This window comes from Xenopus laevis, chromosome 9_10S, assembly GCF_017654675.1.
Source record: "Xenopus laevis strain J_2021 chromosome 9_10S, Xenopus_laevis_v10.1, whole genome shotgun sequence".
Classification (NCBI taxonomy): Eukaryota; Metazoa; Chordata; class Amphibia; order Anura; family Pipidae; genus Xenopus; species Xenopus laevis.
In genome coordinates, this window is record NC_054388.1 from 31,174,634 (window position 1) to 31,318,812 (window position 144,179).

At 40.4% G+C, this 144,179-nt stretch overlaps 4 protein-coding genes, 2 long non-coding RNA genes and 1 pseudogene across 7 annotated transcripts; 2 read left to right on the forward strand and 5 right to left on the reverse strand.

The window, feature by feature from the left end:
* Positions 1-5,441: 5,441 nt before the first annotated feature.
* Positions 5,442-30,896, reverse strand: LOC121398844 (protein kinase C delta type-like). The gene is made up of 9 exons (XM_041578283.1): positions 29,049-30,896; positions 23,934-24,040; positions 21,949-22,110; positions 21,595-21,686; positions 21,448-21,510; positions 7,952-8,090; positions 7,685-7,864; positions 6,001-6,120; positions 5,442-5,649 (listed from the first exon to the last, which is right to left on the reverse strand). Exons 1-9 carry the CDS (start codon positions 29,272-29,274, stop codon positions 5,512-5,514), a joined length of 1,227 nt encoding a protein of 408 aa, XP_041434217.1. The 5' UTR covers positions 29,275-30,896; the 3' UTR covers positions 5,442-5,511.
* On the reverse strand, positions 9,124-11,926 carry LOC121398851. The gene is made up of 4 exons (XR_005964548.1): positions 11,576-11,926; positions 9,603-9,764; positions 9,268-9,359; positions 9,124-9,183 (listed from the first exon to the last, which is right to left on the reverse strand). It is a non-coding gene; the product is annotated as an uncharacterized LOC121398851 (long non-coding RNA).
* On the reverse strand, positions 18,335-20,385 carry LOC121398848 (protein kinase C theta type-like). Its single transcript, XM_041578287.1, has 3 exons — positions 20,307-20,385; positions 20,041-20,220; positions 18,335-18,466 (listed from the first exon to the last, which is right to left on the reverse strand). Exons 1-3 carry the CDS (start codon positions 20,316-20,318, stop codon positions 18,338-18,340), a joined length of 321 nt encoding a protein of 106 aa, XP_041434221.1. The 5' UTR covers positions 20,319-20,385; the 3' UTR covers positions 18,335-18,337.
* A 58-nt stretch (positions 30,897-30,954) lies between the features above and the next one.
* LOC121398842 lies at positions 30,955-59,798 on the forward strand (annotated as a pseudogene).
* On the reverse strand, positions 53,782-57,563 carry LOC121398850. The gene is made up of 2 exons (XR_005964547.1): positions 57,423-57,563; positions 53,782-55,587 (listed from the first exon to the last, which is right to left on the reverse strand). It is a non-coding gene; the product is annotated as an uncharacterized LOC121398850 (long non-coding RNA).
* A 10,298-nt stretch (positions 59,799-70,096) lies between the features above and the next one.
* LOC121398843 (protein kinase C delta type-like) lies at positions 70,097-85,699 on the reverse strand. The gene is made up of 9 exons (XM_041578282.1): positions 83,215-85,699; positions 78,093-78,199; positions 76,114-76,275; positions 75,780-75,871; positions 75,633-75,695; positions 74,463-74,601; positions 74,196-74,375; positions 72,511-72,630; positions 70,097-72,159 (listed from the first exon to the last, which is right to left on the reverse strand). The coding sequence occupies exons 1-9, from the start codon at positions 83,747-83,749 to the stop codon at positions 72,022-72,024; spliced, it is 1,536 nt and encodes a 511-aa protein (XP_041434216.1). The 5' UTR covers positions 83,750-85,699; the 3' UTR covers positions 70,097-72,021.
* Positions 85,700-89,067: 3,368 nt separating this feature from the next.
* Positions 89,068-121,544, forward strand: dhx8.S (DEAH-box helicase 8 S homeolog). 2 transcript variants are annotated; one of them, XM_041578281.1, is made up of 22 exons: positions 89,068-89,206; positions 91,938-92,010; positions 92,155-92,239; positions 93,701-93,795; positions 100,164-100,460; positions 102,418-102,562; positions 103,157-103,360; positions 103,455-103,542; positions 104,395-104,492; positions 104,668-104,815; positions 107,116-107,297; positions 107,564-107,758; positions 108,940-109,125; positions 111,034-111,244; positions 111,756-111,937; positions 112,453-112,593; positions 113,133-113,288; positions 115,332-115,469; positions 115,919-116,047; positions 117,749-117,945; positions 119,138-119,317; positions 120,580-121,544. In XM_041578281.1, exons 4-22 carry the CDS (start codon positions 93,704-93,706, stop codon positions 120,797-120,799), a joined length of 3,189 nt encoding a protein of 1,062 aa, XP_041434215.1. In that variant the 5' UTR covers positions 89,068-89,206; positions 91,938-92,010; positions 92,155-92,239; positions 93,701-93,703; the 3' UTR covers positions 120,800-121,544. The 2 variants fall into 2 exon arrangements, with proteins under 2 accessions (XP_041434215.1, XP_041434214.1); XM_041578280.1 differs by lacking the exon at positions 89,068-89,206 and adding an exon at positions 90,210-90,280.
* The last annotated feature ends 22,635 nt before the right edge of the window (positions 121,545-144,179 follow it).

The following is a 144,179-nucleotide window of genomic DNA, read 5'->3' on the forward strand; positions in this document are numbered from 1 at the left end:
ATTAAGTTGGGGGACACTGATGGTGGGGAATCAGATCACATAGAGAGAGCGGGAGAACTGCAGGCAGGTGGGAGCAGAGAGGCGGCTTGGACCACCTAAACAACTTGTCCTGACACTGGGCATCACCAAATTATTCTACCTTTCCTCTCCTTCAAGGGCTAAACTCTAGTGATGAGCAAATTTATCCACCAGGCAAGGATTCTCGCCAAAATTCTGTACTTTGCCTCCTGCATATTTTTTTGTTAAACTGTCACGAGTAAAAACATTATATTTTGATGCCCTATGAATTGAATGCATCTGGAGTGAGAAAAAAATTGTCGTGTGCATAAATTGTTGCTCGTAAAAAAAACATTTTGATGTCCATTGGCTTTTGCAAATTTTATGTTTTTGGCAAATTTTTTGGCGAAGCGAAACTGGACAGATTCGGTCATAACTAGTTCCAATCCAAAAACTACAATACTTTGCAGTTCATTTTCCCCTTCTCTGCTATTTAGAAAGGATCATCACTGCTCCGTGTTCTGGACTGCAGGGAAGCTGCATGTGGGGTTGTTTGAAGTATTTTCTCACTAAAACTTCAATGTGAAACAACCCTGCATGCAGCTTTCCTGCAGTCCAGAACAAGAAGCAGCAATGAGCAAAGGTTCATAGAAAGAGATGGGCTCTGAATAATTTTTAATACAGCATCCAGGGTCTATAAATGCAGTGGTGGTGTCCCGTCTAGCAGTTTGATTCTGGGTGCTTAGTTCATGCATCCCCATACAAGCAAATAATAAACCATAAAGCAAAGGGTGACATGAAACAACCATAGTTGTATATATTATCCAATAATCAAAATGTGACAAGACTGTGAGGCAGCTAAATGAAGTATTGAGATGCATATGGCCATTGGGGTGGCACTGGATCCAGAGTGGACACAAATAAATAGGATATTGCTCAGAAATTGGTTGCCAAACATTGGGCAGAGGCTAAACATAACCCTGATGCTGTTAGGTGTATGTCAATAGAGCAAGATGTGGGGCCTTTGGTAAAGTTTTGCTTAAAAGAGAGGGTCTCTGGATCCATGATTGGCACCAATGGGGTAACTGGCCCATTAGTTTGAAATTGCTTTTTGACTTAAATTGTTTTCCCTCAATCCAGATAAGACAGAAAGGCAAATGACACAGTTGCATTACTTGAACGTTTCTATTATTACAGTTCAATTTAAATAGAACATATTTACTAACATCTGTAAAATATTTTGCATTATAGAAAATAATTTATGTACCTGTCATTTTTGGAAACTGGTTCAGGTTATGCAGCAGATAAGCTCTATAGAGCATATTAGTTATCCTCTATTTAACCTGTGCCATTTAGCTTTATTCCAATTGCCTCCATTGCTACACAGAAACTTGTTTATAAAAAACTATAGTAGAGTTTCAAGTGGAATGGTAAAGAGAAGAGTGCACAGGGTTGAGGGAGGGCATCTGATGGATAGTGTAGCAAATGGGACAGCACCGTGGACAACTGGAGCAATAGTTTTTGGCTGCTAGGGTGACTGGACACCCTTTTAAAATCTGGGAAAATTCAGGGAAAAGGTCAAATAATTCACATACTATAAGACACAAACAATTAAGACCAACTGAAAAGGTTATTAAGAATCAGCCATTTATAAACATACTGAAAGTTAAAAGGGATGGTTCAACTTTTACATTATTTGCACTCATCTTCTAAACCCCAGAGGTGGCTTGAAATCCTTGGAAACACCAGTATCTGTTCCCTGCTTTTCTTTCCCTTTTTACCAGGTTTGACAGCAGCAAGCTACAGGTATGGGCAATACTGCAGTGGAAGGAGTGAGAATCCCATACCAAGCCGGTACTGGCAGAATAAAATGAGCAAAGCCTGTACAGTTTCTAACAAAACTACAGGTTATTTCAGCTGAAGGGCCAGGGCTTCTTGTCTGGTGACTTTTATGGCCTGGATGCTGACTAAGCTAAGGGGCTGATTCACTAAGGGTGCGAATATCGAGGGTTAATTAACCCTCGATTATTCGACTAGAACTAAAATCCTTCGACTTCGAATATCGAAGTCGAAGGATTTAGCGCAAATAGTGCGATCGAGCACGATCGATTATTCCTTCGATCGAACGATAAAATCCTTCGATCGAACGATTCGAAGGATTTTAATCCAACGATCGAAGGAATATCCTTCGATCAAAAAAGTAAGGCAAGCCTATGGGACCTTCCCCATAGGCTAACATTGACTTCGGTAGCTTTTAGATGGCGAACTAGGGGTACGAAGTTTTTTTTAAAGAGACAGTTACTTTGACTATCGAATGGTCGAATAGTCGATACGATTTTTACCTTCGAATCCTTCGATTCGAAGTCGAAGGTCGAAGTAGCCCATTCGATGGTCGAAGTAGCCCAAAAAAATACTTCGAAATTCGAAGTTTTTTACTTCGAATCCTTCACTCGAAGTTAGTGAATCGGCCCCCCTATGTTGCCCAGTTGTCAATGGCTTTTGTCATTTTTAAAATAAATAAATATATATGCAGGAAAGATAGAGCTAAATTATTACACATAAATATCATTTACAACCTGCAGGAGCTAGACCACATTCACATTATGTTATGGTGCTACGCAACTGATTGCTGCTGATAATTATCTATTATTATTGGTGTTCATTATTCAGTGTAAAACTTTAATATATTACAGGAAGTGATACAACAGAAATAGGCTGTGTTCTTATTTACTACCTATAATGAAAAGTGTATATATTTTTGTAGGTGTTGATGAAAACCTTGCTGAAAGTTCTTGGCTCACATCTATGTTCTAATATGCCCTGTGTGTTCCTCTATTATAACTGTCCAGCTGAACATGGAATCCAAAGCTGTAAGTACAAGGGAAACAAGAACTAGAGCAGGCTTGACTGGAAGAAGCCGATTGCTGTCCAGTTTAATTCAAGTATAAAATAGAGCTTAGCCAAATATATTCAGAGCTAAATATCACTATTAGAATTAGCAGGCGTAGATTACATTTTACTTGGCTTTGTTTAGTCAATCATTTCCCAATCTTTGTCTCTAAATTTACAGCTTATGATTCTCAAGAGATAGTTAAAGGAGAAGGAAAGGCTTGGTGCACTTGGGGTGCTCACTGATATAACCCTGGGCTGGTACAGTTTTCTGCTGAGGGGCCTGGGTTTCAGGTAAGTCAATACAATCACTTGGGGTGCCTAACATTTGGCACCCCCAAGTGCACCAAGCCTTTTCTCCTTTAAGTGCAAAAGCACCTTTGATTGACACAGGGGCCCTGTGTGGTGTCTGTGTGTATTCCCATTGGAGACCTGCTCTTCCATTGCTCATCAGATAATACAATAAAGGTGAGAGGCACAGGGACACAACAGCATTAACATTTAGTATTTCTGATGTCTTGTAAGAAGATCATGTGATCTCCTAATGGTGTCCTAGGTGTGGATAAGGTCAGAACATACAAGTGCAAACAGACCCTGAAGGAGCACAATGGGACTTTTGGTATTCAAGGTTAAGGGTCAGAGCCTTGCAGCTCTTACACATCTTTAATTTCTTACAAGGCCAGATAGGCAGAATTCCCTGTAGACCAGTCACCTAATTGTCGCTGCATTCCTTCCATCATTCCTTCACATTCCCTTGTATTCAGTCAACTTATGAGGGTTGATCTACAGTGAGCAAAGTGCAATAGTGAGTGCAATCACCCTGTGTTTTTCCTACAATGCAGTGTTTTTTCCCCAGAATTAAATTTACATTCCATTGCAGGTTCACTTGGTACAACTGCACCGTGCCTACTGCAATTGTGGGTGATTTGACAAATTTTTCATAGTTTCATGAGCTTCGGCACACATTGTGCAGAATTGTACCAAAGTCTTCCTGGTGTAATTTACAGTGTTCACTGGTGTCATTTCCGGTGTTTAGCGTGACATGTTCGCCCTATTCTTTCGGTGCAACTCAACTGCAGAAACCTCCTGGTCCGGATAGAACAACATACAACAAGTCATTGCAAGAAACAATTTACTTTTTTAAGTAATTTTATTTATTTTCCAGATTTGTAAGAAAACAGAATTCATGTTTTGTTTGTTACAGAACTCATTTTTCAAAAATCTAAATAATGGCATACTAATATGAAATTATTTTAAAGTTCTCCCCTGCTGTTTTCCACCACCACCTTCCTCTCCTGGGTTAGTGCCATTTGATGCAGAGCTCTGCGGAGAAACGCAGGCCAAGAATCTGCTCATCCGTTGCTGCTTGTTGGGCCTGCACCAGAATACATTGCCTTGGCTCAGGTGCAGGCAGACACGACGGATTTTGGCGTGAAATACAAAATTTTGCATTTCGGCACTGAAATCCGATGTGTCTGTCTGTATCCGAGCCGTGGCAATGTATTCGGGTGCAGGCACATTGAGCAGCAGTGGAGGAGCGGATTCTTGGCCTGTCTCTGCAGAGATCTGCATCCACTGGCACAAGTCTTACCTTTCCTTTAGTCACCACCTCTAACCTCTAATCAATGTCTTTGCCCTGCAACTTCTCCATTAACCTCCACAACCTAGGTTCCCCGGGACCTGTCGTTGAAACCCTTAAGCTCTTTACTCCACACAAATTTCTTTGAACTCCTTGCCAACCCCACATGTCTTTTCACTGATATATCTCTACAGGGGCTAAATTTTTCTGATGGTGGCCATGAGTTTCATTCAGCACTCATTCATACTTACTCCTTACCTACCTTCCTAGTTATCTAGCTACAAATAAGTTGATCCAGAGGAAGGCGAAAAACCCCTCCTGGCAACAGAAGGGGAAAAAATTCCTTCCTGACTCCAAAATGGCAATCAGACAAGTCCCTGGATCAACCTTTTACTAAGAGTATTGCTGCCAGTTAATAGATAATTATCCTAACAGCCCCATCCCTCGTCTCATCTCTCTTCCTCCCTTTCATTTACTCCTCCCTTGTCTCTTGTTACCTCTTTCCTCCCCTCTCTCATGTTCTCTCACCCATTTCCTTCCCCTCTCTCTATACTTTCCACTTGTCCCACCTCTTCACTATCCTTCTTTGTCTTCTCACCTCTCCCATCCTCATCATCTCTTCTCTCACTGCTATCAAATCCTCTCCCTTTCTTCTCTTCTACTGTCCTCCCTCTCTAATGTTTGTCCCTCCTTGATCATTTTGTCTTACCTATTCATTCTACTTATTGTATGCTCTTGCCTCTTCTCTACTCATTGATCTGCAGCCCTTCCCTCTTCTCTGCTTTTCCTCACTCGTATCCAAACTCTCCTCCCTCTATTCACACCCTCTACACAGTCTTCCCTCTATCTCTTCTTCTTGTCCTATCTTCTCTCTATGTCTCTAATCCTCTCTCTTTCTCATCTCCTCTTTCTCTTCCTCTCTTCTCTTCTCTCTTTCTTTCTTTCTACTCTCTCTCTTCTTTCACCTCTCTCTTTTTCTTCTCCTTTAAATTTTTAAAATCTTAAGTGGCAAACGAAATGCTGGAACTAGAACTGGGACAGGTGGTTTAGTCCTTTTGCCAAATGGCGTTAAGGAAGGAAAAACCTTCAATTGTTATTTGCTCCTTTGAGGTGGGGCCGGGGATCAAGACATCCAAAGTTGACATAGCCTTTCCATGAATTTTCCTTAAATGTTCCTCTGATGGCTACAAAAATATACAAACAATTTCACTCATTAATAATTTCCACATTTATTTTTAAGATATACTTTACAGTATATAAACCCGAAAACATAGATATCAAGTTACTGAGTCTATATAGAAATAGTTAAAATATGGGAATGGGGCTGCTACTTGCTTGCCTTTGCTAATACACTACATATGTAACAAATGACCACACATCATGTCATATGCCAGTGACAGTAAATGATTGGATCTGAACATGTGTGGTCAGCTTTCTGCTCTATTTGAATTCAATTGAATATTATATATTTTCTCTTTTTGGCACATTCATACAGGACAATATTTCCATCTCAGTCCTGCACTTATTCATATTACCTGGAAAGGTGGTGGTATCCGTTGTTGTTCAAGTTCCAGCCAATTAATAGATGAATAAAATCGATGGTGTCTGATATTTCCATGCACACCCAGGCGATCATAAGGTTGTTTATTCAGGAGCTAAAGAAGAAATTAGCAATTATTTGAATAATACAGATGTTAGCCCACATAAATAACCAGTGAAGCTGCAACCAATGGTCATATAAGCCTTTCAGGCTTTTCAATCACATTAATCAATACTACCATAACACTGATAGCAAGAATATATTTGCTGTGTATTTAATATATGAATCTTTATCATAGCAATCAATATTTTATTTTATTGAGCACTATCAGAAAATTATCTGGTAAAAAACATAGGCTTTGACTGTCTGATATCAAATGCAATTAATGTAACTGCACATCCTAGAATTTAAGTATGCTGATATATATGTGCTATGATAAGTTCTTTAAGCCAAGGCAAATTCTGTGGAGGGTGCCAAAGTGTTATGAGCCACCCAGTAAATATAATCATTTATCTTAGACACTGGGCTGGTGGTTCTTTTTGTAGAAAAGAGTATGGCTTAGGGTACTATCTTTTAAACACCAAGCTGCCATCTCTGGTGGTCTTGCTATGATCTTCTACCCTGCCTAGGACAGCCCACATGTTTAGAGTCAAAATCTGAACTTTAGAAAATGTATAAATTAAAGTTCAGATTCTTATTTTATTGCACATGTGTGCTGCTCATGACAGTGTAGAGGATCTCTGGGACACTGGAAGACATAAATTAAATAAAATTAAAGTTCAGATTCTTATTTTATTGCACATGTGCGCTCACCGGGATACCAGGAAAACTCCCGGTGGGACAAGGTGTCAGTGGGCCTCCTGCTTCTAAACATTTGGCTTATTTCATGTCCATTCCCTATTTCTATGAGAATAAAGAGGCTAAATAGATGGAAGAATAGGTTATAGTATGTAAAGAAAAGACACTAGGAGAATAGGTTGAGTGAGGAAAGGAAGAAAATAATACTTTGAGTGGGCCCTTGGTCTAAAGGTTTTTGAGTGGGCCCCTGGTCTAAGGGTTTTTGTGGGCCCCTGCACAGTGCACTGCTCATGACAGTGTAGAGGATCTCTGGGACACTGGAAGACATAGAGGTGTGGTGCTCAAAGCATAGTACTCCAGGTCTGTGCACTTCACTTCAGAGAACAGGAATGCTGGGGTTCTAAGGTAAGTGGTTATATTCACTGGGGGTGTCTAATACATTGGAACCCTTCCCCATCCAGTGATTTTGACTTGACTTGTACTTTAAATTGAATATTTTTTTAATCTCTTTAAGTGGATTAAAAAGGGGCTTCTCTTTCCAGTTCTGATTGTATGACATACATGAATAATCTGTTTTGCGGTATTGGATATCTACAGAAAATCAGATGTCCGTGTCCTCTAAAGTATGATTTTTTTTTCACAAACTATGTCTGCGAGTAGAGTGGTAGCATTCATTTCAATAAAGGATTATAAACTGTTTTGACAAGTTTTTGGCATGTGCATGGTTTACTTCATTTTAATGTGAGTGAATTGGGATTATATTATAGTATTTACCTGAATTTTTGACACTAGCATTTTGATTCATGTGAAGTGTTATACAAACATTTTGTTTGGTTACTGCTTATTATGTTGTAACTCATCTATACCCTGGTCATACCTACCTTTTTCAAAAGGTCTTTCAGATCTTCAGGCAGCCATTCAGGGATGTTGGGCTCCTCATAGATGATCAAATCATAATCATTTGCACCATAAAATGGGAACATATTGGAAGCCATCCTGCAAGTGGTGATCCCGAATGACCACCAGTCCACAGCCGTGTTGTAGTCCGCTCCGCACAAGATCTTGAACAGAAATTTATTTTTTTTAGTATTTTTTTAATACTCACCTCTATTCTGATTTTGTAAATATAATGGAGTTGCATTTCTTACCTCTGGGGCCATATATCGCAGTGTTCCTGCCCAGCCATTGATGGTTACGTCACCAAAAACATTCTGCACTGCCAAACCGAAGTCTGAGATCTTTATATGACCCTTTTCATCCAGCAAGATGTTCTCTGGTTTCAGGTCGCTGTTGTTGAGATAAGGAAATATTTATTTATGTGTTAGGAGACATAAAAGTTGTCTTTCAAAAAAAGAAGGTGTTGAATAAGATAGACTTGAGTTAAACATGTTAAGGTAGCAAGAAGAAAGAAGACAAGATGCACGTACAGAGTTATTGCGATAAACATACAACATACTAAGGGCCTAGCTACTGCTGGTTTACCAGGGAATAGAGGGCTATAGAGTTTGTAGGGTGTTTTATATTGATACTAGTACCTATAATTTTCTGGGGTCTATCGTTCAGAACACATGAGCCCAGAGAAAGTTGATCTTATAGTGAAAAACAGTAAAACACCCCTATTTGTTCATCAAAGTTCCCCAGGAATAAGCAAAAAACATTGAGAATATGGCCTGGGGTGCCAGCTAGCAATTATATCTTTTGACGTGGTTTTGTGATGGCAGGCAGACATCTAATTTTTGGCTACTTTAAGACTAGTTTCCAGTTTAACCTGTGCATGGCAACAGTATATCCTATTTTACTTATTTTATACACATTTTTGGTCTTACTTTTAACCAGTTCTCTCAGTGGCGAACAATGCCGTTCCTGCAGTTACATATAGAAATGGTGCATATTGTTGCTTTTTGTAGGGTCAAATTATCCCATGTTTTAGCAGCACCGTGTCTGCATTGAACAGCAACATTCACCCTGAAATACCTTTGGGAAAAGATCTCTAATGTATTCTAAACTACATTTCAGTGTGCAGTAAGTTTTCATAATCCATGTGGCAGCAGTGATATAATAGTTTTTTTCTAAAAAAATTCTTATCTTTTAATTTCTGCTGACACAGGTTACACTATTCTTTACACAGTCTATTCATTGTTTACATCCATCCCTACCATAGAAAATCTTACATAGGGTAGCAAAAGTAAGGTACATCTGGTTTACTTACAATAATTGTACAGAATGATTTTAATAACTATAATAAAAATAATGACATAATATAATCAGAAAATGTCATATAAACTAAAAATATGTGAGATAGGAGAGTTCTACCTACCGATGAACAATTTCCCTGTCATGAAGAAATTCCAGGCCGCATGCTATCTCAGCAGAGTAGAACCTTTTAATAGAAGAAAATATTGACAATGAATGTCAGGTCAAGTTGAGAAAACATGAGTTGCATTAGGTTTGGGTTAAAACTCACTCTACAGAGGGCCTTGGCAGGTAGCCGGATTCATCTATCAGATCTTCCAGGTTTCCCCCACTCAGGTATTCCAGGACGAGGAAGGCGCGATGCTGGTTTTGCAGAAAAAGGAAAATAACAATTAGAAATAAAGCACAAAATGGAATAATACAATGTAGAGCAGTCCAAGAACACTGTAACAGTGGAGATCTGAACCCTATTCTATATTTTATATCCCATCAGAATTGGGAAGGCACCCTATGGCCTGTTTCTATTTGCAACAGACTAGCTGCAGTAAAGTTTAATTGTCTGCACTTAGGGTATAACAAACCACAAATAAACAAACTAGTTTATACCTCTGATTGGAAAGCAGCCAAGCCATGGCATAGGAAAGGACTGTCCTTGGCAATCTTGAAAATTTCGGATTCTGTAAGGATGATGTCATAATCCTCCTCTGATTTCTCCTGGATCTTTATGGCGAGATGTTTCTTGCTGCCACGTAATGTCGCCAACACAGTCTGAGAAAGGGACCAAGAAGAGATGAAATATCAGAGTTTATCATATATGTACAGTAACTTTCCATAAATCCTTCATTAATTATTCAAGGGGATGTCCACCAAAAAAAGCTTTTTGCATAATGAATGAAAATGTAAATCTAAGCAACTTCCATTGCATAATTAGAAATCCTATCCGGAATACTAATAATTCAGTACCGCACTGCTCATTTAACACAAAGGTTCACATACGCCTAAACCACCCCTAGCCAGTAATGTAACTTGCTCTGGTCTCTGAAAAGCCCCAAGGTGGAGGGCCCGGGTTGAATCTCACCTCCCCGCTCCCCCCGTAGCTACATCACTGCCCCTAGCCCAGCTGCCCTTATCCTCTCCCAAAACTATGACCAGGCTAATGTTATCAGAGTAAAGACAGCTGGTGTCATTTAGACTGGGCTAGTGTTAGCATGATCCTTCCATAGGCTGGAGTAAGGTTTATATTTGCCATCCAGCCTATGCAAATGTCAACTGTCCCTGCTCAGTATGACCACAGGGAGCTGCTCTCTCTCTCTCTCTCTGAACAGCACTGTGTGAGAGCAGCATTTATGAACTTTTGTAAAAATGAATGGCAGGATGCTGCATTATTAATAATATTGACAAATTCCTTATAGGAATCTGTTATTATCACTTTAAACATATTCAGTGATTTTACAATTATTTGTGATTGGTGGCAGTATTTGCCCCTTTCTGGTCCATATAGTCACTCTTGCTTCTTACTCTAATAATACAGCAGAAGTCAGTTCATCTCTGGGTCTATTAACAAGTTACTTTGTTTTAGGAGCCAGAACCAATTCTAAATAACTGCAATTATTGGAAATATTTAATTAGTGTGCATGTTGGGCCCTCCAATGTTATTTATTACGGGGGTGCCTACACACAGTAGTTAGGCTACTGTTCAGGAAATCTTTTATTTTACCAAGGCCCTGAGGCCTAAATCAGTGTTCTCCAACACTAGGAAAGGATTGTGGTTCTCTCTTTAAGTGGTGCTGCCTCCACTTGATACACTGCATACAGGAGAGGTGGGACATGAGCTGCACATAGGCATCTACTAGCAAGATCCTAGCTTGTATGTCCCAAATTACAAACAAGAGCAGAAGGATTATGGCAGGCATAATAATGGCATATGGCAGTACTGCTTTCTGTGCTGAATTGGAATCACATTTAATCAGTAACAACAGGAATATAATGAGGTTACAGTGACAGAATGGTGACCTTAGCATATACAGATACAGAGAACCAACAGCATATAAAAGGGTGACAGTTACACTAACAAATAAGAGTTCAGTGATCCACAACAGATAAAGGTACCAGTGGTAAAACTATAGAGGAATCAGAACCTGGGGGGTGGCCCGGGGAACAGGGGGCCTGGACTGCTGGGTCAGCTTCATTTACAGCTTTCAAGTTATTTTTAAACTTGCCCGGTGAGAGCACGTGTCGAGGGAGAGGCTTGAGAGCAGGAGCAACATTGCATGCCAAAATATAGCAATACAATGGCTACAGTTATGGGTTTGATACACAGTTGCATATTGTATATACCCTCCCTATGACTAAATAGAGCAGCCCTTGCAACTCAGTCTGTCCCAGCGCTGCAGAGTTAAGCTCTATGCACCCCCAAAAAGATGAAAATTCTGGGGATGCTTTGCCACCTATTCTCTACTTTTGCAACATTTTAATTGGAAATGTTATGTTCAGAACTCAGCAGAAACCTATTATAAAATAGTCCCCAATTCATTTCTATTTTATATCAAATAGAACCAGAAGTTCCCATCATTACTCACAGTGGCAAAGGCTCCTTCCCCGAGCTTTCCGTAGAACTCGTAGTTGTTAATATCCAAAGGGTTAATCTTTGCAGCATCAGCCTGAGTCGTCTCCAAGCCACTTCCTCCTAGTGGAATAAAGAAATTGTATTCACAAGGGTTACATTGGATTTATTAAACATCATATCATGTTATACTGCTATAAGGATGTGTCATGAAACCACATTATGTTCATGGCAACGGGGCATATTAATTATAGTACATCTCATAAAGGGCAGTCAGAATGTTCTTCCCACTGGCAGCTGCTTCCCATTAACTTATATGAGAAATATACTGCCTAGAACTAGTGCTAGTGGCTGGTGTGTGGATCTCTGAGGGGTCGCCAACTCCAGGGTCGTTAAGTTTTAAAATGCTGTATTTTTAGCAACTATTAAAGTGGTTGTTGACCTTGGAGTTGGCATTTAGTATGATTTGGGGAGTGATATTCTGAGACAATTTGAAATTGGTTTTCATTTTTTATTATTTGTGGTATTTTAGTTATTCAGCTTTTTATTCAGCAGCTCTCCAGTTTACAGTTTCAGCAGTCTGGCTTCTAAGGTCCAAATTACCCTAGCAACCAGGCAATGATTTGAATTATAAACTGGAATATGAGAGGGTCTGAATATAAAGTGTGGTTGCTACGGAAAAGTGGACCCTAGTAACTAGATAGCTGCTAAAATTTCGAGCAAGAGCAAAAGAAAAACTGATTTTTAAAAAATGCATTTATCTTAGCATATCACTATCTGTATCATACTAAAAGTTTGAACTACCCATTTAAAACATCCTGCCCAGAGCTGGAAGAATTGGTGTCCATGGCAATACTACTTGGTCAAGCCCAACCATTGCAATCAACCCCCCCCCCCAAGCAATTAGTCCCGACACTCAGCTGGCAACTATCATGTACCTCCCATCTGCCACTCTCTCCAGTCCAGTGTGCTTGACTCCTAATTGACTGATGATCAGGTCCCTACCTCACTTTCACACCGATCCGGACTCGACATTAAAGGGGTGGTTCACCTGCTAAAGGTAACTTTTTTGTATGTATATAGAATGGCCAATTCTAAGCCAATTTTTTCAATTGGGTTTTCATTAGTTTTTTAATTATTTTGCCCTTTTGACTCTCTGATTTCTTTTGCGCTTTCAAATGGGGCATCGCCTGTCTCCTTCTAAAAAGGCAAATGCTGCCTGTGAGGCTACAAAATATATTGTTATTGCTCTAAGTTCATTTCCATTCCTGACTGGTGGCGACACGGCCCAACGTGGGAGCCTTCCGTGTGTTGGATCGAAGACCGGATAAGTCCTGTTTGCCACTCCCAGTGGACGTCTTATCTTTCGATAGCCATGCAGTGGTCTAGACGACCACACAGATTACCCTCCACTGCCCGAAGCCGCCCCGCATGCCTTGAGGCAGGTTACCCGTCGGCCTGTCGAGCGTCAAATAATCAGCATACTCTATTAAGACACTAAACATAGTTAGAGAAGCGGATCCCACAACCTGATGCTGGAGTTCGCATCAAGTTGAGATTAGGAAAACTGATCAGGCCCGATAATATAGACGGAAAACAATGAGCTAAAGGGAACGTCAGACATGGAGGGGGTGCAGGGCTCTGAAAAAAAATAGCGCCGCTTTCAATCAGTCTTTTACATTATTTGGCAGTCCATTCTTCCTTTTTCCGAAACCCGAGAGGGTGGGATGCGTGTGTAAGTGTGCTTTGGAAATTCCGTGGAAACACCCAGGGGTGATCTGTTCCTGCTTCTTAATCCACAGTGAATTACCATGGGGCCCGGGGGCTACAGGGCATCCGACTACCGTCCTTAGGCATCATACAAGGAATATGGCGGAACAGGGCGAGCTTAATCATATATCCATTCCAGTTGGGTGGAAGAATGATAATCCATACCGAAACCGTATCAAAAGACTGGTACTGCAGAAAAGAAATGAGAGCCCCCCAAAACCAAAAAGGGCCTGTACAGTTTCTACCAATACAGGTATTTCAGCGAAGGCCAGCGCTTCTTGTCTGTGTCTTTTATGCTGGATGCTGACTTAAAGCTAAGGCTGTCATTCACTAAGTGTCGAATATCCAGGGTTAATTAACCCCGATATTCGACTAAGGAACTTAAAATCCCTTCGACTTCGAATTCAAGTCGAAGGATTTAGCCAAATAGTGCGATTCGAACGATCGATTATTCCTTCGACCGAACGTAAAATCCTTCGAATCGAACGATTCGAAGGATTGTAATCCAACGATCGAAGAATATCTCGATCAAAAAAAGTAAGGGCAAGCCTATGGGACCTTCCCACATAGGTAACATTACTTCTCGGTAGCTTTTATACTGGCCGAACTAGGGATAGGTCGAAGTTTTTTTTAAAGACGACAAGTACTTTGACTATTCGAACTGGTCGATAAGCATATCGAACGATTTTTAACTCGAAATCGCTTCGATTTCGACAGTCGAAGGTCGAAGTAGCCATTCGATGTCGAGTAGCCAAAAAATACTTCGAATTCACGAAGTTTTTATTACTATCGATCCTATCACTCCTATGTTAGTGAATCGCCCCCCTATGTTTAGCCCAGTTGGCAATCTTTGTCATTTAAAATAATTAATAAAGTATATATTGCAGAAAAAGATAGTGAGCTTAAATTATTACACATAAGATTATCATTTACACCTTGCAGAGCGTAGACCACATTCCACATTATTTATGGTGCTACGCAACTTAGATTGCTGACTGATTAATTATCTATTATTATTGGTTTCATTATTCAGTTGTAAAACTTTCAATGAATATTATCTAGGAAGGATAACAACAGAAATAGCTGTGTCTTATTACTACCTATAATGAAAATGTATATATTTTTGTATGTTGATGAAAATCCTTGCTTTAAACTCTTGCTCACATCTACTTTCTAATATGCCCTGTGTGTTCCTACTATTATAATGTCCAGAACTGAACACTGGAATCAAAAGCTGTAAGTACAAGGGAAACAGAGGAACTAGGAGCACATTGACTGAAAAGAAGCTGGAACCGAATTGCTGTATCCAGGTTTAATTCAAGTATAAAATAGAGCTTAGACAAATACATTCGAGCTAAATATCAACTATTAGAAGTAGCAGCGTAGATACCATTTTACTTGGCTTTATTTAGTCATCATTTCCAATCTTGTCTCAAATTACAGCTTATGATCTCAATGAGATAGTTAAAGGAAAGGGAAGGCTTTTGCACTTGGATGTGCTCACTGATATAACCTGGCTCGGTACAGTTTTCTGTGAGGGCCTGGGGTTTCAGTAAGTCCAAATTACAATCACTTGGGGTGCCTAACCATTTGCGCACCCCAAGTGCATCCAAGCCTTTTCTCCTTTAAGTGCAAAAGCACCTTTTGATTGACACAGGCCCGTGTGACTGTGTCTGTTCAGTTGTGTAATCCCATGAGGACACTGCTCTTCCATATGCTCATCAGAGTATACTAATAAAGGTGAGATCACAGGAAACGGACAGCATTAACATTTAGTATTTTTCCTGATGTCTTGTATAGAAGATCATTCGTATGCCTATTTGTAGTATCTCTTAATGGTCTAGTGTGGATAAGGTCAAACATACAGGCAAACAGACCCTGAAGAGCACATGACTTTGGTATTCAAGGGTTAAGGTCAGACCTGGCAGCTCTTTACACATCTTTAAATTTCTTACAAGCCAGATACGGCAAATCCTCACTGTAGACCAGTCAACCATTGTGATGTCGTGCATTCCTCTTCATTCCTTCACATTCCCTTTATTCAGTCAAACTTTTTCGAGGGTTGATCTTACAGTGAGCAAAGTGCAATAGTGCCTAGTGCACAATCACCCCTCGTGTTTTCCTATCCAATGCAGTGTGTTCCTTTCCCAGAATTAAATTACATGTCCATTTGCCACTTAAGGTTTACAACCTTGTCACCGCTGCCCACTGCAATTGTGTGTGATTGACAAATTTTTTCATAGTTTCATTGGCTTCGGCACAATTGTCAAATATGCGTACTCAAAGTCCCTCTTGTGTTGTAATTTTACTAGTGTTCACTTTGGTGATTCGATATTTGCCGGTGTTTAGACCGTTGACAGTTCGCTCCTAATGCCTTCTCGGTTAGTCTCGCCAACCTAAACTGCCGAAAACATCACTCGGTTCCGCACCTGATAGAAAACAACAACAACTACTCAAGAATACAATTTACTATTGTTATAGTAAATTTTTTATTTATTTTACCAGATTTTAAGAAAAAGAAAATCCTGTATGTGTATAGAGATTTAACAGCATCACTCAAGTTATGATTAAAAGGGAGGACACTATCCTTTGATCACCTCTGGAAAAAGCACTCGCATTGAGGAAGTTTACAGCAGATAATACTATCATCATCGATCACTTTTTAACAATTGTATATTTCGATGTTTCAGATCAATTTTTGGCCTTATTGTTACAAAACTCATTGTTTTTACAAAACACATGCCTAAAATAAATGGCATACTATATGAGAATTATTTAAAAGTATTCTCCCCCTGCCTCTTTTCCCGACCACCACCTTCCCTTCGTGCTGGGTTAGTGCCATTGATGCAGAGCTCTGCGGAGAAACGCAGGCCAAGAATTCTGTCATGCCTGGCTGCGTTGTCTGGCGCCTGCACCTAAATTTACATTCCTGGGCTCAGGTTGCCAGCAGACCACGACGATTTGGGCTGAAAATACAAAATTTTGCATTTCGCACTGAAATTCCTGTGTCTTCTTGTATCCGAAGCCGTGGCAATGGAATTCGAGTGCAGGCACATTGAGCAGCAGGAGGAGCGGATTCTTGGCTGTCATCATGCAGAGATCACTGCATTCACTGGCACAAGTCTTACCTTTCCTTTAGTCATCACCTCCTAACCTTCTCATCAAATTCTTATCCCTGCAAACTTCTCCATAACCTCCAACAACTAGGTTCCCCGGACCTGTCGTGTTGGAACCCTTAGTCTTTTACTCCACACAAATTTCTTTAACTTCCTTGCCACGCCCCACATGTTCTTTTCAACTGATATATCTCTACAGTGGCTAAAATTTTTCTCATGGTGGGCCCATGAGTTTCACTATCAGCACTCATTCATACTTACTCCTTACCTCCGCCTAGTTATCTGCTTCATAATAAGTTAGACTCCAGAGCGGATAGCGAAAAACCCCTTTCCTGGCAATCAAATGGGAAATAACTCCTGCTTCCGACTCCAAAAAGGCAATCAGACAACTGTCCCGGATCAACCCTGTTACTTAAGTGAGTATTGCTGCCAGTTAATAATGACTAATTATGCTAACAGCCCCATTCCCTGTCTCATCTCTCTCCTCCCTGTTTTCCAAAGTTTTTTACTTCTTTTTTTTTCCCCTTTTTATATTCGTTCTTTTGGTTTGTTTTTACCTCTTTCCTCCCTCTCTTCATGTTCTCTCAGCCATCCTTCCCGTCTCTTTCTCATACGTTCCACTTGTCCCAACCTCTTTCACTATCCCTTCTTTGCTGCTCACCTCCCTCATCTTCATCATCCTTTCTTCTCTCCTATGCAAACCTCTCCCCTTTCTTTTTCTCTCATCTACTGTTCCTCCGCCCTTCTTCTCTAATGTTTGTTCTTCCCACCCTCTTCCTTCCTTTGATCATTGTCTTACTATTTCTTCTACTCTATTGTATGCTCTTGCCTTTCTCACATCATTGATCTGCAGCCCTTCCCCTCTTCCCTTTTTCTCACTCATCCAAACTCTCTCCCTCTATCACCCTCTACACAGTCTTCCCTTACTCTGCATTCCTTGCCATCTCTCTCATCTCACACCCTCTCCTTCTAATCTCCCCCTTCTCTTTCTCTCCACCTCTTCCTTTTCTATCTCTGCTGTTCTTCTTCCCAGATCTATTCTATTCTCTCCTTTTTTTCTCTGCTTCTCTTCTTTTCTGCCCTCTTTTTCCTATCTTCTTTCCTCATCGTTATTCTTTCTTCTCCTGGACCATGTTTACTCCCTAACTTCTCTATCCTCTTTCTCACCTTTCCTCCTCTTCCTCCTTTTTCTTCTCTTTTCTCATTCTCCTCTTTGCTCTTCTTTCATCTTCTCTTTTCTTTCTTGTCCTCTTCTTCTCTTCTCCACTTCTTTCTTTGGACTGTGTGGACTCTTTCCCTATCTCCTCTACTCACCTCTCTTCTTTCACCTTCTTTTTTTCTCCTTTAAATTTTTAAAATCTTAAGTGGCAAACGAAATGCTGGAACTAGAACTGGGACAGGTGGTTTAGTCCTTTTGCCAAATGGCGTTAAGGAAGGAAAAACCTTCAATTGTTATTTGCTCCTTTGAGGTGGGGCCGGGGATCAAGACATCCAAAGTTGACATAGCCTTTCCAATGAATTTTCCTTAAATGTTCCTCTGCATGCTACAAAAATATACAAACAATTTCACTCATTAATAATTTCCACATTTATTTTTAAGATATACTTTACAGTATTATAAACCCGAAACATAGATATCAAGTTACTGAGTCTATATAGAAATAGTTAAAATATGGGAATGGGGGCTGCTACTTGCTTGCCTTTGCTAATTACACTACATATGTAACAAATGACCACACATCATGTCCATATGCCAGTGACAGTAAATGATTGGATCTGAACATGTGTGGTCAGCTTTTCTGCTCTATTTGAATTCAATTGAATATTATATATTTCTCTTTTTTGGCCACATTCATACAGGACAATATTTCCATCTCAGTCCCTGCACTTATTCATATTACCTGGAAAGGTGGTGGTATCCGTTGTTGTTCAAGTTCCAGCCAATTAATAGATGAATAAAATCGATGGTGTCTGATATTTCCATGCACACCCAGGCGATCATAAGGTTGTTTATTCAGGAGCTAAAGAAGAAATTAGCAATTATTTGAATAATACAGATGTTAGCCCACATAAATAACCAGTGGAAGCTGCAACCAATGGTCATATAAAGCCTTTCAGGCTTTTCAATCACCATTAATCAATACTACCATAACACTGATAGCAAGAATATATTTGCTGTGTATTTAATATATGAATCTTTATCATAGCAATCAATATTTTATTTTATTGAGCACTATCAGAAAATTATCTGGTAAAAAACCATAGGCTTTGACTGTCTGATATCAAAATGCAATTAATGTAACTGCACATCCTAGAATTTAAAGTATGCTGATATATATGTGCTATGATAAGTTCTTTAAGCCAAGGCAAATTCTGTGGAGGGTGCCAAGTGTTATGAGCCACCCAGTAAATATAATCATTTATCTTAGACACTGGGCTGGTGGTTCTTTTTTGTAGAAAAGAGTATGGCTTAGGGTACTATCTTTTAAACACCAAGCTGCCATCTCTGGTGGTCTTGCTATGATCTTCTACCCTGCCTAGGACAGCCCACATGTTTAGACGTCAAAATCTGAACTTTAGAAAATGTATAAATTAAAGTTTCAGATTCTTATTTTATTGCACATGTGTGCTGCTCATGACAGTGTAGAGGATCTCTGGGACACTGGAAGACATAAATTAAATAAACATTAAAGTTCAGATTCTTATTTTATTGCAAATGTGCGCTCACTGGGATACCAGGAAACTCCCGGTGGGCCAAGGTGTCAGTGGGCCGTCCTGCTTCATAAACGATTTGGCCTATTTCATTCCATTCCCTATTTCTATGAGGAATAAAGAGGCTAAATAGATGAAGAATAGGTTATAGTATGTAAAGAAAAGACACTAGGAGAATAGGTTGAGTGAGGAAAGGAAGAAAATAATACTTTGAGTGGGCCCTTGGTCTAAAGGTTTTGAGCGGGCCCCTGGTCTAAGGGTTTTGTGGGCCCCTGGGTGTCCCAGTCTGACAGTGCACTGCTCATGACAGTGTAGAGGATCTCTGCGGGACACTGGAAGACATAGAGGTGTGGTGCTCAAAGCATAGTACTCCAGGCTGTGCACTTCATTTCAGAGAACAGGAATGCTGGGTTCTAAGGTAAGTGGTTATATTCACTGGGGTGTCTAATACATTGTAAACCCTTCCCCGTCCAGTGATTTTGACTTGACTTGTCCTTTAAATTGAATATTTTTTAATCTCTTTAAGTGATTAAAAAGGGGCTTCTCTTTCCAGTTCTGATGGTATGACATACGTGAATAATCTGTTTTGTGGTATTGGTATATCTACAGAAAATCAGATGTCCATGTCCTCTAAAGTATGATTTTTTTCACAAACTATGTCTGCGAGTAGAGTGGTAGCATTCATTTCAATAAAGGATTATAAAGTGTTTGACAAGTTTTTGGCATGTGCATGGTTTACTTCATTTTAATGTACAGTAAGTGAATTGGGATTATATTATAGTATTTACCTTGCATTTTGTGATTCATGTGAAGTGTTATACAAACATTGTATTTGGTTACTGCTTATTATGTTGTAACTCATCTATACCCTGGTCATACCTACCTTTTTCAAAAGGTCTTTCAGATCTTCAGGCAGCCATTCAGGTATGTTGGGCTCCTCATAGATGATCAAATCATAATCATTTGCACCATAAAATGGGAACATATTGGAAGCCATCCTGCAAATGGTGATCCCGAATGACCACCAGTCCACAGCCGTGTTGTAGTCCGCTCCGCACAAGATCTTGAACAGAAATTTATTTTTTTTAGTATTTTTTTATACTCACCTCTATTCTGATGTTGTAAATATAATGGAGTTGCATTTCTTACCTCTGGGGCCATATATCGCAGTGTTCCTGCCCAGCCATTTATGGTTACGTCACCAAAAACATTCTGCACTGCCAAACCGAAGTCTAGATCTTATATGCCCTTTTCATCCAGCAAGATGTTCTCTGGTTTCAGGTCGCTGTTGTTGAGATAAGGAAATATTTATTCATGTGTTAGGAGACATAAAAGTTGTCTTTCAAAAAAAAAGGTGTTGAATAAGATACACTTGAGTTAAACATGTAGTAAGAAGAAAGAAGACAAGATGCACGTACAGAGGTATTGCGATAAACATACAACATACTAAGGGCCTAGCTACTGCTGGTTTACCAGGGAATAGAGGGCTATAGAGTTTGTAGGGTGTTTTATATTGATACTAGTACCTATAATTTTCTGGGGTCTATCGTTCAGAACACATGAGCCCAGAGAAAGTTGATCTTATAGTGAAAAACAGTAAAACACCCCTATTTGTTCATCAAAGTTCCCCCAGGAATAAGCAAATAAAACATAGGGAATATGGCCTGGGGTGCCAGCTAGCAATTATCTTTTGACGTGGTTTTGTGATGGCAAGCTACTTTAAGACTAGTTTCCAGTTTAACCTGTGCATGGCAACAGTATATCCTATTTTACTTATTTTATACACATTTTTGGTCTTACTTTAACCAGTTCTCTCAGTGGCGAACAATGCCGTTCCTGCAGTTACATATAGAAATGGTGCATATTGTTGCTTTTTGTAGGGTCAAATTATCCCATGTTTTAGCAGCACCGTGTCTGCATTGAACAGCAACATTCCCCCTGAAATACCTTTGGTAAAAGATCTCTAATGTATTCTAAACTACATTTCAGTGTGCAGTAAGTTTTCATAATCCATGTGGCAGCAGTGATATAATAGTTTTTTTCTAAAAAAATTCTTATCTTTTAATTTCTGCTGACACAGGTTACACTATTCTTTACACAGTCTATTCATTGTTTACATCCATCCCTACCATAGAAAATCTTACATAGGGTAGCAAAAGTAAGGTACATCTGGTTTACTTACAATAATTGTACAGAATGATTTTAATAACTATAATAAAAATAATGACATAATATAATCAGAAAATTTCATATAAACTAAAAATATGTGAGATAGGAGAGTTCTACCTACCGATGAACTATTCCCCTCTCATGAAGAAATTCCAGGCCGCATGCTATCTCAGCAGAGTAGAACCTTTTAATAGAAGAAAATATTGACAATGAATGTCAGGTCAAGTTGAGAAAACATGAGTTGCATTAGGTTTGGGTTAAAACTCACTCTACAGAGGGCCTTGGCAGGTAGCCGGATTCATCTATCAGATCTTCCAGGTTTCCCCCACTCAGGTATTCCAGGACGAGGAAGGTGCGATGCTGGTTTTGCAGAAAAAGGAAAATAACAATTAGAAATAAAGCACAAAATAGAATAATACAATGTAGAGCAGTCCAAGAACACTGTAACAGTGGAGATCTGAACCCTATTCTATAACAAAGTATTTATATCCCATCAGAATTGTAGAAATTAATGGGAAGGCATCCTATGTCCAGTTTCTATTTGCAACAGACTAGCTGCAATAAAGTTTAATTGTCTGCACTTAGGGTATAACAAACCACAAATAAACAAACTAGTTTATACCTCTGATTGGAAAGCAGCCAAGCCATGGCATAGGAAAGGACTGTCCTTGGCAATCTTGAAAATTTCGGATTCTGTAAGGATAATGTCATAATCCTCCTCTGATTTCTCCTGGATCTTTATGGCGAGATGTTTCTTGCTGCCACGTAATGTCGCCAACACAGTCTGAGAAAGGGACCAAGAAGAGATGAAATATCAGAGTTTATCATATATGTACAGTAACTTTTCATAAATCCTTTATTAATTATTCAAGAGGATGTCCACCAAAAAAAAAGCTTTTTGCATAATGCATGAAAATGTAAATCTAAGCAACTTCCATTACATTATTAGAAATCCTATCCGGAATACTAATAATTCAGCATCGCACTGCTCATTTAACACAAAGGTTCACATACGCCTAAGCCACCCCTAGCCAGTAATGTAACTTGCTGTGGTCTCTGAAAAGCCCCAAGGTGGAGAGGGCCCGGGTTGAATCTCACCTCCCCGCTCCCCCCGTAGCTACATCACTGCCCCTAGCCCAGCTGCCCTTACCCTCTCCCAACACTATGACCAGGCTAATGTTATCAGAGTAAAGACAGCTGGTGTCATTTAGACTGCGCTAGTGGTAGCATGATCCTTCCATAGGCTGGAGTAAGGTTTATATTTGCCATCCAGCCTATGCAAATGTCAACTGTCCCTGCTCAGTATGACCACAGGGAGCTGCTCTCTCTCTCTCTCTCTCTCTCTCTGAACAGCACTGTGTGAGAGCAGCATTTATGAACTTTTGTAAAAATGAATGGCAGGATGCTGCATTATTAATAATATTGACAAATTCCTTATAGGAATCTGTTATTATCACTTTAAACATATTCAGTGATTTTACAATTATTTGTGATTGGTGGCAGTATTTGCCCCTTTCTGGTCCATATAGTCACTCTTGCTTCTTACTCTAATAATACAGCAGAAGTCAGTTCATCTCTGGGTCTATTAACAAGTTACTTTGTTTTAGGAGCCAGAACCAATTCTAAATAACTGCAATTATTGGAAATATTTAATTAGTGTGCATGTTGGGCCCTCCAATGTTATTTATTACGGGGGTGCCTACACACAGTAGTTAGGCTACTGTTCAGGAAATCTTTTATTTTACCAAGGCCCTGAGGCCTAAATCAGTGTTCTCCAACACTAGGAAAGGATTGTGGTTCTCTCTTTAATGGTGCTGCCTCCACTTGATACACTGCATACAGGAGAGGTGGGACATGAGCTGCACATAGGCATCTACTAGCAAGATCCTAGCTTGTATGTCCCAAATTATAAACAAGAGCAGAAGGATTATGGCAGGCATAATAATGGCATATGGCAGTACTGCTTTCTGTGCTGAATTGGAATCACATTTAATCAGTAACAACAGGAATATAATGAGGTTACAGTGAAAGAATGGTGACCTTAGCATATACAGATACAGAGAACCAACAGCATATAAAAGGGTGACAGTTACACTAGCAAATAAGAGTTCAGTGATCCACAACAGATAAAGGTACCAGTGGTAAAACTATAGAGGAATCAGAACCTGGGGGGTGGCCCGGGGAACAGGGGGCCTGGACTGATGGGTCAGCTTCATTTACAGCTTTCAAGTTATTTTTAAACTTGCCCGGTGAGAGCACGTGTCGAGGGAGAGGCTTGAGAGCAGGAGCAACATTGCATGCCAAAATATAGCAATACAATGGCTACAGTTATGGGTTTGATACACAGTTGCATATTGTATATACCCTCCCTATGACTAAATAGAGCAGCCCTTGCAACTCAGTCTGTCCCAGCGCTGCAGAGTTAAGCTCCATGCACCCCCAAAAAAGATGAAAATTCTGGGGATGCTTTGCCACCTATTCTCTACTTTTGCAACATTTTAATTGGAAATGTTATGTTCAGAACTCAGCAGAAACCTATTATAAAATAGTCCCCAATTCATTTCTATTTTATATCAAATAGAACCAGAAGTTCCCATCATTACTCACAGTGGCAAAGGCTCCTTCCCCGAGCTTTCCGTAGAACTCGTAGTTGTTAATATCCAAAGGGTTAATCTTTGCAGCATCAGCCTGAGTCGTCTCCAAGCCACTTCCTCCTAGTGGAATAAAGAAATTGTATTCACAAGGGTTACATTGGATTTATTAAACATCATATCATGTTATACTGCTATAAGGATGTGTCATGAAACCACATTATGTTCATGGCAACGGGGCATATTAATTATAGTACATCTCATAAAGGGCAGTCAGAATGTTCTTCCCACTGGCAGCTGCTTCCCATTAACTTATATGAGAAATATACTGCCTAGAACTAGTGCTAGTGGCTGGTGTGTGGATCTCTGAGGGTCGTCCAACTCCAGGGTCGTTAAGTTTTAAAATGCTGTATTTTTAGCAACTATTAAAGTGGTTGTTGACCTTGGAGTTGGCATTTAGTATGATTTGGGGAGTGATATTCTGAGACAATTTGAAATTGGTTTTCATTTTTTATTATTTGTGGTATTTTAGTTATTCAGCTTTTTATTCAGCAGCTCTCCAGTTTACAGTTTCAGCAGTCTGGCTTCTAAGGTCCAAATTACCCTAGCAACCAGGCAATGATTTGAATTATAAACTGGAATATGAGAGGGTCTGAATATAAAGTGTGGTTGCTACGGAAAAGTGGACCCTAGTAACTAGATAGCTGCTAAAATTTCGAGCAAGAGCAAAAGAAAAACTGATTTTAAAAAATGCATTTATCTTAGCATATCACTATCTGTATCATACTAAAAGTTTGAACTACCCATTTAAAACATCCTGCCCAGAGCTGGAAGAATTGGTGTCCATGGCAATACTACTTGGTCAAGCCCAACCACTGCAATCAACCCCCCCCCCCCAAGCAATTAGCCCACACTCAGTGCAACTACACCTCCCACTGCCACCCCTCAGTCAATGTGCTGACTCCCTATGCCTGCTGATCAGTCCCCTACCCACTGTTCACTCAACATTAAAGGGGTGGTTCACCTCTAAGGTAACTTTTTGTATGTTATAGAATGGCCAATTCTAAGCAATTTTTCAATTGGTTTTCATTAGTTTTTTAATTATTTGCCGTTTTCTCCTGATTCTTTGCAGCTTTCAAATGGGCATCGCTGTCCCCTTCTAAAAAGCAAATGCTCTGTAAGGCTACAAATATATTGTTATTGCTAATTTTGCTTTGATTGATTTTAGAATTATTTTAAAGAAGCCTTCACTGCTTAATTTGACCTTTGATAGCAGCAATTATGAATTGGGTTGATATTTAAAAGCAGCATTTCATTCTCCAGATCTCTTTTACTCTAAGGCACTGGGGATTTGCAATTTTTTTAGATAGCTCTCTCACACAGAATAGTTAATATTTGAGTCCTTAGCGTCCTGCCTTTCTCCTCTTGTGGTGTCCCAGGGTCTAAAAAGCTTCATTTAGGAGATTTTGGGACAACTCCAGCTCTATTCTATTTTCAATCTTTCTATTTCATGAATTGCTGGCTATTTTATCATTCCTTTTGATAACTTTGAAACACACATAATTTATATTGCACCATAATTAACTGATAGCTCAACTCATAAATCAATTGGTTGGATTATAGGTAATCACTTTAACTAATGAATTTGTGAGTTTAATTGGTGACTGACATAAGTACTTAAACAGTTTTAATTAATTTGTAACTTAATTGATATCTACTGTATATTGAAAAATCAATTGATTGAGTGTTACTTAATCACATACATTCGCATGGTATAAGAAGCACGAAGCACTTTCACTAATTAATACACTTTAATGGTAGCAATTGTTTTAAATTAATTTGGATTAAATAAATTATTCGGATAGTGTGGGGTAACTACTTTTTTGGTGGATAAATTGTTGATTAGTAACGACACCTCTATACAATCTGATTCAACCTTAGTGATAACTATAGAAACTACAAGAACAATCACTGTTTTTGAATTTTTATTACTCATCTTTCTATTCAGGCCCACTCCTATTCATATTCCAGTCTTTTCTTCAAATCAATGCATGGTTGCTAGGGTCATTTGGACCCTAGCTACCAGATTGCTTACAATGCAAATTGAAGAGCTGCTGAACAAAAAGCTAAGTAACTCAAAAACCTTAAATAATAAAATATGAAAACCAATTGCAAATTGTTTCAGAATCTTACTCTCTATATCATACTAAAAGTTATACCAAAGATGAACAACCCCTTTAAAGTTCTCTTCTCACCCCCTCCACTTGCACCACCCAAAAGTTGTACCAAGGGCACATGTCACTTTGGCCTACCCCTAGTTTCACCCTAATCCTGCTTAAAATGTAATGCAGTGAGGTCAGTAGCCGGCAGGGGTGTCCACAAATAGGGGCAAGGTGGGCACTTCTCCCCAAAGAGTTTCAGAGCTGAAGTAAAGGTGTTTCAAGCCTGCTGACTGTACACACTGCTGATTATATCTCAGTGTAAAGTTGCACACAGATTGGATAGACTAAAGGGATTCACCCTGCATTCTATCCAATCACTGTCTAGCTGTAGTGGGACTTATACTGAGCCTGAACAATATGTCTGCCTAGAAAAGTATGTGGGAATGACTTGAGCCAATATATGTGCATGCCTCAGTATGTCTGAATCTGTCTGTGTGCCTGCACAAGTATTAGTCTGAAGGTGTTCATCAGCTAGAGTGTGCGTCTATGTACTTGTCTGAGTATGAATCTTACTGTGCACCTGTCTGAGTATATGTCTGAGTGTGTGCACCTTCCTGAGTGAGTGTGTGCACCTGCCTGAGTATGAGTTGTTAGGGTATATCAGCGCTGTACAATGTAACAGAGTAGAAAAATTCACACAGGAAGGACAAGCATTATATTAAATGCATTAAATAAGTATAAATATACAGAGATCAAGTGTCATGTGGTAAAATACACAGTAGGAAGATCCCTGCCCTGTAGAGCTTACAATCTAAGTACATTGAGATATACAGTTTGTGTGTGAATATGGGGCCAGTACATCTGTATATAACTCACATAAGACATCACATCTGGGGATCTAATCCTTGTTTAACAGAGACTTACACTAATGCTCACACTTTACTACAAAACAGCAAATATCTACATTTAATTAAACAAATTACAAGACATATTTCCACTCTGAAAAGTTTAAAGGGGTTGTTCATTTTGAATCAACATTTAGTATGATGTAGAGAGTGGTATTCTGAGACAATTTGCAATTGGTTTTCATTTGTTATGATTTGCAGTTTTTTAAGTTTTTCAGCAGCTTTCTAGTTTGCTCTTTTAGCAATCAGGTTGCTAGGGTCTAAATTACCCATGCAACCATGCATTGATTTAAATAAGAGACTGGAATATGAATAGGAGAGGCCTGAATTAAAAGATGAGTAATAGCACATAGCAATAACAATACATTTGTAGCTTTACAGAGCATTTGTTTTTAGATCAAATGGGTCAGTGGCCCATTTGAAAGCTGAAAATGTCAGAAGAAAAAGGCAATTACTTAAAACTACAAAAACTATAAAAAATAAATAATGGAGACCAATTGAAAAGTTGCTTAGAATAAGCCATTCTATTGCATATGAAAAGTTAACCCCTTTAAACCAATAAGGTACCTGATATAGAAACAGCTATTATATTTTATGCAGATATTTGTGACCAGACCCACCTGTTCTACCAACAGAAACACTGACCATATGCCATATGCCCTGATTTTATGTTATTCCTGCATATTTTCTCTTAGCTACCCCTATATTCAGACACAAATGGTTCCTTCCAACTGAAAATTCAGCTTCTCCTGAATCAGACAAAAGTAGAAACATAATATGAAAGTGGTGTCACTGGGCACAGGGTCGCCCCATGGACCCAGCCAAAGGCAATTTCCATCAGCCCTTTCATATATGCACTAAAGGTCTATATGCGCCTATTCCATTCAGCACTGTCTACATCTAACTGCTGTAAAAGTGACCCCTTGAGGTCAGGTTCTCTGGGGGCCCTATGAAGCTCTGTCTGACACTATCTGTCCAATAAGCCATAGCAACCAACCAGAAATTACCTTGGACAACATTGTATTGTAATATAGAGTTTCCCAGTCTGTTGAGCTGTATCACTGCACACAAGGGAACTGATTAAGTACCATTACCTACAGCAAACCAGACACATCTTTGCTTTCAAACATGTTGGTAGGGAGGATGTAGCAGGGAGATTAAACAAATTGCTGATTGGCTATTAGCAACTGCAGTGGTGCAATATAGCACAGCTTCAAGGGCTCATTTCCTAACAAATGTGCTAAGGTGAAAATGTGCAGTTGTCTAAAGCTAATATGCTACCAGTTAAAAAATATTAAATGTTTGATTTTTTTTTGTTATGGGCAACTGTGTTTAGCCCCCATCTATGCCCCAAAAAAGCAGTAAGGTGAAACAAAAATGAATACTTTACCAACCCCTCTACTTTTAGAAGCAAATAGTGAAATATGAATATATTTGTATCTACAAGATGTACAGAAATAGATAGCAGCTAGTTAATGCAACACAGGTTTGTGTTTAGCCCCCATCTATGCCCCAAAAAAGCAGTAAGTTGAAACAAAAAATGAATACTTTACCAACCCCTCTACTTTTAATAGCAAATAGTGAAATATGAATATATGTGTATCTAACAAGATGTACAGAGATAGATAGCAGCTAGTTAATGTAACACAGGTCTGTATACAAAAGCAGTGTATAACCAACCGACATATCTAACTGCCTTGCCAGATGAAAGGATGACAACCCTTATGTCTGAGCAAGACAAAAATCAAATCTTTACCAAAAGAGATAGTGCCAGTGTTTTGGGGCAAACTATATGGGCCATTCCCTGTCATATAGAAGTTTTTTTGTATCTAACAAGATGTACAGAAATAGATAGCAGCTAGTTAATGCAACACAGGTCTGTATACAAAAGCAGTGTACAACCAACCGACAAATCTAACTGCCATTCCAGATGAAAGGATGAGACCCCTTGTGTCTCAGCAAGAAAAAAATCAAATCTTTACCAAAAGAGATAGTGCCAGTGTTTTTGGGGCAAACTATATTGGCCATCCCTGTCATATAGAAGTTTTTTTTGTAGCTATTTACCTGCTGCAGTCTCCTTCTTGGTCCTCTTTCCAGTCTTCTTTTGATGCTTTTTAGGGCATCTTCTCCTCTTCTTCTTTATTCCTCCTTGATCCTCTTCTGCCTCCATCCTTCTCTTCCCCTCCTTCAAGGGACCGGATCCAAATTCATCCTCCATGAACTCCTTCTTCTCCTTTTTAGATCGTCTCTTTTTCTTCTTTCTTCCTCCTTGATCCTCTTCTGTCTCCATCCGTCTTATCACCTCCTCCGAGGGACCGGATACATATTCTTTCACAATGAACTCCTTCTCTTTTTAGATCTTCTTTTCTCCCTTCGTCTTCCTTGATCCTCTTCTGCCTCCATCCTTCTCTTCACCTCGTCCGAGGCACCAGATCCATATTCTTCCTCCGTGAACTCCTTCTTCTCCTTTTTGGATCTTCTCCTTTTCTCCCTTCTTCCTCCTTGATCCTCTTTCACCTCCATCCTTCTCTTCACCCCCTGCAAGGGACCAGATCCAAATTCTTCATCGATAATCATTTTTTTCTCCTTTTTCTCCATTCTCTCGCTGAGCAACACCTCCTCGCTCTCTCCTCAGCAAACGCCTCACACCAACAGTCACTTTCCAACGGTTCACAGCTCTTGCCCTGTGGCAGGTGCCACTTGGTGACATCACCATCTTAGGCACGTGCTGTAAAAACCGTTGCATCGCAGACTCGGGTACCTGTCTCAAGACTTAAAGGGACAGTAACAAATGCAAAGTTTCTGTATTAAGACTTATTTGTACATTCAGCAAATTGTCCTTTCAAACAAAAAGTTATGTCATTATTTACAGAATATGCTATTATTAACTTTCTTATTAAATATTTTTAATAGTTGGTATGTAATTCAAGCTTCTACATTTCAGTATATTTGCCCTATGTACAGAGTAGCCCTGTACTTAGGTTTGCCACCTGTTCCATTTTGACTAGAACAGTTTGTTTGTGAAGATTGTTTGACTTATTTCTACAGATATACTGAACAGTTTGGTCTTTCTTAGGGGAGTTCGGGTCACAACTGTCGGTTTTGAGCCCTGTGAAATCCACACCAACCATTACAGCAGTAAACTCCGGGATTTTTCAAGAACAGCTCACTCCATAATTATAGGTATAAAACATCAATCTTTATTTCCATATCCAATTTACAAGAGACCGCGTTTGAAATCAACAATTATCTGGCCAATAGCCACCTCTAATATTAAAACCCTGCCCCAAGAAGCACAAACATGCCCCCAAAGGCCATAACCCTACCCCCGTGGCACTAATCTGCCGTCAATATCATCATGCTGCCCCATTGTTTGGTTTTTACAGACGTCAAAGGTGGCAACCCATACCTGTACAAAACAAAATAATCCCCAGAAACAATACAAATATACCACACTGAACTCCCACAGCAGCATTCCCCAGTGCGCTGCCCTCTGAATAGATGCTGAATAGATGCTGCTTTTCCCCAGCATTTTTGTTTATAAGATTATAAGGAAGGCAATAAGCTACCACTCCCTAAACCAAAACCGATGAGTTTCCAGAGGAATGACACAACTTTTATCATCCTTCTGGTCTATGATGATCCATGGAACTGAGACCCTGTATTTACGCTGCCACGTGTAGTAGGTGTTATAAAATCAGAACTGCAGCTTTAATCTGTCCCGGGCTATTATTATACATGGAATTTTTTTTAGGAAAATGTCTTTAATTATTCAGCCCCTTCAGCTGCATCCGCAGTAAAGTTGCGGTCCACCCATGCGGTCCACAGACTCCTCTACTGCCAATACTTCCTCTCCCCCCCCAACTACGATTGCATTGCTACAACTCCCGGAAGCAGCTGTAACGCCGCACCAATCACTCCATAGTCCGGCCTGTCACATGATGTCGTGACGTTGACGCTTCTTAGGGATAGGCGCTAGACCCTTCGCTACGTATTATCCTACCGCCCACAATTTGGTCGCGTAGCTTTGACGTCATTGCCTCCGCAAAGCATCTCCGTTCCGGATCTAACGGGATCTGTAAGGCGACTAGAGTGTAGTCAGGTACGATAGAACTTAGGTTTGTGTAATTTTTAATTTGTATTGTTCTCAAAATGTCTTATTCGTCTACTGATGGTCGGGACGGTAACAACGTGGTTTTATTGGGTTTGGTAGTTTGTTTAGTACCGCCGGTTCTCAGCGGCAGAGCTCACATTCTGTTCCATAATAACCTTTATCACCTCAACTACTTGTGTTGCACCAGAGCAGCAACCTATAGCTGTTAGCTTTGCTACATTAAATAGAATAAAGAAAGGGAGCCTCTGATTGGTTGGTGGGTTACGGCACTTATAGTAATGAGCTGTTGTATAATGTTGTCAATTCTAATAATGCTACTGTGTGACATTGTGGTGGAACATGGACACAAGCACAGAAGCAGTAAATAAAAGCATTTTGCCAAAAGGGCCCCTAATCAGCATTGATTGTTCAGAGGCCCTGCATGGGGTGTCAGGGGCCCTACATTGATGATTCAGGGGCCCTTCCTTGGGGATCAGGGCCCCTTCCTTGGGGGATCAGGGGCCCTTCCTTGGGGGACCAGGGGCCCTTCCTTGGGGGGACCAGGGGCCCTTCCTTGGGGGGACCAGGGGCCCTTCCTTGGGGGGGCATCAGGGGCCCTTCCTTGGGGGGGCATCAGGGGCCCTTCCTTGGGGGGGCATCAGGGGCCCTTCCTTGGGGGGGGCATCAGGGGCCCTGCATGGGGGGGGCATCAGGGGCCCTGCATGGGGGAGGCATCAGGGGCCCTGCATGGGGGGGGCATCAGGGGCCCTGCATTGATGGTTCTGGGGCCCTTCCTTGGGGGGGGGGATTCAGGGGCCCGCATTGCGTACGCACAGAACACAACCAATGTAAATTTCGAGGCAAAATTTGTTTAGTGCAGCGTGGCCGGGCCCCCCTCAAGGCTCAAATCCTCCGGGGGCCCGGGAGGACTGTCCCCCTGTGACCCCCTGATGGCGGCCCTGTCTGGAGGCATGCCTGTTGTGAAAAAATGTGGCTCTGTCTGCCTAGACCCAGACCTGGACTGGTCAGTTTAATCAGCAGGCACAAGAACTGCTTATACTGTGACCATCAGACTGGCAATTTTTGTATTCTGGCAAATGCTATTTGGGGCTGAGGCTGCTATAGGATGTTTTTTTTTTAATGTCAGAGCCTATTTTAAATCCCAGTCTGGGCAAATTTACTAAAGGGAGAAGTGGCTGTCTTTGCCAGAAATCCATTCTGCAGGGACATTGCCAATTTACTAGCAAAAAAGTTAAACAGTAACCAAGTTTAACTCCCCTTTCGCCAGGTGAAATTTTTGCTTAGGCAAACGTTCGTTACTCCGCAAATTCGCTAAAGTGCAAATTTTCCATAACGTTACCCCTTTTGCCAGAGTCTGCTTCTGGCGAACTGATGAGATGAAGCTACATCCTCCTCAATCTTAGGTCAGAGACATCATATCCTGTATGCTGAAAAGTCATAAAAAAAAGTTAAACTGCTGGCGTTTTTTGTAAATTTTAAAGTGGGATTATGTTTAAAAGTTGTAACACATTTGACGCTCATGCCACATTTTGTTTTAGGGTGGGCTCATGTCTACGACAATAGAGGATCTCTTTTATCTTTATTTTGCTTCCTTGGACATTTTTAATAATTGGCCACTTCCAGCAATTTCACCAAGATCTCTAATAAAGCCACATATATGACACATATGTACCTGCCCTTTTTAAATTGACCTAAGTGTAAGTGTGTTAATCAAGTTTCGCTAGGCAGAAATTAACGCTAGTAAAAGTTCGCTATGAAATGCCCACGCTGACAAAGATTCAAAGCATTCGTCTGCTGAAACGTAACTTCACATTTTGATGAATTAGCATATGCCCTGTGAATTAATATCTGACAAAGTGGCGCAAGTGTGTCTTCCGAGGCAAAATTTCGGCCCTTTAGTGAATTTTCCTCATAGTTCACCTGCCCCATTAAAAATTGAGCGAACCATGAACTGATACTGGTATATATTTAAACTAACTTTACTGTGGGGCATAAAGTCATCTTCTGTTCTATTCAAGCAGTATGACAGATCATCTAAATTTAAAGGGTTAAGATGGCCATACACGGGCCGATAAAAGCTGCCGCTGTCGGCAGCTTATTGGCCCGTGTATGGGGGCCCCCGACGGGCTTCCCCGATCGAGATCTAGCCGAAAGTCGGCCAGATCTCGATCGGATGGGATTAAAAATCCCGTCGGATCACGGCCGCATCTGTTCGTTGATGCGGTCCCGCGATCCGACCGCCCGTTTGCGAACGCTAGGATCCGATCGTTGGGCCCTAGGGCCCACGATCGGATCAGTCCGATATTGCCCACCTTAAGGTGGGCATATCGGAGGGAGATCCGCTCGTTTGGCGACATCGCCAAACGAGCGGATCTATCCATGTATGGCCACCTTTATTCTTATCTGAAAAATGTACAATAACATTTTATTAAAATGACTTATGTGATTAGTGTTGTAAAATGATTTATCTCAAAAGAAATCTGATACTTCTGTGTGCCATAGAGTTACATTGCCTGGTACATAAAGGGTGAAATTAACAATAAAAATGTGAATATTGTATTCGTACAACCAACTCTTGTGCTTTGAGTACTTGAACAATAAGTGTCTTTTCCAGAATTTACATAAATTTTTTTCTGATCCCTTGAAAAATGTAAAATAGTGGTTCTATTGTGTTTTGTTATGAACTAGAGTTTTAGGCTAATGCAGGGATGGGCCAAGGTAGTTTGGCACCCTAGGCAAGGGCTTCACCATCCTGTATTACCATTTCCCACTTTACCATTACAGTTTTTTTAATAAACAAACCTTACAACACATACATTTAAAATTTTAATTTATATAAACATTGCCCCCAAATCTGTACCTGTGCCAGCAGCCAACAATGAGCCCAGCCATATTTATTAATACTGTGTGCCCCACCCCCATTGGTTGCGCCCTAGGGCGGTTACCTACCCTGCCTACCCCTTGGCCCGGCCCGGCCCTGGGCTAATGTTAAATCATATGTCAGAGATATGGACATTTGCTCTTGTGTAAAGTAACTGAATTTATTGGCATATGCCTGGCACTGCACATGGAGTGAAAGGTGGATGTCATTCATATCAGACTAGTACTACATTGAGGGGCTTCTGAATAGCAACATTAAATAAAGTTGTTAGTATGTGGAAAGTAATCCAAACAGAAAACCCTTGCACACTTGCCTTTCTACAGACCGTTCGGCTTAGTTCTCAGGATCCATGCAACTTGAAATTCAGCCATAAAAAGAAAAGTCACTGGGAGAACCCTTGCAATTTGGACAATTTGCGGAATTCAGCATTCAAAATTTCAAGGGTTCATCTAGCATGTAGAAAGTGTCACTAGCCCTGTAAGAAATTATATAAATTTGACTAGCGGTCAAATTTTCAGCCAATATGGGAAAGTCCATTTTTTTCTTATCCTAAAACAAAAAAAAAATGCTATTTTCTCTAAAGAAAAATTAAAGGGGAACAATGATCTTTCCTCCTGTGAATCTTTACCGCCCTTAATGAAGGACAATATCTTGCTGACCCTTCCTGCTACTGACTGACATTGCTTGCTTCAGTGAAGGTATTATCCTCCTTAGTTCCTTTCTCTGTCAATCAATTTCCTTTTTCTGCTTCCACTTTTGCATTCAGGTGTGTGTTTATTAAATACTGAACAATAAGCAATAACAGTTTTGACATTCTGACACTTTTTTTCAGCACAGTAAGCTTAGTACAGTTCCAATAACAACATGGATGAAGCTGCAATGGATGAACTACAGAAGCTTGAATATCTATCCCTGGTCTCTAAAGTCTGCACAGAGCTGGATAATCATTTGGGTATCAATGACAAAGATCTAGGTGAGGAACTACATAACAGATTAATAAGCAAAATTGCAATTATGGTACTAAGTGTGTTTGCCAGAATTATTGTATACATGTGTGTAATATAGTCCACAGTTAAATACTAAGGAAGCAAAAGGATAGCAGGGGCATACCCTAGCATTATTTATATCAAAGCATATCCAACAAGCATGCTTATCATTTTCTCATAAATTACTTTAAAAAACAAACTGTCCATTAAAGGAAAAGGAAAGTACTTGGGGTGCCAAATATTAGGTACCCCAAGTGAATGTATTTTCTTACCTGAAACCCTGGGCAGGTGCTCCTATCAGCATAAAACTGCACCGGCCCAGGGTTATTCCAGTGAGCACCATGGAGCGATCCTCTTCCGGCCTCTTCTTTCTTCGCACGGCCGTGCATGTGCATTAGAGTGAAAAGCCAAACTTTAACTAAAAAGTTGGCTTTTTCATTCTACTGTGCATGCGCCTGCCCCGGAAAATTTGAGAAGGTCCTGGAAGAGAAGCGCTTGGTGTTGCTCGCTGGAATAACCTCAGGCCAGTGCAGTTTTCTGCTGATAGAAGCACGAGCCTGGGGTGTCAGGTAAGTAAATAAATTCACTTGGGGGTGCCTAACATTTGGCACCCCCAAGTGTTAAACGACTTTCCTTCTCTTTTAAAATGTTCTGGATGTCATGGTGCAGCGACTTTCACCTTTTATATGAAGATATAATATATGACTTTTTGGGTGTCAAATCCTTTTTTGCGACAATCTGAAAAAGTTGTGGATTCTACTTTGGTCAGACTTTTTTTTTATTTAAAACATGACAAAGATTTGGATTTTGATAAATTTACACCCCCCCATTAGTCTAATAGGCCCCATTACATGAAAGAATCTGTCTCCTAGGTTGGTTCAGCTAATCAGATTTTAACTAATAATTCTTATGTACTGTATGGTGTATGTAATTGTAAATGTAATAGATTTTTAATTTTAATGTTTTGTTTTGCAGCTGAATTTGTGATCAGCTTAGCTGAGAAATCTACTTCGTTTGAAATCTTTAAATCTGCTCTTGAGAAAAATGGTGCAGAATTCACAGTAAGTCACCATATGTATTGCCTTCTGGTACATTTTTTTTTTTTTAAATTTCGTTAAAGGAGAAGTATTTCTTGAGTAAAACCATCTAGTGGCATATGCAGATGGCAAGTCTATCTGTATATTTCAATAAATATGCAACTTACATTAAAGTTTGAAAATAATTTGATCTTTCTTGCTTTATCTGTAGAAATAAATCAAATCTGTTGCATGACTGATGAATAGTCTTTAAGTCCAGTTGATTTGACTTATTTCTACAGATATACCATGACCTGGATGAATGAGAATCTTTACAAACATATCTTTCTTGCTGTTTTTTCCCCCAGTATTGCTACTGAAATTAGCAATAGAATTTGCAAAACAATGAAATTGCTGCGATTTAAAGCGTAAAAGAAAAATAAATACAATTTATCTTCAATTTCTATATACTTCAGTAAAATATTGTACATTAAATGGACTGGTCACCTTCAAACACCTTTTCTCAATTCAGTTAGTTTCAGATTGTTCACCAGAAATATACTTTTTTGAATTACTTTCTATTTTCTATGTGTGACCGATTTTCTAATATTGAAGTGTAAAGTTTCTTTTTTCACCTTCTGAAGCAGCTCTGGGAGGGGATCGTTGATTTTTTTAACTGTTCTAAATTGATACATTTAGTTGATAAATTTCTTACCTTTGTCCCTGTTGAGCACAATCCTTGCATTTCATTAAAGGCAGCTGTTAGAATTGATACAATAGTTGCTAATATTCCACAGATGCTGTTGAAAAATGTATAAACTAATTGTATCATCTAAATGTAGCGATGCTGCAGGATCACTGAGCTGCTGTACTGAGACAGTACAGACAGAAACATTAATCTTAAATTTTGGAAAATAGTAAAAAATAAAAGATGGGAAGCAATTGAAAAAAGTCTTTATTTTTGATAAAGAACCTGCAACAACTGAACTGAAAAAAAAAATGTGAACAACCCCTTTAAAGTATAAAAATAATTTGATCTTTCATGCTGTCTTTGTTACAAAATTGCTACTGAAATTAGGATTGTACTCCCAGAATTTTTGAAGAAATTAAATTGCTGGATTTAAAGCAGTGAAAGAAAAATCCAGTGTTGGCTCTTGGTCTTGCAATTACTGGACTGGCACATGTAAAGTTATTAGGAATTTTTGGTATATATTTTTGGAGTATATATATCTTCATATATAACTATTCGGCCTTTGGAAAATTTGAATCACTGACCCCTTGGTTCTAAAGGATAAAGGTGTTTTACTTTATTTCTGATAAATGTTTTGTACTCTTTCATCACCGTGTGGCTTATTGTGACCTATTACTTTTATGGTTTATGGTCCCACTGTTGGTTTATATGTATTTTGGGAAGGATAAAGGTCCTTTTAAACACAGAGTACTGGTTTTGTAATATGTCCATATATCTTACTGTATGCTAATTTGGATATGATCTCTGGTGAAAATTAGCCATAATATTCACCTTTAGAGGACATTGTTGGTTGTTAACTACTAATGTATCATACAATCATCCATTAAAACTCACCATAAATGTTTTGTGCCATGTTCATTTTATTGCTCCTTTAATAGATTACTCTTTAAATTAGACTTTTTCTGAATTAAACTAGTCACGTTATTGATTCTGAATTAAATTACCTCCTGCAGGATTCCCTTATAAGCAATTTGCTGCGTCTGATTCAGACAATGAGACCTCCAGCAAAACCTTCTACAAGCAAAGGTTAGTCCACAAAGCTCTTTGGGGCACATTGATTAAATTTTAAAATTGATCCTCAAATTTCACCTTGTGTATGTCTGTTTAGAAAAGCAAATAGCTGTTATATTTACCGTAATACTAATCTGTTATGTATCTTTTCGTGAATAGAAACTCTGATCAAGCCAAATGGTGAAAAAGAAAGCTGAAAGAATTATTTCCAGCACTTTGCAGAGCAGATAATCCAACTGTCCGGGTGAGTTCGACTCTTAGGCTACTGACTGAATTTCAGCCTCTGTATTAACGCAAGCTAAGAACCTGCTCATCTGCTGACCCCTGCCCACTCATGTGTCTGCACCTATAGGCATTGTGTTAGCCTAGGTGAAAAGTAAAAAAGAAAAAAAAAACCCACACTGTTTGGGACTTTGGAATTTTCACAAATTGTTTTTTATTAGCAATAAAGCACTGATAACTGTTGAGCACTGTTTTCAAGGATTTGGTGCACCTTAGGGTAGTGAAGCTTGTTGAAGAAAGAGTAAAGGTGGCCATACACAGAGATGTGCTTGTTTGGCCATTTCGCCAAACGGGCGGACCTCTCCCCGATATGGGGCTGATCCGATCATGGGCCCTAGGGCCCAACAATCGGATTATAATGTGTGGCATACGCGTGGTTGGATCGCAGTACCGCATCAACGAACAGATGCGGCCGCGATCCAATAGGATTTTTAGCCCTGCCTGATCGACATCTGGCCTACATTCGGCCAGATATCGATCAAGGAAGCCTGTAGGAGTGCCCCACACACGGGCCAATAAGCTGCCAACTCGGTCTGTCGGTAGCTTTTATCTGCCCGTGTATGGCCAACTTAAGATAGTGAAGCCTGCTGATATCCTGGTAATTCATACTTGTAGCTGGTTGTATACAAAGTCTTTTTCCACTCTAGCCCTTTCTATAGCTGGCCATAGATGCAAAGATCCGATCGTACTACTCATCATCATCATCTCCCGACCTGCCACTAACCATTCCGATCAAATAAAGCACAAAAGAACAGATCAGCTGATGTTCTGCCCCTGACAGCAATCGTACGAAAGTTATGTTTGACCAAAGCTAGTGACAGTCTCCCTCTGAAAATCGTACGATTCGGCAATACATGCAGAGATATTACTCGCAGCCGACAAATCTTTTAACCTGTCTGATCAACCAAACGACCAATCTCCGCCGGACGAAAAATATCGGGACTCTCCACACACGTTCCGAAAATCGTACGAATTCTCGATTCTGACGATCAGATCTTTGCGTCTATGGCCAGCTAAGTTTGTGACAAGAATAAGTTGCCAGTTAAGATCGACTGCTCAAAAAGCTCAAAGTTATGGGAAGCCTGTCTACTATGCAACCCATTTTAAGCAAATCTATTGTTTATCATCAAATTGTACTTTTTCTTTGCAATAATAAGAGTGGCTTGTACTGACTAAGCTGCCTAACTCTCTATTGGTGGCAAACTATTTTGTTTTATTTATATGTATCCTATATCTTTTGGTAAACTTAAGGCATCTACATTACATGATAAATTCCTTAACCAGAAAATGCCAGAACCCAAACGTTTCCAAACCTGTATAGAAGAAGTAGCTAGTATTTTACAGACAAGCCAAGATACTGTACGCAATGGATTTTTACGTTTCACCATACTAAATTAAGATATATTTTTTTGCTTCCATGCAGACCATGCTAGATCCTGAGGATGTGAAAGTGGCTGCAGATGCACTGCAAGAACTTGAAGCACTAATGCCGAAGGAGGAGAAAAGTAGCAAGCACAAGTATGTAATTGCACATTTTTAAAGAAACTTTCATACTGTGGGTTAGCTGATATGTTTTTCAAAAAAATGCTCAAAATGTTAGCAATCACTTTTAATATTGTTAATTTCTCTTGCCTAGATTGGGGGACACAGGCACCATGGGGATGAAGATCCTGTTGCTTGGAGGATGGACACTAAACGGTTAACAAGCTCCTCCTCCTGCACTGGTTCTCATACCCTGCCTACTTCCTTTCCCCTCAGTTTTACTTTAGTGTCCTCAGAAGGAGGACAGATGCTACTGGCTGGGAGCAATGGTGCCGATTTATTCATGTGCCATGCCAGCAGTGGGGCCTGAGTTCACTTTCCCGAGCCCCCCACCAGCCGAATAATGTTGTGCCCTGATTGCCTTCCCGCTCCACGGAGGTCTGCAGGCAGAGGCTCCCTCAACACCCTGGGGCTGCTGGTTCCCGCTCCACGGAGGCTGCACCAGCAGCCCAGAACGGGGTACGCACCAAAAATAGGGCAGGAATGGCTGGCAACGAAAGGGGTAAGTGTTTTTTAACCCCTTTTCACCCCCTTATACCTTCCGACTTCCACAGACAGGGTAGGCCCCTATCTGCAGATTACTCACATTCCCCTCTAGGAGCAGAGGCGTGTGGGATAGCGCTCTTACCCGCTCTGGCTCTAAACAGCTTAGATACACGGAGGGACCGTTCTTGTGTTGGTCCTATTCTTCTGCGCATGTTGTTCCGGCCGCCATCTTGGAAGAGGGCGTCGGCACTCTCTGCGGCGGCCATTTTCCCTGGGGCATACTGCGCGATCACGTTCACAGCCTGACACACGCGCGTCACTTCCGGCTGCCATCTTGGAAGAGGGCGTTGGCGGATGCACTCTCTACGGCGGCCATTTTCCTTGGGGGCATACTGCGCAATCGCGTTTCCCTGGCCTTGCCGACGCATGCGTCACTTCCGGCCGCCATCTTGGGACACGAGCTGGAACGGCGCACTCGCTCCCTCTACCTTACTGTGGCGATACTGCAGAGCAACCAGAGTAAGTACTCTTGTTGTATTTCCCTAGGCAGTCTTAGTCTTGTTCTGGCACTAAGCATGTCACTTTTACCCATGCAGGTCGCCCCTACAGGGACAGCCCAGGTGCACACAGGACTTACTCAGTTCCCTGCCTGCTTCCTTTTCTTAAGGAAGAGCCAACCCTCTATAGTATGACTGACAGAGTAGAGGAAATGCCCTCTTCTAAGCGGCAGACTAAGTCCCGCACCCCATCTCAAATTGCATTCCTTGCATGCTCGTCATGCAAAACAAAATTTGACATTGCCTCTTCTGACCCAAAGTGTGTAGCTTGTAGTACTGGTAATATACCTGCTCCTAGCTTACCCAATGCAACCCTACAACCCGGCTCAGCGATAACTTCGGCTTCTCAGGCGAGCTCGGATTCTGAATTTGTGCGTGCTCTCTCCCTCTCACTGGCTGGTCTACAGAATCTAGCCAGGATTCCAGAGACTTTGGACAAGGTCTTGGAACACCTCTCTAGTCAGCCACAAAGGATGAGCGCACAGGCAACTGCTTCTAAGCGGTTTCATTCCCCCCCACCTGAGTCACCTGAAGAGGAAGAGTCAGGGGAAGAGGGGCAAGTGTTGTCAGGGGAGGAGTCAGATCAGGAGCAGGATACTCCCAGGTCACAAAGGGAGGTAGAATCACTGATACAGTTAGTGTTACAAACATTAAACATTGAAGACACAGCAGCTACAGCTGAGCCTAGCAAAAACATTTTCAAAAGGCAGAAGAAGACTTCATATGTTTTCCCGGCTTATGAGCACTTAGATGACATTGTTAAGGCTCAGTGGAAAGTTCCAGACCGCAAGCTCCAACTATCTAAACGCTTTTCACAGTCCTATCCATTTCCTCCGGAAAATACAGACCTCTGGTCCTCCCCACCAGTGCTGGATCCTCTGGTGTCACGGCTTTCTAGGACCACAACCATACCAGTGGCTGACGCAGCTTCTTTTAAGGACCCAATAGACAAACGTCTAGAGGGTTTCTGTAAGGCCATTTTTTCAGCAGCAGGAGCTGCGCTTCAACCAATCTTTGCCACAGCGTGGTTGTCAAGAGCAATAGAGATATGGGTTGAGCAGGTAGCACAACTTATTGGGTCTGAGGACCCGTCTACAGATCTTTTATTGTCTCAAATAGCTGATGCAAACTCTTATATCTGCGAAGCAGCATTGGATGCAGCAAAACTCATTGCCGGAGCTTCAGCACAGTCCATTGCAGCCAGACGTTTTCTATGGTTAAAAAACTGGTCTGCGGACCTCACATCAAAGAGATCACTAGTCAGTCTTCCGTTTGTGGGTAAACAGCTTTTTGGAGCAGAGCTCGACAAGATTATATCACAAGCGACGGGTGGAAAGAGTACCCTGCTACCGCAAAACAGACCCAAGCGCACCACCTTTAAGAGAAGACCTTTTCTGCGGCCCTTTCGTCAGGGTCAAGGCCAAAGGCAGAGAACACAAACGGAAAAGCACCAATCTTCCAGCCGTTCCAGATACCCAATCAAACAAGGCCACAACTGGTCTTCAACCAGACAAACAGCCAAGCCTTCTCAGGAGAAACCCGCCTCCGCATGAAGAGGTGCCCACCCCCGAGAGTGTCTTCATAGGCGGACGCCTAAGAAACTTTCGGGAGGTGTGGGAACAGAGAGTCCAAGACCCTTGGGTCCTGAAGGTAGTCTCCCACGGCTATCTCATAGACTTTATACAAATTCCTCCAAGAAGATTTTTTGTGTCACGTCTTCCCTCAAGGGAACCAAAGCGTTCAGCATTTCGAAAAATTCTCCGAGATCTCACAAGCTCAGGGGTCATACAGCAGGTTCCACCTCTAGACAGGGGCAGAGTTTTTTATTCCAATTTGTTCATCGTCCCCAAAAAGGACGGATCCTACCGTCCTGTGCTGGATCTAAAGGCAGTAAACAAATATGTCAAGCGTCAACATTTCAAGATGGAATCCATTCAATCGGTTCTGCTGTCCCTGGAGATGGGAGAATTTATGACAGTAATAGATATCAAGGACGCGTATCTTCACGTGCCAATACACCCCAACCACTACAGATTCCTTCGTTTCTTCGCTGCAGGAGAACATTGGCAATTTGTGGCACTTCCATTCGGCCTATCCTCAGCCCCGCGTGTCTTCACAAAGGTCATGGCAGCAGCTCTAGCAGATTTGAGGCTGCAGGGAATAGGAGTCATACCATACTTGGACGACCTACTTGTCAAAACTCCGTCCCACTCCTTAACAACAAACCACCTACAGACCGTGGTGGACAGATTGACCCAATTAGGTTGGCTCATCAATTGCAAAAAATCAATTTTCACTCCAACGCAACGACAGAATACCTAGGTCTGATGATAGACACGTCGCTGGGAAAAGCTTTTCTTCCACCTGCCAAGATATCCACCTTTCGCACAAGATTAATGATCATTCAGAAAGAGAGATATATACCACTCAGAGTAGCCATGAGAGCACTGGGGACAATGGTAGCGGCTATTCCAGCTGTACCGTATGCCCAGTTACACACCAGACCATTGCAGAGACTAATTCTATTACATCAAAGAAGGATGCGTACAGAGCTAGACCGCAGGATACTAATAACAGAGCCCGTTCAAGCGTCAATGAAATGGTGGCTCCAAGCATCAACATTGCAATCAGGCAAGCTGTTTCCCAACCATACATGGACAGTAGTAACAACAGATGCCAGCTTACAGGGGTGGGGAGGAGTACTGGAACAACACACAGTACAGGGCAGATGGAGCCCAGGGGAAGGATCCCTCCCAATCAACATCCTAGAGCTCAGGGCGATATGGCTCTCCTTGTCACACTGGACCCACAATCTCAAGGGTCGACCAGTGAGAATTCAGTCGGACAACATGACGGCAGTGGCCTACATAAACCATCAGGGAGGCACAAGAAGCCAAGCGGCGCTGGCCGAAGCACAAAGGATACTTCTATGGGCAGAGGAGAATGTGCCAGCAATCTCCGCAGTACACATTCCAGGAGTAGACAACTGGATAGCAGACTTCCTCAGTCGAGAGACAGTAGATCAGGGCGAGTGGAGTCTGCATCCGGAAGTGTTCCAAGAGATAGTAAGAAGGTGGGGTATACCAGAAGTGGACCTAATGGCGTCAAGATACAACAACAAGCTGCCAAGCTTTATGACAAGAAGCAAGGATCCTCTAGCAGTAGCGGTGGACGCGCTAGTAGCACCTTGGCCGTTTCACAGGGTATACGTGTTCCCACCTCTCGCTCTGATTCCAAGAGTCATCAGACGAATAAAGGAAGAGAGAGTAGAGGCAATACTGGTGGCTCCATTCTGGCCCCGCAGACCTTGGTTCGCAGAGATCATGCGGCTAGCAGCAGACACTCCATTTCGGTTTCCAGTCAGGGACGATCTGTTAACACAGGGACCTATCGTCCACCCGAATTCTCCACGGCTGGATTTAACGGCATGGCTCTTGAGGCCTTGATACTCTCCAGGTCAGGAGTTCCACAGGAGGCCTTACCTACCTTATTGAAGGCCAGAAAGCCTGTATCTGCACGGATTTACCATAGGATATGGAAGACCTTCATCTCATGGTGCGAGACTAACTCCAAAGACCCACAGATCTTAAACGAAGCAAACGTACTGTGTTTTCTGCAGGAGGGACTGGATAAGGGTCTAGCCATCAGTTCCTTGAAGGTCCAAGTATCTGCACTATCTATCTTCTTCCAACACCAGTTGGCGTTGCGGCCTAACATTAAGACTTTCATACAGGGTGCTCTTCGACAGGCACCACCATACCGTCACCCCGTTCCTCCATGGGATCTTAACCTAGTACTATCAGCAATGCAAAAACAGCCTTTTGAACCTATCATGGACATTTCCTTGCTTACACTGACTATTAAGACAGTATTTTTATTAGCCATCACGTCGGCTAGACGAGTGTCAGAGTTGGCAGCCTTATCGTGTAAAGTGCCGTTTACAATTTTCCATAAGGACAAGGTAATTCTAAGGCCAACACCGGATTTCTTGCCTAAGGTGGTGTCCGAATTTCATCTGAACCAGGACATTGTAGTGCCTTCCTTCTGCCCTCATCCCAAGACACAGATAGAGAAAAAGCTGCACAAGCTAGACGTGGTCCGTACGCTGAGTATTTATGTATCCGTTACCAAAAGTATAAGAAGAACTGACAGTCTTTTCATCATTCCGGAGGGACAAAGAAAGGGCCTCCGGGCATCGAAGGTAACGAACGATTTCCAGATGGATCAGGTCGGCCATCTCAAAGGCTTATGTAGCAAAGGATAGACCTCCACCCTTCGGGATTCGAGCTCACTCGACCAGGTCGATGAGTACTTCCTGGGCAGTACGCCACCAGGTTTCCGCTGAACAGGTTTGTAGAGCTGCAGTGTGGTCTTCAGTACACACTTTTTCCAGGTTCTACAAGATACACACTATCTCCTCGGCTGAGGCAAGCTTTGGGAGAAAGGTGCTACAGACTGTTGTAAGCTGAGCAATGGGGTGCAAGTCCCGCCCTCATGGGTAGCGTTGGGACGTCCCCATGGTGCCTGTGTCCCCCAATCTAGGCAAGAGAAAAATAGATTTTTGGACACAGGCCTTCCCTCCCTGTATAGGTTATAATTCAAAATTCTTCTAGCACACTGTCTAAGTGTGACTGTATATAGTTCATAGGGGGTGAGAGTTCCTTTTCTGTTTGCACATGGTGATAGTAGGGTTGTCCTTCCTTCTTCGGCCCGAAAACTGAGGGGAAAGGAAGTAGGCATGGTATGAGAACCAGTGCAGGAGGAGGAGCTTGTTAACCGTTTAGTGTCCATCCTCCAAGCAACAGGATCTTCATCCCCATGGTGCCTGTGTCCCCCAATGTAGGACAAGAGAAAAGGATTTAACGGTAAGTACAAAAATCTATTTCTTGTAATTGTTGTGTTAAGGCCACCCACCCCAACTAGTGATTACAGACATTCCAAATACTGGGCTACTTTCAAAACAATTAGTACATTATTGCCTTTCTTAGTTATTACAAAATGTGATTCAGTTACATGAAAAATGAATTGGGAAGTAAACAATTCACAGCATTACAATTTGAAATTACATCCTGATCATATTTGTACTTTTTCAAATAATACAAATTTCATATCTAAGCCAATTCTAATTAATGTTACATACCCTGATTTTGTTTTTCTTCTTGGGGATTCTGCTGTATTAAATGATTGCTTTAGACTGGAAATAATTAAGACTATATGGATTCTTTTTCAGTTAAATAAAAAAATCTGTGCATTTCAGACCTTTTCCCAAAGGTATTTTTGATTGTATTTTTTCTTCTTCTTATTTTCTCTTCAGAGATAAAAAAAGGAGGAGCCGCAGTCGAAGCCGGGAGAGAGGTAGTAAACATAGACGTAGATCTCGCTCTAGATCCCGAAGCCGCAAAAAAGCAAAAGACAGATATAGATCACGAAGCCGAAGCCCCGTTAAGGAGCACCGTTACAGTGAACATCATTCTGATAAAAATACCTCGGGTTGGAAAGAGAAGCATGTTGATAGACCACCACCCGAAGAGCCAGCAATTGGGGACATATACAATGGCAAAGTGACAAGCATCATGCAGTTTGGGTGCTTTGTTTAGCTGGAAGGCTTAAGGTAAATCTAGTTTGATATATATATATATATATATATATATATATATATATATATATATATATATATATATATATATATATATATATATATATATATATATATATATATATATATATAGTGTTTTGTCCATCCAAAGCATATTGTTAATGTTCGCCTTTAACGCTCCTGCTAGGTATCCGATAAGTTAGTGATCTCTTACGGTATAATGAAAAGTCTTTAAAGGGTGGGAGGTGCCAAAATGTTAGGCAACCTTCAGGAAAATGGATTTGCTAATATTTTCCGTGGTCTGGTGCTCCTGTTTTGAGAAAACTGCACTGACTGGTGGAAAGACACTCTAAGAGCTGTGTTGGGATCTCCTTATATTAAGATTAATTTGGCTATTGTGCTTGCCCATTAGAGGAAATCTTGCTGGGTTTACTTAGTGCCATTGAGGGTCTACCTATATTATAGAAAAATGTTTTTCTTTTTTTGTATTACATTTAATACTGTGTTTTTCTGTTTGCATAAAAGGATTATACAGTATTTGAGTTTATTAAGAAAGCTAATGTGCACATCTTCTGGGGATGCCCAGGACTAACGGACTACTGGTCTCAGATAAGGGAAATCATTAAAGAGATCACAGATGTAGAAATTCCAAATGCTCCCTTAGAATTACTTCTCCACCATACACCCAACTCAATTCAGACATATCGCAAGTCTGTTATACTAATTTTGCTGGATACAGCTAAATTGCTTATTACCGTAAAATGGAAACAGCGCACATCTCCTAAAATGGTGGATTGGATACGAAAGATTACAGAAATTGAGAGATTTGAGAGTTATAAGACATCAACCACAGAAGAGAGAGAGCAATATAATCAGAAATGGTGTTATTGGACACAGCTTAAAGAAGCAGACAAATATAAAATGTTGATGCAGGCTTAGGTTAATGTGGCAATGAAGGTTTATAAAGGACTAGATATATTTTCTGGCTGGGCCTTATACTTGTGGGGAGACAGACTAAGGAAATCCGGGATGGGTTGACCCGAGGCCATTGACAAATTAGGTGTTCCAGGATTATTATGCACATAATGCTGTTAGTAATTTCTAGGGAATATAGAAATTAGTAGACTATTATATATTATTTGTATAGTGAAACTAGATTGACTGATCTGTGACACCCGCTCACAAGATATCCTGTGTGGGAGATATATGTGATAGCTAGAAGATTTCTTCTTTTCTTCTCTTTTCTTTCTTCCTTTTCTATTGGACTCATCTTATCCATACTTTCTGTTTTCTTTACATTCAGAGAGGAAATGTTGCCCCTTTTGAAACAATGTAATGCAGATTGTTGGTTTTCTTATGCTTGATCTGAAACTTCAAATAAATCAGAATTTAAAAAAAGAAAGAAAGCTAATGTGTTATCCCTAGAAAATGCCTGTAAAGTGAAAGAGCAGAAAATGTTGAAAAAACTTGTCAAGTAGTGTGATTATATGAGCTGACAGCCAGTTGGTTAAAAAGCAACCGTGCCATTGGACTTCAACTACATCTCAATTTTTGACTCCTTCAGAACAAGTAGGCAGTTTATCTGCTTGTGTATGGCACAATTGTACAGAGATCTTTTAAGCAGATTTGAAAATCCTGCGGACTACATTGGTGCGCTGATGCGCTCCTCTCCCATCGGTCCTGCATAGGTGCTAATTATAATCAAGCCCAGGGGCCAAACTAGCAAATCCACTTGATTTGGCCCAGAATGTAGATGATCATATTGAGGCAGAGATCCGCTCATTGAGTGATCTTACCAAACAAGCAGATCTAGGTATGAATTGACAGCTTTAAGTTGATTTTGGACTTTTCCACTTGGGAGTCTATTTTCATCCTTTATTTATATACTTTCCCTATTATGCATGTAAATGAACTGTAGGTGTCTGAGAATGTTTCTGGAGTGTGAAAGGAAACGGAAGTCTCCTTAGCAAAGTCACAAAACTCCAGCAGAAACATTTGTACCCATTTATGTTATGTAACACCTTCACATAAATGATGTTGCATTCCTGTCACATAGGAAACGTTGGGAAGGATTGGTTCACATATCGGAACTGAGAAGGGAAGGACGTGTTGCAAATGTAGCGGACGTAGTAAGCAAAGGACAAAGAGTAAAAATTAAGGTGCTTTCCTTCACTGGATGTAAAACCAGCCCCAGCATGAAGGTGAGAGCTTTATGGACAATAAAACATTTATACTAAACATTGCTAAATGTCTGTTTAACTTTGACCTCCATGACGAACATGAGAAAATTTCCTAATTAATAAGGTATACAGCAATGATCCAGGCAGATCACACTAAAAGCTTTCTATGAAACTGCAGCTATTCTCTTTAGGTGGGACTAAGGGCAATGGCCGACAGTTAGATTGCTCTCCCAAAAGTGCCTCTCCATTGGAAATATCTGCAATCGCTGGCGGTAAAACCTACAATTCTCTTGAAGTTTCCTCCTGTGGTGACTTTGGAAGAACAAAGCATTGCATTGGTTAAAGTACTCCAATAATTTTTTTTTCTTTATTATTTGATGCCTGGTTATTGTTTTATGGCTACAGGGGCTAATGATACCCAATACTCTTTGCCAATGGTATTGTATTGTTGGGTTAACTTTCCTTATACACATATATATCTTATAAGTCCATGCTAGAAACATCCGGCCCATGTTCTCTAAGCTGTTTCCGTGGAGTCTCCGTGTCGAGAAGCATGCAAGATGCAGCCTGCCATAGGGGAAGACTGGAACGATTGTAAATGTGGGGCTATGACACACAGCCAGAACTATTGACACTTGAAAATACCCTGCCATAGACCATACTGAGAATGGTCTCTGCTAAAACCTGTGTAATATCACTTATCAGTATTGTCTGTTTTGTAGCTGCTACAAGTAGCTGGCTGCACATAGCTCTGTGTGTCATTGCAATAAGATTTGGGTGCACTGGCACAGCACTAATGGGTGTCATTCAATAGTGATCACATGTCCCGTGTACTTTTGTGTTGTTCAACTGATCTATCAACAAATGCCTCACTCGCCAGTTATATTGTTTTCTATTGCACAATCTTCTTTGATGTCTCAACAGTAGCCAATTTGTTCTCATGTTTCAGGATGTTAATCAAGACACTGGTGAAGACCTGAATCCCAACAGACGCAGAAATCTCATAGGTGACGGTAACGAAGAAGCGTCCATGAGGAACCCAGACCGACCAACCCATCTTTCTTTAGTAAATGCGCCAGAAGTTGAAGATGATACCTTAGAAAGAAAACGCCTTACAAAAATCTCAGATCTTGAAAAGTGGGAGATCAAACAGGTGATCTATTTAGTCAAAATAAAATACAATTCATAATACAGACATTGGTTTTTAGTTTCCACACCTTCTTTCTGACATTCGTGTTTCTTTAGATGATTGCAGCTAATGTTCTCTCAAAAGAAGAATTCCCTGATTTTGATGAGGAGACTGGGATTCTTCCTAAGGTGGATGATGAGGAAGGTATGTTATTCTGTTTTCTGTTTTTAACTGTGTTCCCTTAAAAAATGTTTGTGGGGCTTCTGGAAACTGATGGAAGGCTGCTGAATGGAAATCCCTGTGCTCTACACTATGCAGTCTGATTATTGTTATTAGTTTTACACTGAATATTTAAGCAGCGTGTAAACTGCACCCACTGCCCAGCACTGGGAAAGAATAAGTAATCCGTGACACCAATAAATTAAAGGCGCAGTAACACCAGAAAATTAGTGTTTTAAAGTAACAAAAATAGCTTGTACGATTGCACTGCACTGGTAAAACTGTTTGCTTTGGAAACACTACTATAGTTCATATAAACAAGCTGCTGTGTAGCAATAGTGGGAATTAAAAAAAGGCACAGGTTAAATAGTGGATAACAGATAACACCATTATGTTCTACACAACTTATCTGCTATCTGTTGTGTAACCTGAGCCTTTTATCCTTTGAATGGCTGCCCCTATTGCTACACAGCAGCTTATTTAAAAAACAATAGTAGTGTTTCTGAAGCAAATACACCAGTTTTAAAACACAATTTTTTTTGATGGTACTGTTCTGATTTTTTACATAGTGAAGGTTACCGTTTTGTACCATTATTTCTGATCTGCAGTTTGTCTAGCAGTCATTTCTACATAGTACTGCTGTGTCCACTATATACTCTCCAATAGCAGCAAACCTATAGATGCCCATTTGACGTTATTAAACCATGTTTTTTTTTTTTTCCTCAGATGAGGACCTTGAGATAGAGCTGGTTGAAGAAGAACCCCCGTTTCTTAGAGGACACACAAAACAGAGTATGGACATGAGTCCTATATAAATAGTAAAGGTAAGTATTATATGGCCCTTAGTGTAGTTCCCCCTCAAAGAGCTGCTACCTGGGTCAGGGTGTTTCCTGCAGCTTCAAAAACTACTGACTTCTGGAACACCTACAGCAGCTAGTCACGTTGTCAGTAACTGAAATGCCGGAATTTGACCATATAACTTTTTTTTTTTTTAAAGAATCCAGATGGCTCTCTCTCTCAAGCTGCTATGATGCAGAGTGCTTTAGCAAAGGAGAGACGAGAAGTGAAGCAAGCTCAACGGGAAGCAGAGATGGATTCTATACCTATGGGATTGAACAAACATTGGGTGGATCCTTTGCCTGACGGTAAGAATGTCAATTTGTATATTCACTCTTCATGCAAGATGGGTAAAATATTTGTTATATACTGTAAATGTGACATTGTGTACAGTTTGTTTAAGAAGAACAAATGTTGTGGGACCTGGAGCAATTTAGAGCATTTCATAGCTGTCAATTCAGATGCTTTCAATCCTGCTACTGTAAAAGGAATATGCCTCTGTCCATAAATGTGCAAATATATGTTGAATACATCAAAACTCATTGTGTTTTATATGTACATGTTAAAGGAAAACTATACCCCCAAAATGAATACTTAAGCAACAGATAGTTTATATCAAATTGAATGACATATTAAAGAATCTTACCAAACTGGAATATATATTTACATAAATATTGCCCTTTTACATCTCTTGCCTTGAACCACCATTTCGTGACTCTATCTGTGCTGCCTCAGAGATCACCTGACCAGAAATACTACAACACTAACTGTAACAGGAAGAAGTGAGGAAGCAAAAGGCACAACTCTGTCTGTTAATTGGCTCATGTGACCTTACATGTGGTTTGTATGTGTGCACAGTGAATCGTACGATCTCAGGGGGCGGCCCTTATTTTTTAAAATGGCAATTTTCTATTTATGATTACCCAATGGCACATGCTCCTAAAAAAGTATATTATTATGATAATGGTTCATTTACATGAAGCAGTGTTTTACACATGAGCTGTTTTACTCAGTATCTTTTAATAGAGACCTACATTGTTTGGGGGGTATAGTTTTCCTTTAAAGTGAACGCATTCTCTGATCAAGATGCTTTTTCCAGATTGGAATGCTTATTTGTAACATCTTAGGGGGATTTGCAACCACAACTACAGTTGCATTCATTTATATTTTCTCTGAAGTCAGTTACGCATAAAACCCTATTTGGTAAAAGGTCTTGCATCTAAATTTGCCCTTTGCACTGGCGTATAGTTGCGCTAAGCACCTCTTAACCCTTCCTTCCTTCTGTTCCTAATCAAATGATGTTGCTCCTATTGACTGTAGGTAGTAGCTGAAGGGTTCCCTCAACACCCTGCATCAATATGTGCATTGCATGCGTCATTTATGTGATAAACACTGGAAATGACGGCAACTGGACGTGGAAAACTATTAGAGTAATTTTGTCATTTGCTTTGTGCTGCGAGTGCAATTGTGGTAATTTTGATGCATTGGTGACAATTGCATCAGGTGCAATGCGATCGCAACAATACTGAAATTCTGGGAAAAACACTGCATAGTGGGGAAAAAACCCACGTTGCTCACAGCCCTTGTAGTCGTAAATGACCCCCACATTTGTCAAGTTCAAGTGAGAGACGTGGAGTTGGGCAGACAATTGTTCCATGTTGTACATTTATAATGTTTATAATGTCAGCTAATAGAAGTCAATTTAGCAGCAAACACAAAGCCTTCCTCCCTACATCTAATTTCCCAGGGCCGCCTCAATGTTGCACAGAGCAAGGGAAATATTTGAGATAAATACCCTCAAACCTCGCCATAAGCATTCCACCTAGTTTTCTGAAATCATTCTTAACGACTTCCTACTTTCCTTTAACTTTGTTATTGGCATCATTGTGTACCATATCTGCTGGGTTTTCCCCAGATCCTCATAATAATCTGTCGCTCCAGCATATAGCCTATCCACATTTTTAACAACTGAATCCTCTATTACTATAACCTTCCTTTGCTTCCTATCCGTCCGCTCCACCATCTACTAGACCCCTCGCCCCCCCAGAGTGCTCTTGAGAGTGAGCTCACTTCCATACACTTTAGTTTAAAGCTTTTGTTTTTCATTAATGTCACAAATAACTGCTTATAAGTCTTTTGTGCAGATGGTCTGCAAAACATTTAAAGAGACCATAGCTGGAAATATGTCCCTGGAAAATGTGATTGACAGGAAATATTGTAATATTACGTGCTCCAGTTTAGTTACCTTTTCCCGTGACTAAACATTACCTATTGGTTAAGACACATACGTTTTCATGAAAATATCTTCTTATAGATTTCTTTGCATTACAGTTGATGGAAGACAAATTGCTGCTAATATGAGGGGAATTGGAATGATGCCAAATGATATTCCGGAATGGAAGAAGCATGCTTTTGGTGGCAACAAAGCATCCTATGGAAAAAAGACCCAGATGTCAATTTTGGAACAGAGGGAAAGTCTCCCCATTTACAAGCTGAAGGAGCAGCTTGTGCAGGTAAAGTCATAACTAAAAACAAAGCTGGATCTTTTGAAGGAATGGCAGGAGAAAAGTTATTCGCATAAAGTTGCATGGTCAACTAAACAACAACAAAAATGTTTCCTAGTCAGATTTACTTAAAATGTTTTAACTCCCATGACAGCCCATCTACTGATCGGAGGAACAGAAGAGAAGCAAGGAAGGGATACATTTGCTCCAAGTGACATTCACGTTGACCTTTGTTTTATCCTCTAGGCTGTGCATGACAACCAGATCCTCATTGTTATTGGGGAAACTGGCTCAGGAAAAACAACCCAAATCACTCAGTATTTGGCAGAAGCTGGTTACACGACCAGAGGGAAAATAGGCTGCACCCAGCCCAGAAGAGTCGCTGCAATGTCTGTTGCTAAGAGAGTGTCTGAAGAATATGGCTGTTGTTTAGGACAAGAGGTAAACTTAAGGAAACTCACTGTTTTCCTTCTTGTGTATATATTGTGAATAGAGGAGATCTTATGTACATGCTGACATTAGTCTGGGAACTTAATTGGCTCTTGATAAAACTAAATGTGTTTTTGGACTATGGTTGCAACCTATGTAACCCATAACCATTATATCTTTAAAAACTATTAGTCTATGGAACCTTGTGCCCTAGGCATCGGACCTAAACACACCCCTATGACGTCCACGCTGACGTCACGCGACGTATTCAGTGGAAGTGACGTCCACGCGTTGTGGGCATGATGTCACTTCCGCAGTCCTAATCGGACCCCCTACCCTTCAGCTCAGTCACTGTATTTTCTATGGAAACGGTTTAACAAAACAGAATAGGCACTTCGAAGGCCACCCCCAAAATTGTGTTGCCCTAGGCACAGGCCCTCGGGAGCCTATATATATATATATATAAATACGGCCCTGCCTTGTTCATCATAACACCATGCCAGTATTAGTATTTCACAATACTATACAGATCAACATCAGGAATTTTTGTGATTTGTTATATAACTTCTAGCCCTGTCCATTAACCTGTTCTGCATCGTACTGGACCTTAACAACAGTTAAATAATTGTTTAGGTTAATGTTTTATCCCAGGTCTATTGAAGCTTAAAGCCAAATTTAGCTTCAATTTAATTTCCAGTTAAGTAAAGGCCCTGCTTTTTGTCCTGTGGGAGGAAACTGAAGTACCCACAGCTGGATTGACCAAACATTCTCCTTTTATTGTTTCTTTCAATGATCTCTAGGGGATGTAATTTAAAAACCCACATAGCCCACAATATCTTGAAAGGTTCTATTAATGTTGAACCACCTGTAGCACCCAGAGAAACAAAGTGTTCATGCAAAAGCAGGCTAGTTTTAAACATGCTTGCCTAAAAACACATCTTGGACTTTTGTATTATTACTAGTGGACTAAACACCCTTTTAAGCTAACTTTAAAAGTTTAAATTTGTTAAATGTTATTGCTCCTTTTTTACTCTGTTCATTGATGCTCATGATATTTAGGACAGATGTAAAAAGAATACCTTGTTTACAAAGCAGTATCATACTATGATAAACTTATTTTCTATTTCTGGTCTAGGTTGGATACACTATTCGATTTGAGGATTGTACAAGCCCCGAGACAGTCATAAAGTACATGACTGACGGTATGCTCCTGAGAGAATGCCTTATAGACCCTGACCTGACACAGTATGCCATAATCATGTTGGATGAGGCCCACGAGAGAACAATTCATACAGATGTGCTTTTTGGTCTCCTTAAGAAGGTACATTAATATGTTCGATGGAAGGCAGCCACTTAACTTTCAGACATATTTGCTCACCCCATCCCACCATGTTACTTTAAATATATTCCATTTTGCTATATTATACTTTATAGCATTGGGGGTGGAGCAGTGGTGACGTGAGGCAGACACATTGAAGTAGGTGGAGTTATGACGCTAGGGTGGGGTTATTACATCACTAAAGGCCCCCATACACGGGCCGATAAAAGCTGCCGACAGACCGAGCCAGCAGCTTATTGGTCCGTGTGGGGCCATCCAATGGGTGTCCCCGATCGATATAATGATGATTGGGTAGGGTAAAAAATCCCGTCGGATCGCAGCCGTGTTGCCTTCTTTCTAATCCGATCATTGAGCCCTAGGGCCCATGATCGGATCAGCCCAATATCGCCCACCTCAATGTGGGCATATCGGATAGAGATCGGCTCATTTGGAGACATCGCCAAATGAGCCATCAAAAAGATGGTTACTCTGTGTGTTGTATCCATGCCAAAGCAACGGAGATGCTGCGTGCCATGGGCCTCATTCACAAGCAGGTGCATCTTGCCACCCTCCTCAATGTAGATGTCGGCCCCATGGAAGGAGGAAGATGGCTTAATGCAGGCAGTGGTGTACTTGCCATTGGCTAGGTTGGGTTCCAGAATAACACGTAAGGCTCGGGTTGGGTACATCCATAATAAGGAACCCTGTGTGCAACGGAGATGAATCTGTTCCACAGCACGGGAATGTGGATTTCGTATCAAACCACTGAAAAAGACACATACACCATATTAATAAACAAAGCGATAACAACAGTAGCACCAACAGGAGAAAAGGAGTCATGTTATTTAGCTATATCTATATCTGTAGAAATAAGTAAGGACTTGCTGTGTTTTTCTTGAAGACGTTTCACCGTCATCTGAGTTGTCCAGTTGATTTAACATATTATTAAAGATATACCATGAATGAATAAGAATCTTCACAAACCTCTACATGTCTGTATCTATCTATCTGTCATCTATCTATCCATCTATCATCTCTCTCTCTCTCTCTCTCTCTCTCTCTCTCTCTCTCTCTCTCTCTCTCTCTCTATCTGTATATATCTCACTCTCTCTATCATCTATCTATCATCTATCATCTCTTCTCTCTGTCTATATCTCACTCTCTCTTATCATCTATCTATCTCTCTCTCTATTTATCTCTCTATCTATCATCTCTCTATATCTATCTTACTCTCTCTCTCTCTCTCTCTCTCTCTCTCTCTCTCTCTATCATCTATCTATCTATCTATCTATCTCATCTATTCTATCTTCTCTCATTATCTCTATCATCTCTCCTATATCTATCATCTCTCTCTCTCACTCTCTCTCTCTCTATCATCTATCTATCTATCTCTCTCTCTATTTATCTCTCTATATCTATCATCTCTCTATATCTATCATCTCTCTATATCTATCATCTCTATATCTATCATCTCTCTCTCTCTCTCTCTCTCTCTCTCTCTCTCTCTCTCTCTCTCTCTCTCTCTCTCTCTTCTCTCTCATCTATCTATCTATCTATCTATCTATCTATCTATCATCTCTCTCCTCTCTCTCTCTCTATCATCTATCTATCATAATTTTCTGATACAAATGTGGATCTATGGGGTATATTTATCAAAGAGTGAAGTTAATAGTGAAGTTCCGCCACTAGAGTGAAATTCCGCCACTCTCCATTCATTTCTATGGGGTTTTTAATAGGCGTATTTATCAAAGGGTGAACTTTCACTTTCACCCATTGATAAATACACCTTTAAAAATCCCATAGAAATGAATTGAGAGCTGCGGAATTTCACTCTAGTGGCGGAACTTCACTCTTTGATAAATTTACCCCTATGACTAAGGTAATGACAGACATGGTTCATCATCACAACTTTTCCCAGAAGGCAAATAGCACATCAGTTCATGTGGTGCCACCAAATATCTGGATTTAATGACCAATTGCAAAAGAGAGTTGATTCCAGCAATAATTCTGGTCCTTTTGTAGCCACTTGCCAAAACTTCGTCTCTCTCTCTCTCTCTCTCTCTCTTCTCTCTCTCTCTCTCTCTCTCTCTCTTCTCTCTCTCTCTCTCTCTCTCTCTCTTCTCTCTCTCTCTCTCTCTCTCTCTTCTCTCTCTCTCTCTCTCTCTCTCTCTCTCTTCTCTCTCTCTCTACTACACAACACTTGCTAAAGGATTTGTGTTAACGTGATACGTGTCATTTCATTAAACACACTTTTGTAGATACTCCTGCCTGGTCCTGCTTCCTCTTTTATAATAAACACATACAAGCCTCTACACATGCTCACACATAGAGACAAACATACTGAGATGTGGCATTGCTAAATGTCTAATAACCTGGTTTCTGGTATTTTCTGTAGCAGGAAATGTCCTCTGAAATGGTTCAGGATTTTAAAGCTGACCAATTATGGAAGTATTTGTGATGACATAAGCAGAAGGCAAAACTCATTGCATGCTCTTACTCTATAAGCTACAGTTACTGAAATGTGTAGCATTAAACCTAGTACTGAGAAAGTGTAGGTTAATATATGGAAATACATAGTGGGTGTAGAGGAGAGATCTTACCTTCCTTTCCAGCTGCAGGAATCCCCAGCAAAGCCCAACTTCAGCATCACCAGTAACAGCATCCCAGCCGCACACACCCAGTGCAACAGTTTGTGCCTCAACATATTGTTACTAACTGGATGCATCTTCTGATCTACAGGCTGTGTGTCTTTGCATGGCACTGCCTGCTCACTGCCAGAAAACCTGCCTGTCCTATCAGCATCAACTCTCAGCTTCCTGCTCTGAAAGAAAGAAGCCTCTATTCATGCACATCTATTCAAATGGCAATTACTGACTCACATCAGGCAATTCAAATAGTGGTATGGTTTGGACTAGTAATAAGCATAAGTATAGACCCCCTCCAATGTGTTGAACTGTGTGAATGTGATGTGTAAAGTTCTGGAGGCGCTTAAAGAATGACAATCACCAAACATGATGGTCCACTGTAGATCTTCATTGGTCCTGAGGTATTGGGGAAAAGGGGATCTTTATGACTTTGGGTTAGTTTATAGTGGGTTTAATTCTCCTTTAAGAACAAGGCCAAATAAGCATGCAAAATGAAATCAGACACACAAACTAAATATGAAGCAGGAGTGAGGGACTCATGACATCTGAGTCAGGTAAATTGGTTGATGGAAACAGGGGAAAACCCAAGGGTTTCAACCACTTCTTTTTTCATTTTACAGGAGGAGGAACTAGTTAATAAAGCTGCCTTTTAAAAGACCCAATTAAATTGGTTTTAGTGTAGTTTAAGTATACTTGTCAGGTTGACTCAATGTATAATAATGGAGCTTAGCACTGTGGTTACCAGACTACTTTACTTATAGATTTAACATGATTCTTTCATGTCTGGCATTGTGCCCAAGATTTGTGAATTGTTATCTGGTGCCTTTATTGGAAAAAGGACCCCCCATATAAACAGGCCGGTTAGTTTGACATCTGTGGTAAGATATTTTTTTCCAAATACTTTTTTTTGAAGCACAGTTAGGAACAGGTTAATGGTTAGTATACTTTGCATAAACGTCAGAATACATTGAAAAATGCAAATTACATTGGTCTTTCAATGCAATTTCAAGGGTATAACGTTTCCTGCATGCTGCGCTACCGAATGTTCATATATAACTTAAAATATAAATTGAACTGTATAACAGGTAAACACAAGGTGGCAGATTTACTAAAGGACGAAGTGTGAATTTTATAGAACGTTGCCTCTTTCGTCTGAGTTTCATTCGCACTTTAGACCTGTCGAACTGAAGATGAAGCTACATCCTCCTCAATCTTATGTCAGTGACATCATATCCTGTATGTCGAAAAGTAAAATGATAAAAAAACGATGGTGGTTTTTCATGTTTTAAAGCGGGATTGCCTTTAAAAGTTGTAGCTATTAAAATTCTTTGTTTTAACCGTTGTTTTACCATGCCACATTTTTTAGGGTGGGCTCATGTCTAGGACAATAAAGGATTTTTTTGTCTTTATTTTACTTCCTAGAACATTTTTAATAAGTGGCCAGTTCAAACATTTGCACCAACATCTGTAATAAAGACATATATATGACTTACATTTACCCGTCCTATTGACCTAAAAATTCGCCCTTTAGTGAATTTGCCCGAAGGTGTTTGAAAAAAGTCAGTAGGAAATAGAAGAGTAGGAAAGTAAGAAAACAGGGACCTGGATCCAGATTCCTCATGCTGCACCCCCTTTTAGTCCACAGGTAGTTGGATAGGAGGTCCTGCAGTACTATTGTGCTCTCATAACATGTAGTGGTGCGGAAGTTGTTGTGTATCTGTAGTTTATTCTCTCTACAAAATGTTGATTGACTCTGGAAGTATTAAATATTGCCCAATCTCTAATTTCAATCAAGAAATTTTCAATATGTGGACAATCCCATAGCCAGTGGAACAAATCTACTTGTGTTGTCACACATTTTAGAGAATCTGAGTTGATGTTGGGATTTATGAGATGTCTACAATGTGGGGATAGGTAACCCCTATGGATTATTTTCCAGCCAGAAAACAAGAATGTAGGCATTTTCAGGCCAACCTCCACTGCTTGTGCCTGCACGCAAGTGGAAGCTGTATTTTTAAGTTTTATTCACCAGTATTCTAAAAGAAATAGGGGTAAGCCTGGTTGAGTTGGACACACATTCTTTCCAGATCGGAGTGGCGACAGAAGCAGCCAGACTGAGGTTGGATTATGACAGGTAGCATAAGATCGGGAGATAGGAGTCAAATAGATTCCACAGTTAAGTTTGTCCTGCTTTATTCTAAAGCGGGTCTCAGTAGGGTACACAAGTAAACATGGGGAGCGGGAATTTTTATTGTTCCACTGTGTACAGTATATGTTATTGCTGTTTTGTTCTCTCCTGTATTTATGTCTGATAAAACCTATATAACAAAACAATTGGCAATGTTAGTGATGTCCGGTAGCATGTACTACAAGTTTATGCTGGTTATTTTGGCAGGATCCAAGGTGGTGGTGTTGCTTATTGGTTACTTGTTCATCTAATGAGCTCGAAGGAGAGCCGAAGTTAAGAAACATGGAATGCAGCTGGGCTTTCTAGAGGACAGAGTGGTAATCAAGTGGTTTGGATCCAGAGGTATGAAGTGGCCAGGATTGAGGCCCTCCTTGCTATAGTGTATGAGGGCTGGGAGGCAGGTTAATATCCTAGTTATTCATGCCAGACACAACAATATGGGGTTGGTGGATCTAAACATAGTCAGGCTTATACTTCCAGATGTGGTGATGGTGGACTGGTTGCCAGTTTAAATTGACTGGTCCTTAATAACCGGTTTACCACTCCTCTAATGCTCAACGCATATGACTATGCAGAAATGGCGCCATGACCTTGGTAACGCTACCCTACTCTTTTCCATTACTTTAAAGGAGAACTAAAGCCCCCACAGCCAAAAGTCCACACTGGCCCCCCTCCAGTGGCCCCCCTCCCTGCCTCCCAATGCTCAGTGTTACGCCAGAATTGTGTCCCCCATAGAGAATCCCGAAGTGCTGAAGATGGCACGGTTGGCACCCGTGAGCGCCACTGGCACTGTATGTGCGGTCAGTATTTCTACAGGTGACACAATTCTGGGGTAACACTGAGCAGGGGGAGGCAGGGGGGGCCAGTGGGGACTTTTGGCTGTGGGGGGTTTAGTTCTCCTTTAAAGGACAAGTAAACCCCCCACAAAAAATTAATCAGTGAACAGCCTCTTTGAAATCTTTAGATACCTGCCACTCTGGTTAAAAGGTTAACAGTAAGGCTGCTGCATCCCCTTAATCACTTAGGATTCCTTCTCCTCCTCTAACCCACTCTGTCCCCTCCCTCAGGAATCTGCTTTGAATTTTGACTTATGGGCATGCTCAGTTCTTCTCAGCTCAGATTACTAAACACATATTCTAGTCAGAAGAGATAGCATTGCTGGTTCCCATAGAAACTCTGCTCTAGCTGTCCGATCCTATTTTTTATTCTCCAAACCACCTCTCCTGAGCTCTGCTTAACCATTACAGTGCACAACTCCTACAGAACTTTTTATCAAAGTATGTTGTGCCTGTGTAAACCTGCATTCTGCATTGCATGAACTTTACAGCATACATGTCCTGTTTGCAGATGTTAATGTTACTGATGAGGTGTCACAGGGAAAATGGCCGCTGGGTGAAAGCTGCTATTTGTTTTAGGAAAATGTGATGGTGCTGGAAAATGGAATGATATATGCTGTACAAATGACTTGGCTTGGGTTGGGAAGAAATGCCCAACTTATATACATGGTAGGAAAATTTAGGCTTCACATGTCCTTTAAATACAGGATAGCCTCCATTTGCCTTAACTTGGTTTAGATCAGTTTAACTTGAGCAAGGGATGGAAAAGGCCTTGGGTTTGATTGGTGGTGGGTCACAACACAATTAGGGGGTCAAGTGGGTGTGCTTGTGGCAGGGATAGCTGGGTGGGGACCTGGCGGTCAAGGTAAGTGGGGAAGTTTCAGGGGAAGCCCAAAAAATTGGGTTAAAACTTGGTATGAGTCAAACTGTTATACATGGATATGTTATGACATTGTGGTTCAGTTTTAATGTATACTGTGTATATATTATGTGTTATGTTTAATAAAGTGCTCTGCTGCCTTTTTATCCCAAAACTGTGTCCTAGTGTGTTTTTGGGGGATGGGGTGTTATCTGGGGGAGTTGCTCGTCCTGGGGGTGGAGTGCTAAACTTTATGTTGCCCTGGTCATATATATACATTTTTTTCTCTCAATTGTCTCTGCTGACATGTTAACGCTAGTATAAATCCTTAAACACCCATGTATCTGCACCCTGATATCCATTCTGTGTGCCTGGTAAATTTAAAGCCATGTGCTTAGTGATGCAATGAATCAACAAAATGAACTACCACACATTTAAATAAATTAAATATTTTTTCTACACCACTCGGTATTCAACTGAAATAATAAAGATGTTCATTACATGATATATATACAAAATGTTATATTCACTTAACAGTTTTAAGCATAATAAGTCTGATAGCAACTCAGATGTTCAATATCTTGCTTCAATTATCAGGTTTTTTTAGCTACTTCTGGATACAGAGCAACCGTACTTGAAACATTCTTTTCAGTTGTATTAGTTTTGCCACAATAAAGTAGCCAACAGGGATAGTAAATGACATAAACAGCCATAGATGTACCTCGTGTCATTCTATGTCTGATGTGATATTTTATATTTATCTAAAATGCCAAACTGTGCAAATTCATGGTTTCATTATGAAACTGTGTACACTGTAATCTAGTTTGAGTTTTGACACTTTATGTAGAATGATTACTTGGAAAATCAAAGAAGGAAGGATAAATCCCTCCCAGAATCCATTTATGAAGCAGCAAAGAGGGCTGTGAAAATAAGGGTCTGCTCTGGTGTGAGGACTGATTAAGTTGTTAATAGGTGGTGTTAAGGGCTAAACTCCACAGGTCATTTTGATCAGATATTATGGCTTAGATTTTATCACAGAGAAAGATTCTGTACAAAATCTGATCCCCGCATCTGTTATGCATTTTAGATCAGATAAAGGCTGATGGGATTTTGCCTATACATCCAACAGTCAATGTATTTCAATGAGGAAAAAGTCTTTTCAACACCATAAGATTCTATCTTTTTGGATGCCGATGCAGCTCACAGTGTTCCCTTCTAACAGATTTGTCACATCAGATGGCAAATGTAGACCCATGAGACTAGATCTGACTTGTAGAATGTGTTCTGTCTGACAAAAGCTCCTATGGAGTTTAGCCATAAGTGTTGGCGTCTTTTTGCTCTGAGAGAAAGGGTAGCAACTGTGTTTGGACTAACAGTTGCCTCTCAATTATTAGGGAATTTGTTCCTAAAGAGACAGAATTCCTGGGTAGCAAGGGTTGTCTACTACCTGCTCCCTTAAAGGCTCTGGAGTGAGGTGCAAGTTGTTGCTAAGGGAGCATGGTCAATATCCAAAGCAGTATGAGTGTAATTTAGATTTTCTTGTATTTGATTCATTTGCCCAAGTTTGGCTGAGGGTCTTTTGAGAAGGCTAGTTTTCTTTATCAGCAAGACTAGGGAATAGTGATTATAACATGGTCTCCTTTGAGATTATGTTGCAGAAACAACTCTATAAGGGAGCAATTAAAACTCTTAATTTTAGACGCACAAACTTTGCCAGTATAAGTGTATCTCTGCAACATATTAACTAGTAATTTTAAAAGTTTTCATATTTAATTTTGAACTCTGACATGGGGCTATATTGTAAGTTTCCAAGAGCCCTCTCTGATGCTCTGATAAACTTCAGTCACTATTTACAGCTGCACTGCAAGTTGGAGTGATATCACCCCTCCCTTTCCCCCCTCAACAGCCTAACAGTAGAACAAAGTGAAGGACAAAAGATATCAGCTCCTTGGTACATATGAAAATAGTACCAATAGCACTAAAATCCATGTCCCATTGCGACTTCTTGAGTTACACTGAGCCTTTATAGATTGGACTATTTCCTATCCATTTCTTGTACCTCACCGCTAAAGGGGTTTAGGTCCTTTCTAGGGATAGCAACTAGTTCACTGCCAGTAAATAATCTATTTCCTATCCACTAGAGGGACGGTTCTTTCCGAGGACCTATGTTAAATGGCTCCCTTCCATTACCTGCATTCTGTTTGGCTGCACAGGAGCCAGTTCCCAGTGCATAGAGCTCATGGGCGCCATCTTCTGATAATTCGGATTTCTTTGGGTCCTCTTCAGCAATTTCCAGCATATTTCATGCATGCGCAGTCATTACGAATCGGAAGACTCTTCCAACATGCGCCAATGCAGCTCTCTCTTACAGATGAAGACTGGCGATCTGGAAGATGGCGCTCACAAGCTCCGCTGCGCTTATTCCACCTTTTACTCTATTGTGCAGAGCCCAAGAGCAGGAAGATGATTGCAGTGTGGTGCTGCTACCAAAGTATCCCGGGTTGGTGCAGTTTTTGGTGAACAACAGTACCAGCCTGGGGTCTCAGGTAAATGATTATAATCACTGGCAGTGGATGTGATTTACTTAGACTTTGCTAAAGCATTTGATACAGTGCCACACAAAAGGTTACTAGTTAAATTAAGGAATGTTGGCCTGGAACATAGTATTTGTACCTGGATAGAGAACTGGCTAAAAGATAGACTACAAAGAGTGGTGGTAAATGGAACATTTTCTAATTGGACCAGTGTTGTTAGTGGAGTACCGCAGGGCTCTGTACTAGGTCCCTTGATTTTCAACTTGTTTATTAATGACCTGGAGGTGGGCATTGAAAGTACTGTTTCTATTTTTGCAGATGATACTAAATTGTGCAGAACTATAGGTTCCATGCAGGATGCTGCCACTTTGCAGAGTGATTTGTCTAAACTGGAAAACTGGGCAGCAAACTGGAAAATGAGGTTCAATGTTGATAAATGCAAGGTTATGCACTTTGGCAAAAATAATATAAATGCAAGTTATACACTAAATGGCACTGTGTTGGGAGTTTCCTTAAATGAGAATGATCTAGGGGTCTTTGTAGATAACACGTTGTCTAATTCTGGGCAGTGTCATTCTGTGGCTACTAAAGCAAATAAAGTTCTGTCTTGCATAAAAAAGGGCATTAACTCAAGGGATGAAAACATAATTATGCCTCTTTATAGGTCCCTGGTAAGGCCTCATCTGGAGTATGCAGTTCAGTTTTGGACTCCAGTCCTTAAGAGGGATATAAATGAGCTGGAGAGAGTGCAGAGACGTGCAACTAAATTGATTAGAGGGACGGAAGACTTAAATTATGAGGGTAGACTGTCAAGGTTGGGGTTGTTTTCTCTGGAAAAAAGGCGCTTGCGAGGGGACATGATTACACTTTACAAGTACATTAGAGGACATTATAGACAAATGGCAGGGGACCTTTTTACCCATAAAGTGGATCACCGTACCAGAGGCCACCCCTTTAGACTAGAAGAAAAGAACTTTCATTTGAAGCAACGTAGGGGGTTCTTCACAGTCAGGACAGTGAGGTTGTGGAATGCACTGCCGGGTGATGTTGTGATGGCTGATTCAGTTAATGCCTTTAAGAATGGCTTGGATGATTTTTTGGACAGACATAATATCAAAGGCTATTGTGATACTAAGCTCTATAGTTAGTATAGGTATGGGTATATAGAATTTAATTAAAAGTAGGGATGGGTGTATGTATGGATGCTGGGTTTTCATTTGGAGAGGTTGAACTTGATGGACTTTGTCTTTTTTCAACCCAATTTAACTATGTAACTATGTAACTGGGGATGCCTACATTTTTTTATTAGTGCAAGCTCATCTGTTGTTACCACTTTGCTTTACACACAGTACTCCTGGTTCAGTGGTCGCTGTAATAGGCATTTTGACCCCTGCTGTTTTCAGAGGCCCCTAGAACCAAAGAATCTGTAAAGTGGGGTCTAGCTCAGGTGGCATAAAGGCCACTAAGATTTAGGAAATCTGCATGAAGAAAATCTGCTCTTAAAGGAGAAGGAAAGTCATCTTTCACTTGGGGATGCCAAATATTAGGCCCCCAAGTGATTGTATATACTTACCTGAAACCCCAGGTTGGCGCTCCTATCAGCAGAAAACTGCACTGGCCCGGGGTTATTCCAGCGAGCACCACAGAGCGATCCTCTTCCGGCGTCTTCTTTCTTCAAATTTCCCAGGGCAGACGCATGCGCATGCACAGTTGAACGAAATAGCCGACTTTTTAGTTACAGTTCGGCTTTTCGCTCTACTGCACTTGCGCAGCCATGCGAAGAAAGAGGAAGCCGGAAGAGGATCGCTCCATGGTGCTCACTGTAAATAAATACAATCACTCGGGGGTGCCTAACATTTGGCACCCCCAAGTGCACAAAGACTTTCTTTCTCCTTTAAAAGATTGAGTGTACAAATTAAGGCATCGGCTCAATTCGGTGTCCTATATTCGCTAATCACAATTTTATTTCTCAATGATGCCAACACTTTTACATATGCCTTCCTCCTTTCTGCTCATATACTCCATCAGTTATCAGCTCTCCTCTCCTTTGCCCTTGATCAACCCTTCTTAATTTTCAGCTCTCCTCTATTCTCCATTAGTTTTTTAAGAGCTGAGCATGTGTAGAGGAAAGATAAGGCACAAGGACAGTTAACTGAGAGAGTTTGAAGAAGAGCTGACAATCAGGGCTGGCACTAGGAATTAAGTTGGGGGACACTGATGGTGGGGAATCAGATCACATAGAGAGAGCGGGAGAACTGCAGGCAGGTGGGAGCAGAGAGGCGGCTTGGACACCTATACAACTTGTCCTGACACTGGGCATCACCAAATTATTCTACCTTTTCCTCTCCTTCAAGGGCTAAACTCTAGTGATGAGCAAATTTATCCACCAGGCAAGGATTCTCGCCAAAATTCTGTACTTTGCCTCCTGCATATTTTTTTGCTAAACTGTCACGAGTAAAAACATTATATTTTGATGCCCTATGAATTGAATGCATCTGGAGTGAGAAAAAAATTGTCGTGTGCATAAATTGTTGCTCGTAAAAAAAACATTTTGATGTCCATTGGCTTTTGCAAATTTTATGTTTTTGGCAAATTTTTTGGCGAAGCGAAACTGGACAGATTCGGTCATAACTAGTTCCAATCCAAAACTACAATACTTTGCAGTTCATTTTCCCCTTCTCTGCTATTTAGAAAGGATCATCACTGCTCCGTGTTCTGGACTGCAGGGAAGCTGCATGTGGGGTTGTTTGAAGTATTTCTCACTAAAACTTCAATGTGAAACAACCCTGCATGCAGCTTTCCTGCAGTCCAGAACAAGAAGCAGCAATGAGCAAAGGTTCATAGAAAGAGATGGGCTCTGAATAATTTTTAATACAGCATCCAGGGGTCTATAAATGCAGTGGTGGTGTCCCGTCTAGCAGTTTGATTCTGGGTGCTTAGTTCATGCATCCCCATACAAGCAAATAATAAACCATAAAGCAAAGGGTGACATGAAACAACCATAGTTGTATATATTATCCAATAATCAAAATGTGACAAGACTGTGAGGCAGCTAAATGAAGTATTGAGATGCATATGGCCATTGGGGTGGCACTGGATCCAGAGTGGACACAAATAAATAGGATATTGCTCAGAAATTGGTTGCCAAACATTGGGCAGAGGCTAAACATAACCCTGATGCTGTTAGGTGTATGTCAATAGAGCAAGATGTGGGGCCTTTGGTAAAGTTTTGCTTAAAAGAGAGGGTCTCTGGATCCATGATTGGCACCAATGGGGTAACTGGCCCATTAGTTTGAAATTGCTTTTTGACTTAAATTGTTTTCCCTCAATCCAGATAAGACAGAAAGGCAAATGACACAGTTGCATTACTTGAACGTTTCTATTATTACAGTTCAATTTAAATAGAACATATTTACTAACATCTGTAAAATATTTTGCATTATAGAAAATAATTTATGTACCTGTCATTTTTGGAAACTGGTTCAGGTTATGCAGCAGATAAGCTCTATAGAGCATATTAGTTATCCTCTATTTAACCTGTGCCATTTAGCTTTATTCCAATTGCCTCCATTGCTACACAGAAACTTGTTTATAAAAACTATAGTAGAGTTTCAAGTGGAATGGTAAAGAGAAGAGTGCACAGGGTTGAGGGAGGGCATCTGATGGATAGTGTAGCAAATGGGACAGCACCGTGGACAACTGGAGCAATAGTTTTTGGCTGCTAGGGTGACTGACACCCTTTTAAAATCTGGGAAAATTCAGGGAAAAGGTCAAATAATTCACATACTATAAGACACAAACAATTAAGACCAACTGAAAGGTTATTAAGAATCAGCCATTATAAACATACTGAAAGTTAAAAGGGATGGTTCAACTTTACATTATTTGCACTCATCTTCTAAACCCCAGAGGTGGCTTGAAATCCTTGGAAACACCCAGTATCTGTTCCCTGCTTTTCTTTCCCTTTTACCAGGTTTGACAGCAGCAAGCTACAGGTATGGGCAATACTGCAGTGGAAGGAGTGAGAATCCCATACCAAGCCGGTACTGGCAGAATAAAATGAGCAAAGCCTGTACAGTTTCTACCAAACTACAGGTTATTTCAGCTGAAGGGCCAGGGGCTTCTTGTCTGGTGTCTTTTATGGCCTGGATGCTGACTAAAGCTAAGGGGCTGATTCACTAAGGGTCGAATATCGAGGGTTAATTAACCCTCGATATTCGACTAGGAACTAAAATCCTTCGACTTCGAATATCGAAGTCGAAGGATTTAGCGCAAATAGTGCGATCGAACGATCGATTATTCCTTCGATCGAACGATAAAATCCTTCGAATCGAACGATTCGAAGGATTTTAATCCAACGATCGAAGGAATATCCTTCGATCAAAAAAAGTTAGGCAAGCCTATGGGGACCTTCCCCATAGGCTAACATTGACTTCGGTAGCTTTTAGATGGCGAACTAGGGGGTCGAAGTTTTTTTTAAAGAGACAGTACTTTGACTATCGAATGGTCGAATAGTCGAACGATTTTTACTTCGAATCCTTCGATTCGAAGTCGAAGGTCGAAGTAGCCCATTCGATGGTCGAAGTAGCCCAAAAAATACTTCGAAATTCGAAGTTTTTTTACTTCGAATCCTTCACTCGAAGTTAGTGAATCGGCCCCCCTATGTTGCCCAGTTGTCAATGCTTTTGTCATTTTTAAAATAAATAAATATATATGCAGGAAAGATAGAGCTAAATTATTACACATAAATTATCATTTACAACCTGCAGGAGCTAGACCACATTCACATTATGTTATGGTGCTACGCAACTGATTGCTGCTGATAATTATCTATTATTATTGGTGTTCATTATTCAGTGTAAAACTTTAATAATATTACAGGAAGTGATAACAACAGAAATAGGCTGTGTTCTTATTTACTACCTATAATGAAAGTGTATATATTTTTGTAGGTGTTGATGAAAACCTTGCTGAAAGTTCTTGGCTCACATCTATGTTCTAATATGCCCTGTGTGTTCCTCTATTATAACTGTCCAGCTGAACATGGGAATCCAAAGCTGTAAGTACAAGGGAAACAAGAACTAGAGCAGGCTTGACTGGAAGAAGCCCGATTGCTGTCCAGTTTAATTCAAGTATAAAATAGAGCTTAGCCAAATACATTCAGAGCTAAATATCACTATTAGAATTAGCAGGCGTAGATTACATTTTACTTGGCTTTGTTTAGTCAATCATTTCCCAATCTTTGTCTCTAAATTTACAGCTTATGATTCTCAAGAGATAGTTAAAGGAGAAGGAAAGGCTTGGTGCACTTGGGGTGCTCACTGATATAACCCTGGGCTGGTACAGTTTTCTGCTGAGGGGCCTGGGGTTTCAGGTAAGTCAATACAATCACTTGGGGTGCCTAACATTTGGCACCCCCAAGTGCACCAAGCCTTTTCTCCTTTAAGTGCAAAAGCACCTTTGATTGACACAGGGGCCCTGTGTGGTGTCTGTGTGTATTCCCATTGGAGACCTGCTCTTCCATTGCTCATCAGATAATACAATAAAGGTGAGAGGCACAGGGACACAACAGCATTAACATTTAGTATTTCTGATGTCTTGTAAGAAGATCATGTGATCTCCTAATGGTGTCCTAGGTGTGGATAAGGTCAGAACATACAAGTGCAAACAGACCCTGAAGGAGCACAATGGGACTTTTGGTATTCAAGGTTAAGGGTCAGAGCCTTGCAGCTCTTACACATCTTTAATTTCTTACAAGGCCAGATAGGCAGAATTCCCTGTAGACCAGTCACCTAATTGTCGCTGCATTCCTTCCATCATTCCTTCACATTCCCTTGTATTCAGTCAACTTATGAGGGTTGATCTACAGTGAGCAAAGTGCAATAGTGAGTGCAATCACCCTGTGTTTTTCCTACAATGCAGTGTTTTTTCCCCAGAATTAAATTTACATTCCATTGCAGGTTCACTTGGTACAACTGCACCGTGCCTACTGCAATTGTGGGTGATTTGACAAATTTTTCATAGTTTCATGAGCTTCGGCACACATTGTGCAGAATTGTACCAAAGTCTTCCTGGTGTAATTTTACAGTGTTCACTGGTGTCATTTCCGGTGTTTAGCGTGACATGTTCGCCCTATTCTTTCGGTGCAACTCAACTGCAGAAACCTCCTGGTCCGGATAGAACAACATACAACAAGTCATTGCAAGAAACAATTTACTTTTTTAAGTAATTTTATTTATTTTCCAGATTTGTAAGAAAAAGAAATCCTGTATGTGTAAGAGATTTAACAGCATACTCAAGTTATATTAAAGGTGCACTATCCCTTTGACTACTCTGGAAAAGCACTCGCATGGAGGAAGTTTACAGAATACTATCATCATCATCCTTTTTAACAATTATATTTCATGTTTAGGAATTTCTGGCCTTTGTTACAGAACTCATTTTTACAAAAATCTAAATAATGGCATACTAATATGAAATTATTTTAAAGTTCTCCCCTGCTGTTTTCCACCACCACCTTCCTCTCCTGGGTTAGTGCCATTTGATGCAGAGCTCTGCGGAGAAACGCAGGCCAAGAATCTGCTCATCCGTTGCTGCTTGTTGGGCCTGCACCAGAATACATTGCCTTGGCTCAGGTGCAGGCAGACACGACGGATTTGGGCGTGAAATACAAAATTTTGCATTTCGGCACTGAAATCCGATGTGTCTGTCTGTATCCGAGCCGTGGCAATGTATTCGGGTGCAGGCACATTGAGCAGCAGTGGAGGAGCGGATTCTTGGCCTGTCTCTGCAGAGATCTGCATCCACTGGCACAAGTCTTACCTTTCCTTTAGTCACCACCTCTAACCTCTAATCAATGTCTTTGCCCTGCAACTTCTCCATTAACCTCCACAACCTAGGTTCCCCGGGACCTGTCGTTGAAACCCTTAAGCTCTTTACTCCACACAAATTTCTTTGAACTCCTTGCCAACCCCACATGTCTTTTCACTGATATATCTCTACAGGGGCTAAATTTTTCTGATGGTGGCCATGAGTTTCATTCAGCACTCATTCATACTTACTCCTTACCTCCCTTCCTAGTTATCTAGCTACAAATAAGTTGATCCAGAGGAAGGCGAAAAACCCCTCCTGGCAACAGAAGGGGAAAAAATTCCTTCCTGACTCCAAAATGGCAATCAGACAAGTCCCTGGATCAACCTTTTACTAAGAGTATTGCTGCCAGTTAATAGATAATTATCCTAACAGCCCCATCCCTCGTCTCATCTCTCTTCCTCCCTTTCATTTACTCCTCCCTTGTCTCTTGTTACCTCTTTCCTCCCCTCTCTCATGTTCTCTCACCCATTTCCTTCCCCTCTCTCTATACTTTCCACTTGTCCCACCTCTTCACTATCCTTCTTTGTCTTCTCACCTCTCCCATCCTCATCATCTCTTCTCTCACTGCTATCAAATCCTCTCCCCTTTCTTTTCTCTTCTACTGTCCTCCGCCCCTCTTCTCTAATGTTTGTCCTCCCACCTCTTCCCTCCTTGATCATTTTGTCTTACCTATTCATTCTACTTATTGTATGCTCTTGCCTCTTCTCTACTCATTGATCTGCAGCCCTTCCCCTCTTCTCTGCTTTTCCTCACTCGTATCCAAACTCTCCTCCCTCTATTCACCCCTCTACACAGTCTTCCCTTATCTCTTCCTTGCCATCTCTCTCATCTCACCCACCCTCTCCTTCTATCTCCCCTCTTCTCTTTCTTCTCCACTCTTCTTTTCTATTCTCTGCTGTCTTCTTTCTAGTCTATTCTATTCTCTCCTTTTTTTCTCTGCTTCTCTTCTTTTCTGCCCTCTTTTTCCTCATCGTTATTCTTTCTTCTCCTGGACCATGTTTACTCCCTAACTTCTCTATCCTCTTTCTCACCTTTCCTCCTCTTCCTCCTTTTTCTTCTCTTTTCTCATTCTCCTCTTCTTTCATCTTCTCTTTTCTTTCTTGTCCTCTTCTTCTCTTCTCCACTTCTTTCTTTGGACTGTGTGGACTCTTTCCCTATCTCCTCTACTCACCTCTCTTCTTTCACCTCTTCTTTTTTTCTCCTTTAAATTTTTAAAATCTTAAGTGGCAAACGAAATGCTGGAACTAGAACTGGGACAGGTGGTTTAGTCCTTTTGCCAAATGGCGTTAAGGAAGGAAAAACCTTCAATTGTTATTTGCTCCTTTGAGGTGGGGCCGGGGATCAAGACATCCAAAGTTGACATAGCCTTTCCATGAATTTTCCTTAAATGTTCCTCTGATGGCTACAAAAATATACAAACAATTTCACTCATTAATAATTTCCACATTTATTTTTAAGATATACTTTACAGTATATAAACCCGAAAACATAGATATCAAGTTACTGAGTCTATATAGAAATAGTTAAAATATGGGAATGGGGCTGCTACTTGCTTGCCTTTGCTAATACACTACATATGTAACAAATGACCACACATCATGTCATATGCCAGTGACAGTAAATGATTGGATCTGAACATGTGTGGTCAGCTTTCTGCTCTATTTGAATTCAATTGAATATTATATATTTTCTCTTTTTGGCACATTCATACAGGACAATATTTCCATCTCAGTCCTGCACTTATTCATATTACCTGGAAAGGTGGTGGTATCCGTTGTTGTTCAAGTTCCAGCCAATTAATAGATGAATAAAATCGATGGTGTCTGATATTTCCATGCACACCCAGGCGATCATAAGGTTGTTTATTCAGGAGCTAAAGAAGAAATTAGCAATTATTTGAATAATACAGATGTTAGCCCACATAAATAACCAGTGAAGCTGCAACCAATGGTCATATAAGCCTTTCAGGCTTTTCAATCACATTAATCAATACTACCATAACACTGATAGCAAGAATATATTTGCTGTGTATTTAATATATGAATCTTTATCATAGCAATCAATATTTTATTTTATTGAGCACTATCAGAAAATTATCTGGTAAAAAACATAGGCTTTGACTGTCTGATATCAAATGCAATTAATGTAACTGCACATCCTAGAATTTAAGTATGCTGATATATATGTGCTATGATAAGTTCTTTAAGCCAAGGCAAATTCTGTGGAGGGTGCCAAAGTGTTATGAGCCACCCAGTAAATATAATCATTTATCTTAGACACTGGGCTGGTGGTTCTTTTTGTAGAAAAGAGTATGGCTTAGGGTACTATCTTTTAAACACCAAGCTGCCATCTCTGGTGGTCTTGCTATGATCTTCTACCCTGCCTAGGACAGCCCACATGTTTAGAGTCAAAATCTGAACTTTAGAAAATGTATAAATTAAAGTTCAGATTCTTATTTTATTGCACATGTGTGCTGCTCATGACAGTGTAGAGGATCTCTGGGACACTGGAAGACATAAATTAAATAAAATTAAAGTTCAGATTCTTATTTTATTGCACATGTGCGCTCACCGGGATACCAGGAAAACTCCCGGTGGGACAAGGTGTCAGTGGGCCCTCCTGCTTCTAAACATTTGGCTTATTTCATGTCCATTCCCTATTTCTATGAGAATAAAGAGGCTAAATAGATGGAAGAATAGGTTATAGTATGTAAAGAAAAGACACTAGGAGAATAGGTTGAGTGAGGAAAGGAAGAAAATAATACTTTGAGTGGGCCCTTGGTCTAAAGGTTTTTGAGTGGGCCCCTGGTCTAAGGGTTTTTGTGGGCCCCTGGCACAGTGCACTGCTCATGACAGTGTAGAGGATCTCTGGGACACTGGAAGACATAGAGGTGTGGTGCTCAAAGCATAGTACTCCAGGTCTGTGCACTTCACTTCAGAGAACAGGAATGCTGGGGTTCTAAGGTAAGTGGTTATATTCACTGGGGGTGTCTAATACATTGGAACCCTTCCCCATCCAGTGATTTTGACTTGACTTGTACTTTAAATTGAATATTTTTTTAATCTCTTTAAGTGGATTAAAAAGGGGCTTCTCTTTCCAGTTCTGATTGTATGACATACATGAATAATCTGTTTTGCGGTATTGGATATCTACAGAAAATCAGATGTCCGTGTCCTCTAAAGTATGATTTTTTTTTCACAAACTATGTCTGCGAGTAGAGTGGTAGCATTCATTTCAATAAAGGATTATAAACTGTTTGACAAGTTTTTGGCATGTGCATGGTTTACTTCATTTTAATGTGAGTGAATTGGGATTATATTATAGTATTTACCTGAATTTTTGACACTAGCATTTTGATTCATGTGAAGTGTTATACAAACATTTTGTTTGGTTACTGCTTATTATGTTGTAACTCATCTATACCCTGGTCATACCTACCTTTTTCAAAAGGTCTTTCAGATCTTCAGGCAGCCATTCAGGGATGTTGGGCTCCTCATAGATGATCAAATCATAATCATTTGCACCATAAAATGGGAACATATTGGAAGCCATCCTGCAAGTGGTGATCCCGAATGACCACCAGTCCACAGCCGTGTTGTAGTCCGCTCCGCACAAGATCTTGAACAGAAATTTATTTTTTTTAGTATTTTTTTAATACTCACCTCTATTCTGATTTTGTAAATATAATGGAGTTGCATTTCTTACCTCTGGGGCCATATATCGCAGTGTTCCTGCCCAGCCATTGATGGTTACGTCACCAAAAACATTCTGCACTGCCAAACCGAAGTCTGAGATCTTTATATGACCCTTTTCATCCAGCAAGATGTTCTCTGGTTTCAGGTCGCTGTTGTTGAGATAAGGAAATATTTATTTATGTGTTAGGAGACATAAAAGTTGTCTTTCAAAAAAAGAAGGTGTTGAATAAGATAGACTTGAGTTAAACATGTTAAGGTAGCAAGAAGAAAGAAGACAAGATGCACGTACAGAGTTATTGCGATAAACATACAACATACTAAGGGCCTAGCTACTGCTGGTTTACCAGGGAATAGAGGGCTATAGAGTTTGTAGGGTGTTTTATAGTGATACTAGTACCTATCATTTTCTGGGGTCTATCGTTCAGAACACATGAGCCCAGAGAAAGTTGATCTTATAGTGAAAAACAGTAAAACACCCCTATTTGTTCATCAAAGTTCCCCCAGGAATAAGCAAATAAAACATTGAGAATATGGCCTGGGGTGCCAGCTAGCAATTATATCTTTTGACGTGGTTTTGTGATGGCAGGCAGACATCTAATTTTTGGCTACTTTAAGACTAGTTTCCAGTTTAACCTGTGCATGGCAACAGTATATCCTATTTTACTTATTTTATACACATTTTTGGTCTTACTTTAACCAGTTCTCTCAGTGGCGAACAATGCCGTTCCTGCAGTTACATATAGAAATGGTGCATATTGTTGCTTTTTGTAGGGTCAAATTATCCCATGTTTTAGCAGCACCGTGTCTGCATTGAACAGCAACATTCACCCTGAAATACCTTTGGGAAAAGATCTCTAATGTATTCTAAACTACATTTCAGTCTGCAGTAAGTTTTCATAATCCATGTGGCAGCAGTGATATAATAGTTTTTTTCTAAAAAATTCTTATCTTTTAATTTCTGCTGACACAGGTTACACTATTCTTTACACAGACTATTCATTGTTTACATCCATCCCTGCCATAGAAAATCTTACATAGGGTAGCAAAAGTAAGGTACATCTGGTTTACTTACAATAATTGTACAGAATGATTTTAATAACTATAATAAAAATAATGACATAATATAATCAGAAAATGTCATATAAACTAAAAATATGTGAGATAGGAGAGTTCTACCTACCGATGAACAATTCCCCTGTCATGAAGAAATTCCAGGCCGCATGCTATCTCAGCAGAGTAGAACCTTTTAATAGAAGAAAATATTGACAATGAATGTCAGGTCAAGTTGAGAAAACATGAGTTGCATTAGGTTTGGGTTAAAACTCACTCTACAGAGGGCCTTGGCAGGTAGCCGGATTCATCTATCAGATCTTCCAGGTTTCCCCCACTCAGGTATTCCAGGACGAGGAAGGCGCGATGCTGGTTTTGCAGAAAAAGGAAAATAACAATTAGAAATAAAGCACAAAATGGAATAATACAATGTAGAGCAGTCCAAGAACACTGTAACAGTGGAGATCTGAACCCTATTCTATATTTATATCCCATCAGAATTGGGAAGGCACCCTATGGCCTGTTTCTATTTGCAACAGACTAGCTGCAGTAAAGTTTAATTGTCTGCACTTAGGGTATAACAAACCACAAATAAACAAACTAGTTTATACCTCTGATTGGAAAGCAGCCAAGCCATGGCATAGGAAAGGACTGTCCTTGGCAATCTTGAAAATTTCGGATTCTGTAAGGATGATGTCATAATCCTCCTCTGATTTCTCCTGGATCTTTATGGCGAGATGTTTCTTGCTGCCACGTAATGTCGCCAACACAGTCTGAGAAAGGGACCAAGAAGAGATGAAATATCAGAGTTTATCATATATGTACAGTAACTTTCCATAAATCCTTCATTAATAATTCAAGGGGATGTCCACCAAAAAAAAGCTTTTTGCATAATGAATGAAAATGTAAATCTAAGCAACTTCCATTGCATAATTAGAAATCCTATCCGGAATACTAATAATTCAGTACCGCACTGCTCATTTAACACAAAGGTTCACATACGCCTAAACCACCCCTAGCCAGTAATGTAACTTGCTCTGGTCTCTGAAAAGCCCCAAGGTGGAGAGGGCCCGGGTTGAATCTCACCTCCCCGCTCCCCCCGTAGCTACATCACTGCCCCTAGCCCAGCTGCCCTTATCCTCTCCCAAAACTATGACCAGGCTAATGTTATCAGAGTAAAGACAGCTGGTGTCATTTAGACTGGGCTAGTGTTAGCATGATCCTTCCATAGGCTGGAGTAAGGTTTATATTTGCCATCCAGCCTATGCAAATGTCAACTGTCCCTGCTCAGTATGACCACAGGGAGCTGCTCTCTCTCTCTCTCTCTCTGAACAGCACTGTGTGAGAGCAGCATTTATGAACTTTTGTAAAAATGAATGGCAGGATGCTGCATTATTAATAATATTGACAAATTCCTTATAGGAATCTGTTATTATCACTTTAAACATATTCAGTGATTTTACAATTATTTGTGATTGGTGGCAGTATTTGCCCCTTTCTGGTCCATATAGTCACTCTTGCTTCTTACTCTAATAATACAGCAGAAGTCAGTTCATCTCTGGGTCTATTAACAAGTTACTTTGTTTTAGGAGCCAGAACCAATTCTAAATAACTGCAATTATTGGAAATATTTAATTAGTGTGCATGTTGGGCCCTCCAATGTTATTTATTACGGGGGTGCCTACACACAGTAGTTAGGCTACTGTTCAGGAAATCTTTTATTTTACCAAGGCCCTGAGGCCTAAATCAGTGTTCTCCAACACTAGGAAAGGATTGTGGTTCTCTCTTTAAGTGGTGCTGCCTCCACTTGATACACTGCATACAGGAGAGGTGGGACATGAGCTGCACATAGGCATCTACTAGCAAGATCCTAGCTTGTATGTCCCAAATTACAAACAAGAGCAGAAGGATTATGGCAGGCATAATAATGGCATATGGCAGTACTGCTTTCTGTGCTGAATTGGAATCACATTTAATCAGTAACAACAGGAATATAATGAGGTTACAGTGACAGAATGGTGACCTTAGCATATACAGATACAGAGAACCAACAGCATATAAAAGGGTGACAGTTACACTAACAAATAAGAGTTCAGTGATCCACAACAGATAAAGGTACCAGTGGTAAAACTATAGAGGAATCAGAACCTGGGGGGTGGCCCGGGGAACAGGGGGCCTGGACTGCTGGGTCAGCTTCATTTACAGCTTTCAAGTTATTTTTAAACTTGCCCGGTGAGAGCACGTGTCGAGGGAGAGGCTTGAGAGCAGGAGCAACATTGCATGCCAAAATATAGCAATACAATGGCTACAGTTATGGGTTTGATACACAGTTGCATATTGTATATACCCTCCCTATGACTAAATAGAGCAGCCCTTGCAACTCAGTCTGTCCCAGCGCTGCAGAGTTAAGCTCTATGCACCCCCAAAAAAGATGAAAATTCTGGGGATGCTTTGCCACCTATTCTCTACTTTTGCAACATTTTAATTGGAAATGTTATGTTCAGAACTCAGCAGAAACCTATTATAAAATAGTCCCCAATTCATTTCTATTTTATATCAAATAGAACCAGAAGTTCCCATCATTACTCACAGTGGCAAAGGCTCCTTCCCCGAGCTTTCCGTAGAACTCGTAGTTGTTAATATCCAAAGGGTTAATCTTTGCAGCATCAGCCTGAGTCGTCTCCAAGCCACTTCCTCCTAGTGGAATAAAGAAATTGTATTCACAAGGGTTACATTGGATTTATTAAACATCATATCATGTTATACTGCTATAAGGATGTGTCATGAAACCACATTATGTTCATGGCAACGGGGCATATTAATTATAGTACATCTCATAAAGGGCAGTCAGAATGTTCTTCCCACTGGCAGCTGCTTCCCATTAACTTATATGAGAAATATACTGCCTAGAACTAGTGCTAGTGGCTGGTGTGTGGATCTCTGAGGGTCGTCCAACTCCAGGGTCGTTAAGTTTTAAAATGCTGTATTTTTAGCAACTATTAAAGTGGTTGTTGACCTTGGAGTTGGCATTTAGTACAATTTGGGGAGTGATATTCTGAGACAATTTGAAATTGGTTTTCATTTTTTATTATTTGTGGTATTTTAGTTATTCAGCTTTTTATTCAGCAGCTCTCCAGTTTACAGTTTCAGCAGTCTGGCTTCTAAGGTCCAAATTACCCTAGCAACCAGGCAATGATTTGAATTATAAACTGGAATATGAGAGGGTCTGAATATAAAGTGTGGTTGCTACGGAAAAGTGGACCCTAGTAACTAGATAGCTGCTAAAATTTCGAGCAAGAGCAAAAGAAAAACTGATTTTTAAAAAATGCATTTATCTTAGCATATCACTATCTGTATCATACTAAAAGTTTGAACTACCCATTTAAAACATCCTGCCCAGAGCTGGAAGAATTGGTGTCCATGGCAATACTACTTGGTCAAGCCCAACCATTGCAATCAACCCCCCCCCCAAGCAATTAGCCCACACTCAGTGCAACTACACCTCCCACTGCCACCCCTCAGTCAGTGTGCTGACTCCCTATGCCTGCTGATCAGTCCCCTACCCACTGTTCACTCAACATTAAAGGGGTGGTTCACCTCTAAGGTAACTTTTTGTATGTTATAGAATGGCCAATTCTAAGCAATTTTTCAATTGGTTTTCATTAGTTTTTTTAATTATTTGCCCTTTTCTCCTGATTCTTTGCAGCTTTCAAATGGGCATCGCTGTCCCCTTCTAAAAAGCAAATGCTCTGTAAGGCTACAAATATATTGTTATTGCTAATTTTGCTTTGATTGATTTTAGAATTATTTTAAAGAAGCCTTCACTGCTTAATTTGACCTTTGATAGCAGCAATTATGAATTGGGTTGATATTTAAAAGCAGCATTTCATTCTCCAGATCTCTTTTACTCTAAGGCACTGGGGATTTGCAATTTTTTAGATAGCTCTCTCACACAGAATAGTTAATATTTGAGACCACAGTCCTTAGCGTCCTGCCTTTCTCCTCTTGTGGTGTCCCAGGGTCTAAAAAGCTTCATTTAGGAGATTTTGGGACAACTCCAGCTCTATTCTATTTTCAATCTTTCTATTTCATGAATTGCTGGCTATTTTATCATTCCTTTTGATAACTTTGAAACACACATAATTTATATTGCACCATAATTAACTGATAGCTCAACTCATAAATCAATTGGTTGGATTATAGGTAATCACTTTAACTAATGAATTTGTGAGTTTAATTGGTGACTGACATAAGTACTTAAACAGTTTTAATTAATTTGTAACTTAATTGATATCTACTGTATATTGAAAAATCAATTGATTGAGTGTTACTTAATCACATACAATTGCATGGTATAAGAAGCACTAAGCACTTTCACTAATTAATACACTTTAATGGTAGCAATTGTTTTAAATTAATTTGGATTAAATAAATTATTCGGATAGTGTGGGGTAACTAATTTTTTGGTGGATAAATTGTTGATTAGTAACGACACCTCTATACAATCTGATTCAACCTTAGTGATAACTATAGAAACTACAAGAACAATCACTGTTTTTGAATTTTTATTACTCATCTTTCTATTCAGGCCCACTCCTATTCATATTCCAGTCTTTTCTTCAAATCAATGCATGGTTGCTAGGGTCATTTGGACCCTAGCTACCAGATTGCTTACAATGCAAATTGAAGAGCTGCTGAACAAAAAGCTAAGTAACTCAAAAACCTTAAATAATAAAATATGAAAACCAATTGCAAATTGTTTCAGAATCTTACTCTCTATATCATACTAAAAGTTATACCAAAGATGAACAACCCCTTTAAAGTTCTCTTCTCACCCCCTCCACTTGCACCACCCAAAAGTTGTACCAAGGGCACATGTCACTTTGGCCTACCCCTAGTTTCACCCTAATCCTGCTTAAAATGTAATGCAGTGAGGTCAGTAGCCGGCAGGGGTGTCCACAAATAGGGGCAAGGTGGGCACTTCTCCCCAAAGAGTTTCAGAGCTGAAGTAAAGGTGTTTCAAGCCTGCTGACTGTACACACTGCTGATTATATCTCAGTGTAAAGTTGCACACAGATTGGATAGACTAAAGGGATTCACCCTGCATTCTATCCAATCACTGTCTAGCTGTAGTGGGACTTATACTGAGCCTGAACAATATGTCTGCCTAGAAAAGTATGTGGGAATGACTTGAGCCAATATATGTGCATGCCTCAGTATGTCTGAATCTGTCTGTGTGCCTGCACAAGTATTAGTCTGAAGGTGTTCATCAGCTAGAGTGTGCGTCTATGTACTTGTCTGAGTATGAATCTTACTGTGCACCTGTCTGAGTATATGTCTGAGTGTGTGCACCTTCCTGAGTGAGTGTGTGCACCTGCCTGAGTATGAGTTGTTAGGGTATATCAGCGCTGTACAATGTAACAGAGTAGAAAAATTCACACAGGAAGGACAAGCATTATATTAAATGCATTAAATAAGTATAAATATACAGAGATCAAGTGTCATGTGGTAAAATACACAGTAGGAAGATCCCTGCCCTGTAGAGCTTACAATCTAAGTGCATTGAGATATACAGTTTGTGTGTGAATATGGGGCCAGTACATCTGTATATAACTCACATAAGACATCACATCTGGGGATCTAATCCTTGTTTAACAGAGACTTACACTAATGCTCACACTTTACTACAAAACAGCAAATATCTACATTTAATTAAACAAATTACAAGACATATTTCCACTCTGAAAAGTTTAAAGGGGTTGTTCATTTTGAATCAACATTTAGTATGATGTAGAGAGTGGTATTCTGAGACAATTTGCAATTGGTTTTCATTTGTTATGATTTGCAGTTTTTTAAGTTTTTCAGCAGCTTTCTAGTTTGCTCTTTTAGCAATCAGGTTGCTAGGGTCTAAATTACCCATGCAACCATGCATTGATTTAAATAAGAGACTGGAATATGAATAGGAGAGGCCTGAATTAAAAGATGAGTAATAACACATAGCAATAACAATACATTTGTAGCTTTACAGAGCATTTGTTTTTAGATCAAATGGGTCAGTGGCCCATTTGAAAGCTGAAAATGTCAGAAGAAAAAGGCAATTACTTAAAACTACAAAAACTATAAAAAATAAATAATGGAGACCAATTGAAAAGTTGCTTAGAATAAGCCATTCTATTGCATATGAAAAGTTAACCCCTTTAAACCAATAAGGTACCTGATATAGAAACAGCTATTATATTTTATGCAGATATTTGTGACCAGACCCACCTGTTCTACCAACAGAAACACTGACCATATGCCATATGCCCTGATTTTATGTTATTCCTGCATATTTTCTCTTAGCTACCCCTATATTCAGACACAAATGGTTCCTTCCAACTGAAAATTCAGCTTCTCCTGAATCAGACAAAAGTAGAAACATAATATGAAAGTGGTGTCACTGGGCACAGGGTCGCCCCATGGACCCAGCCAAAGGCAATTTCCATCAGCCCTTTCATATATGCACTAAAGGTCTATATGCGCCTATTCCATTCAGCACTGTCTACATCTAACTGCTGTAAAAGTGACCCCTTGAGGTCAGGTTCTCTGGGGGCCCTATGAAGCTCTGTCTGACACTATCTGTCCAATAAGCCATAGCAACCAACCAGAAATTACCTTGGACAACATTGTATTGTAATATAGAGTTTCCCAGTCTGTTGAGCTGTATCACTGCACACAAGGGAACTGATTAAGTACCATTACCTACAGCAAACCAGACACATCTTTGCTTTCAAACATGTTGGTAGGGAGGATGTAGCAGGGAGATTAAACAAATTGCTGATTGGCTATTAGCAACTGCAGTGGTGCAATATAGCACAGCTTCAAGGGCTCATTTCCTAACAAATGTGCTAAGGTGAAAATGTGCAGTTGTCTAAAGCTAATATGCTACCAGTTAAAAAATATTAAATGTTTGATTTTTTTTTTGTTATGGGCAACTGTGTTTAGCCCCCATCTATGCCCCAAAAAAGCAGTAAGGTGAAACAAAAATGAATACTTTACCAACCCCTCTACTTTTAGAAGCAAATAGTGAAATATGAATATATTTGTATCTACAAGATGTACAGAAATAGATAGCAGCTAGTTAATGCAACACAGGTTTGTGTTTAGCCCCCATCTATGCCCCAAAAAAGCAGTAAGTTGAAACAAAAAATGAATACTTTACCAACCCCTCTACTTTTAATAGCAAATAGTGAAATATGAATATATGTGTATCTAACAAGATGTACAGAGATAGATAGCAGCTAGTTAATGTAACACAGGTCTGTATACAAAAGCAGTGTATAACCAACCGACATATCTAACTGCCTTGCCAGATGAAAGGATGACAACCCTTATGTCTGAGCAAGACAAAAATCAAATCTTTACCAAAAGAGATAGTGCCAGTGTTTTGGGGCAAACTATATGGGCCATTCCCTGTCATATAGAAGTTTTTTTGTATCTAACAAGATGTACAGAAATAGATAGCAGCTAGTTAATGCAACACAGGTCTGTATACAAAAGCAGTGTACAACCAACCGACAAATCTAACTGCCATTCCAGATGAAAGGATGAGACCCCTTGTGTCTCAGCAAGAAAAAAATCAAATCTTTACCAAAAGAGATAGTGCCAGTGTTTTTGGGGCAAACTATATTGGCCATCCCTGTCATATAGAAGTTTTTTTTGTAGCTATTTACCTGCTGCAGTCTCCTTCTTGGTCCTCTTTCCAGTCTTCTTTTGATGCTTTTTAGGGCATCTTCTCCTCTTCTTCTTTATTCCTCCTTGATCCTCTTCTGCCTCCATCCTTCTCTTCCCCTCCTTCAAGGGACCGGATCCAAATTCATCCTCCATGAACTCCTTCTTCTCCTTTTTAGATCGTCTCTTTTTCTTCTTTCTTCCTCCTTGATCCTCTTCTGTCTCCATCCGTCTTATCACCTCCTCCGAGGGACCGGATACATATTCTTTCACAATGAACTCCTTCTCTTTTTTAGATCTTCTTTTCTCCCTTCGTCTTCCTTGATCCTCTTCTGCCTCCATCCTTCTCTTCACCTCGTCCGAGGCACCAGATCCATATTCTTCCTCCGTGAACTCCTTCTTCTCCTTTTTGGATCTTCTCCTTTTCTCCCTTCTTCCTCCTTGATCCTCTTTCACCTCCATCCTTCTCTTCACCCCCTGCAAGGGACCAGATCCAAATTCTTCATCGATAATCATTTTTTTCTCCTTTTTCTCCATTCTCTCGCTGAGCAACACCTCCTCGCTCTCTCCTCAGCAAACGCCTCACACCAACAGTCACTTTCCAACGGTTCACAGCTCTTGCCCTGTGGCAGGTGCCACTTGGTGACATCACCATCTTAGGCACGTGCTGTAAAAACCGTTGCATCGCAGACTCGGGTACCTGTCTCAAGACTTAAAGGGACAGTAACAAATGCAAAGTTTCTGTATTAAGACTTATTTGTACATTCAGCAAATTGTCCTTTCAAACAAAAAGTTATGTCATTATTTACAGAATATGCTATTATTAACTTTCTTATTAAATATTTTTAATAGTTGGTATGTAATTCAAGCTTCTACATTTCAGTATATTTGCCCTATGTACAGAGTAGCCCTGTACTTAGGTTTGCCACCTGTTCCATTTTGACTAGAACAGTTTGTTTGTGAAGATTGTTTGACTTATTTCTACAGATATACTGAACAGTTTGGTCTTTCTTAGGGGAGTTCGGGTCACAACTGTCGGTTTTGAGCCCTGTGAAATCCACACCAACCATTACAGCAGTAAACTCCGGGATTTTTCAAGAACAGCTCACTCCATAATTATAGGTATAAAACATCAATCTTTATTTCCATATCCAATTTACAAGAGACCGCGTTTGAAATCAACAATTATCTGGCCAATAGCCACCTCTAATATTAAAACCCTGCCCCAAGAAGCACAAACATGCCCCCAAAGGCCATAACCCTACCCCCGTGGCACTAATCTGCCGTCAATATCATCATGCTGCCCCATTGTTTGGTTTTTACAGACGTCAAAGGTGGCAACCCATACCTGTACAAAACAAAATAATCCCCAGAAACAATACAAATATACCACACTGAACTCCCACAGCAGCATTCCCCAGTGCGCTGCCCTCTGAATAGATGCTGAATAGATGCTGCTTTTCCCCAGCATTTTTGTTTATAAGATTATAAGGAAGGCTCGGGAAGGCAATAAGCTACCACTCCCTAAACCAAAACCGATGAGTTTCCAGAGGAATGACACAACTTTTATCATCCTTCTGGTCTATGATGATCCATGGAACTGAGACCCTGTATTTACGCTGCCACGTGTAGTAGGTGTTATAAAATCAGAACTGCAGCTTTAATCTGTCCCGGGCTATTATTATACATGGAATTTTTCTTTAGGAAAATGTCTTTAATTATTCAGCCCCTTCAGCTGCATCCGCAGTAAAGTTGCGGTCCACCCATGCGGTCCACAGACTCCTCTACTGCCAATACTTCCTCTCCCCCCCCAACTACGATTGCATTGCTACAACTCCCGGAAGCAGCTGTAACGCCGCACCAATCACTCCATAGTCCGGCCTGTCACATGATGTCGTGACGTTGATGCTTCTTAGGGATAGGCGCTAGACCCTTCGCTACGTATTATCCTACCGCCCACAATTTGGTCGCGTAGCTTTGACGTCATTGCCTCCGCAAAGCATCTCCGTTCCGGATCTAACGCGATCTGTAAGGCGACTAGAGTGTAGTCAGGTACGATAGAACTTAGGTTTGTGTAATTTTTAATTTGTATTGTTCTCAAAATGTCTTATTCGTCTACTGATGGTCGGGACGGTAACAACGTGGTTTTATTGGGTTTGGTAGTTTGGTTAGTACCGCCGGTTCTTAGCGGCAGAGCGCACATTCTGTTCCATAATAACCTTTATCACCTCAACTACTTGTGTTGCACCAGAGCAGCAACCTATAGCTGTTAGCTTTGCTACATTAAATAGAATAAAGAAAGGGAGCCTCTGATTGGTTGGTGGGTTACGGCACTTATAGTAATGAGCTGTTGTATAATGTTGTCAATTCTAATAATGCTACTGTGTCACATTGTGGTGGAACATGGACACAAGCACAGAAGCAGTAAATAAAAGCATTTTGCCAAAAGGGCCCCTAATCAGCATTGATTGTTCAGAGGCCCTGCATGGGGTGTCAGGGGCCCTACATTGATGATTCAGGGGCCCTTCCTTGGGGATCAGGGCCCCTTCCTTGGGGGATTAGGGGCCCTTCCTTGTGGGATCAGGGGCCCTTCATTGGGGGACCAGGGGCCCTTCCTTGGGGGTCCAGGGGCCCTTCCTTGGGGGCATCAGGGGCCCTTCCTTGGGGGCATCAGGGGCCCTTCCTTGGGGGGGGCATCAGGGGCCCTTCCTTGGGGGGGGCATCAGGGGCCCTTCCTTGGGGGGGCATCAGGGGCCCTTCCTTGGGGGGGGCATCAGGGGCCCTTCCTTGGGGGGGGCATCAGGGGCCCTTCCTTGGGGGGGGCATCAGGGGCCCTTCCTTGGGGGGGGCATCAGGGGCCCTGCATTGATGGTTCTGGGGCCCTTCCTTGGGGGGGGATTCAGGGGTCCTTCCTTGGGGGACTTAAGGGGCCCGCATTGCGTACGCACAGAACACAACCAATGTAAATTTCGAGGCAAAATTTGTTTAGTGCAGCGTGGCCGGGCCCCCCTCAAGGCTCAAAATCCTCCGGGGGCCCGGGAGGACTGTCCCCCTGTGACCCCCTGATGGCGGCCCTGTCTGGAGGCATGCCTGTTGTGAAAAAATGTGGCTCTGTCTGCCTAGACCCAGACCTGGACTGGTCAGTTTAATCAGCAGGCACAAGAACTGCTTATACTGTGACCATCAGACTGGCAATTTTTGTATTCTGGCAAATGCTATTTGGGGCTGAGGCTGCTATAGGATGTTTTTTTTTAATGTCAGAGCCTATTTTAAATCCCAGTCTGGGCAAATTTACTAAAGGGAGAAGTGGCTGTCTTTGCCAGAAATCCATTCTGCAGGGACATTGCCAATTTACTAGCAAAAAAGTTAAACAGTAACCAAGTTTAACTCCCCTTTCGCCAGGTGAAATTTTTGCTTAGGCAAACGTTCGTTACTCCGCAAATTCGCTAAAGTGCAAATTTTCCATAACGTTACCCCTTTTGCCAGAGTCTGCTTCTGGCGAACTGATGAGATGAAGCTACATCCTCCTCAATCTTAGGTCAGAGACATCATATCCTGTATGCTGAAAAGTCATAAAAAAAAGTTAAACTGCTGGCGTTTTTTGTAAATTTTAAAGTGGGATTATGTTTAAAAGTTGTAACACATTTGACGCTCATGCCACATTTTGTTTTAGGGTGGGCTCATGTCTACGACAATAGAGGATCTCTTTTATCTTTATTTTGCTTCCTTGGACATTTTTAATAATTGGCCACTTCCAGCAATTTCACCGAGATCTCTAATAAAGCCACATATATATGACACATATGTACCTGCCCTTTTTAAATTGACCTAAGTGTAAGTGTGTTAATCAAGTTTCGCTAGGCAGAAATTAACGCTAGTAAAAGTTCGCTATGAAATGCCCACGCTGACAAAGATTCAAAGCATTCGTCTGCTGAAACGTAACTTCACATTTTGATGAATTAGCATATGCCCTGTGAATTAATATCTGACAAAGTGGCGCAAGTGTGTCTTCCGAGGCAAAATTTCGGCCCTTTAGTGAATTTTCCTCATAGTTCACCTGCCCCATTAAAAATTGAGCGAACCATGAACTGATACTGGTATATATTTAAACTAACTTTACTGTGGGGCATAAAGTCATCTTCTGTTCTATTCAAGCAGTATGACAGATCATCCTTAAATTTAAAGGGTTAAGATGGCCATACACGGGCCGATAAAAGCTGCCGCTGTCGGCAGCTTATTGGCCCGTGTATGGGGGCCCCCGACGGGCTTCCCCGATCGAGATCTAGCCGAAAGTCGGCCAGATCTCGATCGGATGGGATTAAAAATCCCGTCGGATCACGGCCGCATCTGTTCGTTGATGCGGTCCCGCGATCCGACCGCCCGTTTGCGAACGCTAGGATCCGATCGTTGGGCCCTAGGGCCCACGATCGGATCAGTCCGATATTGCCCACCTTAAGGTGGGCATATCGGAGGGAGATCCGCTCGTTTGGCGACATCGCCAAACGAGCGGATCTATCCATGTATGGCCACCTTTATTCTTATCTGAAAAATGTACAATAACATTTTATTAAAATGACTTATGTGATTAGTGTTGTAAAATGATTTATCTCAAAAAGAAATCTGATACTTCTGTGTGCCATAGAGTTACATTGCCTGGTACATAAAGGGTGAAATTAACAATAAAAATGTGAATATTGTATTCGTACAACCAACTCTTGTGCTTTGAGTACTTGAACAATAAGTGTCTTTTCCAGAATTTACATAAATTTTTTTCTGATCCCTTGAAAAATGTAAAATAGTGGTTCTATTGTGTTTTGTTATGAACTAGAGTTTTAGGCTAATGCAGGGATGGGCCAAGGTAGTTTGGCACCCTAGGCAAGGGCTTCACCATCCTGTATTACCATTTCCCACTTTACCATTACAGTTTTTTTAATAAACAAACCTTACAACACATACATTTAAAATTTTAATTTATATAAACATTGCCCCCAAATCTGTACCTGTGCCAGCAGCCAACAATGAGCCCAGCCATATTTATTAATACTGTGTGCCCCACCCCCATTGGTTGCGCCCTAGGGCGGTTACCTACCCTGCCTACCCCTTGGCCCGGCCCGGCCCTGGGCTAATGTTAAATCATATGTCAGAGATATGGACATTTGCTCTTGTGTAAAGTAACTGAATTTATTGGCATATGCCTGGCACTGCACATGGAGTGAAAGGTGGATGTCATTCATATCAGACTAGTACTACATTGAGGGGCTTCTGAATAGCAACATTAAATAAAGTTGTTAGTATGTGGAAAGTAATCCAAACAGAAAACCCTTGCACACTTGCCTTTCTACAGACCGTTCGGCTTAGTTCTCAGGATCCATGCAACTTGAAATTCAGCCATAAAAAGAAAAGTCACTGGGAGAACCCTTGCAATTTGGACAATTTGCGGAATTCAGCATTCAAAATTTCAAGGGTTCATCTAGCATGTAGAAAGTGTCACTAGCCCTGTAAGAAATTATATAAATTTGACTAGCGGTCAAATTTTCAGCCAATATGGGAAAGTCCATTTTTTTCTTATCCTAAAACAAAAAAAAAATGCTATTTTCTCTAAAGAAAAATTAAAGGGGAACAATGATCTTTCCTCCTGTGAATCTTTACCGCCCTTAATGAAGGACAATATCTTGCTGACCCTTCCTGCTACTGACTGACATTGCTTGCTTCAGTGAAGGTATTATCCTCCTTAGTTCCTTTCTCTGTCAATCAATTTCCTTTTTCTGCTTCCACTTTTGCATTCAGGTGTGTGTTTATTAAATACTGAACAATAAGCAATAACAGTTTTGACATTCTGACACTTTTTTTCAGCACAGTAAGCTTAGTACAGTTCCAATAACAACATGGATGAAGCTGCAATGGATGAACTACAGAAGCTTGAATATCTATCCCTGGTCTCTAAAGTCTGCACAGAGCTGGATAATCATTTGGGTATCAATGACAAAGATCTAGGTGAGGAACTACATAACAGATTAATAAGCAAAATTGCAATTATGGTACTAAGTGTGTTTGCCAGAATTATTGTATACATGTGTGTAATATAGTCCACAGTTAAATACTAAGGAAGCAAAAGGATAGCAGGGGCATACCCTAGCATTATTTATATCAAAGCATATCCAACAAGCATGCTTATCATTTTCTCATAAATTACTTTAAAAAACAAACTGTCCATTAAAGGAAAAGGAAAGTACTTGGGGTGCCAAATATTAGGTACCCCAAGTGAATGTATTTTCTTACCTGAAACCCTGGGCAGGTGCTCCTATCAGCATAAAACTGCACCGGCCCAGGGTTATTCCAGTGAGCACCATGGAGCGATCCTCTTCCGGCCTCTTCTTTCTTCGCACGGCCGTGCATGTGCATTAGAGTGAAAAGCCAAACTTTAACTAAAAAGTTGGCTTTTTCATTCTACTGTGCATGCGCCTGCCCCGGAAAATTTGAGAAGGTCCTGGAAGAGAAGCGCTTGGTGTTGCTCGCTGGAATAACCTCAGGCCAGTGCAGTTTTCTGCTGATAGAAGCACGAGCCTGGGGTGTCAGGTAAGTAAATAAATTCACTTGGGGGTGCCTAACATTTGGCACCCCCAAGTGTTAAACGACTTTCCTTCTCTTTTAAAATGTTCTGGATGTCATGGTGCAGCGACTTTCACCTTTTATATGAAGATATAATATATGACTTTTTGGGTGTCAAATCCTTTTTTGCGACAATCTGAAAAAGTTGTGGATTCTACTTTGGTCAGACTTTTTTTTTATTTAAAACATGACAAAGATTTGGATTTTGATAAATTTACACCCCCCCATTAGTCTAATAGGCCCCATTACATGAAAGAATCTGTCTCCTAGGTTGGTTCAGCTAATCAGATTTTAACTAATAATTCTTATGTACTGTATGGTGTATGTAATTGTAAATGTAATAGATTTTTAATTTTAATGTTTTGTTTTGCAGCTGAATTTGTGATCAGCTTAGCTGAGAAATCTACTTCGTTTGAAATCTTTAAATCTGCTCTTGAGAAAAATGGTGCAGAATTCACAGTAAGTCACCATATGTATTGCCTTCTGGTACATTTTTTTTTTTAAATTTCGTTAAAGGAGAAGTATTTCTTGAGTAAAACCATCTAGTGGCATATGCAGATGGCAAGTCTATCTGTATATTTCAATAAATATGCAACTTACATTAAAGTTTGAAAATAATTTGATCTTTCTTGCTTTATCTGTAGAAATAAATCAAATCTGTTGCATGACTGATGAATAGTCTTTAAGTCCAGTTGATTTGACTTATTTCTACAGATATACCATGACCTGGATGAATGAGAATCTTTACAAACATATCTTTCTTGCTGTTTTTTCCCCCAGTATTGCTACTGAAATTAGCAATAGAATTTGCAAAACAATGAAATTGCTGCGATTTAAAGCGTAAAAGAAAAATAAATACAATTTATCTTCAATTTCTATATACTTCAGTAAAATATTGTACATTAAATGGACTGGTCACCTTCAAACACCTTTTCTCAATTCAGTTAGTTTCAGATTGTTCACCAGAAATATACTTTTTTGAATTACTTTCTATTTTCTATGTGTGACCGATTTTCTAATATTGAAGTGTAAAGTTTCTTTTTTCACCTTCTGAAGCAGCTCTGGGAGGGGATCGTTGATTTTTTTAACTGTTCTAAATTGATACATTTAGTTGATACATTTCTTACCTTTGTCCCTGTTGAGCACAATCCTTGCATTTCATTAAAGGCAGCTGTTAGAATTGATACAATAGTTGCTAATATTCCACAGATGCTGTTGAAAAATGTATAAACTAATTGTATCATCTAAATGTAGCGATGCTGCAGGATCACTGAGCTGCTGTACTGAGACAGTACAGACAGAAACATTAATCTTAAATTTTGGAAAATAGTAAAAAATAAAAGATGGGAAGCAATTGAAAAAAGTCTTTATTTTTGATAAAGAACCTGCAACAACTGAACTGAAAAAAAAATGTGAACAACCCCTTTAAAGTATAAAAATAATTTGATCTTTCATGCTGTCTTTGTTACAAAATTGCTACTGAAATTAGGATTGTACTCCCAGAATTTTTGAAGAAATTAAATTGCTGGATTTAAAGCAGTGAAAGAAAAAATCCAGTGTTGGCTCTTGGTCTTGCAATTACTGGACTGGCACATGTAAAGTTATTAGGAATTTTTGGTATATATTTTTGGAGTATATATATCTTCATATATAACTATTCGGCCTTTGGAAAATTTGAATCACTGACCCCTTGGTTCTAAAGGATAAAGGTGTTTTACTTTATTTCTGATAAATGTTTTGTACTCTTTCATCACCGTGTGGCTTATTGTGACCTATTACTTTTATGGTTTATGGTCCCACTGTTGGTTTATATGTATTTTGGGAAGGATAAAGGTCCTTTTAAACACAGAGTACTGGTTTTGTAATATGTCCATATATCTTACTGTATGCTAATTTGGATATGATCTCTGGTGAAAATTAGCCATAATATTCACCTTTAGAGGACATTGTTGGTTGTTAACTACTAATGTATCATACAATCATCCATTAAAACTCACCATAAATGTTTTGTGCCATGTTCATTTTATTGCTCCTTTAATAGATTACTCTTTAAATTAGACTTTTTCTGAATTAAACTAGTCACGTTATTGATTCTGAATTAAATTACCTCCTGCAGGATTCCCTTATAAGCAATTTGCTGCGTCTGATTCAGACAATGAGACCTCCAGCAAAACCTTCTACAAGCAAAGGTTAGTCCACAAAGCTCTTTGGGGCACATTGATTAAATTTTAAAATTGATCCTCAAATTTCACCTTGTGTATGTCTGTTTAGAAAAGCAAATAGCTGTTATATATACCGTAATACTAATCTGTTATGTATCTTTTCGTGAATAGAAACTCTGATCAAGCCAAATGGTGAAAAAGAAAGCTGAAAGAATTATTTCCAGCACTTTGCAGAGCAGATAATCCAACTGTCCGGGTGAGTTCGACTCTTAGGCTACTGACTGAATTTCAGCCTCTGTATTAACGCAAGCTAAGAACCTGCTCATCTGCTGACCCCTGCCCACTCATGTGTCTGCACCTATAGGCATTGTGTTAGCCTAGGTGAAAAGTAAAAAAGAAAAAAAAACCCACACTGTTTGGGACTTTGGAATTTTCACAAATTGTTTTTTATTAGCAATAAAGCACTGATAACTGTTGAGCACTGTTTTCAAGGATTTGGTGCACCTTAGGGTAGTGTAGCTTGTTGAAGAAAGAGTAAAGGTGGCCATACACAGAGATGTGCTTGTTTGGCCATTTCGCCAAACGGACGGACCTCTCCCCGATATGGGGCTGATCCGATCATGGGCCCTAGGGCCCAACAATCGGATTATAATGTGTGGCATACGCGTGGTTGGATCGCAGTACCGCATCAACGAACAGATGCGGCCGCGATCCAATAGGATTTTTAGCCCTGCCTGATCGACATCTGGCCTACATTCGGCCAGATATCGATCAAGGAAGCCTGTAGGAGTGCCCCCACACACGGGCCAATAAGCTGCCAACTCGGTCTGTCGGTAGCTTTTATCTGCCCGTGTATGGCCAACTTAAGATAGTGAAGCCTGCTGATATCCTGGTAATTCATACTTGTAGCTGGTTGTATACAAAGTCTTTTTCCACTCTAGCCCTTTCTATAGCTGGCCATAGATGCAAAGATCCGATCGTACAACTCATCATCATCATCTCCCGACCTGCCACTAACCATTCCGATCAAATAAAGCACAAAAGAACAGATCAGCTGATGTTCTGCCCCTGACAGCAATCGTACGAAAGTTATGTTTGACCAAAGCTAGTGACAGTCTCCCTCTGAAAATCGTACGATTCGGCAATACATGCAGAGATATTACTCGCAGCCGACAAATCTTTTAACCTGTCTGATCAACCAAACGACCAATCTCCGCCGGACGAAAAATATCGGGACTCTCCACACACGTTCCGAAAATCGTACGAATTCTCGATTCGGACGATCAGATCTTTGCGTCTATGGCCAGCTAAGTTTGTGACAAGAATAAGTTGCCAGTTAAGATCGACTGCTCAAAAAGCTCAAAGTTATGGGAAGCCTGTCTACTATGCAACCCATTTTAAGCAAATCTATTGTTTATCATCAAATTGTACTTTTTCTTTGCAATAATAAGAGTGGCTTGTACTGACTAAGCTGCCTAACTCTCTATTGGTGGCAAACTATTTTGTTTTATTTATATGTATCCTATATCTTTTGGTAAACTTAAGGCATCTACATTACATGATAAATTCCTTAACCAGAAAATGCCAGAACCCAAACGTTTCCAAACCTGTATAGAAGAAGTAGCTAGTATTTTACAGACAAGCCAAGATACTGTACGCAATGGATTTTTACGTTTCACCATACTAAATTAAGATATATTTTTTTGCTTCCATGCAGACCATGCTAGATCCTGAGGATGTGAAAGTGGCTGCAGATGCACTGCAAGAACTTGAAGCACTAATGCCGAAGGAGGAGAAAAGTAGCAAGCACAAGTATGTAATTGCACATTTTTAAAGAAACTTTCATACTGTGGGTTAGCTGATATGTTTTTCAAAAAAATGCTCAAAATGTTAGCAATCACTTTTAATATTGTTAATTTCTCTTGCCTAGATTGGGGGACACAGGCACCATGGGGATGAAGATCCTGTTGCTTGGAGGATGGACACTAAACGGTTAACAAGCTCCTCCTCCTGCACTGGTTCTCATACCCTGCCTACTTCCTTTCCCCTCAGTTTTACTTTAGTGTCCTCAGAAGGAGGACGGATGCTACTGGCTGGGAGCAATGGTGCCGATTTATTCATGTGCCATGCCAGCAGTGGGGCCTGAGTTCACTTTCCCGAGCCCCCCACCAGCCGAATAATGTTGTGCCCTGATTGCCTTCCCGCTCCACGGAGGTCTGCAGGCAGAGGCTCCCTCAACACCCTGGGGCTGCTGGTTCCCGCTCCACGGAGGCTGCACCAGCAGCCCAGAACGGGGTACGCACCAAAAATAGGGCAGGAATGGCTGGCAACGAAAGGGGTAAGTGTTTTTTAACCCCTTTTCACCCCCTTATACCTTCCGACTTCCACAGACAGGGTAGGCCCCTATCTGCAGATTACTCACATTCCCCTCTAGGAGCAGAGGCGTGTGGGATAGCGCTCTTACCCGCTCTGGCTCTAAACAGCTTAGATACACGGAGGGACCGTCCTTGTGTTGGTCCTATTCTTCTGCGCATGTTGTTCCGGCCGCCATCTTGGAAGAGGGCGTCGGCACTCTCTGCGGCGGCCATTTTCCCTGGGGCATACTGCGCGATCACGTTCACAGCCTGACACACGCGCGTCACTTCCGGCTGCCATCTTGGAAGAGGGCGTCGGCGGATGCACTCTCTACGGCGGCCATTTTCCTTGGGGGCATACTGCGCAATCGCGTTTCCCTGGCCTTGCCGACGCATGCGTCACTTCCGGCCGCCATCTTGGGACACGAGCTGGAACGGCGCACTCGCTCCCTCTACCTTACTGTGGCGATACTGCAGAGCAACCAGAGTAAGTACTCTTGTTGTATTTCCCTAGGCAGTCTTAGTCTTGTTCTGGCACTAAGCATGTCACTTTTACCCATGCAGGTCGCCCCTACAGGGACAGCCCAGGTGCACACAGGACTTACTCAGTTCCCTGCCTGCTTCCTTTTCTTAAGGAAGAGCCAACCCTCTATAGTATGACTGACAGAGTAGAGGAAATGCCCTCTTCTAAGCGGCAGACTAAGTCCCGCACCCCATCTCAAATTGCATTCCTTGCATGCTCGTCATGCAAAACAAAATTTGACATTGCCTCTTCTGACCCAAAGTGTGTAGCTTGTAGTACTGGTAATATACCTGCTCCTAGCTTACCCAATGCAACCCTACAACCCGGCTCAGCGATAACTTCGGCTTCTCAGGCGAGCTCGGATTCTGAATTGGTGCGTGCTCTCTCCCTCTCACTGGCTGGTCTACAGAATCTAGCCAGGATTCCAGAGACTTTGGACAAGGTCTTGGAACACCTCTCTAGTCAGCCACAAAGGATGAGCGCACAGGCAACTGCTTCTAAGCGGTTTCATTCCCCCCCACCTGAGTCACCTGAAGAGGAAGAGTCAGGGGAAGAGGGGCAAGTGTTGTCAGGGGAGGAGTCAGATCAGGAGCAGGATACTCCCAGGTCACAAAGGGAGGTAGAATCACTGATACAGTTAGTGTTACAAACATTAAACATTGAAGACACAGCAGCTACAGCTGAGCCTAGCAAAAACATTTTCAAAAGGCAGAAGAAGACTTCATATGTTTTCCCGGCTTATGAGCACTTAGATGACATTGTTAAGGCTCAGTGGAAAGTTCCAGACCGCAAGCTCCAACTATCTAAACGCTTTTCACAGTCCTATCCATTTCCTCCGGAAAATACAGACCTCTGGTCCTCCCCACCAGTGCTGGATCCTCTGGTGTCACGGCTTTCTAGGACCACAACCATACCAGTGGCTGACGCAGCTTCTTTTAAGGACCCAATAGACAAACGTCTAGAGGGTTTCTGTAAGGCCATTTTTTCAGCAGCAGGAGCTGCGCTTCAACCAATCTTTGCCACAGCGTGGTTGTCAAGAGCAATAGAGATATGGGTTGAGCAGGTAGCACAACTTATTGGGTCTGAGGACCCGTCTACAGATCTTTTATTGTCTCAAATAGCTGATGCAAACTCTTATATCTGCGAAGCAGCATTGGATGCAGCAAAACTCATTGCCGGAGCTTCAGCACAGTCCATTGCAGCCAGACGTTTTCTATGGTTAAAAAACTGGTCTGCGGACCTCACATCAAAGAGATCACTAGTCAGTCTTCCGTTTGTGGGTAAACAGCTTTTTGGAGCAGAGCTCGACAAGATTATATCACAAGCGACGGGTGGAAAGAGTACCCTGCTACCGCAAAACAGACCCAAGCGCACCACCTTTAAGAGAAGACCTTTTCTGCGGCCCTTTCGTCAGGGTCAAGGCCAAAGGCAGAGAACACAAACGGAAAAGCACCAATCTTCCAGCCGTTCCAGATACCCAATCAAACAAGGCCACAACTGGTCTTCAACCAGACAAACAGCCAAGCCTTCTCAGGAGAAACCCGCCTCCGCATGAAGAGGTGCCCACCCCCGAGAGTGTCTTCATAGGCGGACGCCTAAGAAACTTTCGGGAGGTGTGGGAACAGAGAGTCCAAGACCCTTGGGTCCTGAAGGTAGTCTCCCACGGCTATCTCATAGACTTTATACAAATTCCTCCAAGAAGATTTTTTGTGTCACGTCTTCCCTCAAGGGAACCAAAGCGTTCAGCATTTCGAAAAATTCTCCGAGATCTCACAAGCTCAGGGGTCATACAGCAGGTTCCACCTCTAGACAGGGGCAGAGTTTTTATTCCAATTTGTTCATCGTCCCCAAAAAGGACGGATCCTACCGTCCTGTGCTGGATCTAAAGGCAGTAAACAAATATGTCAAGCGTCAACATTTCAAGATGGAATCCATTCAATCGGTTCTGCTGTCCCTGGAGATGGGAGAATTTATGACAGTAATAGATATCAAGGACGCGTATCTTCACGTGCCAATACACCCCAACCACTACAGATTCCTTCGTTTCTTCGCTGCAGGAGAACATTGGCAATTTGTGGCACTTCCATTCGGCCTATCCTCAGCCCCGCGTGTCTTCACAAAGGTCATGGCAGCAGCTCTAGCAGATTTGAGGCTGCAGGGAATAGGAGTCATACCATACTTGGACGACCTACTTGTCAAAACTCCGTCCCACTCCTTAACAACAAACCACCTACAGACCGTGGTGGACAGATTGACCCAATTAGGTTGGCTCATCAATTGCAAAAAATCAATTTTCACTCCAACGCAACGGACAGAATACCTAGGTCTGATGATAGACACGTCGCTGGGAAAAGCTTTTCTTCCACCTGCCAAGATATCCACCTTTCGCACAAGATTAATGATCATTCAGAAAGAGAGATATATACCACTCAGAGTAGCCATGAGAGCACTGGGGACAATGGTAGCGGCTATTCCAGCTGTACCGTATGCCCAGTTACACACCAGACCATTGCAGAGACTAATTCTATTACATCAAAGAAGGATGCGTACAGAGCTAGACCGCAGGATACTAATAACAGAGCCCGTTCAAGCGTCAATGAAATGGTGGCTCCAAGCATCAACATTGCAATCAGGCAAGCTGTTTCCCAACCATACATGGACAGTAGTAACAACAGATGCCAGCTTACAGGGGTGGGGAGGAGTACTGGAACAACACACAGTACAGGGCAGATGGAGCCCAGGGGAAGGATCCCTCCCAATCAACATCCTAGAGCTCAGGGCGATATGGCTCTCCTTGTCACACTGGACCCACAATCTCAAGGGTCGACCAGTGAGAATTCAGTCGGACAACATGACGGCAGTGGCCTACATAAACCATCAGGGAGGCACAAGAAGCCAAGCGGCGCTGGCCGAAGCACAAAGGATACTTCTATGGGCAGAGGAGAATGTGCCAGCAATTTCCGCAGTACACATTCCAGGAGTAGACAACTGGATAGCAGACTTCCTCAGTCGAGAGACAGTAGATCAGGGCGAGTGGAGTCTGCATCCGGAAGTGTTCCAAGAGATAGTAAGAAGGTGGGGTATACCAGAAGTGGACCTAATGGCGTCAAGATACAACAACAAGCTGCCAAGCTTTATGACAAGAAGCAAGGATCCTCTAGCAGTAAGCGGTGGGACGCGCTAGTAGCACCTTGGCCGTTTCACAGGGTATACGTGTTCCCACCTCTCGCTCTGATTCCAAGAGTCATCAGACGAATAAAGGAAGAGAGAGTAGAGGCGATACTGGTGGCTCCATTCTGGCCCCGCAGACCTTGGTTCGCAGAGATCATGCGGCTAGCAGCAGACACTCCATTTCGGTTTCCAGTCAGGGACGATCTGTTAACACAGGGACCTATCGTCCACCCGAATTCTCCACGGCTGGATTTAACGGCATGGCTCTTGAGGCCTTGATACTCTCCAGGTCAGGAGTTCCACAGGAGGCCTTACCTACCTTATTGAAGGCCAGAAAGCCTGTATCTGCACGGATTTACCATAGGATATGGAAGACCTTCATCTCATGGTGCGAGACTAACTCCAAAGACCCACAGATCTTAAACGAAGCAAACGTACTGTGTTTTCTGCAGGAGGGACTGGATAAGGGTCTAGCCATCAGTTCCTTGATGCACTATCTATCTTCTTCCAACACCAGTTGGCGTTGCGGCCTAACATTAAGACTTTCATACAGGGTGCTCTTCGACAGGCACCACCATACCGTCACCCCGTTCCTCCATGGGATCTTAACCTAGTACTATCAGCAATGCAAAAACAGCCTTTTGAACCTATCATGGACATTTCCTTGCTTACACTGACTATTAAGACAGTATTTTTATTAGCCATCACGTCGGCTAGACGAGTGTCAGAGTTGGCAGCCTTATCGTGTAAAGTGCCGTTTACAATTTTCCATAAGGACAAGGTAATTCTAAGGCCAACACCGGATTTCTTGCCTAAGGTGGTGTCCGAATTTCATCTGAACCAGGACATTGTAGTGCCTTCCTTCTGCCCTCATCCCAAGACACAGATAGAGAAAAAGCTGCACAAGCTAGACGTGGTCCGTACGCTGAGTATTTATGTATCCGTTACCAAAAAGTATAAGAAGAACTGACAGTCTTTTCATCATTCCGGAGGGACAAAGAAAGGGGCCTCCTGGCATCGAAGGCAACGATTTCCAGATGGATCAGGTCGGCCATCTCAAAAGCCTTATGTAGCAAAGGATAGACCTCCACCCTTCGGGATTCGAGCTCACTCGACCAGGTCGATGAGTACTTCCTGGGCAGTACGCCACCAGGCTTCCGCTGAACAGGTTTGTAGAGCTGCAGTGTGGTCTTCAGTACACACTTTTTCCAGGTTCTACAAGATACACACTATCTCCTCGGCTGAGGCAAGCTTTGGGAGAAAGGTGCTACAGACTGTTGTAAGCTGAGCACTGGGGTGCAAGTCCCGCCCTCATGGGTAGCGTTGGGATGTCCCCATGGTGCCTGTGTCCCCCAATCTAGGCAAGAGAAAAATAGATTTTTGGACACAGGCCTTCCCTCCCTGTATAGGTTATAATTCAAAATTCTTCTAGCACACTGTCTAAGTGTGACTGTATATAGTTCATAGGGGGTGAGAGTTCCTTTTCTGTTTGCACATGGTGATAGTAGGGTTGTCCTTCCTTCTTCGGCCTGAAAACTGAGGGGAAAGGAAGTAGGCAGGGTAATGAGAACCAGTGCAGGAGGAGGAGCTTGTTAACCGTTTAGTGTCCATCCTCCAAGCAACAGGATCTTCATCCCCATGGTGCCTGTGTCCCCCAATGTAGGACAAGAGAAAGGATTTAACGGTAAGTACAAAAATCTATTTCTTGTAATTGTTGTGTTAAGGCCACCCACCCCAACTAGTGATTACAGACATTCCAAATACTGGGCTACTTTCAAAACAATTAGTACATTATTGCCTTTCTTAGTTATTACAAAATGTGATTCAGTTACATGAAAAATGAATTGGGAAGTAAACAATTCACAGCATTACAATTTGAAATTACATCCTGATCATATTTGTACTTTTTCAAATAATACAAATTTCATATCTAAGCCAATTCTAATTAATGTTACATACCCTGATTTTGTTTTTCTTCTTGGGGATTCTGCTGTATTAAATGATTGCTTTAGACTGGAAATAATTAAGACTATATGGATTCTTTTTCAGTTAAATAAAAAATCTGTGCATTTCAGACCTTTTCCCAAAGGTATTTTTGATTGTATTTTTTCTTCTTCTTATTTTCTCTTCAGAGATAAAAAAAGGAGGAGCCGCAGTCGAAGCCGGGAGAGAGGTAGTAAACATAGACGTAGATCTCGCTCTAGATCCCGAAGCCGCAAAAAAGCAAAAGACCGATATAGATCACGAAGCCGAAGCCCCGTTAAGGAGCACCGTTACAGTGAACATCATTCTGATAAAAATACCACGGGTTGGAAAGAGAAGCATGTTGATAGACCACCACCCGAAGAGCCAGCAATTGGGGACATATACAATGGCAAAGTGACAAGCATCATGCAGTTTGGGTGCTTTGTTCAGCTGGAAGGCTTAAGGTAAATCTAGTTTGATATATATATATATAGTGTTTTGTCCATCCAAAGCATATTGTTAATGTTCGCCTTTAACGCTCCTGCTAGGTATCCGATAAGTTAGTGATCTCTTACGGTATAATGAAAAGTCTTTAAAGGGTGGGAGGTGCCAAAATGTTAGGCAACCTTCAGGAAAATGGATTTGCTAATATTTTCCGTGGGCTGGTGCTCCTGTTTTGAGAAAACTGCACTGACTGGTGGAAAGACACTCTCAGAGCTGTGTTGGGATCTCCTTATATTAAGATTAATTTGGCTATTGTGCTTGCCCATTAGAGGAAATCTTGCTGGGTTTACTTAGTGCCATTGGGGGTCTACCTATATTATAGAAAAATGTTTTTCTTTTTTTGTATTACATTTAATACTGTGTTTTTCTGTTTGCGTAAAAGGATTATACAGTATTTGAGTTTATTAAGAAAGCTAATGTGCACATCTTCTGGGGATGCCCAGGACTAACGGACTACTGGTCTCAGATAAGGGAAATCATTAAAGAGATCACAGATGTAGAAATTCCAAATGCTCCCTTAGAATTACTTCTCCACCATACACCCAACTCAATTCAGACATATCGCAAGTCTGTTATACTAATTTTGCTGGATACAGCTAAATTGCTTATTACCGTAAAATGGAAACAGCGCACATCTCCTAAAATGGTGGATTGGATACGAAAGATTACAGAAATTGAGAGATTTGAGAGTTATAAGACATCAACCACAGAAGAGAGAGAGCAATATAATCAGAAATGGTTTTATTGGACACAGCTTAAAGAAGCAGACAAATATAAAATGTTGATGCAGGCTTAGGTTAATGTGGCAATGAAGGTTTATAAAGGATTAGATATATTTTCTGGCTGGGCCTTATACTCGTGGGGGAGACACAGACTAAGGAAATCCGGGATGGGTTGACCCGAGGCCATTGACAAATGAGGTGTTCCAGGATTATTATGCACATAATGCTGTTAGTAATTTCTAGGGAATATAGAAGTTAGTAGACTATTATATATTATTTGTATAGTGAAACTAGATTGACTGATCTGTGACACCCGCTCACAAGATATCCTGTGTGGGAGATATATGTGATAGCTAGAAGATTTCTTCTTTTCTTCTCTTTTCTTTCTTCCTTTCCTATTGGACTCATCTTATCCATACTTTCTGTTTTCTTTACATTCAGAGAGGAAATGTTGCCCCTTTTGAAACAATGTAATGCAGATTGTTGGTTTTCTTATGCTTGGTCTGAAACTTCAAATAAATCAGAATTTAAAAAAAGAAAGAAAGCTAATGTGTTATCCCTAGAAAATGCCTGTAAAGTGAAAGAGCAGAAAATGTTAAAAATACTTGTCAAGTAGTGTGATTATATGAGCTGACAGCCAGTTGGTTAAAAAGCAACCGTGCCATTGGACTTCAACTACATCTCAATTTTTGACTCCTTCAGAACAAGTAGGCAGTTTATCTGCTTGTGTATGGCACAATTGTACAGAGATCTTTTAAGCAGATTTGAAAATCCTGCGGACTACATTGGTGCGCTGATGCGCTCCTCTCCCATCGGTCCTGCATAGGTGCTAATTATAATCAAGCCCAGGGGCCAAACTAGCAAATCCACTTGATTTGGCCCAGAATGTAGATGATCATATTGAGGCAGAGATCCGCTCATTGAGTGATCTTACCAAACAAGCAGATCTAGGTATGAATTGACAGCTTTAAGTTGATTTTGGACTTTTCCACTTGGGAGTCTATTTTCATCCTTTATTTATATACTTTCCCTATTATGCATGTAAATGAACTGTAGGTGTCTGAGAATGTTTCTGGAGTGTGAAAGGAAACGGAAGTCTCCATAGCAAAGTCACAAAACTCCAGCAGAAACATTTTGTACCCATTTATGTTATGTAACACCTTCACATAAATGATGTTGCATTCCTGTCACATAGGAAACGTTGGGAAGGATTGGTTCACATATCGGAACTGAGAAGGGAAGGACGTGTTGCAAATGTAGCGGACGTAGTAAGCAAAGGACAAAGAGTAAAAATTAAGGTGCTTTCCTTCACTGGATGTAAAACCAGCCTCAGCATGAAGGTGAGAGCTTTATGGACAATAAAACATTTATACTAAACATTGCTAAATGTCTGTTTAACTTTGACCTCCATGACGTACATGAGAAAATTTCCTAATTAATAAGGTATACAGCAATGATCCGGGCAGCTCTTTCACACTAAAAGCTTTCTATGAAAGTGCAGCTATTCTCTTTAGGTGGGACTAAGGGCAATGGCCGACAGTTATGGTTCCCCTGCCATAGGGGAAGACTGGAACGATTGTAAATGTGGGGCTATGACACACAGCCAGAACTATTGACACTTAAAAATATCCCTGCCATAGACCATACTGAGAATGGTCTCTGCTAAAACCTGTGTAATATCACTTATCAGTATTGTCTGTTTTGTAGCTGCTACAAGTAGCTGGCTGCACATAGCTCGGTGTGTCATTGCAATAAGATTTGGGTCCACTGGCACAGCACTAATGGGTGTCATTCAATAGTGATAACATGTCCTGTGTACTTTTGTGTTGTTCAACTGATCTATCAACAAATGCCTCACTCGCCAGTTATATTGTTTTCTATTGCACAATCTTCTTTGATGTCTCAACAGTAGCCAATTTGTTCTCATGTTTCAGGATGTTAATCAAGACACTGGTGAAGACCTGAATCCCAACAGACGCAGAAATCTCATAGGTGACGGTAACGAAGAAGCGTCCATGAGGAACCCAGACCGACCAACCCATCTTTCTTTAGTAAATGCGCCAGAAGTTGAAGATGATACCTTAGAAAGAAAACGCCTTACAAAAATCTCAGATCCTGAAAAGTGGGAGATCAAACAGGTGATTTATTTAGTCAAAATAAAATACAATTCATAATACAGAGACATTGGTTTTTAGTTTCCACACCTTCTTTCTGACATTTGTGTTTCTTTAGATGATTGCAGCTAATGTTCTCTCAAAAGAAGAATTCCCTGATTTTGATGAGGAGACTGGAATTCTTCCTAAAGTGGATGATGAGGAAGGTATGTTATTCTGTTTTTAACTCTGTTCCCTTAAAAAAATGTTTGTGGGGCTTCTGGAAATTGCGATGGCAGGCTGCTGAAGGGAAATCCCTGTGCTCTACATTATGCAGTCTGATTATTGTTATTAGTTTTACACTGAATATTTAAGCAGCGTATAAACCACACCTACTGCCCAGCACTGGGAAAGAATAAGTAATCTGTGACACCAATAAATTAAAGGAACAGTATCACCAGAAAATTAGTGTTTTAAAGTAACAAAAATAGCTTGTACTGTTGCACTGCACTGGTAAAACTGTTTGCTTTGGAAACACTACTATAGTTCATGTAAACAAGCTGCTGTGTAGCAATGGTGGGAATTGAAAAAAGGCACAGGTTAAATAGTGGATAACAGCAGATAAGTTCTGTAGAACATAATAGTGTTATCTGTTGTGTAACCTGAGCCTTTTATCATTTGAATGGCTGCCCCCATTGCTACACAGCAGCTTATTTATAAAAACAATAGTAGTGTTTCTGAAGCAAATACACCAGTTTTAAAACACAATTTATTTTGATGGTACTGTTCTGATTTTTTACATAGTGAAGGTTATGGTCATATATTTTTTTTCTACCATTATTTCTGATCTGTAGTTTGTCTAGCAGTCATTTCTACATAGTAATACTGAGAACACTAACAATACTCTTGGGCTACCAGCATCTTTGTTTTTTTTTAATTTCAATGCTTCTTTTGGCAATAGACAAATTACAAGAGCAAGCACAAATTTCAAACTGCTGTGTCCACTATATACTCTCCAATAGCAGCAAACCTATAGATGCCCATTTGACGTTATTAAACCATGTTTTTTTTTTCCTCAGATGAGGACCTTGAGATTGAGCTGGTTGAAGAAGAACCTCCGTTTCTTAGAGGACACACAAAACAGAGTATGGACATGAGTCCTATAAAAATAGTAAAGGTGAGTATTATATGGCCCTTAGTGTGGTTCCTCTCAAAGAGCTGCTACCTGGGGCGGGTGTTTCCTGCAGCTTCAAAAACTACTGACTTCTGGAACACCTACAGCAGCTAGTCACGTTGTCAGTAACTGAAATGCTGGAATTTGACCATATAACTTTTATTTTATTTTTTTAAAGAATCCAGATGGCTCTCTTTCTCAAGCTGCTATGATGCAGAGTGCTTTAGCAAAGGAGAGACGAGAAGTGAAGCAAGCTCAGCGGGAAGCAGAGATGGATTCTATACCTATGGGATTGAACAAACATTGGGTGGATCCTTTGCCTGACGGTAAGAATGTCAATTTGTTTATTCACTCTTCATGTAAGATGGGTAAAATATTTGTTATATACTGTAAATGTAACATTGTGTACAGTTTGTTTAAGAAGAACAAATTTTGTGGGATTTCATAGCTGTCAATTCAGATGCTTTCAATCCTACTACTGTAAAAGGAATACGCCTCTGTCCATAAATGTGCAAATACACGTTGAATATATCAAAACTCATTGTGTCTAAAGTCTAAAGGGAGGGGAGTAATACACAAGGTGTGGGAGTGGGTGAGAAATGTGGTACTGTATGTGGTGTTGCGTTTGGTAGTTAAGCAGAGTGAGGGTAGGCTTCTCGAAAGAAGTGCGTTTTAAGAGATTTCTTGAAAGCAGAAAGGTTGGGAGAAAGTCGGACAGAGCGTGGGAGTTTCAGAGGAGGGGTGCAGCCCTTGCAAAGTCTTGAATGCGAGCATGTGAGGAGGTAATGAGAGAAGAGTTGAGTAGCAGGTCAGTAGAGGAGCGTAGTAAGTGGTTGGGTGAGTATATAGAGATGAGTTCAGAGATGTAGGGTGGGGCAGAGTTATGAAGTGCTTTGAAAGTCAGTGTCATTAATTTGAATTTGATTCTGAAAGGTAACGGAAGCCAGTGTAGGGATTGACAGAATGGTGAGGCAGAGGAGGAGCGGTTGCTGAGGTGTATGAGCCTCGCAGCAGTGTTCATTATGGACTGGAGAGGTGACAGTCTCTGGAGGGGAAGGCCAATTAAAAGAGAGTTACAGTAGTCTAGACATGATATGATGAGAGAGTGAATAAGAATTTTGGCAGCATCTTGGGTGATAAATGATCGTATTTTGGATATGTTCCTTAGGTGGAAGTGACATGATTTAATAAGTGTCTGGATATGAGGAGTGAATGACATGGCAGAATCTAGGATAACCCCAAGGCACCGGGCCTGGGGAGAGGGGGTGATAGTGGAATTGTTAACTATGATGGATACTTCCGGGATGTTACTGGTGTTAGTTGGAGGAAAGAGAATCATTTCAGTTTTAGAGAGGTTCAATTTAAGGTAGCATTGCAACATCCAGGTAGAGATAGCAGACAGGCAGGAGGAGACGCAAGTTAGGAGTTCTGGGTTGAGATCAGGAGATGAGAGATAGATCTGAGTATTGTCAGCATAGAGGTGGTAGTGGAAACCATACGAGTTGATTAATTTGCCGAGGGAGGAAGTATAGAGGGAGAATAGTAATGGTCCCAGGACAGAGCCTTGAGGAACTCCAACAGAAAGAGGTAGGGGAGAAGATGATACTCCATTGTAGGAGACACTGAAGGAATCAATATGTGCAGTGCATGCGTCATTTATGTGATAAACACTGAAAATGACGGCAACTGGACGTGGAAAACTATTAGCGTAATTTTGTCATTTACGTTGTGCTGCGAGTGCAATTGTTGTAATTTTGATGCATTGGTGACAATTGCATCAGGTGCAATGCGACCGCAACAATACTGAAATTCTGGGGGAAACACTGCATTTGGGGAAAAAACCCACGTTGCTCACAGCACTTGTAGTCGTAAATGACCCCTAATTTGTCAATTTCAAGTGAGAGACATGGAGTTGGGCAGACAATTGCTCCATGTTGTACATTACATTTATCTGTAAAAAAGTTGGTTGCGATATAGATAGATATGTCAGCTAATAGTCAATTTAGCAGCAAACACAAAGCCCTCCTCCCTACATCTAATTTCCCAGGGCCTCCTCAATGTTGCACATAGCAAGGGAAATATTTGAGATAAATACCCTCAAACCTCGCCATAAGCATTCCACCTAGTTTTCTGAAATCATTCTTAAAGACTTCCTACTTTCCTTTAACTTTGTTATTGGCATCATTGTGTACCATATCTGCTGGGTTTTCCCCAGATCCTCATAATAATCTGTTGCTCCAGCATATACCATATCCACATTTTTAACAACTGAATCCTCTATTACTATAACCTTCCTTTGCTTCCTATCCGTCCGCTCCACCATCTACTAGACCCCTCGCCCCCCCCCCAGAGTGCTCTTGAGAGTGAGCTCACTTCCATACACTTTAGTTTAAAGCTTTTGTTTTTCATTGATGTCACAAATAACTGCTTATAAGTCTTTTGTGCAGATGGTCTACAAAACATTTAAAGGGACCATAGCTGGAAATATGTCCATGGAAAAGGTGATTGACAGGAAATATTACGTGCTCCAGTTTAGTTACCTTTTCCCGTGACTAAACATTACCAATTGGTTAAGGCACATACATTTTCATGAAAATATCTTCTTATAGATTTCTTTGCATTACAGTTGATGGAAGACAAATTGCTGCTAATATGAGGGGAATTGGAATGATGCCAAATGATATTCCGGAATGGAAGAAGCATGCTTTTGGTGGCAACAAAGCATCCTATGGAAAAAAGACCCAGATGTCAATTTTGGAACAGAGGGAAAGTCTCCCCATTTACAAGCTGAAGGAGCAGCTTGTGCAGGTAAAGTCATAACTAAAAACATAGCTGGATCTTTTGAAGGAATGGCAGGAGAAAAGTTATTGGCATAAAGTTGCATGATCAACTAAACAACAACAAAAAATGTTTCCTAGTCAGATTTACTTAAAATGTTTTAACTCCCATGACAGCCCATCTACTGATCGGAAGAACAGAAGAGAAGCAAGGAAGGGATACATTTGCTCCAAGTGGCATTCACGTTGACCTCTGTTATCTCATAACCATAGTCTGTCCTGTTTTTTATCCTCTAGGCTGTGCATGACAACCAGATCCTCATTGTTATTGGGGAAACTGGCTCAGGAAAAACAACCCAAATTACTCAGTATTTGGCAGAAGCTGGTTACACGACCAGAGGGAAAATAGGCTGCACCCAGCCCAGAAGAGTCGCTGCAATGTCTGTTGCTAAGAGAGTGTCTGAAGAATATGGCTGTTGTTTAGGACAAGAGGTAAACTTAAGGAAACTCACTTTTTTCCTTCTTGTGTATATATTGGGAATAGAGGAGATCTTTTTATTTACATGCTGACATTATACTGGGAACTAAATTGGCTCATGATAAAACTAAATGTGTTTTTGGACTATGGTTGCAACCTATGTAACCCATAGCTATTATATCTTGAAAAACTATAAGTCTATGGCACCTTGTTCCAGGGCTGTATTTAGGTCCGATGCTGCCCTAGGCATCGGACCTAAACACACCCCTATGACGTCCACGCTGACGTCATGAGGGGTATTCAGCGAAATGACGTTCGCGCGTCGTGCACATGATGTCACTTCCGCAGTCCTTCTCGGACCCCCTACCCTTCAGCTCAGTCACCGTATTTTCTATGGAAACTGTTTAAACAGAAAACAAAAACAAAACAAAATAGGCACTCCGACACCCTTAAAATTGTGCTGCCCTAGGCACAGGCCCTCGGGAGCCTATATATAACTACGTCCCTGCCTTTTCATCATAACACCATGCCAGTATTGTTATGTCTTGATACTATACCGATCAACATCAGTAATTTTTGTGATTTGTTATATAACTTCTAGCCCCGTCCAATAACCTGTTCTGCATCGTACTGCACCTTATCAACAGTTAAATAATTGTTTAGGTTAATTTTTTGCACAATTCATTACATTACTGTTCAGTAATCTGTTTTTATCCCAGGTCTAGTGAAGCTTAAAGCCAAATTTAGCTTCAATTTAATTTCCAGTTAAGTAAAGGGCCTGCTTTTTGGCCTGTGGGAGGAAACTGAAGTACCCACAGCTGGATTGACCAAACATTCTCCTTTTAATTGTTTCCTTCAATGATCTCTAGGGGATGTAATTTAAAAACCCACAATATCTTGAAAGGTTCTATTAATGTTGAACCACCTGTAGCACCCAGAGAAACAAAGTGTTCATGCAAAAGCAGGCTAGTTTTAAACATGCTTGCCTAAAAACACATCTTGGACTTTCGTATTATTACTAGTGGACTAAACACCCTTTTAAGCTAACTTTAAAAGTTTAAATTTGTTAAATGCTATTGCTCTTTTTTTACTGTGTTCAGTGATGCACATGATATTCAGGACAGATGTAAAAAGAATACCTTGTTTACAAAGCAGTATCATACTGTGATAAACTTATTTTTTATTTCTGGTCTAGGTTGGATACACTATTCGATTTGAGGATTGTACAAGCCCCGAGACAGTCATAAAGTACATGACTGACGGTATGCTCCTGAGAGAATGCCTTATAGACCCTGACCTGACACAGTATGCCATAATCATGTTGGATGAGGCCCACGAGAGAACAATTCATACAGATGTGCTTTTTGGTCTCCTTAAGAAGGTACATTAATATATTCGATGGAAGGCAGCCACTTAACTTTCAGACATATTTGCTCACCCCATCCCACCATGTTACTTTAAATATATCCCCTTTTGCTATATTATGCTTTGTTTCTATGGTTAGAAAGCTCTCCATACTGCTTGATTATGTAACCTGAAGTATTGCAACTCTGTTCCCATGAACATCCCATGTATGTGTTTTATTTGATTCAACTCGTCTGTATCCTGAGATGTCCTGCGTTTTTTGCCCATATTACAGTCATCTTGGTCTATCATTTCAATACAATGTCTGATCCAGTTTTTGGTCTACAGTGAAACCTCAATTTAAGTTTTCCCACATTTTTACATTTTTATTTGCGGTCATACCAATTTATAATGCATTTCAATGGGTGCATTTCCCTGATTTTAAGTAATGTTTTCCTGGATCTTTTTTCCACTCTATGAATGTTAATATTTGTTAAATAAAGAGGCTTAAAATACTAACCAGATGTATATTTTGCCATGGTCCTGCCTGTAAATGGTAAATTCCAATTAGTCTGCCCCTTATACAGTCCTGCACCAATCACCTATTGCTTTAGGTTGTGTATGTGACTGACAGAGAGGCCTTGCACATGCCCGTACCATAGTATTACAATGCTGTAATGCTTATCTCTTGTTATTAACACAGTAAATATTGTGTTTCGAGGTAACATGGATTCCTGTGCTTATAGCTTTCAGTACTTGAAGAATAAGATACTTTAACACATTTCCCTGGTTTTACATTTTCCCTGATTTTATATAATTTTTTCTCGGTCCCCTGAAAAATGTAAAATGTTCTACTGTAAATACACCAATATGTATTTCAGTATTGGGGCACACTCATTGTGTTAAAGGAACAGTAACACCAAACAATTATGACAATATAATGTGCTGTACTGGTAAAACTGGTGTGATTGCGTCAGAAACACTACTATAGTTTATATAAACAAGCTGCTGTGTAGCCATGGGGGCAGCCATTCAAGCACAGGATACACCGTAGATAACAGTTCTGAAGAATTCAGAGAATATAGAGTTATCTGCAGTTCATCCTGTGCCTTTTCTCCTTTTTCAGCTTTGAATGGCTGCCCCCATGTCTTCAAAGCAGCTTGTTTATATTAATTGAGTTTTTGAAGCAAATACACCAGATGTACCAGTGCAGCACAGCACAACACTACATTATATTGTCATTTCTTTATAACACTCTAATTTTTTGGTGTTACCAAATGGTCCATCATTGATCAATTGTTTTTTGCCAGAAGGCAATACTTTTGTATTCTTAAGTCTAACTAAAGTTACATGAAACTTGTGATTCATTGTTGTTTGGTGCCTTAAAGGGGTTGTTCACCTTTGCGTTGCGTCTACTCGAGGTAGAGAGTGATATTCTGAGGCAATTGTTTTTTATTTTTTATTATTTGTGGTTTTAGTTATTTACGCAATTTCAGCAATATGGTTGCTAGCGTCATACACTGATTTGAATGAGAGACTGTAATATGAATAGGAGAGGGGTTGAATAGAAAGATGAGTAATAACAAGCAGCAATAACTATAAATGTTGTAGCCTCACAGAGCATTTGTTTCTTAGATGGGATCACTGACCCCTATTTGAAAGCTGGGATGACTCAGAAGAAAAAGGCAAATAATAACAAATCTATAAAAAAATAAATAATGAAGACCAATTGAAAAGTTGAATTTTCTATACTAAAAGTTAACTTTAAGGTGAAACTCCCCTTTAATGCCTCAGTCCTCCTCCATGTATCTGTGAATATATTTCTTTTTTTAATTTCCTTGTCATTTCTCTGTATTGAGGGAAAGGGAGTGAAATCTTTTGATAAGAAAATCATCATGAAATATCTTGTCTAGATCTTTTTTTTTTTTTTTTCACTTTTTTCTAGACTGTACAGAAGCGTCAAGATATGAAGCTCATTGTGACCTCCGCAACACTGGATGCAGTCAAATTCTCCCAGTATTTCTATGAGGCTCCAATTTTTACCATTCCTGGTCGGACATACCCTGTTGAGATTCTTTATACAAAGGAGCCAGAGACAGACTACCTGGATGCCAGTCTCATTACAGTCATGCAGATACATTTGACAGAACCACCAGGTAGGTTAACCTAAAAAGCTTAGACAGCAGCATAACTAGATTTAACTGGCAACCAGGCAGTCTTTTAGTGGACTCTTCCGGTCCAAAACCAGGGGAAAGCAGATGTTGTGGGGCACGAGGCACTTGCTTATGCTGCCTGTGAATTCAAAATTATGTTTTAGGGGAACTTTGTAATAACTGAGTTATATGTGTGAATTCCATAGTTTGTGAAGGAACATGACACACTAATCTACTCCCCTCAGTAGACATTCTATGGAAGATGTTTTGTGTACGATCCCTTGCTGAGCTATCCATATCCTTGAGCTCAGCTGAATCTGGGTTGACTTACCATATTGTTGTCCCAGAATTGGGAAAGTCTAGGGCCTGTCAATTCTAGTGGAAGGTTGTCAGTCATGGCTTATAAAATGTGTCTTGTGTATTCATTGTAAGCTATTATAAGTCTGAACAGTAACCACCATTGTGTTGTCCCATAATATGGGAGGGTAACCTTGTGCTTCTTTATTCTTTACAGGAGATATTTTAGTATTCCTTACAGGACAGGAGGAAATTGATACTGCCTGTGAAATTCTCTATGAAAGAATGAAGTCTCTTGGACCTGATGTGCCAGAGCTGATTATTCTACCTGTTTATTCTGCATTGCCCAGTGAAATGCAGACAAGGATATTTGACCCAGCACCTCCTGGGAGCAGAAAGGTATTTGAATGTTATATTATGTGGCAATGAACTCAATATATATAATATGTTATATTATGTGGCAATGACACACTCAATAAGTTAGTATTTTTGCCTGAAGTTGGGTGGTTTGTCCAAATATTGCAATATATTTATGCAGAGTTTCACATAGTTAGAACATAAAGGATAATATTTATTTTCTGTCCTAATCTACCATATATGCATCCGCATGTTGGGTACATTACATTGGACTTAGAGCTTGATTGAAAATGAAAAGCCCATTTGTCAAGTTCACGCAACCTCTATAGTCGGACATCAAAAGGAACAGGCCAAAGTCTAAAATTGTCTAACTCTTTGGATATCTCAACTAAGGAGTCTGATTCAAGGGCAGGTCAGAGCAGGCAACAATCAGGATAAAAGAAACTGAATAATTAAAAAAGTTCTGGGCATTGAGTCTCTGCCCTTTTTTATGGCAAAAAAATCAAACTTGATATTAAGCTTAAATATGAATATTTTAAAACGTGTAAATCTTCCAGGTTGTGATTGCTACCAACATTGCAGAGACCTCCCTAACTATTGACGGAATATATTACGTGGTGGATCCAGGTTTTGTGAAGCAGAAAGTTTACAACTCCAAGACAGGAATTGATCAACTTGTAGTAACTCCAATTTCGCAGGTATGGATTTGTTGTTTTATTCTTAATATGTTTTAATATTAGTAGTAAAAGATAAAGATGTGTTTGTTTCAGTCAGTGGTGTAACTGGATATTACTGGGCCGCACAGCAAATTATTTTCCAGGCCCCCAAAATGTGGATGTTGATCTGTTCTTCCAATATTGTATATGAGTTAGGGGGCCTCATGGGGCCCCCATACTTCCTGGGCCCCCCATCGATCCAGTCCTTCATTTTCAATGCCTTGTATTCTCTTCAGAGGATAGAGACCTGGCCTTTGGCTGGGCCATTCCAAATTTTTTTTTAATTTTCAACCACTCTTTGTGTATTTACTGGAATGTCATGTTGCATGGTGAAAAGTGAAGTCCTTTAACCCCAGAGACACACAACTTTAGAGTGTTTGTTTCCATGCATATATAGTGCATAAGTGATCAGACCCACACACCAGCCTGCATCTATATATTTTTGATCGCTGTTTTTTTTTTTTTTTTTGATACAATGGAAATCCTTTACTAATTTTTGCATGTGGATTTGTCATCTGCAGGCACAAGCTAAGCAGCGAGCTGGAAGAGCAGGAAGAACAGGACCTGGCAAGTGTTACCGGCTTTATACTGAACGAGCCTATCGGGACGAGATGCTGACCACTAATGTACCTGAGATCCAAAGAACCAACTTAGCAAGTACAGTTCTATCACTCAAGGTATTTTAGTCTTAGCCTTTGGACTTTTTGCAGCAGACTGTGATGATGACCACTATATTATATTACCATTATATGAATATGCCATGAAGACATTTATTTTTAAAGTTTAAATTGCCACAGGTTTTTGAGATTATTATTATTATTTTTGCAATTTATGAATATGATTTCTTTAAGGCTTCACGGAACACAGATCAGGTGGGGTTTTGAGCAAGAGAGAAAAGATGGATGGACTTAGTTTCCAGCTTTTTGCTGGAAAGAGAGAACATCAGCAGTGAATAAAAAGATCTGTCCTGTTTATATTCTGATTCTGGCCCTAATATATAGCATTCATAGCCAATACTATGGCTGTCCTTAAAGGAGAAACAAACCCTAAAGTTAAAAACCCCTACCCTACATAGACCCCCCTCCCCCCAGCCTAGTTGCTACCCTGGGCAAATGCCCCTAAGTCTTTACTTACCCCTTGGTGCAGATTCTATCCAGCGGAGTTCTCAGGCTCCATCTTCAGTCGGTTCGGGTCTTCTCCCGGCGCTTCGGTCATTTCCGTAAGTTTCAGCGCTTGCGCAGTTGTCGCTCCAACTGTGCCTGCACCGATAGGGGGGTAAGGTTTTTTTTACAGTAACTTTAGGGTTTGCTTCTCCTTTAAACCCTATAAAGTTTTACTTAAGACTTAGTGATGAGTGAATCTGAAAGCAAAACATATTAAAAGTCAGTGGAAGTTTTTTAGCGGTGATTGTGGAATTTTTTGTATTTTTTTTTTTTGCTCAAAATTTTGCACATTGGCGTCTGTGGACATTTTTTTTGTTTTTTTGCCATTTTTCAAATTATTTGAAGGCTTGTTAAGGGCAAATCCATAAAAAAACAGCAGCACTCTAGTAATGTTTGAAAAATTGGAAACCCTTTTAATTAAGTGCCACTGGCAATGTTATGGGCTTTACCCCAGCCCTTTGTCAATGGGCTTTACCCCCAGCCCTTTGTGAATGGCATTATGATCAGCAATCTGCATGGCTTTATGAAGGATAGGTCATGTCAGACTAATTTGATTGCATTTGGTAAGTAAGACCCTGGACAGTGTGGGGGGGTCAGTAGATGTGCTTTCTAAAAGAAGGGCTGTTGGGCTTAATGAAGCACATGGATAGGAAACTGGCTGCAGGATTGGGTACAGAGGGTGGTTGTTAATGGGAAATTCTCTACTTGGAGTAAGGTTCTTAGTGGGGTCCCTCAGGGCTCCACTTTTATTTAACTTGTTCATTAATGACTTAGGGGAGGGTATTGTAAGTAACGTTTCAGAGTTTGCAGATGACACAAAACTATGCAGCTCATTCAGGATGTGGCATCCTTGCAACAGGATCTTGACAAACTGGCAATTGGGGCAGCTAAGTGGCAAATGAGATTTACGGGAGGAGGGGGTGTTATTCTTCTACTGTACAGAGCACTGGTAAGGCCACATCTAGATTATTCTGTAAAGTTTCGGTCTCCAGTGCTCAAACAGGACATTATAGAATTAGAGAGGGTACAGAGAAGGGCAACTAAGCTGGTAAAAGGTATGGAAAATCTTAGCTATGAGGAAAGACTGGCCAAATTGGGGATGTTCACGCTGGAGAAGAGGCACTTAAGGGGTGATATGATAACTATGTATAAATATATAAGGGGATCATATAATAATCTCTCTAATGCTTTATTTACCAGTAGGTCTTTCCAGCTGACAAGAGGTCACCCATTCCGATTAGGAGAATGGAGGTTCCGTCTAAATATTGTGTCCTACAGGCTGATACATTAGATAGCTTTAAGAAGGGGTTGGATTGCTTTTTAGCAAGTGAGGGAATACTGGGTTATGGAAGATAGCTCATCCGGTTTGCCATTTTGAAGTCAGGAAGGAATATTTTCCCGCTCTGAGGCAAATTTGAGAGGCTTCAAATGGTTTTTTTGCCTTCCTCTGGATCAACTAGCAGTTAGGCAGGTTATATATAGACTTAAAAGGTTGAACTTGATGGATGTGTGTCTTTTTTTCAACCTAACTTACTATGTTACTCCCATTTTTTCCAGGCAATGGGAATCAATGATTTGCTCTCATTTGATTTTATGGATGCACCCCCAATGGAGACACTGATCACTGCAATGGAGCAGCTGTACACCCTTGGTGCACTGGATGATGAAGGACTTCTTACACGCCTTGGCCGTAGAGTGAGTATTTAGTCCTATAGGTGCTGGAATTTAAAGAGCAACTAAAATCTTTTGGTGACAAGATGCACAATGTGTATTTATATTATCAGTTCCACTTATTAGTTAACAATAAGTATGTTCTATTATCTATTGCAGTGTGTCTAATTGCTTTGGTTGCATTTTGCCCAGTGTTTTCCCAGGTGCTTAATAGCAAGATTTGGTGGCGCTGCACAGGTTATAAGAAATATGACAGAAGCTTTACAGTTAGAATTACCTCAGTTTGGGATGGGTGTGGTTTGATAAATGTCCCACAGTTACTACATTATAAAAACATTCTAGTACCCTGCCAGATATTTTAAAATGTATTTGTATATGCAAAATGTAAGCCTGTTTCTTAGTGCTGTTTCCTGTGTATAGGGTGTTGTTAAAACATTTTATGTTTAATGAAATAATATAATTTCTTATATCAGATGGCAGAGTTTCCTCTGGAGCCTATGCTGTGTAAGATGTTGATCATGTCGGTCCATCTTGGCTGTAGCGAGGAGATGTTAACAATTGTCTCCATGCTTTCTGTTCAGAATGTATTCTACAGGCCCAAGGTAAGCATTTCTGTCCCTTTGCCTTTGTTCATCAACAATAAAGTATTTCACTCCTCTTACAAGTACAAGTATTTGATTCTTACTATCTCATGATTTGATTTGCTTAGTGCTGCAGCATTTTCTTGATATAGCTGTGAATCTGAAGACAGACAGGAGATAAAAGAACAATCATAAACAGTTGTTTTAAGGATACTTGCGACAGACATTAGGTTCCTGCTTGGATCTTGCAGTGCTGCTCTTCCTGGTGTCAGACAGCACACATAGAAATATAGTCAAATAGATGGAGGATTGCACCCAGCTTCACTTCTTCACTGTTCACTTTATTATAACTTCATGGCATACGCAAGGTTTTGGGTCACCAGTACTTTCATGCTTTCAAAAGTGTATTCAAACAGATATCAATGAACACCACGCCTTTTAGTAATTAATCCACCTCTGAATTGCTCTAATAGGTATGTAGTGGTGCTTTACAGTTTGTAAACCCTTTTAAATGTTCTATATTTGTTCTATGTATATAATTCATGTGATGTAGTTGTATAATCACATTTACTTTACAGTGCTACGCAATATGTTGGCGCTATATAAATACATGTTAATAACAATAAAATAAATGTGACCTAAAGCACCATCTGATTTTCAAACAAGTCATAAAAGTCAATAAAATGTAACAAATGAAACCGAAAATATTATATTTGGTCATGTATTTATTGAAAAAAATGATCCAATAACATTTCTTTGTGAGTCAAAATGAAGTGAAGAAAGGTTGTGACAGTTTGCAAAGCTAAATTCAGACGCTGCTAAAAAGCCTGGCTGATGAAGCTACAAATCTGACTTTGGATTCAGAACAGAGGTCCTTTTGTTCCCAAAATGCAATGCTTTGCTAAAGTTAGAAGGCTTTTATAAAAAATGTCTGAAAATCACCTCAAAATTTGCACTTGCAGCATCTTTTTTCCCACATCTCACTAGTTACCAATATAAAACATGCAATGTGTCAATATGCATAGTATTGCCAATGTATTTGGTGGGTAGAGGAGTTTCACTTCCGAAAGCTGCAGTAATGGGCTGCTGTAGAATGCTGGTGGTTCATTCTACTTATTATTCTCCTTTATTTTAAAGAGCAGTTTTTTTACATCAGTCCCTGCCCATGCAGAGCTTATACGCTATGCCCCCCCTGGACAATTTTACTCTGAATCAATTAACCTGCCTGGGGGGAAACTGGAATACCCAGAGAAAACACATGCAATATATAAATAATAGTGCCCAGGTAGGAAGCCCCCTTGGTACTAATAACAGCATCGCCACTGCTGCTTCCAGTAGTGACTAATGTTGCAGAGAAAATATTGTTGTAAAATTCTTATTGGTGCTTTCTTTTTCATTTGACTGCACCTGCCAGTGCGTGCTACGCAATATGTTGGCACTATATAAATACATGTTAATAATGGCAGCCTGTCTAACTAATGTCTTGCTGGGGTTGAGCCAGATATTTGTCTAGCAAGTTTTAAAATGTGTTTGAAGTTTGAAATTTGGATGTTGGATTTTCATAAACCCCGTTATGATTCTGATGTTGGCCCTGTTAATTTCGAATTATTTTTTATTTTCTCTTTTTTAGTATATTCAAAAATCTATAGCATTTGTATCCTAAAGAATGTGTGGGATGTATGTTTAACAGTGTACATGATCCATTGGTTTTTCTCTTTGCAGGACAAACAGGCTCTCGCAGACCAGAAAAAAGCAAAGTTCCATCAAACAGAGGGTGATCACCTGACATTACTCGCAGTTTATAATTCTTGGAAAAACAATAAATTTTCCAATCCCTGGTGCTATGAAAACTTCATTCAGGCTCGTTCCCTACGCCGCGCTCAAGATATCCGGAAACAGATGTTGGGCATCATGGACAGGTAGATAAATCTGCCTTTTGGGAGTCTTTATGTTGAAGGTTCACGACTGTTAGAAATACATTTAGAGCAGGGGTGTCCAAACTTTTTGCAACGAGGGCCAGATTTGGTGAGGTGAAAATGTGTGGGGGCTGACCATTCAGCCTGAGGTAGCTAGATTGAAATCAGAATCATTCACTCCTGGAGTTGGACGCGTACACGGCGTTTAGGAAGTGGAGTCTGTCTGGACTTACTCTCCCACCTCATTTAAACAAGGAATCGCGTAGCCGTAATATTTGGGCACATTAGTCATTAGTGAAATGATCTGCCACTTGGTCTATACTGCTGCCTGTGTGCTGAAGGTGTTAGCAATATACACATACTGGCACAGAGTGACGAGCCACTCTCGCATACTTTTTTCGTTTACTGTACTGGCACGTCAGTATGTCTATTGCACCTTCAGCCCTAAAGAAGTATGTGAGAGCAGCGCATCACTATGTGCCAGTACGTGTCTATTGCTAACGCCTTCAGCACACAGGCAGCAGTATAGTGGCAGATCATTTCACCAATGTGCCAAATATTATGGCTATGCGATTCTGTGCTAGGGGGCCACATTATTATTAATTTCATAACAGAGGCTGAGGGCCAGTGTAAATTTGAAAATGGGCCATAATTGGCCCCCGGGCCGCACTTTGGACATGCCTGATTTAGAGAATGTTGACGTTTGAATTTCAGGACTGATCCAGGGTCTGGTCCAATTGCTTTGTAGGAGCCAGAAAAGGGTTTATTTTTCCTCTCAAAGGCAAATTGTAAAGGATTCAGATTGGGTTTTTTTTTTTGCCTTTCTCTGGATTACTTTGGTGTCTTATGTTTCCCCGAATTATTATTTTAAATAGTGTTATAGGTGTTAGCAAACATCTCCCAATAAAGAGTGAGAGCAACCACAGAGACACGTCTTGACGCACATCCAGACAAATCAGACTTCTATCCTTTCATACTAATTGGAGGATTCCAGGTTAATTTTAAAGATATTAAGTTCATTACAGGCAGTGCTAATACAAATGTTATGATTCGTGGAAAAGCTCTGTATCATATTGGTAAATCTGTTGGTACATAAACTGGGAATATGTGTGATTCACATGTACATCACATGCAGAATAAGGAGCTATCCCCTTCCAGGGTTATGTGTTTACTAACCATTATTCCATCTTCACAGGCATAAACTTGACGTAGTATCTTGTGGAAAAGCCACTGTACGGGTACAGAAGGCAATATGCAGTGGGTTTTTCCGCAATGCAGGAAAAAAGGACCCTCAGGAGGGATATCGGACTCTCATAGACCAACAAGTTGTTTACATTCACCCATCCAGTGCCCTTTTCAACAGGCAGCCAGAATGGTAGGTAGAATGTGTTCCAGTATTTATTTTGTATACTTAAACTAATTATATGCTTATTGTCATGGAATACTGGCATTTGTTTGCATTTGACTGCTCTGGAAGCACTGTGGCAATGAAAATGCCCTTCTAATAACAGAACAATGGGAAGGTAACCAGACAGCAGCTCTCTAACGCAAGATAACCGCTCCCTGTTAGATCTAAGAACAACACTCAACAGTAAAATCCAGGTCCCACTGAGACACATTCAGTTACATTGAGTAGGAGAAACAACAGCCTGCCAGAAAGCAGTTCCATCCTAAAGTGCTGGCTCTTTCTGAATGCACATGACCGGGCATAATGACCTGAGATGGCTGCCTACACACCAATATTAGAAATAAAAAAAAAAATACACTTGTTGGTTCAGGAATAAAATGTTACAGGATAAAGTGAATTATTTGCAGTGTAAACAATGTAATTTAGAAATAAAAACTACACCATAAAAATCATGACCGAATCCCTTTAAACTAGATCAGACTCGCAAACTACAAATATATCTTTCATTATAAATAGGACATACGTTTTTTGTTTTGGACGGTGTGTATAAGTGCTCTCATGATATTTTTAGGAAGAGTATTCGTAGATCTCTTGTGCATGAAATTTACTGGAGTTGCTAGAATCAATGATCTGCTGATCCGTGGCATAATGTTGTTTGGCCAGGCCCTCTGTAGTAAATTCTTGCAGTCCTTCCCTCCTAGCCAGTGCATTCTTGGCTACACCAACATTCCACACCACTCACATGCCCGTTAGCAGCAGTCGGAGGGAGGGGAGGCTGAAATACAGTAGACCCCGCAGAATATCTGGGGTAAAATTGCTGTTAGAAGCATTGTTCTGTATGTCAACCTGTTCATGGTTGATGGCAAATTATCCTTATATACTGTAGTTGGGGTACCCCAGTAGCAGGACTTTTGGGATCTGTTGCCGCTATATTGAGATCTAGTGTTTTATGTTGGTGATATCTGTTAATGGGACCTTATCACTTTTTATTAATATACTATAAGTTCTGTCCAGCATAAATGAGTGGATGGCTTGCAGGAATGCATTGGCCCATTGTAGAAACAATTGTCTTTTTGTAAGGATTTTAGTAAAAACGTTTCAATGATGTCTGTGTTTTTCCTGTAACTAAAAAGAAATCGTGGAAGTTAGCGTTGTGCAGTTGAAGTTAATATACACATGAACTTATTAAATTGTTCCTTCCTTTTTCCCTTTTGTTTTGATCTTTAAAGGGTTGTGTATCACGAACTTGTCCTGACCACCAAGGAATATATGCGAGAGGTGACCACAATAGATCCCCGATGGCTTGTAGAATTTGCCCCGGCTTTCTTTAAAGTTTCGGACCCAACCAAGCTTAGTAAGCAGAAGAAACAACAGCGATTGGAACCTCTCTACAACAGATATGAGGAGCCCAACGCTTGGAGAATTTCCAGGGCTTTCAGAAGAAGGTGATCGGTCTCAGCAGAGAGACAGATATCTGATTGTATATATTATATCATTATACCGTTATACCAGACTCATGCAGAGAACAGGGAAGGGTTGAATTTGTTGGTCTGATATAGTATAACATTTTTTTTCTTTGCCAGTGGAACATTATTGCAATGTTGAACTTGTGCCTGACCCTTGTGAGCTGGTTAGGTTTTAAATTTATCAGATGATTCTGATCCTTCAGGGAAGAAGAGTAGCCATATTTTCTGTAATTTAAGTGTTTCATCGGTATAAACTGACTTCTTCAATGTAACATTAAACCTGAGGAAGCTGATTTATACCAAGAAAAGCATTGGTTACTGGGGCCCAGCCTATAGAATGTGTGACTGCTCGTGTATATGGTTTCGTGTAAACTGTGTGTGGATTTGGAATCTGCTAAGACTGGCCGAGCAATTTTAAGTTTTAATAAATCATTTTTACACTATTGGTATGCACCCCTCTGTGTTTTTATATAAACCATAAACAAGCCCCAAGCTGCAACTGTTCTTCAGACTGATATTGCTTAAGTAAGTGACTTTATCAACTAAAAACACTCATCTTGAAGTTGGCCATTTGGTTATAAAGGTTATTCACCCAAAAAGGCAGTTTGCAATTTGGCCCTTTACAGGGCGATTGATCAGTCAGTCTTTCATCTGAGCTTATTTCTCATTCAGGTGCTTGGGAACATTCTGTCTTCATGTTACAAACAATAAAATCCCAAAATATTGTTTATATGACTCTGTGTGTTAAATTATATAACAGATTTGACAACATAAACATAAGATAAATTGACTGCTAAGGATATTTAGTGCTCAAAAAGTGAGTGGGATATTCTAACAGGACAAACGACACTTTTGGCCTTTATTGAGATGCACTTTACATTTAATATTTCAACCTCTATTATGATCTTTATCAAGGGGCCAACACATTTTCTAAAAGACCCTGATTGCCGCTCTGCCCTACTTTATAATCTCTGAGTTTGTCTCCAGGCATGTGTGAATTATTCTAATTCTGATCCTTAGCACCTAAGTCATTACCTTTGTTTGCATTTAGAGCTAGACCTGGAACCGTTCTGGAGTCACCATCCATGTTCCATCATACTGTCTCCCAGTCTCCACCCTCATCTAGTTTTGTACTTTCATTTATAAACACAATATAAAAACTTGCCTTTGTTGAACCACTTCAATGGCCAAACAAAGATACTGCAATCTAAAACAATATTTGTTACATTCTAGATCTGGCACCTGAAACTGTTGCAGGCCTGCTGCGGATTAAAGCTGGCTATACACATACTGAATCTGTCATATGAAATGAAGAATATTATTCAGTATGTGTATGCTTTCTGCCTGCATTATCAGAACAATAGAAAGGCAGCCATGCTTACAGTATCTGTCCATTTGGCCCATGATCCGATCTGTTGGATATTGTAGCGTTAGCTGTTGTGTATTTTGGCCAACTCAACAGACCTGAAGGAGATCTGATTCCTTTTATATTGGCCAACTCAACAGACCTGAAGGAGATCTGATTCCTTTTAAAACCATTGGATATTTTTAATTAAAGTATATTGGAAAGGCGCTTAGATTTACTTTTGTTTACCCAGTTCTTGCGTGGATGACCCACTTATATGTGCACCCACAAGCTCTTAAGAGTCCTATTGCAGCTACAGCCCCTGCCAATGCTTCTAATACAGACTACACAAATTCAGGGCACTACATCACTTGTTAGCAATAAAAAAGTATTTTTACTTTTAGTTTATACTTGGTTACATGCGGTGGCTACTCCTTGATTATTGAGCATGAGGTGCAAGTCTCTTCTGATTAACTGATGCTTAGTGCAGTGAAGAGTAAAGGCTGCAGTATACAATATATATATAAGGTGCCACTTAACACGCATAACATAGAGTTCAAGGGAAAATGGTAAGGAATTCCAGAGTAAGGGTGTAGCTTTAATGAAGTCTTTGTGAGGAGTATATCATTGGAACAGCATAATAGTCAGTTGCTGGAAAAGGTATGTGAGTAATCTTTGACCACTAGAGGCCACTGTTTCAGTGAAGACATAAAAATTGCAATCAAAGGGACTGATGGTAAAAATGAAAAATAAGATAAGCTTCATCTCCCAGAGTAAAGAAAATCTGACCGCAACTCCTGCATGAAGAGAGACAGGTTGCTAAAATAGAGATACTAAAAAGTAATGATACAGTAGTAACTGATGATATTTAAAAGATTCCTTATTTCCATAAGATAAAGGTCCTATTAAAATGTCCTCTTTGTTACTGTTCCCCTTTAATTTGCTATGCAAATGAAGAACATTCTGGCTCCTCCTACCTATTATTTGTTATTTATATAATAAATAACATATATAATTAAATAATAAATGTTATTTTATGTTGTGTTTTTATCATTCAAATACATTCCTTCCCCAGTGGATTTTACACTTAGTGGGTTCAGAATCAAACTCAGGACTTCAGCACTGCAAGGTAACACTGCTGGTTACTAAACCACAAAGCTTGTGTCTTCAAACAGGAATGTAATGTCTCTAATTAGGTTTGTTTCTGCCTTGAATAGAATTTCCCCAAAAGGCATGCAGACATGCAAACATCCGTGAATTTACCTGACAAATGTTCATTTTCATTGAAACTGACCTTGAATAAGAATGGGTTTATTCTCCATGATCTTCATGTACCTGCTGTAAATGATAGTTATGATTATATATTGCCCATGCTGTTCTTTGCAAGTATTCTGCATTATTATGTCATGCTTTATCTACAGAGGACTCTACAAACTGTAGACCTTTACAAATCGGGGGATGTGCCTGTCTGACCAAACTGAGTACAAACAGATCCAGATTTGTGGGCAGGTACCAAGGCCCAGACTTAGGTCGGCAAAAATCTGGGGGTAGCATGCCACACACTGACAGCTGTTTGCACCTCCCACCTGCCCACTAGCAGATGGGAGAAGGGGTGAGCAGGCCCTGTGGTCTAGGGGCATTAAATCTTAAAATCTGGCTCAGAACAGAAATCAATACCTGGCACACTACAGAGCAGAATGCACACTATGCATGGTTATCAGACATGCTACATTATATATGAACATTATATATAGTAAATTATGAACATACTGCAATACCTTAGGGTCGGAAGTCTGTTTCCGTTGTTTTGCATGTGTCCGCATCACTTTCATATTTGTCTGGTTTTAAAACAAGCCAGCCATGCACCCTTTCCTCAACTAGAATAAAGATCTGACAATTAGGGCTCTTGCTGACGAGCGGTTGTAGCTGCGCTCCCCTGCGCTCCGTTTTTCTCGTTCAGCCGCAGGGGAGTGCAGGAATAGACGCATTCAATTTTTTCCAATGGGGCTGTACTCACACAGGCGCGTGTAGGCGCCGAACGCAGGAAAAATGCAGCATGTTGCGTCTCAACCTGCGTTCGGCGCCTACACGCTCCTGTGTGAGTACAGCCCCATTGGAAAAAATGTAATGCGTCTATTCCTGTGCTCCCCTGCGGCTGAACGCAGAAAAACGGAGCGCAGCTACAACCGCGCGTCAGTAAGAGCCCTTAAGGTCACGTCACATGGTCAGCAAAACACTACAGGGCTCTTTCTTGGCCACAGCTGCAATCAGGGCAGCCATCAGAAATCACGGGGCCTCGTACAGCAAAATTTTCTGGGCCCACCCCACACAACAGTAAAAAGTCCAAACCAGTGATAAAAACGGTAAACCCCCTCACTCACACAAGTTATGAAAAGCCAGTGGTGGTCAGGGCCCCCTTATAATTAAAAAAAAAAATTGGGGGCCAGGGTCCCACATAAGTTTTTAAAAAAGCATTGGTGATCGGGGCCCCCCTACAAGTTAAAAAAAAATCATTGGTGGTCAGCTGCCCCCCCCCCATAAATAGAAATTAAAATTTGCGGCAGGGCCCTCCATAAAAGTTTTCACAAAAACATTGGTGGTCAGGCCCCCTACAAGTTTAAAAAAAACATTGGTGGCAGGGGCCTATAGAGTATTAAAATAATACATTAGTGGCCAGCGCTGCGTTTTCATCTGACAGTCAGATCAATGTAGTTGTTACCTGCGATTTCTCCTTCACGTCAGTTTTCTTTAAAACGTCCGACACGACGCATTGCGACGTGTCAGCTCCTCGCGCACCATGAAGTCCTACCCTTAAGGGCCTTGATGTGGCACGTGAGCTTACATATTTTGGCCAAAGTGTGGTACTAACATCTTTTTGTAGTACCAGTAATTATTTTTAAAGGCAAACCGTACACTTGCAACTTTTCTTTCTTTTTGTGTACAAATATTGCCTTTTTATTATTTATAGCAGCTGGTCAACTCCAGAATGTGGGTTAGACCGCGTGCTGGCACAAGGGTGCTTCTAAAAGCTGGTCAACACCGGAGCATGGGTTATACTGAGCTGGGCGATTTCTCTCTGTGTAGAACACAGGACAATAACATCTCAAATTGTTATGCTGTAGGAATGTATATTGTATCAGTATGTTACATAGTTAGATTGGAATCACAATAGCCTTTGATATTATGTCTGTCCAATAAATCATCCAAGCCATTCTTAAAGGCATTAACAGGATCAGTTATCACAACATCACCCGGCAGTGCATTCCACAACCTCACTGTCCTGACTGTGAAAAACCACCTACGTTGCTTCAAAAGAAAATAATTTTCGTCTAGTCTAAAGGGGTGGCCTCTGGTAATGTGATCCTCTTTGTGGGTAAAAGGTCCCCTGCTATTTGTCTATAATGTCCTCTAATGTACTTGTAAAGTGTAATCATGTCCCCTCGCAAGCATATTTTTTTTCAAAGAAAACAACCCCAACCTTGACAGTCTCCCCTCCATCCCTCTAACCAATTTAGTTGCACGTCTCTTCACTCTCTCCAGCTCATTTATATCCCTCTTAAGGCCTGGAGTCCAAAACTGCACTGAATACTCCAGATGAGGCCTTACCAGGGACCTATAAAGAGGCAAAATTATGTTTTCATCCCTTTAAATAGACACCAAGACTTCCTAACCTTGCCCGATTATAGGTTCTACTTTGTGTGTTCCTGGGTGCGCTATTCTACTGCTTGATTCTGATTTCCTGATCCTGACAGCCTGTTTACGGAATAAGAATTCTTGCTGCCTGAACCCACCATTGCCTGGACTTGACTTCGCTAACTACTTAACCCCTTGGATTCCGCAAACTGTGTATGGTGCCTGCTGCTTCCTCCTTGATCCGTATATCCCAACCAGAGCCCTAGGGCCTTGACATCTACCCCAACAGATTGTGAGCCTGTAACACAGAGACTTGGTTACAGAGTTTCATCAGGTTTAAAATAGATCCAAACCAGCTGGCTACAACTTCTCCATTTAAGTTGGAAACTTTCCATTCCCATTATTCACCAGACAGGCTTATGTACATGTAAACTTGAACCACCTACCTGATGATTTAGGTTCCCAACTCAAATGAGAACAAGTCAACTGCACATTGCAGCATGGAAAAAGAGCCACGCTGATAATTATAAACCAGTGAGGCATGATGCAGGATGATATATATCAGGGGACTACTAACTACAGAGGAAGCAGACCCTGTGCTGCAGGGGGCACAGGAGGTATAGGGGGGCAACACAGCCCTAATTAATGAGCAATTTCTATATATATTGGTAAAAGGGTCAGTCTCTGGATCTATTGGAGGGCCATAAAATGAATTTGCTGTGGGGCCCAGTAACATGTAGTTATGCCACTGTTACAGATCCCTCAATGAGGGCTCGGATTCCCGTGCCAGCCTTACAGCCAGCAATCATTCACCCAACCTTCTGCCTGTCTCAATATTGGTGATCCAGTGACAGGGGAAGCCAACGGAACAAAAGCACTCTGGCTCCCAATCCTTTTGTCCTAAATGTACTCAATAAAATGTTGACTTGTTTCATTACTTATGGAGCTGCCCTGAGATCCATAAAGTCTGGCTCACCCTAGAAAAGTTTCACAAACTTAACCTCCATATCAAACTAAACCAAGTTTGGGCATTCCTACACCTGAATTACCCTGAGTCATCTTTGAAGCCACACCCAAAATATTTATTCAATAATCTTAACAACGTTATTACATTGTTGACAGCAGCTACAAAGAAATTGTTATTCTTAAACTGGTAATCTGTATCTACACCTTCAATAAAGGATATCTTGTCCCTCCTAAATCACTTTGGGCTCTTACAGACGAGCGTTTGAAGCTGCGCTCCCCTGCGTTCCGTTTTTATGCGTTCAGCTGCAGGGGAGCGCAGGAGTAGACGCATTCAGTTTTTTTCAATGGGGACTGTACTCACACAGGCGCATGTAGGCGCCGAACGCAGGTTGAGACGCAACATGCTGCATTTTTCCTGTGTTCGGCGCCTACATGCGCCTGTGTGAGTACAGCCCCATTGAAAAAAACTGAATGCGTCTACTCCTGCGCTCCCCTAGCTGAACACATAAAAATGGAACTCAGGGGAGCGCAGCTTCAAACGCTCGTCTGTAAGAGCCCTTATGCTGGCAAGAAGTCATAAGGAACAAGACTGCTGATCCTCACCTTAAACAAGATTTCATTAACAATTGGTCGTTATATTGGGACTTTTTTTGACGATGTGTTTGTAGTCACTTACATGTTCCGGCATATCCTTAATAATATCTTTCCTGTTCAACTTTCAAGATTAGCTGAGCATTTATTAGGTTAATAGGTTTTGTTTTACTTTAGTTTTCTTACTTAGCTCTAATAAAAGCTTAGGTGTATTCTCCATCATCAAATTCTTCTAGGACACCTAACTCTCTCAGCTGTATAAGTTTGTGTTATTCTCCTTCAATGGACCAATGTTATATCTTGCTTGTTTTTGTAAAACCCAATAACACTTTTAAAACACAAAAAGCACTCTGGGGCATCAAAGGTCACTGGCCCATAGGTATCAAATAACATAGAAAATGGATGGAGACAGACCAGGAAGATGCAGTGCAATGCTGCAAATTATCCTTTTATTAGACACTACATTACTTTAAGGCAACTCTGCTCAAAGCATGCAGTGTCTAATAAAAGGATAATTTGCAGCATAGCACTGCATCTTCCTGGTCTGTCTCCATCCATTTTTTATGTATTGACTACATTGTTGTACCTAGGATAGAGTACAGGAGCAGATATCCAGGATAAAAGTTGATTCAGTGATAGATACTGTTCCACAACCTGCTGCAACAAGTGAATTAACCCTCTGGTATCAGATAAGTTGTGTGCTAAGTGGCTGCTTTGACATCCTCTCAGCGAAAACGCTATCCAGCAGACTGCACAGTGAAGAGAGCCCTCATGATTTCTGCATTGATGCAAATACCGACTTATTTTGCATGTGTCCAAAGACTATGCGACTGACTGAGATGATAGGCACAATTTGGTCATGGTCCTGTTCGGAGCCTCACAGGCCTCACACAGGCAATAGTACCTGGAGCCAGTAACGTAACCTCCCTCCAGTTTTCAGATCGTTTTTCGCATTAGTGTGAGTGTTCGGAGGGCCCCAAGGGGGGGTGCGGGACTGGGTGTGATTGCACCCCCAGTAGTTATACCCCTGCCTGGAGCTTCAGCTGATAGAGTCCAAAGACCCTGCTGGACTTCAGGTGAGCTTGTGTGATAGGAAATTAGATCTATGCTTGAGGCTGGGGAGTCAGATTTATTGATTGCTTTGCTAATTCCAGTCATGTGACAGGGAATTAACGCATTGGTACCCATTGCCATGTGAAGGAACAGGTAATTAACTTTTCTATCGCTTTGCTTATGTACCTTATTATGACTCTTACACACAGGTGTGGATTTTTTTTATGTGTTTGATGTTTTTGAGATGCAGGTTCACTTCACCTAAACCCTTTAGTTAATTAGTTTCATGATATTCTTCCTGGCTACACTCATGAGCATTCAGAGTTGCATTTCGTTGCATTTGCAGTTTATCTGGGGTTTTTTTTAGAAGCAATTGGCTGCATGTTCTGCGCTTGATGTGCATTCAAAAGACAGTGGAAGAAAAGGGGACATTTGGAATTCACAAAATTCTCTATGTTGCATTTAAAAAAATGTATATTTATATATATATATATTTTTATTTATTTTTTTCTTGCATGCATCATTTATTTGTAAAAAGACGCCCTTTCTATGCGTTCACATCTAAAGCGTATAATTGTCCTCTACAATTTGTAAGATGCACTTTCTGACTTGACCAATAGAGGGGCTCCTGCTCCATCAGACACTTTCAAAGAGGCAGTGAACCTTTCTATGCAGTCCTCCTATTAATATAAACACTTCTTCTATAGGTTGTCATATTTCTGCTTCCAGTGCGAAAGGCACAAGTTATGGGTTCTGGTGCATCTGGGCCTTATTTCAATTGTGCTGAGTTTCAACAAACCTTTCCCTGGTTTTATTGCATTTTGCATCAAAATGATGATATGTGATCCCGTTCTTTCTGTGTATATCTGTATTATAATATGGGTGGGTGAATATATAGCTTGCTGTACATATGGGAAATAAGTTAAGGTACAAGACATTCTCAGTGGTAGAGCCTCATGATGGACTTTCTTCAAGTATGATCACCAGGAGTGATGTTTCACTGTTATGCAGAACGACCAGCTGACAAACCTGGAAAGAATTACATCTCTTATTCATTATACAAAACTATGTATATGTATTAAAAAAATAAATAAATAAATAAATGTGTGTATATATATATATATATATATATATATATATATATATATATATATATATATATATATATATATATATATATATATTTATATACATACAAATAAATATATAACCCTGGCCCCAAAACCTAACTATAGTCAACACATGGCTATCACCTTTTTGAATAATCACCTCCAAAAGTTTGATCAGAATTCAATAATATTTCACTTATTAATTAAAATAGGCTCTGAGACAAAGTAGCCCCAACTATTACAAATAAGGAGCGGAGTCTTCTTGGGTCAAACTAGATTTTCCACTTCAGAACTGACGAAGGAACCACTATTCATGAATTCCTGCACCAGATCATTCACTGCTTATAGCTGGTTGGTCACAGTAAGTGACAGTTAGTAACTGAAGATCTTGGTGGTGGCTGGTCCACCACAATGGGTGACGGGCCTGTTACTGTGGTTGACTGGTCTTAAAACAGGATGACTCCCACAAATGAACATCTCTGTTAATGGAGTGAATTTGTGCTTCAATTGTGTCAATTGTTATACAAACTACAATGTATTGGATAGTTACAGGTTAAATCATAATATAAGGTGGGGCAGGGTTAGGTGAGCGTGGAAGTGTAGCTAAAGCTGAAGTGTAGGAAGAGGCACATATGGAGCAGAAGAGGAAATGCAGGTCCTGTCCAGTGGCAGCAGCCATAAAATAAGGAAAGCCCATAGAGAAGACCAGGCAACATGGTGTTACAAAGATAACTGTATTTCTAGAAAACCAGAACTCAGGTGACATCATGAATGAGGAATTGATGTATTTTAGACCTGTGCTGCATGTGAATAAACTGAATTTTGCCAGTGATTGGATATGAATTAAAAATGAGAGTACAATAGCGCTGCATTTATACCTGCGAGCTAGAGGAGGGTATAGGAGGTGCCATGATGCATGTCTTTAAGGCATTAGTGTTTATAAGTGGCTGGTACTGTTTGTGAAACATGGATTCAGAAGGGGTTTTTGCAGGATCTTATGTTATTCCTTTTTATTCCTTTTGTCTATTGGGTGATTAATGTACCTAATGAGTACTGTTTAGCAATATTCTGCATGGCACCAGTTGCTTAGAAACCACTTTTAATCTGTGCAATACATTGAATGCATACACTTAGCAGGGCTGTTAAGAATGAAGAAGGCATTTATACCGGGGAAAAGGTTCTCTCTAAACTTCTCTTCATTGAACAGACCTCCTCATTTCCTAATGCATGTATGGATATACTGTATATATTTGTACTGAATTTTTTTCCCTTATTAACAAACCACTAGCGATGAGGGAAATTATTTGCCAGGTTTTGCCTTGCTAAATAGATACCCACAGACTCCAATGGATGAAAAAAAAAAATAGTTGCGCGTTAAAAAATTGTCACATGGCAAAAAAAAAATTGTCCCGTGTCAAAAAACAATTGTCGCACATAGACTTCAATGCATTTGGAGAATATTTTGATATTTTTACGAATTTTTGGCAAAGCGAAACAAATCAGAATCGCCCATCACTACAAGCTACCAACACTTACTCATTCAAGGAAAAAATACCGTGCAAAAAGTAACAATATAATGACAAAAAAAGAACATAAGGACCACATGACATCATATATTCATAATTAAAAGATGGCTGTCATATTGAAAATATGCTGATTGCACCCGACACTAACCCATCCTCTACCAACTTGACCAGGCTAAGTGGGGTCAGTATATCAGTATATGGGATGTCAGAGATGGGTGGGGCAGGTCAGCACACAAAAAGCCAGGTGGCCACCGAAGGAATTGGGTGGCAGCTAAACCTGTGGGCTGATGGGTGAGTTTGGCCAGCAACCAGCTACCTGAACACAATATTTTTCTAGGTATAAGGGCCCAGGGTCGCAGTTAAAAATCACGGGGCGGGATCTGGGGTGGGGCTTTGGGGTCGTACAACACCCCGACCCCCAAGCCCCACCCCAGATCCCGCCCACTCCACATCACATTTAAAAGATCACACAGACATCAGCGCTAAAAAAGGTAACCGCCCCACACACACAAGTTTCGGTTCCAGGGCCCCCTTACAAGCGAAAAAAAAATTGGGGCCCCAAAGAATATTTTTTTTAAAAAAATTGGCACCAGGGCCCCCCTTACAAGTTAAAAACAAATTGGGGCCCCAAACAATATTTTTTAATAAAACATTGGTGGCAGGGGCCTATAGAGTATTGAAATAATACATTGGTGGCCAGGGGATTAAAAAAATAAAAAAAACACACATTGGAGTCACTTCAGGACTTCAACTTCGCCTCCTTTTTCAACTTCGCTTCCTTTCGTGACTTTGAGTCTTTTCGCCTTTTCAGGACTTCAATTTTGTCTGTTTTAGTGACTTCATGTCTTTTCGCTGCTTCGGGACTTCGGCTATTTAGTGGCTTCGGGTCTTTTCGCTGCTTCGGGACTTCTGTATTTTGGCTGTTCGGGACTTCTGAAGGGGGCGGCATGGCTTTGTTGCTGTCAAGGGGGGCCCAGCTCTTTCGAAAAGTTCAGCACTGCCGGGCCCCCCTTCAAGCCCCGGGCCTGTACCTCCTGTGCCCCCCTGATGGCGGCCCTGTAAGGGCCACAGGATGAATTTCCCTTTTCTAATGGTTTAGAATAAGGATGTCCCTGTGAGATGTTATATTATAACCAGCAGACTCTAGGAACCTATCATATGGTAGCTGTAATCCTGTTAAAGATAACTGCTGATTGGTTGCTATGGGATACTGAGCAGGAAAAAATTTGTCTTGCCTAAACGTAAGGCCAAACCAATACGTGAACAGTGGAGTAATCTGTTATGGGACAAACCATAGCCTATTCGAGGAATACAAAAGCTGATATAATGCCCGTTAAACTAATCACCCAAATAGTTTCACTCCCTTTGTGCTCAGAGTGAATTTTTTTTTCTGCATTCCTATGTGAGTGGAAGTCTTAATGCTGCCAACCAATTTTGATACATTATTGATGGCTTTTGGAACTAATTAAACAATACACAAATGCAATTAATTCATTATTCACCAATGCACCTTCTGCCTTAACAAAGGAGCAGCCACTCCGGGGAAAAGAGGCATAATTAAAAATGCAATTCTGCTTGTTTAAGCATACAGAGATAGAAATGTCTCAAAGGACTGTCTGTATGTGTAGAACAAATTCTATGATTCATCTTAAAATTAATAAGCCAGGAAGGGCCGTAGGGCTGCACGATCCATTTGGTGCAAGTGAGATCCCTTCTGCTTTTGCTCTGATGTTGGGGAACAGGGGCTCCTACAAGAGTCAAACAAGAAGAGCACAGCCTCTGACATTTTCCTCTTCGGCAATCCTTTTAAATGCACTTGTCACAACAGTGTGTTATTGAGAGGCGGAAGTGTAATAAAAGGGGAAAGCATTACCCTATTTGTGAAAGGACTTAGACACCTTTACACATAGATTGATATTCCTTTTTGTTGGTCATTTGACCTATGAGCTGAATGTTGTATATATACCAGAGAACACCACAGGTTCATTATAATCAGCTTGAAAAAGCAAGTAAAATTTTCTGAAAGCTTGCTACGGTTATATTAGTCAACCAACAAAGGTATCACCTTTATACCAGTTTTGTTATTTTTTTTTATTTAAAAGGGTTGCCCTGTAACATTTTTATTGGCTAAGACGGTACAACAACTTTACCTGCAATTGAAAGGACAACTAAATCCTTAATTAAAGTTTAGGACGTAGTCATCATACTCTTCTTGGATATGAACTATGCATCTCTTGTCTTTTGAATGCCTTTCCCTAATCACTAGACCAGGAATTCTCCCAATCACATGCCAGTAGTTAGGGTGTAGATATGATTTAAACATAGGCCTATGTGTAGGTACCCCATGAAGGAGTGAAACGTGTAAGGCTGTATTTTTTGATACACTGAGCCAGGAAGGCAGCCAAGAAACTACTGTTGAATCCTGGGCTTATCATCTGTCTTCCACAATGTGTGTTTAAAGTCCCAACAGCTTTATTTAGCTATTTGAGTCCTATCACACCCTTAACCAGCTTAGTTGCCCTTAATATCAAGGTTAAGCCCCGGAGACCAAAACCCCACTGCTTATTCTAGATGGAGATCACCTGACCAGAAATACTTCAGCTCTAACTGTGGAAGCAAAATACATAAATCTGTCAGTTAATTGTCTCATGTGACCTAACATATACACCTCCAGTAAATTACACCTCCAGTAAATTACACCTCCAGTAAATTACACCTCCAGTAAATTACACCTCCAGTAAAGTCTAGCAAACCTAAGGTCTTATTCTGCAAGGTTCAGCTACACAGTTAAACTGTAATTATTACTAGGGATTCAACGAATCCAGGATTCGGTTTGGGATTCGGCCAGGATTCGGCCTTTTTCAGCAGAATTCGGATTCGGCCGAATCCTTCTGCCTGGCCAAACCAAATTCGATTCCTAATTTGCATATGCAAATTAGGGGCGGGGAGGGAAATTGCATGACTTTTTGTCAGAAAACAAGGAAGTTTAATAATGTTTTCCCTTCCCACCCCTTATTTGCATATGCAAATTAGGGTTCGGATTCGGTTCGGTATTCAGCCGAATCTTTTGTGAAGGATTCGGGGGTTCAGCCAAATCCAAAAAAGTGGATTTGGTGCATCCATAGTTATTACTATATTATAATAACAGTTTTCATTTTCAACATAGCTTTTGCATGGGAAGAAACGCATTTCTATAATAAAATAATAGCAGTTTACATCACTTTTGTGTCTCCCTGTCAAAATATGATTTTAAACACAAAAGAAATTTGTAGTTTCTGTTACCATCTCATTGTAACTGCTTTTTGAAATTCTTATAGCAAATGGCTTTAGAGATAACAATCAGTGATGACTACATCTATAAGTCTACCATATCAGATAAAAAAAAAGGTTGAGTTTAAACTAAGCCTTTTAGAGGTAACCACGATTTAACCCCAGACAGTGAGATAAAATGCGCCCCCTAGAGAGGTGTTTTCCAAAAACCACCCCAGGACTAAATATAAGCGAATTTCAGATTAACCACAAGCAGTGTGCAGCTCAGGCAAATGTGTCATAACTTCTAGTGCACTTATTGATCAGCCTCAGCTCTAGGGATGTAGCGAACTGTTCTGCTGCGAACTAGTTCGCGCGAACTTCGACTGTTCGCGTCCGCCGCAAGTTCGCGAACGTCGCGCGACGTTCGCCAATAGGCGTTCGCGTCAAAATCGTTCGACCATTCGACCATTCGATCGCTAAAATCGAACGATTTTCGTTCGAATCGAACGATCGAAGCCATTGGATTGAATGAAATCATTCGATCGAATGGCTTCGATCGTTCGATTCAAACGAAAATCGTTCGATCGAACGATTAAAATCCTTCGATCGTTCGAATCGAACGATTTTCGGATGTTCGAAGTTCGCGAACTGTTCGCGAACTGTTCGCATTTTTTGCCGGTGTTCGCGAACGGCGTTCGCGAACACATACTTGGCGGTTCGCTACATCCCTACTCAGCTCTTTGAGTATAGGGATGAGATAAAGGGGTGCCCTGAGGGTAAATTTCAAAGCAGAGCCCTGTGAGTCGTATTTTCTTCACCTTCTCTTTCAATCCCACAGTTAATATTAGAACGATTCACAGAGTCTGCTTAGGGCACTTAAATGCATTCCATTCTCCAACCAATATATATCAAAGGGCTGATAAACCACCTCATTAAATGGTGCATAATATATGACTAATCTGTTAATGAACCCACAATTCCCAAATGATGATATAATAAAACTCTGCTAGACAGCTGGAGGATATGCATGAAATAGTATACATGGTACTGGGCTGATAGCAGCCAATAAAACAGATACATACACCACAAATATTGCGAGTCTCTGACAACGAGGCACCAGAATGATCCCTAGTAAATAAGGTAATATGTTCACTGAACTCATGCTAAGCATATGATATAGTGCCCTATTCTCCAGTCTAACCAATACCAATTTGGCCATCCTATTTTAATAACTGACACCTTTCATACTTTACATTAGTTTAGTCGTTCCCGTTTGGACTCTATATTTCATTTATATTACTTTTAAGCACTGGAAACCTAAACTGCACTGCATATTCTAAATGGGGCCTTAACAGAGTTATAAAAGAAGAAGAATTACCCTCTTGTTCCATGAATTTATACCCAGTTAATACAGGACAATAATGTATCTAGCCCTTCTTGATGCTGCTGTTGAAATTGCTTGCTACAGCTAAATGTATTAGATCACGTCTACTACAACCCCACTGTCCAAGTTTTTACTTACTTCATAATAAAAAGCAATCACATTTGTTTGACATTATCTATCCTTCATAAAGCCATACTGAATACTAATTATAATGCCGTTCTGCAGAAAATACGATGCCTTAACAAACAATGAAATAACTTTCCAACAACAGATGTCAACCTTACGGGGCTATAATTGCCAGGCTGAGATCGTAATTCCTTTTTAAATACTGGAATTATATTAGTTTTCCTCCAGTCCATTCATACTATAGCAGATGAAAGTGAGTCTGACAAAATCGCAAAAAGGGGTCTGGCTAAAATGGAACAATGCTCTCTAATTAATTAATGGTGTACAGTATTCAACCAGGAGCTGTGGCCTTGATTACAATAATTTTGGTTACTGTATCCTGTGTCAGTCACTGACAACTTTTTAAAGCTGAGTAATGTGTAGGTCTAAAAAGCTGGTCCTATTCACAGAGGAAAATAACTGATTAAGCACAGTTGTGCCCCAACAGGCACGAAACGAGTTAGAACACTGTCTACTATGTCTTAATAAATATTTTGTACTTTTTTATTACCTTGGCTGATTTTTGGAGGGACTAACCTGTGGACTGGGGTAAACTGTGAGTATATCCTCCCCCTCTTACTGATTTTGCATAATCTTATAATTTTGGGGGGATTTGTCTTTGCAAGTGAAGCAATTGTCTGCTTATTTTCTAATTTTGCCCTCTTGATTGCTGCTTTACAACTCTTACAATATTTATAGACCCTAAAAGAAATCTTTGTCCCCATTGACATTTTTTTTAAATGCTTGCTTCCTGTCGAATTGCATGTTTTAAAATAAATATTCTGTCATCTTTTAATTCATGATCTTATTGTTATGCCAAATGTGTTCTATAGATTTGATATGATTTGTTTTAGGACCTTGAAATTAATTGTTATATATATTATTTAGTATTTGTTGCTATTTCAAAATAAAGTATTTATTCTGCCTTAGTGGACACATATAGGTTGTAACTGATTCATTTTATTAGGCAGGCTATACATTTCAGGTTTTAATAAAAATCTTACCATGAGAAACAACTAAGACATGGCACAAGCTCATAGTTTCCTGCAGACTCATAGTTAGTACAGGGGATATTTATGTTAGCATAGCTTAATGATATATGGCTATTACAAAAACTAATGAGTAGTTTCCCCCTATTGACTTGCCCTTCCACTAGATATGTAAGGAAATACTCTAGGGTGCTAGGCCATATCCTTTTTTGGGTTCTTGCAAGGTGATTATAACACAAAAGGAGAAGCAAGGGAAATCAGGGACACTTGTTGTCTGCAAAGCTAAAGTCAACAGTGCTTACGGAAGCAACACACCTTTGCTCATAGCCAGCATGTAAAGGTCATGTAAAGGCAAAACATAAAATCCCATTTTTTACTTTCTTTAATGAAAAAGAAACCTATCTCCAATATACTTTAACTAAAAAATGTGTACATTTTTATAAGAAACCTGACTGTATGCAGTGAAATTCTCCCTTCATTTACTGCTGTGGATAGGAATTGTCCTAACTGCTCTGCAGGGAAACAATCATAATTATGAACAGCAGAGGGAGCCCCTGCCTTACTTCCCAGCCATGCAGTGTTTACATCCCCTTTACTGTTTCCAACTCCAGCTGCATGGACAAAGATCATGGAGCCAGATTTAAACAAAGAAACTGCAGAGTTGGAGAAAGCTTGTATTAAACAATACAAAAACTATAAAATCCACATTAGATTACATGACACAGGACCCAGTACAGTCAGCCAGACCACACCGATCATGTGCACAGTCTTGGTCTTCTAAAGATGTTTAATGAAGTTACAAAATGGTGAACCCCTGTGGCCAACTTTGCCATCATAAATCATTTATTTTATTAGGCTTGTGGTGCAGTAAGTTTATGTTTAGTATACAAAATACAGCATTTTTAGCCTTATTCTATTTTAGACTTTACTTTCCCTTTAATGCATGCATGCACGTAATTAATATATTTTATATGATATCGTTTTAGACATCTCCAAGACATGTGATGAATTGTAACTGATCTCATTTTGTCTCATGGGACACTGAATCTGATCCCAAGTGTATGTCTTGAGTCTCTGCCATAAATCAAAGCAGAAATGTTGTTGCTTGAAAAATTTGAGTACCACATATTTTCTCTCCCCCATGTCCATGAAGAATTTCATGAATCCAGATCTTGATATACAATCACTAGTAGTTATTATATTTATACTGTTATGGTCTAAAACTATATACTTTCTGAATAACCTTGAAAACAGTTCGCCATTAATGCAATATGGCTTCTTTGAAGGTGTCCTAGAGATATTCTAGGGTTTAAAAGCCCAACTTTCTGACCTGCTCTGCAGTTACTCCTCTCAACACATTTACCACTTCCTTGCATAACAACTGAGCATTTAGGTCAATATTGTCAACCAAGCTTACCTTCTGATCCAATTATTGACAAATCAATTGTTGGTTTCACGTAATTGTCTGTTTCACTAAGCATTCACTAATTTTGTTAAGTTAACATGATAAATAAATTAAATGCCACCATTTTAATCATTAACATGCAGTTACTTTTGACCCCTACAGCAACATAGTGCTTGGCTGGTTATCTTGTGTCTTGGATAATGCTTTTCTTTTTTTTTCTGCCATTACCTCTGACACACACGGTTTAGTATGTTTTAGGTCTTCGTCTGTCTTTTGGTTGGGATTTTATATTCTTCTCTTGATTGGCCAAAGGGGTCTAGCTTCATATTTTGGTCTTTACACAAAGGGGCCCATTCATTAAGTTCGAGTGAAGGAATAGAAGAAAAAATACTTCGAATTTCGAAGTGTTTTTTTGGCTACTTCGACCATCAAATGGGCTACTTCGACTTTCGACTACGAATCGAACTATTTGAACTAAAAATCGTTCGACCCCCTAGTTCGCCACCTAAAAGCTACCGAAATCAATGTTAGCCTATGGGGAAGGTCCCCATAGGCTTGGCTATCTTTTTTTGGTCGAAGGATAATCCTTCGATCGATGGATTAAAATCCTTTGAATCGTTCGATTCGAAGGATTTAATCGAACGATTACTCCTTCGATCGAACTATTTGCGCAAAATCCTTCGACTTCGATATTCGAAGTCGAAGGATTTTAATTCCCCAGTCGAATATCGAGGGTTAATTAACCCTCGATATTCGACCCTTGAAACATTTGCCCCAAAATTTCAGCTACACATGTTGACGGAAGTCAGCATGTGTCAAAGAAACTGCGCCCACTGGTGACAAATGAAGAAGATTTTTATTAAAACCTGAAATGTATAGCCTGCCTAATAAAATGAATCAGTTACAACCTATCTGTGTCCACTATGGCAGAATAAATACTTTATTTTGAAATAGCAAAAAAAACCAAATAATATATATAACAATTAATTTCAAGGTCCTAAAACAAATCATATCAAATCTATAGAACACATTTGGCATAACAATATGAAAAAAAAGTAGTCATCAAATTCATGACCACAAATCAAAAGATGATAGAATATTTATTTAAACATGTGCAGTAACATAACTAGAGGGGGGCGGGCCCTGGCGCGGGACATGCAGCCTGGCCCCCTGCCCCCCTCCGTACGACATTTTTTCTGCCGCCGGAGTCCCCGAATCAGTGGGAGTCAGTGGGGCGCGAGCTGCCGGGGGGGCCCTGAGGGGGTGCGGACCCTGGCCCAATCGCACCCCCTGCTCCTCCGGTAGTTACGCCACTGAACATGTGCAATTGATGATATGGATATGGGTATAGTAACAACTATAACTGCCAATAATAATATAGGAATATGTGTATCGCAACAGATGTGAATGTAACACTTGATTCCAAAATATGATAAACACAAATCCGTTAATATGATAAACACAAATCCGTTAATTCCAACAATGTCTAGTGAACTTCCTTATTGGTTAGCTCATTAGCCCCCCACCCCCAGCTCATAAGCCTCTTACCCTCAGTGGCAGCTCCTAATACATTTCCGTGTCCGTATTTTATATCCATAGACAAACTTTATTAACATTTGCGTAGTAATGGACACACACAATCAAGCTTAAAAATGTGACTGAAATATAACCACATAAAATATTAAAATACTCTTTATTATAGAATTTTTTTCTGCATGAAAATTTTGTATAGTGTGAAAAAGGATTAGTAAATTGGCCTCCCCTTTCCTATCAGTTAAAGCACCATAGAATAAAAAATGTAAAGAATACATTTCCCAGTAGGAATCGTAAGAACTGATTATAAAAGATTTACTATTTACTGGCTGAAAAACAAAAAAACATGTATTTTCTCTTTAATAAAGTCCCGAGTTGTTCCCAATCAATCTTCTGTCTGATTAAATTTACATCATCTTTCTCGGCAGAAGGACCGTCTCATGGGTCACACGGGTTCTAGAGATAAATCCCATCCTTTTAATAATTCTCCATCCATTTCTTGGACTAAATGCCAAAGGGCACAATCCAATTAAGGCTAAATGCATCCTGACAAACTACAATTTCCGTTTGTGCTTGGAACCCTCTCTTGGCGCTACCTCTAAAGTTGGATTATGCTCCAAATAACTCAAAGCGAAGGGAACTGTCTTATGAGGATTCAAATCAGAATAACTGACCACCACAGAAAAACATTTGCAGATATGAAAAATGTGGAATAGATGTAGACAGTATGGCAAGATGGTGACAATAATAGTTTAGTATGGCGAATAATAGAATCATACAAAGTTCTGTTTGGAGCAACCTCATCCAGACCCACCTACCTACAATGTCCCTTCCTCAGATGCACTACCTGAAACTTCCTGCAGGTGGTTATCTTTATTAAGCCCTGGGAAGTGACGTCACCTTGGACAGGAATCTGGTGGATTAACCAGGTTGAAATATTTTTCCCTCAAGGTTGTACAGGGACAAATGCTTAATTTGAGTCTGCCTGGGTACCCAGGCCATGTACCTTTTGACCGCCCATACAGTCAGGGAAATTTTCTACCCACAATCCAACCACTTGCATGTATTCCATGGGTGTCTGGCTGAATGCTGGACTCTAGTATACAATAGCATTGCCAAAAGGGTAGACCTTCAGGGATACCCCAAATTTGGAGAGGTGTGTATTACCCTAGTTGAGTGATTCCCTACCAGTGTCTGGTAAGCAACATTGCTCACTAACCTCTTGAATATTGCTCCCAGTGGCCTCACGCAGGTTATTATTTTGGAATTACTGGCTTGGAGGCAAATTTTGGTTGTATAAAAGTGTACCCTGCCAGTCCACATAGGGGCTTCCAAATGGCCAATCACAGCACTTTTTTTGCACCACCCTGGAACATATATCATGCTTGTGGCTCACAAAAAAAAATGTTGGACACCCCACTCTAGACTGTTAGCAACCCTCAAGGTATGAGTGAGCAAGGTGCAAGCTCGCCGTTGTGTACATAGTGACATACCATTCTTTACCCTGGGTTTTCTTAGTTTCGGGTTCTGTCGTGAAAATCCTAATTTTTTTTAAAACTTTTAATTCCACTAGTCTTTGTTTTATATTTTATAGTTTGTTTTACTATTTTGCTCACACATATTTTTCTTATTGTATTACATTTGATTTGCATGACTTGCAAATCACACAGGAGTTTGATATATTGCTATATGTGATATGGCATCTATTACCTGCAATGCTTGAGATATGGGATTTACCAGATAAAGGGGTTTTCTGTAATTTGCATAACTAATAAAAAAACATTAAATATCCAATAAAAAAATCCCTATAGGATTGTCTTGCCACTAATATGGATTCATGTAGGTTAGTTACCAAATAAGTACAAGTTATTGTTTTATTATTATAGAGAAAAAGGAAATAATAAAAAATATATATAAAAAGGAAAAATAAGGGAAGATTCATTTTTGTCAAAGAGTTAATTCACCACACTAAATGTACTATTGGTAGTGTTTATTTTCCTAATAAAACACAACCTTCGTACTTAAGGAAGTTATTAAAAAGTATAGAAAATTTTGGAGAAGGCTGTATGATCCTTGGGGGAGACTTAAATTCAACACTCCAACCTGTATTAGATTCTTCTAAGGGGACATCCTCATTGCCGTATTCTGCCATCAACCTAATACATAAAGATCTTAATTGGGCCCAGTTAATAGACACTTGGAGGTACATGCATCCCTTGGAAAAAAAATTTACATTTTATTCCCATTCTAAAACAGTGTATACGATAATCGACTATATATTGATTTCCCAACACCACCTGGGATGGCTGACATCAGCAAAGATACAATATATACTGTGGTCTGATCATGAGGCTACTCAAATAACTTTGCATCTGCCACATAAACATACCTCTGAATGGAGATGGACACTTAATGAATCATTGTTAGAGGACCAAGACTGTATGAAAGAGCTGACAGAGACATTTTCGGCCTACAGGGAAGCCATACAATGAGATACAACATCTTACCCTTAAGCCAAACGGCAGGTTTTTAAATGCCTGGCCAGATGAATTTTTATTAAACATGGGTCACGATTAAAAAAATTAAGGACTCAAAAATGTCACATTTATTGGAACAGATACATAAGCTAGAAGAGATACATAAAACAGTCATGATATAGAACATCTTCTGAATTTAACGGAATGTAAGATTAAACTTCACACTTTATTAAATCACAATATTCAGAGTACTTTGGTCAAAACTAGACAGAAATACTTTGAATATGGAAACAAAGGAGGGAAAATGTTAGCTCAAGCTTTGAAAAAGAAACACACCGTACCATCTCACATATTCATAAAATAAAAGATGACAAGGCCAAATTGCATCTCATTCCAAAGCAGATAGCAGAAGTGTTTCGTACATATTATGCGAAACTGTATAATATTAACCCATCTAGCCCCTCTCAGGCAAGAGAAGACTTTAAAAACAGTATTAGGATTTATTTACGGAACAACAAACTTCCACAGATACCTTCCCAGTATTTAGAAACACTAGAATCCCCTATTACTCAAACGGAAATTTTAGATTCTATTAAACAACTCCCACTTCATAAAGCACCTGGTCCGGATGGCTTCCCGGATAGATTTTATAAACAATGCACTATGTATGTAACACCACTTCTGGAAATACCGTTCAATACTCTAGATAAAGATAATTCCCTGAATCAGGAATTCTTACTAGTGCACATTACAGTCATCCCGAAGCAGGGCAAAGATGAAACTAACTGTAGCAGCTATAGGCCCATTTATTTTCTTAATATAGACCTGAAATTATTTACCAAAATTCTGGCCCAACGTTTAAGATCTATTCTTCCTTTAATCAAGCATAGAGATCAAGTGGGCTTTGTATTGGGTCGTGAAGCAAAGGAAAATACATTGAAAGTCCTTAACTGGATCTAATGGGCGCAGAAGCAAGGAGGGCCTTCTCTGCTTCTCTCAACAGATGCAGAGAAGGCATACGATTGATGTGATAACCATGGAGTTTTTATTAAATGCTGTCAGACGAAATCCGGATGTAAGAGGTCTAACAATTGGGAATAATGATTACAAAGTAGCGGCATTTGCCGACGACCTTCTATTTGTTATCTCCCAACTGATTATTACTATTCCGAATTTATTGCGGGAACTACAGGAATTTGGAATGTTATCCAATTACAAAATTAATATGGATAAGTCGGAGGCCTTGTTTATAAATGTAACTTCCCAACTGAAACACCAGTTGAAAACGAACTTTACCTTTAAATGCCAACCCATAAAGCATAAAATATCTGGGTATCCAGATCTCGTCTGACAGCCAACACTTATATAATTTAAATTATAAGCCTCTACTGGAAGAGACCCGGAGACTCTTGAAAGTTTGGGGCACTAAACATTTTACATGGCAAGGGAGAATCAACACTGTAAAAATTACTATTCTTCCTAAATTTTTGTACCTCTTCCAGACCCTTCCCATTCATCTTCCCATTATTCTCTTTAAATAATTTAACAACATGATTAGAGAATATGTAATCAGAGGAAAAAGAGGGAGAGTGAAGACCCTAACACTCTATAAATCAAAACAAAAAGGAGGTTTGGGATAACCAGACCTGGAATCATACTATCAGGCCAGTATATTAGCTCGAATAAGGGAATATGCTAATTCAAATTCCTCCCTCCAGTGGAGACAAATGGAAGATGCATGGGTAAGTAATACCCTTCACTCTCTGCCTTGGGTCCAGAATCTGGAACACCATATTAAGAAATTGCGCTCTCATGTATCATTGACGCCCTTTCTTCTGATATGGAAAAAGATTAGCCTTAAACTAGACTTAACCTACTTTCCCTCCCCACTTTTGCCATTGTATAAAAATCCTGAATTTCTGCCTAGTTAACAAG

Excerpts from the sequence above, each read along its gene's own strand:
- LOC121398848 (XM_041578287.1), bottom strand. Across the intron at positions 18,467-20,040 it reads TGAAAGACCTTTTGAAAAAG|CTCCTGAATAAACAACCTTA; the intron begins GTAGGTATGACC and ends TTTCTTCTTTAG.
- LOC121398844 (XM_041578283.1), bottom strand. The coding sequence starts at position 29,274 with ATGGAGACAGAAGAGGATCAAGGAGGAAGAAAGAAGAAAAAGAGACGA. Across the intron at positions 8,091-21,447 it reads GAGAGGGGAATAGTTCATCG|CGACCTGAAACCAGAGAACA; the intron begins GTAGGTAGAACT and ends TCTCAACAACAG. Across the intron at positions 7,865-7,951 it reads TGCGATATATGGCCCCAGAG|ATCTTGTGCGGAGCGGACTA; the intron begins GTAAGAAATGCA and ends TTTCTGTTCAAG.
- LOC121398843 (XM_041578282.1), bottom strand. The coding sequence starts at position 83,749 with ATGGAGAAAAAGGAGAAAAAAATGATTATCGATGAAGAATTTGGATCT. Across the intron at positions 75,872-76,113 it reads TGGCTGCTTTCCAATCAGAG|CATCGCGCCTTCCTCGTCCT; the intron begins GTATAAACTAGT and ends CTGCAAAACCAG. Across the intron at positions 74,376-74,462 it reads TGCGATATATGGCCCCAGAG|ATCTTGTGCGGAGCGGACTA; the intron begins GTAAGAAATGCA and ends TTTCTGTTCAAG.
- dhx8.S (XM_041578281.1), top strand. The coding sequence starts at position 93,704 with ATGCTAGATCCTGAGGATGTGAAAGTGGCTGCAGATGCACTGCAAGAA. Across the intron at positions 111,938-112,452 it reads CACCTCCTGGGAGCAGAAAG|GTTGTGATTGCTACCAACAT; the intron begins GTATTTGAATGT and ends TAAATCTTCCAG. Across the intron at positions 112,594-113,132 it reads TAGTAACTCCAATTTCGCAG|GCACAAGCTAAGCAGCGAGC; the intron begins GTATGGATTTGT and ends TGTCATCTGCAG.